Raw genomic sequence first — 144,179 nt, 5'->3', positions numbered from 1 at the left:
GTGTTTTCTAAGAAGGCCGGCGTGATATCAGAAGTGTATAATTGGGTGTCATCAGCATAGAGATGGTACTGGAACCCAAATCTACTGATTGTTTGTCCAATAGGGGCAGTATACAAAGAGAAGAGGAGGGGGCCTAGGACTGATCCTTGAGGAACCCCTACAGTAAGGGGAAGGTGAGAGGAGGAGGAACCAGCAAAAGATACAGTGAAGGAGCAGTCAGAGAGATAGTAGGAGAACCAGGAGAGAACGGTGTCCTTGAGGCCGATGGAGCGAAGCATAGTGAGGAGGAGCTGATGATCCACAGTGCTGTGGAGAGATCCAAGAGAATTAGCATGGAGTAGTGACCATTAGACTTAGCTGTTAGTACGTCATTAGAGACTTTAGTGAGGGCAGTTTCAGTAGAGTGTAAAGAGCGGAAATCAGATTGAAGAGGGTCGAGAAGAGTTATCTGAGAGATAGCGGGTAAGACGGGAGTGGACCAGGCGTTCGAGGAGTTTAGAGATGAAGGGAAGATTAGAGACAGGTCTACAGTCATGGACAAAAATTTTGAGAATGAGACAAATATTAATTTTTCCAAAGTCTACTGCTTCATTTTTTCTAATGGCAATTTGCATATACTCCAGAATGTCAGAGTGATCAGCTTAACAGCAATTACTGTACTTGCAAAGTCAATATTTGCCCAGAAAATGAACTTTAACCCCCAAAACACATTTCAACATCATTGCAGTCCTGCCTTATAAGGAGCAGCTAACATCGTTTTAGTGATTGATCCATTAACACAGGTGTGGGTGTTGATGACGACAGGGCTGGCGATCAATCAGTCATGATTAAGTAAGAATGACATCACTGGACACTTTAAAAGGAGGCTGGTGCTTGGTATCATTGTTTCTCTTCAGTTAACCATGGTTATCTCTAAAGAAACAAGTGCAGCCATCATTGCACTGCACAAAAATGGCCTAACAGGGAAGAGTATCGCAGCTACAAAGATTGCACCTCAGTCAACAATCTATCGCATCATCAAGAACTTCAAGGAGAGAGCTTCCATTGTTGTCAAAAAGGCTCCAGGGCGCCCAAGAAAGACCAGCAAGCGCCAGGACTGTATCTTAAAACTGTTTCAGCTGCGGGATCGGACTACCAGCAGTGCCGAGCTTGCTCAGGAATGGCAGCAGGCTGGTGTGAGTGCTTCTGCACGCACTGTGAGGCGGAGACTCTTTGAGCAAGGCCTGGTTTCAAGGAGGGCAGCAAAGAAGCCACTTCTCTCCAGAAAAAAACTTCAGGGACCGACTGATATTCTGCAAAAGGTACAGGGAGTGGACTGCTGAGGACTGGAGCAAAGTCATTTTCTCTGATGAATCCCCTTTTCGATTGTTTGGGACATCTGGAAAACAGCTTATTCAGAGAAGAAGAGGTGAGCGCTACCACCAGTCTTGTCTCATGCCTACTGTAAAGCATCCTGAAACCATTCATGTGTGGGGTTGCTTCTCAGCCAAGGGAATCGGCTCACTCACAGTCTTGCCTAAAAACACAGCCATGAATAAAGAATGGTACCAGAATGTCCTCCAAGAGCAACTTCACCCAACCGTCCAAGAGCAGTTTGGTGCCCAACAATGCCTTTTCCAGCATGATGGAGCACCTTGCCATAAAGCAAAGGTGATAACTAAATGGCTCATGGAACAAAACATAGAGATTTTGGGTCCATGGCCAGGAAACTCCCCAAATCTTAATCCCATTGAGAACTTGTGGTCAATCATCAAGAGACGGGTGGACAAACAAAAACCAACAAATTCTGGCAAAATGCAAGCATTGATTATGCAAGAATGGACTGCTATCAGTCAGGATTTGGCCCAGAAGTTGATTGAGAGCATGCCAGGGAGAATTGCAGAGGTGTTGAAGAAGGGTCAACACTGCAAATATTGACTTGTTGCATTAACTCATTCTAACTGTCAATATAACCTATTGGTACTCATAATATGATTGCAATTATATTTCTGTATGTGATATAAACATCAGACAAACACTAATAAAAACCAGAGGGCAGCAGATCATGTGAAAATATAATTTTGGTGTCATTCTCAAAAATTTTGGCCATGACTGTATAATTAGCGGCACAGTTTTGATCGAGGGATGGTTTATTGAACCACAATTAATTATTCTAATACACAGATTCAAAAACATGCAGTTCTGAGTCTGTTGGTTTTCTTAGAATCTACTGCACCAACTGGCAAATTGTTTGACATGTGGTTATATAAAACAGTGACTAACTTGTATCGTCATATTGGATTGTTGTTATTTTGAACAATACTGTATTGGGGTACTTTTTAAGGACACTTAGCACAACCAAATTCAGCACATGCGCCAGGCAAGGGATATGCGTCAAACCGGCTAGGTCTAGAGCTGTTACAAGAATTCACAGGTTATCTCACACCAACAGGCCTCTTGTCGGTCTGTTGTTTGATCCCCATCCACAGCTTCTGCCACATGTGGGATCTTTCCCCTAAACAGATGATTTCCAGAACAGCCTGCTGTCGTTTCTCCCTGGCTGTGCTGAAGTGGGTGGTGCAGGTCTTACTGTGACCGGATAAGGAGCTGGTGGAGGAAGCAGAGTGGGAGGCAACATGGACAGAAAAATGTCCATTAATCCTCGAATCCTTGGTGGTGGTAGGATGTGCCCGAACGCCTTGTGCCTCAGTACCAGCCATCACAACATTTACCCAGTGAGCAGTTACGGAGAGGTAGCATCCTTGGCTGTGCCTACTCATCCGCTTAACGATTGTTATGTGGACCCTGCCACCGATGGCGTTGCGCAGTTCACACCTTATTTTGTCAACAACATGTTTGGGCAGGGCAAGGATGGCCGCCTGGAAAAGTAGTGGCGGCTGGGAAGAACGTACTGTGGGACAGCCACCGCCATCAGTTTTTTATATCTATCTGTCTCCACCAGCTGAAATGGCAGCATTTCAAAGGCCAGGAATTTTGAAATGCTGTCATTCAAGACCATGGTTCATGGGTGGGTAGGGGGGTACTTTCTCCTTCTCTCCAGTGTTTGGAGGATGGACAGCCAAACCCTTTCATGAGATGGTGTGGAGATGCTCAGTGACACTGCTGGTAGTGGTGCTCTCTTTGCGGGGAGTGTTATGATACGGTGGTCTAGGAGCAACATGGAACGAGCTCTGAAGGAAGTGGTAACTGCACTGACCGCAGTCCCTAAGCTCAACACAACACTAGAAGTAGCCGTGGAATGCTCCTAACTCTCCCTAGGCATCTCATCACAGCCTAAGAGCTAACTACCCCTAAAGATAGAAGCAGGAAAGCTATCTTGCCTCAGAGAAAATCCCCAAAGGATAGATTAGCCCCCCACAAATAATGACTGTGAGTGGAGAGGGAAAAGACATACACAGAATGAAACCGAATGAGCACAGGAGGCCAGTCTAGCTAAATAGATAGGACAGGATGGAATACTGTGCGGTCAGTATAAAACACTACAAAAATCCACGCAGAGTTTACAAAAAAAATCTCCACACCTGACTAAAGGTGTGGAGGGCAAATCTGCCTCCCAAAGCTTCCAGCAAGACAGAATTAATTCACACTGATAAGCTGGACAAACATAGAAAGCACAGAATGGATAAGTCCACAATCTATGGACAGAAAAGGGCAAGCAAAAACTTAGCTTAGCTAAGTCAGGAAAACAGGGAACTCCAAAGAGATGTGAATCCAACCAGGAACCATATACAAGTGGCACTGGCTGAAGATAGAGCCAGACTTAAATAGCCGAGCAGAAGAGACGATAAGTGGAGGCAGCTGATGACAGCTAACTCCAAGGAGCAGTCATACCACTAGAAACCACAAGAGGGAGCCCAAGAGCAGAACTCACAAAAGTGCCACTTACAACCACCGGAGGGAGCCCAAGAGCGGAATTCACAACAGTACCCCCCCCTTGAGGAGGGGTCACCGAACCCTCACCAGAGCCCCCAGGCCGATCAGGACGAGCCAAGTGAAAAGCACAAACCAAATCGGTGGCATGGACATTGGAGGCAACAACCCAAGAATTATCCTCCTGGCCATAACCCTTCCACTTGACAAGATACTGAAGCCTCCGCCTCGAAAAACGAGAATCCAAAATCTTCTCAACCTCATATTCCAATTCTCCCTCAACCAACACCGGGGCAGGAGGGTCAACCGAGGGAACAACGGGCACCACATATCTCCGCAACAAAGATCTATGGAAAACATTATGAATGGCAAAAGAGGCACGCGAGCCAAACGAAAAGACACCGGATTAATAATTTCAGAAATTTTATAAGGACCAATAAACCGAGGCTTAAACTTAGGAGAAGAAACCTTCATAGGAACATGACGAGAAGACAACCAAACCAAATCCCCCACATGAAGCCTGGGACCAACACACCGACGGCGGTTGGCAAAACGTTGAGCCCTTTCCTGAGACAACGTCAAATTGTCCACCACATGAGTCCAAATCTGCTGCAGCCTGTCCACCACAGAATCAACACCAGGACAATCAGAAGGCTTAACCTGCCCAGAAGAAAAACGAGGATGAAAACCAAAATTACAAAAGAAAGGTGAAACCAAAGTAGCCGAACTAGCCCGATTATTAAGGGCAAACTCGGCCAACGGCAAGAAAGACACCCAATCATCCTGATCAGCAGACACAAAGCATCTCAAATAGGTCTCCAATGTCTGATTAGTTCGCTCAGTTTGGCCATTAGTCTGAGGATGAAACGCCGAAAAAAAGACAAATCAATGCCCATCCTAGCACAAAAGGCCCGCCAAAATCTAGAGACAAACTGAGAACCTCTGTCAGACACAATATTCTCCGGAATGCCATGCAAACGAACCACATGCTGAAAAAATAATGGAAAGAGATCTGAGGAGGAAGGCAACTTAGGCAAAGGTACCAGATGGACCATTTTAGAGAACCGGTCACAAACAACCCAGATAACAGACATCTTCTGGGAAACAGGAAGATCCGAAATAAAATTCATGGAAATATTCGTCCAGGGACTCTCAGGGACCGGCAAAGGCAAAAGCAACCCACTAGCGCGGGAACAGCAAGGCTTGGCCCGGGCGCAAGTCCCACAGGACTGCACAAAAGCATGCACATCGCGCGACAAGGAAGGCCACCAAAAGGACCTAGCAACCAAATCTCTGGTACCAAAAATCCCAGGATGCCCAGCCAACACTGAACAATGAACCTCAGAAATTACCTTACTTGTCCATCTATCAGGAACAAACAGCTTCCCCACTGGACAGCGGTCAGGCCTATCAGCCTGAAATTCCTGAAGCACCCGCCGCAAATCAGGGGAGATAGCAGAAAGAATCACCCCCTCCTTAAGAATGCCATCCAGCTCAAGGACTCCAGGAGAATCAGGCAAAAAACTCCTAGAGAGGGCATCAGCCTTAACATTCTTAGATCCCGGAAGATACGAGACCACAAAATCAAAACGGGAGAAAAACAGGGACCATCGAGCCTGTCTAGGATTCAGCCGCTTGGCCGACTCGAGGTAAATCAGATTCTTATGATCGGTCAGGACCACAACACGGTGTTTAGCTCCCTCAAGCCAATGTCGCCACTCCTCAAATGCCCACTTTATACCCAACAACTCCCGATTGCCGACATCATAATTGCGTTCCGCAGGCGAAAACTTTCTGGAAAAAAAAGCACGGTTTCATCAAAGAACCATCAGACTCCCTCTGAGACAAAACGGCCCTGCCCCAATCTCAGAAGCGTCGACCTCAACCTGAAAAGGAAGAGAAACATCCGGTTGACGCAACACAGGGGCAGAAGTAAATCGGCGTTTAAGCTCCTGAAAGGCCTCAACAGCCTCAGAGGACCAATTCGTCACATCAGCGCCTTTCTTCGTCAAATCAGTAAGGGGCTTAACCACACTGGAAAAGTTGGCAATGAAACGGCGATAGAAATTAGCAAAACCCCAAAATTTATGAAGACCCTTCACAGATGTGGGTTGGATCCAGTCATGAATAGCTTGGACCTTAACAGGATCCATTTCTATAGACGAGGGAGAAAAAATAAAACCCAAAAAAGAGACCTTCTGAACTCCGAATAGGCACTTAGACCCCTTCACAAATAAAGCATTATCACGAATACTCCTCTTTGCAGATCATCTCTAAATCATTACGATTTTGAGGCTGTCGCTTGGCAACTCGGAGCTTCAACTCCCTCCTATGGGATTAAGGTGTGGAGACTAGCTAGGCCACTTCATGACCTTAATTTGCTTCTTATTGAGCCACTCCTTTGTTGCCTTGGCTTTATGTTTGGGGTCATTGTCTTGCTGGAAGACCCAGCCACGACCCATTTTTAATGTCCTGGCGAAGGAGGTTGTCACTCAGGATTTTACGGTACATGGATCCATCCATTCCCCCATTGATGCAGTGAAGTAGTCCTGTGCCCTTAGCAGAGAAACACCCCCAAAACAAAATATTTCCACCTCCATGCTTGACAGTGGAGACAGGGTTCTTTGGATCATAGGCAGCATTTCTCTTCCTCCAAACACAGTGAGTTAATGCCAAAGACCTCATTTGAATGGTTTTCTTTGTGACTGTGGTCCCAGCTGCCTTGAGATCATTAAGAAGTTCCTCCTGTTTAGTTTTAGGCTGATCTCTGACCTTCCCCATGGTCAAGAATACGAGGTGAGATTTTCCATGGTGCCTCAGATCGTTGTCGATTGACAGTCATTTTGTATTTCTTCCATTTTCTTACTATTGCACCAACAGTTGTCTCCTTCTCACCCAGGGTCTTAAGGTACCGTTACACTTAACGATTTACCAACAATCATGACCAGCGATACGACCTGGCCGTGATCGTTGGTAAGTCGTTGTGTGGTCGCTGGAGAGCTGTCACACAGACAGCTCTCCAGCGACCAATGATGCCGAAGTCCCCACGTAACCAGGGTAAACATCGGGTTACTAAGCACAATGCCGTGCTTAGTAACCCGATGTTTACCCTGGTTACCATTGTAAAAGTAAAAAAAAAAAAACACTACATACTTACATTCCTGTCGCGTCCCCCAGCGTCAGCTTCCCTGCACTGTGTAAGCGCCGGCCGTAAAGCAGAGCGGTGACGTCACCGCTGTGCTCTGCTTTACGGCCGGCCAGCGCTGACACTGGGGGACTCAGGGAAGCTGACGCTGAGGGACGCGAAAGGAATGTGAGTATGTAGTGTTTTTTTTTTTACTTTTACAATGGTAACCAGGGTAAACATCGGGTTACTAAGCGCGGCTCTGCTCTTAGTAACCCGTTGTTTACCCTGGTTACCAGTGAAGACATCACACACGCTGATTCAGCGATGTCAGCGGGTGATCCAGCGACGAAATAAAGTCCTGATCATTCCCCAGCGACCAACGATCTCCCAGCAGGGGCCTGATCATTGGTCGCTGTCACGCATAACGATTTAGTTAACGATATCGTTGCTACGTCACAAAAAGCAACGATATCGTTAACGATATTGTTATGTGTGACGGTACCCTTACGGTACCATGACCGCTCACACAGTAGAAGATGCGGCCAGGACAGGAAGCAACGCCAGTGAGGGAGCCAGGTGAGTATTTTAACAACAGCGGGGGGGGGGGTTCTTTGATTTCACTGTGTCTACGTGTGTCAGTGGCTCCGGTACGTGAGGAAACTGTCACCTCACATACCAGAGCCACTGACGTGTGAAACCGGCCTAAGAGACAGTCTGCAATAAGGAAATGCTGCTGCACTGATTGGCAAGGTGAGAAAATTGGCTACTGTTGCCAGAACCCCTAAAGTTGACTCAATTTTGAAGAGAGGTGCTGGAAAAGGGGCAATTATTGATCAAGCCACACGATGGGGCAGTACTTACTTAATGATTCAGCGCTTGGTTGAACTGAAAACCTTTCTTGTAGACATGGCTAACCCTCAACTGACGCTAAATGAAAGTCAGTGGAATCAGGTGACTGAGCTGGAAAAATTGCTAGAGCACCCATTTACAGTGACTAAAAAATTACAAGCAGAGGACTTAACTCCAGGTATTTTCTTAAAGGAGTGGAAGAACCTGATGTTTCGCCTGTCCAAAGAGGAGGGTTGATTGCAAGTGGCATTGCTACATCAATGAAACGGAGAGAGGAGCTACTAGTACAAAATAACATTCTTTTGGCAGCGGTTTATGTAGACCCCAATGCATCGGATTCTTCTAGATGATCAACAGCTAACTAAAGGAAAAGAAGCTCTGTTTGAAATAGCAGTAAGGATGAAAGGGTTGCAGAACAGTCAGGAAGAACAAGAAGAATTTGGTCGTCCTGCCACATCTTCACCTTCATCAACTGATGAAGAATTTAATTTCGAAAAATATTTGGATCACAAGAGTCATCCCCATCAAAGAACACAGCCAGTACATTTCAGCAGAACTTTTCATGTGCACTAAAAGAAATTGAGAAATTTGACCGTTCATCAAAAATAACAGTGCAACTAGCGATTCCTCTGTATCCTGTCATTGTCAGAGATGTTGCCCGAGTGGTTACTGCTTTGCCACCAACCCAAGTTAGTGTAGAGAGGTTGTTCTCTGCTCTCAAAATAATTAGATCAGATTTGAGGGCATTCATGAAGGAGGATCTGACAGAGGCAATACCTTTTCTGAGGACAAATTTATAGATTTCTTCTTATTAACTGCATAACAGTGTTTATTGCATATTTACTTACAAGAGTTTAGAAAAGTTTATAAAAGTTATTTGCTATATTCTAATTGTATTCTAATAAATATAGTTTTTGCTCTAAGTGGTCTGATTACTTATATGATGGTGAGAAACTGAATAAGCACGATGTTAATATTTGACAACAGTAAATTTATTGTTACGAATTGGCCATTTATGAAGGAGTCGGAGCCAGAGCCGGAGTCGGAACCTGATAAAATCCAGGAGTCGGAGACGCAACTGTGGCTTACCGACTCCACAGCCCTGGTATGGACATGCTGCTCAAGGAGTTTGGAAGCAAATGGGATCAAAGATATGGGGCGATAGCTGGACATAGCGCTTGGGCATGTTTGAAAGCAGTGGGGAAGATACCAGAAGTTAGTGATAGGTTGAAGAGATGGGTTAGAGATGGGATTAGTGTGATGGTGAGGTTGGGGAGGAGGTGAGATGGGATCGGGTCGAGTGCACAAGTGGTGAGGTGTGATTATACACAGGAGCTCTGTATATAGAGTCACTGCACAGATAATACAGCGATCACCAGTGACATACACAGGAGCTATGTATATAGTGTCAGTGTACAGATAATACAGCGATCACCAGTGATATTCACAGGAGCTCCGTATGTAGTGTGCAGGTAATACGGTGATGACCAGTGACATAATACACATGAGCTATGTATATGGTGTATAATGTACAGGTAATACAGAGAACACCAGTGACATTATACACAGGAACTCTGTACAGTTGTGGCCAAAATTATTGACACCCCTGCAATTCTGTCAGATAATACTCAGTTTCTTCCTGAAAATGATTGCAAACACATATTCTTTGTTATTATTATCTTCATTTAATTTTTCTTAAATGAAAAAACACAAAAAGAATTGTCCTAAAGCCAAATTGGATATAATTCCACACCAAACATAAAAAAGGGGTGGACAAAAGTATTGGCACTGCTCGAATAATCATGTGATGCTTCTCTAATTTGTGTAATTAACAGCACCTGTAACTTACCTGTGGCACCTAACAGGTGTTGGCAATAACTAAATCACACTTGCAGCCAGTTGACATGGATTAAAGTTGACTCAACCTCTGTCCTGTGTCCTTGTGTGTACCACATTGAGCATGGAGAAAAGAAAGAAGACCAAAGAACTGTCTGAGGACTTGAGAAACCAAATTGTGAGGAAGCATGAGCAATCTCAAGGCTACAAGTCCATCTCCAAAGACCTGAATGTTCCTGTGTCTACCGTGCGCAGTGTCATCAAGAAGTTTAAAGCCCATGGTACAATGGCTAACCTTCCTAGATGTGGACGGAAAAGAAAAATTGACAAGAGATTTCAACACAAGATTGTGCGGATGTTGGATAAAGAACCTCAACTAACATCCAAACAAGTTCAAGCTGCCCTGCAGTATGAGGGTACAACAGTGTCAACCCACACTATCCGTCGGCATCTGAATGAAAAGGGACTGTATGGTAGGAGACCCAGGAAGACCCCACTTGTTACCCCGAGACATAAAAAAGCCAGGCTGGAGTTTGCAAAAACTTACCTGAAAAAGCCTAAAACGTTTTGGAAGAATGTTCTCTGGTCAGATGAGACAAAAGTAGAGCTTTTTGGCATCAACATAGAGTTTACAGGAGAAAAAAAAAGAGGCATTCAAAGAAAAGAACACGGTCCCTACAGTCAAACATGGCGGAGGTTCCCTGATGTTTTGGGGTTGCTTTGCTGCCTCTGGCACTGGACTGCTTGACCATGTGCATGGCATTATGAAGTCTGAAGACTACTATCAAATTTTGCAGCATAATGTAGGGCCCAGTGTGAGAAAGCTGGGTCTCCCTCAGAGGTCATGGGTCTTCCAGCAGGACAATGACCCAAAACACACTTCAAAAAGCACTAGAAAATGGTTTGAGAGAAAGCACTGGAGACTTCTAAGGTGGCCAGCAATGAGTCCAGACCTGAATCCCATAGAACACCAGTGGAGAGATCTAAAAATGGCAGTTTGGAGAAGGCACCCTTCAAATATCAGGGACCTGGAGCAGTTTGCCAAAGAAGAATGGCCTAAAATTCCAGCAAAGCATTGTAAGAAACTCATTGATGGTTACTGGAAGCGGTTGGTCGGTTATTTTGGCTAATTAAGGGAGCTTAGTCTCCAGAAGCGCGTTGAGATTCTTACCCATATGGTTCGTGCTGAAGTCTGTATCCTCCATGTTTAAACTTTGTGAATAAAGAAAACTTTTTTTTACGGATTTGGTGAAGCTGGACATTACTTTCTTTTAAAGGTTGTGCAACCAAGTATTAGGCTGAGGGTGCCAATACTTTTGTCTGGCCCATTTTTGGAGTTGTGTGTGAAATGATCAATGTTTTGCCTTTTGCTTCATTCTCTTCTGTTTTTTTTCATTTAAGACAAAATAAATGAAGATAATAATACCAAAGAATTTGTGATTGCAATCATTTTCAGGAAGAAACTGAGTATTATCTGACAGAATTGCAGGGGTGTCCATAATTTTGGCCACAACTGCATATGATTACAGTGTATTGTGTGACATTATTCATATTTTCTTTCTTGTTTATCTGTATGACTATGCTTGTTCTATTATATCTTCTTGTTATTTGATATACTAGACCCACGAACAGGAGACATTGCGTATTTTTACTCGCATAACAATGCATAACACACTGCGGGGCTGGGATTCACAAGCTGGGTGGCCGCACAGGCGCAGTCTGCGAGACTGCATCTGAGGTCAGACGGGCAGCGCTCACTGCGCCTGCCCCAGGCAGAACAAAACAGCGCAGGCGCCGGATTTGATTTGAAAATAGTGCAGAGGGGGTGGCGCCCGGCGCCGAAGAAGCCTTGAGTGACGGCAGTGTGGCGTGTGCAGCAGGGGGGTTAAGACCTGCCTCCACGACTAGAGACAGGTATTTTTGCGAAATTATAAAACGCTTTATTTCTGCTTTGACTGCACCAATAACTAAAAGAGCCACCTTGTCAGAATGCAGCATTACTGCTGCACAAGGTGGCTCTTTTAGTTTAACGGCTGTAGGGGATGACAGAGTCCCTTTAAGTATATAATTCCACATGTGTTAATTCATAGTTTTGATGCCTTCAGTGTGAATTTACAATTTTCATAGTCCTGAAAATACAGAAAAATCTTTAAATGAGAAGGTGTGTCCAAACGTTTGGTCTGTACTGTACATCTCTTCCAGTATGTAGATAGCTTTCTACCATATAGTCGTTTATAGATTCTTGTTTTTGTTGTAGCGAGAAATGCATTTATTGATTTTACTCACCATATAGCTATATTAATTCCACAGCACTTTACAGACACTATCAGCACTGTCTCCATTGGGGCTCACAATCTAGATTACTTATCAGTATGTCTTTGGAATGTGGGAGGAAACCGGAGTACCTGGAGGAAACCCAAGCAAACATGGGGAGCATATACAAACTCCTTACAGATGGTGTCCTTGATGGGATTTGAACCCAGGACTCCAGCAATGCAAGTGCTAACCACTGAGTCACCGAGCAAATAAATTTCTCACATTTAATGACCATTTGCAGTTTCACTGTACCATCTGTGTGCACGCAGTAGTGGTGGAGACTTTACTGTACGTTACTGGAACTGTAGTTATTGTAGATTCTAGCACCAGATTTGCCCTATAATAGATGCGCATTAAAGGATTTAACTACTCATTCCAATTAGAGCCTATAAAATGTCATGGATGGCTATTGTGTCTTGCAACATCAACTGCTGACGCAGTCGAGTGGTAAATTAGCTTGACTGCTGCCTTCCTTGGATGTTGTACCCTTTTATCAGACTGCCTCTCCAGATTCAAACCCTGATTCACTGTACTCCGAAGGACACCAGCATGTAATGGAGCCCTTACAGCACAGGGTGCTGGTTGGGAGAGCAGCTCGCTGTGCAGGCAGATCCAGAAGCAGCAGACAAAGAGAAAATACCCCTTTCATGGCGAGAGTGAGGTGAACAGCCTCCAGAGAACACCATAGCTGCCCTGCTTCATCAACCAACATACCCAAAACAATGCCCAGGGTCACTGGGGAAAGGGGCGACGGATTGGGGGCCTATGTGGCTCCTCGTTCAGGCTTTCCATTACTGGTTCATAATTTTACAGCGAACTGTAGCCAGAATGTTAAAAAATCTAATCCAAATTGGCTGATTTAATGACCACTCGCAATTTCACTTTACCATTCATGTGTATGCCGTTGTGGTAGAGAGCCTCATCTTCAAACATTTTTTAATCCAATCCACTTCACAAACTTTTTATATTTGTCCCAAAATTTGTCCTTTTTGGTGGGAACTGTGTTATTTTTAACCCCTTAGCGACCGCCGATACGCCTTTTAACTGTGGCCGCTAAGGGTACTTAAACCACAGCGCCGTTAATTAACGGCGCTGTGGAAAAAGTGAATAGCGCCCCCCAGAGGCCGATTTTCTCCAGGGTCTCGGCTGCCGGGGGTAGCCGAGACCCCAGAGAACATGATTCGGGGTTTTTTTAACCCACCCCGCATTTGCGATCGCCGGTAATTAACCGTTTACCGGCGATCGCAAAAAAAAAAATGCGATCTCTTTAATTTCTCTGTCCTCCGATGTGATCGGGGTCGGTTTTAGCGACCCCTGTTTTGCGATCGCCGGTAATTAACTGTTTACCGGCGACCGCAAAAAAAAAAAAAAAAAAGTAAAGTGTAATTCTCTGTCCTCTGATGTGATCGCACATCAGAGGACAGAGAAATAGGGGGATTCGGGGACCCTACAATACTCACCTGTGTCCCTGGATCCTCTTGCTGCTCCTCCTGGCCGCCGGCAGAAGAAAATGGCGGGCGCATGCTCAGTGCGCCCGCCATCTGTCTCCATCTGCCGGCCGGCAGGAAAACAGCAGTTGGGGCTAAAATTAGGGTTAGGGGTAGGGTTAGGGTTAGGGTTGGGGCTAAATTTAGGGTTAGGGTTGGGGCTAAATTTAGGGTTAGGGTTGGGGCTAAATTTAGGGTTAGGCTTCTTTCACACTTACGTCGGTACGGGGCCGTCGCAATGCGTCGGCCCGACATACCGACGCACGTTGTGAAAATTGTGCACAACGTGGGCAGCAGCTGTAGTTTTTCAACGCATCCGCTGCCCAATCTATGTCCTGGGGAGGAGGGGGCGGAGTTATGGCCACGCATGCGCGGTCAGAAATGGCGGATGCGACGTACAAAAAAACGTTTCATTGAACGTTTTTTTGTGCCGACGGTCCGCCAAAACACAACTGATCCAGTGCATGACGGACGCGACGTGTGGCCATCCGTCACGATCCGTCGGCAATACAAGTCTATGGGCAAAAAACGCATCCTGCGGGCACATTTGCAGGATCCGTTTCTTGTCCAAAACGACGGATTGCGACGGAATGCCAAACGACGCAAGTGTGAAAGTAGCCTTAGGGCTAGGGTTAGGGCTAAAGTTAGGGCTAGGGTTGGGGCTAAAGTTAGGGTTAGAGCTGGGATTAGGGTTAGGTTTGGGATTAGGGTTAAGGTTAGGGTTGTGATTAGGGGTGTATTGGAATTAGGGTTAGGTTTGAGGTTAGGGTTGAGATTAGGATTAGGGGTGTGTTGGATTTAGGGTTTTGATTAGGGTTATGGTTAGGGTTGACATTAGGGTTGTTTTGGGGGTAAGGGTTGTGATTATGGTTAGGGTTAGTGATTAGGATTATGGATCAGGTTGGGATTAGGGTTAGGGGTGTGTTGGGGTTAGGGTTGGAGCTAGAATTGGGGGGTTTCCACTGTTTAGGTACATCAGGGGGTCTCCAAACACGACAGCCAATTTTGCGCTCAAAAAGTCAAATGGTGCTCCCTCCCTTCTGAGCTCTGCCGTGCGCCCAAACAGTGGGTTACCCCCACATATGGGGCATCAGTGTACTCGGGATAAATTGGACAACAACTTTTGGGGTCCAATTTCTCTTGTTACCCTTGTGAAAATAAAAACTTGGGGGCTAAAAAATCTTTTTTGTGGAAAAAAAAAATATTTTTTATTTTCACGGCTCTGCATTATAAACTTCTGTGAAGCACTTGGGCATTCAAAGTTCTCACCACTAGTGTTGAGCATTCCGATACCGCAAGTATCGGGTATCGGCCGATATTTGCGGTATCGGAATTCCGATACTGAATTCCGATACTTCCCGCGTATCGGATACCGGAATCGGAAGTTCCCAGAATTCAAATTGAACGCAGCAGCCAATGAGGAATGAATGAAAGTGTGGGCACATCCTGTTTAGCATGGTGGGCATGTAAGTACTGGCAAGGCTGGGATTGGCTGCTGAAATGATGTCACTCTGCACTATAAAAAAGCGCTGCCGCCATTTTGCGCTCACTCTGCTGTGATTTCAGTTAGGGACAGGACGCTGTGTTCTAACTGAGGGCCAGTCGAGCTAGCTAATTGCTTTATTTTCCTTTCCAAAGGCTAATTTAGCAAAACGCTGTGTGTTCTTCACTGTTCACCTTGCTCTTGCCTTGCAGCGCTGTTTTAACAGCGTTCTGCAAGGTCTCTGTGTGTGTGTGTGTGTGTGCAGCTCACTCTGTAGTCTGTGTGCAGCCATATACCCGGTTGTATTCAGCTCAGGGGGGGTTCACACTGCCTCACACAGTTGTTCTTTTTTGCTCTTAGTGCAGCCTGCTGCACATTTTTTCTCAAATTTCCTATTAGTGTTTTTCCACCAGTCTCCAGCTCTATTGTGGAAAAACACTACATAGGATAACCTAGAGGGGGGTTTTTGGGCCTTGCAGCGCCGTTTACGGCTGTCTGCACGGTCTCCGTGTGAGCCCAGCTCGCCCTGTAGTCTGTGTGCAGCCATAGCCGGTTGGATTCAGCTCAGGGTTCGTTACTGGCTCATACCTTGAGAAAAATTTTCCTTTTTTTCAAATAGTGCAGCCTGTTTAAAATTTGAAAAAAAAAATTCCTATTAGTGTCTTTCCACTCGTATCCAGCTAAATAGTGGAAAAACACTATATAGGATAACCTAGAGGAGGGTTTTTTGGCCTTGCAGCGCCGTTTACGGCTGTCTGCACGGTCTCCGTGTGAGCCCAGCTCGCCCTGTAGTCTGTGTGCAGCCATAGCCGGTTGGATTCAGCTCAGGGTTCGTTACTGGCTCATACCTTGAGAAAAATTTTCCTTTTTTTCAAATAGTGCAGCCTGTTTAAAATTTGAAAAAAAAAATTCCTATTAGTGTCTTTCCACTCGTATCCAGCTAAATAGTGGAAAAACACTATATAGGATAACCTAGAGGAGGGTTTTTTGGCCTTGCAGCGCCGTTTACGGCTGTCTGCACGGTCTCCGTGTGAGCCCAGCTCGCCCTGTAGTCTGTGTGCAGCCATAGCCGGTTGGATTCAGCTCAGGGTTCGTTACTGGCTCATACCTTGAGAAAAATTTTCCTTTTTTTCAAATAGTGCAGCCTGTTTAAAATTTGAAAAAAAAAAATTCCTATTAGTGTCTTTCCACTCGTATCCAGCTAAATAGTGGAAAAACACTATATAGGATAACCTAGAGGAGGGTTTTTTGGCCTTGCAGCGCCGTTTACGGCTGTCTGCACGGTCTCCGTGTGAGCCCAGCTCGCCCTGTAGTCTGTGTGCAGCCATAGCCGGTTGGATTCAGCTCAGGGTGCGTTACTGCCTCATACCTTGAAAAACAATTTCCTTTTTTTCAAATAGTGCAGCCAGTTTAAAATTTGAAAAAAAAAATTCCTATTAGTGTCTTTCCACTTGTATCCAGCTAAATAGTGGAAAAACACTATATAGGATAACCTAGAGGAGGGTTTCTTGGCCTTGCAGCGCCGTTTACGGCTGTCTGCACGGTCTCCGTGTGATTTAAACTAGCTCTGTAGCCCGATCTGCACCAAAAAAAAGGTTAAGTTCACCAAACACAACTTACACTTGTGTAGGCCACATTTGAAAAATAATAAAGTTTAGTCCACAATTTACAACATTAGTGTTTCTTACACCTGTTAGGAGGAGCATTACAGGAATAAGCACACTAAGGCCTTAGTACTTTTCTGCTTATCTTTATCTGTCAACCAAGATGAAGAGGGCAGGGAGTAAGGCACGTGGGCGTGGGCGCGGAGCAGGGAGAGGAGCAGGGAGAGGACGTGGTGATTCTGTGCCTGCTGCGGGCGCCGGTGACTCGTCGTCACTCAGTTTCAGCAGGGAACAGTCCTTCATGCGCAGCTTTGTCGGAGAGCGCCGTGCACCGCTGCTGCGTGAAGACCAAATTGAAGCCGTTGTCGGGTGGATGGCAGCTAACGCCTCGGCATCGACTTCAGTTAGTGCCACATCCTCTCAGGCACAGAGCACTGGAGAGCAGCCATCTGTCTCTTCACCACCTGCCAAATTGGCCAGGCAGTCAGAGAGCCCAGGACAGGAGCCGTCTCTACTTCTGTTCTCTGAATCTCTTGGCTTGGAAACAGGGGGCCAGCCAAGCAGCATTGGAGAAATGGAAGAAGAGGCAGTGTGCAGTGATGCCCAACACCTTTTTCTCTCTGACTCTGAAGAGGCAGGTGGGCCAGTGCCTCCGGTGACCACAGCGCAGTACGCATCTGATGATGAAACTCAGGTGCCGCTTTCTCGTGCGTACTGTGCTGCTGAGACTACCCAGGAGGAGCAGTTGGTGGCAGAGGGTAGTGGAGATGATGAGGTCCTTGACCCATCGTGGCGTGAGGAACAGGAAGGTGGTGGGAGCAGCTCAGAGGAAGAGCTTCCTCTTACGGGCCAAAGAGGGAGAGGGAGGGGGAAGACTGCGGAGCCTGTAGCCTCCACTTTGGCACCCGTTAGGAGCCTGTCTCTTTCCAAAGCCAAAAAGGGCGCTCCCAAGACTTGCAGTGCCTGGTCCTTTTTTGACACAGTTGCAGATGACATTTGTTTTGTCAAATGCAAGCTGTGTCATCATAAAGTAAAAAGAGGGAAAAATGTCAGCAACCTCAATACCACAAATATGTGGAAACATGTGCGGACCAGGCACGCGGTGGAGTTACAGAAACACACTGAAGATGTAGGCCAACCAACAGCGGCAGCTACCACCTCTTCAGCTCGTGTTGCCTCTTCCTCCAGCTCACGCACAGCTGGTTTGGCTTCCTCCCAGAGACCTTGTGTAATTCCACCCACAGCACCACCTTCCCAGTCATCCTCACACTCCCAGTCTACTCTACAGCCATCGGTAGTACAGGCATGGGAGAAAAGGCGGGCATTCTCGGCCAACCACCCCCGAGCACAGGCTCTGAATGCAGGCATTGCCAAACTGTTGTCCCTGGAAATGCTCTCGTTCAGGCTGGTGGAGACTGACAGCTTCCGTGACTTGATGGCATTGGCAGTCCCACAGTACAAGGTGCCCAGCCGCTTTTACTTCAGCAGGCAGGCTGTCCCTGCCCTGCACAGGCATGTTGAGGCAAACATAAAACATGCGCTACTGAACGCCGTCAGTAGCAAGGTCCACCTCACCACCGATGCGTGGACCAGTCAGCATGGACAGGGGCGATATGTTTCCCTCACTGCCCATTGGGTTAATGTTGTTGAGCCAGGTACAGATCGTGCGAGTGGCGCAGGACGTGTCCTGCCCACTCCAAGGATTGCAGGAATCCAGTCTGTACGCATCGACTCCTCCTCTTACACCAGTTCCTCTGATTCCTCTCTGCAGGATCCGTCACAGTCCACCCCCACATGGACCCGTGAACGTTTACCTATGACCGACATGAGCACAGCCGTGGCCAAACGTCAGCAGGCCGTCTTGAAACTAGTTTCATTGGGGCATCGAAGCCACACAGCGCAGGAGCTCTGGAATGCCATAAAGCAGGAGAGCGATGTGTGGTTACTGCCAGCGAATCTCCAGCCAGGCATGGTAGTGTGTGACAATGGCCGAAATCTGGTGGCAGCTTTGGCCCTTGGCAACCTCACTCACATCCCATGTCTGGCACATGTGCTCAATTTGGTTGTGCAGAGTTTTCTGAGGGACTATCCGGATCTTGATGCCCTGCTGCACAAGGTCCGCCTAGAGTGTGCTCACTTGCGGCGTTCCAGCTTGGCCAGATCCCGCATTGCTGCTCTGCAGCGCCGATTCCGCCTTCCGGAACACCGCATCATATGTGACCTACCTACCCGGTGGAATTCCACGTTACATATGTTGGAGCGGTTGTGTGAGCAGCAGCAAGCAGTTATGGAGTACCAGCTGCATCAGGCGCAAAGAAGTCGCAGTCAGCGCCGATCAGACTTCACAACCACAGAGTGGGCCACTATGAAGGACGTCTGCCAGGTTTTGCGTCCTTTTGATTATTCCACGCGGATGGCAAGTGCAGATGATGCACTAGTCAGCATGACTGTCCCCCTTATCTGCCTGCTTCAGCAAACTTTGCAAGGGTTAAGGGATGATGTGGTGGAAGAGGTGGAGGATGAGGAGTCACCTTTTCCATCAGCTTCTGGAGAGTCAGCGCCACGTGGTTCCTCACAAAGGGGTACGCAGGGGCCAATTTGTGAGGAGGATGAGGAGGAGTCAATGGAGGAGGAAGAGCTCCGTCCAGAGGAGGGAGCGACACAATTGTCCAGTGGTCAGTGTGTACAGCGAGGGTGGGGTGATGACGAGCGGGCAGAGATCATGTCTCAAGCAGGGGACAGCGTTTCTGGGCCGGTTGGCACTCTGCAGCACATGGTGGATTTCATGCTGCAGTGCCTGAGAAACGACCGCCGCATCGACCACATTCTCAACATGCCTGATTATTGGGTGTTCACCCTCCTCGATCCTCGCTACCGGGACAACGTCCAAAACCTCATCCCTGCGTTGACCCGGGAGCGTAAATTGCGGGAGTACCACGACACACTGGTGAATTCCATCATCTTCTCCTGTCCAACTGAGAGGAGTGCTGCTAGTGCTTTACAAAGCAGCTCAGTGCGTCGAGGCAGTGGGGGAGGCTCTGCCCAAAGAGGGAGCAGAAGCAGTGCCTCTGCCCAAGGCAAGCCCAGTATGGCACAACTCTGGCACACTTTTGTGTGCCCGCCCCAAATGTCTACACCATCACCGGCGGCTCCAGTCAGCAGGAGGCAACGGTTCCGTCAGATGGTGACAGACTACATGGCTTGCCCTCTTACTGTACTCCCAGACGGCTCTTCCCCGTTCAAGTTTTGGGTCTCTAAGCTGGATACATGGCCAGAGCTAAGCCAGTATGCATTGGAGGTGCTGGCTTGCCCTGCGGCTAGTGTCTTATCGGAACGTGTCTTTAGTGCCGCAGGTGGTGTACTAACAGACCGTCGCATGCGACTATCCTCCGATAACGTTGACCGGCTTACTTTCCTGAAAATGAACCAGGCCTGGATCTCGCAGGAATTTGCCACTCCTCTGCCTGATTAAGTAATTGGGTGTCATCCAGGTCTCCTGCTGTGTTCATCTTTCTACCACCTGAACTGCTATTCCTGGGCTCCAACACCGCCAGTTGCGGCTCAGAAGTGCAGGCTGCACAGTAAAAACATACGACCCAGTGTTATTGGGTTTCAGTAACGTCAGCTGATCCCCAGCTGTGTAGCCGGCAATGTGTCCTGCGACCGCCACGCTGGCACAACAACCTAAATGTAAGGGAACCTGTCCCCCCCCCCCCCCCCCCGTCGTTTGTTACTGAAAGAGCCATCTTGTGCAGCAGTAATGCTGCACAAGGAAAAGGTAGCTCTTTTTTTTTAGCTCTTTGCACACGCAGAACTTAACACTTATAAAATGTGTTCACTGATACCGTTATACCGTCCCGGAGCTGGGACTTTCCTTCGTAATGTGACGCAGCACAGCCGTCATTCCTACCCCCTTGGTGCCATGCGCTGCCTCCTCAGCGTTGTTTTAAGCTGTCACGGAGCCTGCGCTGTTCTGTTATCCCTTGGGCATGCCCTATTTGCGCTGCCTGTCTTCTGACATAATTTGGTGTCAGGCTGGCTGCGCCTGTGCGGCCGCGGTGCCCGAGATCCCGCCTCGCAGTGTCTTCTGATTGAGTCACACTGCGGGCCTGGGATCCATGGGCATGCGCAGTGCATATCTTCCCCTCGGGCTCTCGCTCATTTCCCTCCGCCTTCTTTAGACTGTGCGCCGTCAGCTGATCCCTAGCATGCCACGGCCGTGACACCGCACAGTCTGAAGAAGAGGGAAGGAGGGGAGTGAGAGTCGAGGTTATGCACTGTGCATGCCCATGGTTCCAAGGCCCGCAGTGGGATTACGTTAGATGAGACTGCGAGGTGGGATCTGGAGCAGCGTGGACGCACAGGCACTGACAGCCTGACACCAAATTATGTCAGAAGACAGGCAGCGCTAATTGGGCATGGCCAAGGGCTAACAGAACAGCGCAGGCTCCGTGGCAGCTTAAAACAACGCTGAGGAGGCAGCGCACGGCATCAAGGGGATAGGAATGACAGCTGTGCTGTGTCCCATTACGAAGGAAATTCGCACCTCCGGAACGGTTTAACGGTATAAAGGGACACATTTTTAGTGTTTACTTCGGTGTTTGCAAGGAGCATAATTAAAAGAGCAACCTTTTCCTTTTGCATCCTTAGTGCTGCACAACATGGCTCTTTCAGCTACAAACGTCTTGGGGGGGGGGGTTAAAGGTTTCCTTTCAACTTGCTCCAATCAGGCTTCGGCCTACACTCTGTTCCTCTGCTCCTCCTGCTGTCCCTGGGCTCTAACACCGCCAGTTGGTGCCTGGAAGTGCTGTGTGCACAGTCAACAGTCGCTCCTCTGTTATTGGGGTTCAGTAACGTCAGCTGATCCCCAGCTGTGTGTGCGGCAATACCTCCAATCTGCTCCTCCTGCTGTCCCTGGGCTCTAACACCGCCAGTTGGTGCCTGGAAGTGCTGTGTGCACAGTCAACAGTCGCTCCTCTGTTATTGGGGTTCAGTAACGTCAGCTGATCCCCAGCTGTGTGTGCGGCAATACCTCCAATCTGCTCCTCCTGCTGTCCCTGGGCTCTAACACCGCCAGTTGGTGCCTGGAAGTGCTGTGTGCACAGTCAACAGTCGCTCCTCTGTTATTGGGGTTCAGTAACGTCAGCTGATCCCCAGCTGTGTGTGCGGCAATACCTCCAATCTGCTCCTCCTGCTGTCCCTGGGCTCTAACACCGCCAGTTGGTGCCTGGAAGTGCTGTGTGCACAGTCAACAGTCGCTCCTCTGTTATTGGGGTTCAGTAACGTCAGCTGATCCCCAGCTGTGTGTGCGGCAATACCTCCAATCTGCTCCTCCTGCTGTCCCTGGGCTCTAACACCGCCAGTTGGTGCCTGGAAGTGCTGTGTGCACAGTCAACAGTCGCTCCTCTGTTATTGGGGTTCAGTAACGTCAGCTGATCCCCAGCTGTGTATCCGGCAACGTGTCATGCGACCGCCACGCTGGCACAACTAAAATGTAAGGGGACCTGTCCCCCCCCCCCCCCTAGGCGTTTGTTACTGAAAGAGCCACCATGTGCAGCACTAATACTGCACAAGGGAAAGGTCGCTCTTGAAATTATGCTCCTTGCAAACGCTGAACTACACACTCATGTAATGTGTCCCCTCACACCGTCCAACCGTCCCGGAGGTGGGACTTTCCTTTGTAATGTGACGCAGCACAGCCGTCATTGCTACCCCCTTGGCACCGTGCGCTGCCTCCTTAGCGTTGTTTGATTCCGTCATGGACCCTGCGCTGTTATGTTATCCCTTGGCCATGCACAGTTTGCGCTGCCCGTCCTCTGACATCATTTGTTGTCGTCCTGGCTGCGCCTGTGCGTCCACGCTGCCCGAAATCACACCTCGCAGTGTCGTCTAATGTGATCCCACAGTGGGCCTGGTATCCATGGCCATGCGCAGTGCATATACTAGCCTCTCACTCCCCTTCTTCACGCTTCTTCAGACTAGGCGGCGTCAGCTGATCCCTAATAGCATGCCACGGCCGTGACGCCGCACAGTCTGAAGAAGCAGGAAGGAGGTGAGTGAGAGGCGATGATATGCACTGCGCATGCCCATGGATCCCTGGCCCGCAGTGGGACTACATTAGATGACACTGCAAGGTTGGATCTCGGGCAGCTTGGACGCACAGGCACTGCCAGCCTGACACCTACATGATGTCAGAAGACGGGCACCGCTAACTGTGCATGGCCAAGGGATAACATTACAGTGCGGGCTCCGTGACAGAACCAAACAACGTTGAGGAGGTGGTGCCCGGCACCAAGGGGGTTGGAATGACGGCTGTGCTGTGTCACATTACAAAGGAAAGTCCCACTTCCGGGATGGTTTGACGGTGTGAGGGGACACATTATATGAGTGTGTACTTCAGCGTTTGCAAGGAGCATAATTTTCGGAGCCACCATTTTCCATGTGCAGTATTACTGCTGTACAAGATGGCTCTTTCAGCAACAAATGCCTGGGGGGGGGGGTTAAAGGTTCCCTTTCAACTTGCTCCACTGCAGGCTTCGGCCTACACTCTGCTCCTCTTTGATTCCCTGGGTTTCAACACTGTCAGTTGCCACCTGGAAGTGTTGTCTACACAGAAAAAAACACTAGGTGATGTGTCAGTGGGGTTCAGCACCGCCAGCTGTTCCCCTGCTGTGTAGTCGGCAACGTGTCCAGCATAAGCCACGCTGGCACAACAGAACAAAAGCTGCCACCAGTGCAGGCTTCGGCCTACACTCTGCTCCTCTCCTCCTCCTGCTGACCCTGGGCTCAAACACCGCTAGTTTTTGCCCGGAAGTGCTAGCTGCACAGAGAAAAACACCAGCCAATGTGTTAGTGGGGTTCAGCAACGCCAGCTGTTCCCCTGCTGTGTAGCCGGCAACGTGACCTGCAAACGCCATGCAGGCACAGGAACTGAAATTAAAAGGGAACCTGGCCCCACCCCCCCAGGTGTTTCTATGTATAACAGCCACCTAGTACAGCAGTACTGCTGCATTTGTACAAGGTGGCTGACTTTTTCTCCTTGCCCACGTGGAACTCAACACGTACAAAATGTGTCTCATTGAGACCATTCCACTGTCCCTGAGGTGTGACTTTCCTTTGTAATGATACGCAGCACCCCCCTTGGTAGCGTTTCCCGTCTTTTGTCATCATGGTTAGCTGGCTGCGCCTGTGCATCCGCCCTGCTAGAAACAACGCCCCTCGTTGTCATATTTATTTTGTCAGCGAGGGTGTGGTTTATGGGCACGAGCAGTGCATATGTTCGCCTGTCTTAACTCATCTCCTTCCGCCTTCTTCAGACTGTGCGGCCTCCTGGCCGTGGTAGGCGATAAGGGATCAGCTGAGGCCGCCCAGTCTGGAGCAGGTGTAAGGACATGTGTAAGCGGCAAACCTATTTACTGCACAAGGCCACGAATCCCAGCCACGCAGTGTGATTTTTTGAAAACACACTGTGGGTCTGGGATTCATGTCCATCGCTAACCGCAACGGCCGACATGAAATGAGGTCAGAAGACAGGAAGCGCTCACAGCGCATGGCCAAGGGATCACAATAGCGCAGACTCCTGTACAGCAAATAACAACGCTCAGGAATCTGCGCCCAGTACCTAGGTGCAAATTTGGACACCTGTGCTGCGTCTCGTTAAAAAGACAAGTCACGCCTCCACAACTGTTTGACAGTATAATGGGCTAAATAGTGTACGTGTTTTAGTCAGCGTGTGCAAGGAGCAAAACAAATAGAGCAACCTTTTACTTGTGCAGCATTAATGCTGCACAAGGTGTGGCTCTTGTACCTTGCAACACCTGAGGGGGGGGTTAAAGGTAACCTTTGAAATTGGTTCAACTAGGCTTCGGCCTACACTCTGCTCCTCTACTCCTCCTGCTGACCCTGGGCTCAAACACCGCTAGTTTTTGCCCGGAAATGCTAGCTGCACAGAGAAAAACACCAGCCAATGTGTTAGTGGGGTTCAGCACCGCCAGCTGTTCCCCTGCTGTGTAGTCGGCAACGTGTCCAGCACAAGCCACGCTGGCACAACAGAACAAAAGCTGCCACCAGTGCAGGCTTCGGCCTACACTTTGCTCCTCTCCTCCTCCTGCTGACCCTGGGCTCAAACAACGCCAGTTTCTGCCCGGACATGCTAGCTGCACAGAGAAAAACACCAGCCAATGTGTTAGTGGGGTTCAGCACCGCCTGCTGTTCCCCCGCTGTGTAGCCGGCATCGTGTCCAGCACAAGCCACGCTGGCACAACCGACCAAAAGCTGCCACCAGTGCAGGCTTCGGCCTACACTTTGCTCCTCTCCTCCTCCTCCTGCTGACCCTGGGCTCTAACACCGCTAGTTTTTGCCCGGACATGCAATCTGCACAGAGAAAAACACCAGTCAATGTGTCAGTGGGGTTCAGCAACGCCAGCTGTTCCCCTGCTGTGTAGCTTGCAACGTGACCTGCAAACGCCACGCAGGCACATGAACTGAAATTGAAGGGAGCCTGCCCCCCACCCACAGGTGTTTCTATGTATATCAGCCACCTTGTACAGCAGTACTGCTGCATTTGTACGAGGTGGCTGACTTTTTCTCCTTGCCCACGTGGAACTCAACACGTACAAAATGTGTCTCATTAGAGACCATTACAATGTCCCTGAGGTGTGACTTTCCTTTGTAATGACACGCAGCACCACCCTTGTTAGCGCTGCCCGTCTTTTGACATCATTGGTTAGCTGGCTGCGCCTGTGCATCTCCCCTGCTCGAAACAACGGCCCTCGGTGTCTTATTTTTTTGGACAGCGAGGGTGTGATTGATGGGCATGTGCAGTGCATATGTTTGCCTGTGTTCACTCATCTCCTTCCGCCTTCTTCAGACTGGGTGTCCTCATGGCCGCGGCTGGCGATAAGGGATCAGATGAGGCCGCCCAGTCTGAAGCAGGTGTAAGGACATGTGTGAGCGGCAAACATATTTAGTGCACCAGGGCACGAATCCCAGCACCGCAGTGTGATTTTTTAAAAACACACTGTGGGTCTGGGATTCATGTCCATCGCTAACCGCAACGGCCGACATGAAATGAGGTCAGAAGACAGGAAGCGCTCACAGCGCATGGCCAAGGGATCACAATAGCGCAGACTCCTGTACAGCAAATAACAACGCTCAGGAATCTGCGCCCAGTACCTAGGTGCAAATTTGGACACCTGTGCTGCGTCTCGTTAAAAAGACAAGTCACGCCTCCACAACTGTTTGACAGTATAATGGGCTAAATAGTGTACGTGTTTTAGTCAGCGTGTGCAAGGAGCAAAACAAATAGAGCAACCTTTTACTTGTGCAGCATTAATGCTGCACAAGGTGTGGCTCTTGTACCTTGCAACACCTGAGGGGGGGGTTAAAGGTAACCTTTGAAATTGGTTCAACTAGGCTTCGGCCTACACTCTGCTCCTCTACTCCTCCTGCTGACCCTGGGCTCAAACACCGCTAGTTTTTGCCCGGAAATGCTAGCTGCACAGAGAAAAACACCAGCCAATGTGTTAGTGGGGTTCAGCACCGCCAGCTGTTCCCCTGCTGTGTAGTCGGCAACGTGTCCAGCACAAGCCACGCTGGCACAACAGAACAAAAGCTGCCACCAGTGCAGGCTTCGGCCTACACTTTGCTCCTCTCCTCCTCCTGCTGACCCTGGGCTCAAACAACGCCAGTTTCTGCCCGGACATGCTAGCTGCACAGAGAAAAACACCAGCCAATGTGTTAGTGGGGTTCAGCACCGCCAGCTGTTCCCCCGCTGTGTAGCCGGCATCGTGTCCAGCACAAGCCACGCTGGCACAACCGACCAAAAGCTGCCACCAGTGCAGGCTTCGGCCTACACTTTGCTCCTCTCCTCCTGCTGACCCTGGGCTCTAACACCGCTAGTTTTTGCCCGGACATGCAATCTGCACAGAGAAAAACACCAGTCAATGTGTCAGTGGGGTTCAGCAACGCCAGCTGTTCCCCTGCTGTGTAGCTTGCAACGTGACCTGCAAACGCCACGCAGGCACATGAACTGAAATTGAAGGGAGCCTGCCCCCCACCCCCCCAGGTGTTTCTATGTATAACAGCCACCTTGTACAGCAGTACTGCTGCATTTGTACAAGGTGGCTGACTTTTTCTCCTTGCACACGTGGAACTCAACAAGTACAAAATGTGTCTCATTACAGACCATTACAATGTCCCTGAGGTGTGACTTTCCTTTTTAATGACACGCAGCACCCCCATTGTTAGCGCTGCCCGTCTCCTGACATCATTGGTTGGCTGGCTGTGCCTGTGCGTCCCCCCTGCCCGACACAACGCCCCCCGTTGTCTCATATATTTTGACTGCGAGGGTGTGATTGATGGGCACGAGCAGTGCATATGTTCCCCTGTTTTCACTCCCCTCCTTCCGCCTTCTTCTGACTGTGCGGCCTCATGGCCGCGGCATGCGATAAGGGATCAGCTGAGGCCGCCCAGTCTGAAGCAGGTGTAAGGACATGTGTGAGCGGCGAACATATTTACTGCACAAGGCCACGAATCCCAGCACCACAGTGTGACTTTAGGAAAAGCCACTGTGGGTCTGGGATTTATGGCCATCGTTAACCGCACCGGCCAACATGAAATGAGGTCATGAGACGGCCTGCACTAACAGGGTATTGCCAAGGGATAACACAAGAGCGCAGTTTCCTGTACTGCAAATAACAACGGTAAGGAATCTGCGCACAGCACCTAGGTGTAAATTTGTACACCTGTGCTGCGTCTCCTTAAAAAGAATAGTAGTCACGCCTCCACTACTGTTTGACAGTATAATGGGCTAAATAGTGTACGTGTTTAATTCAGCGTGTGCAAGGAGCAAAATTAAATAGAGCAACCTTTGACTTGTGCATCAATAATGCTGTTCAAGGTGTGGCTCTTGTACCTTGCAACACCTGAGGGGGGGGTTAAAGGTAACCTTTGAAATTGGTTCAACTAGGCTTTGTCCAACACTCTGCTCCTCTACTCCTCCTGCTGACCCTGGGCTCAAACACCGCTAGTTTTTGCCCGGAAATGCTAGCTGCACAGAGAAAAACACCAGCCAATGTGTTAGTGGGGTTCAGCACCGCCAGCTGTTCCCCTGCTGTGTAGTCGGCAACGTGTCCAGCACAAGCCACGCTGGCACAACAGAACAAAAGCTGCCACCAGTGCAGGCTTCGGCCTACACTTTGCTCCTCTCCTCCTCCTGCTGACCCTGGGCTCAAACAACGCCAGTTTCTGCCCGGACATGCTAGCTGCACAGAGAAAAACACCAGCCAATGTGTTAGTGGGGTTCAGCACCGCCAGCTGTTCCCCCGCTGTGTAGCCGGCATCGTGTCCAGCACAAGCCACGCTGGCACAACCGACCAAAAGCTGCCACCAGTGCAGGCTTCGGCCTACACTTTGCTCCTCTCCTCCTCCTCCTGCTGACCCTGGGCTCTAACACCGCTAGTTTTTGCCCGGACATGCAATCTGCACAGAGAAAAACACCAGTCAATGTGTCAGTGGGGTTCAGCAACGCCAGCTGTTCCCCTGCTGTGTAGCTTGCAACGTGACCTGCAAACGCCACGCAGGCACATGAACTGAAATTGAAGGGAGCCTGCCCCCCACCCCCCCAGGTGTTTCTATGTATAACAGCCACCTAGTACAGCAGTACTGCTGCATTTGTACAAGGTGGCTGACTTTTTCTCCTTGCACACGTGGAACTCAACAAGTACAAAATGTGTCTCATTACAGACCATTACAATGTCCCTGAGGTGTGACTTTCCTTTTTAATGACACGCAGCACCCCCATTGTTAGCGCTGCCCGTCTCCTGACATCATTGGTTGGCTGGCTGTGCCTGTGCGTCCCCCCTGCCCGACAACGCCCCCCGTTGTCTCATATATTTTGACTGCGAGGGTGTGATTGATGGGCACGAGCAGTGCATATGTTCCCCTGTTTTCACTCCCCTCCTTCCGCCTTCTTCTGACTGTGCGGCCTCATGGCCGCGGCATGCGATAAGGGATCAGCTGAGGCCGCCCAGTCTGAAGCAGGTGTAAGGACATGTGTGAGCGGCGAACATATTTACTGCACAAGGCCACGAATCCCAGCACCGCAGTGTGACTTTAGGAAAAGCCACTGTGGGTCTGGGATTTATGGCCATCGTTAACCGCACCGGCCAACATGAAATGAGGTCATGAGACGGCCTGCACTAACAGGGTATTGCCAAGGGATAACACAAGAGCGCAGTTTCCTGTACTGCAAATAACAACGGTAAGGAATCTGCGCACAGCACCTAGGTGTAAATTTGTACACCTGTGCTGCGTCTCCTTAAAAAGAATAGTAGTCACGCCTCCACTACTGTTTGACAGTATAATGGGCTAAATAGTGTACGTGTTTAATTCAGCGTGTGCAAGGAGCAAAATTAAATAGAGCAACCTTTGACTTGTGCATCAATAATGCTGTTCAAGGTGTGGCTCTTGTACCTTGCAACACCTGAGGGGGGGGTTAAAGGTAACCTTTGAAATTGGTTCAACTAGGCTTTGTCCAACACTCTGCTCCTCTACTCCTCCTGCTGACCCTGGGCTCAAACACCGCTAGTTTTTGCCCGGAAATGCTAGCTGCACAGAGAAAAACACCAGCCAATGTGTTAGTGGGGTTCAGCACCGCCAGCTGTTCCCCTGCTGTGTAGTCGGCAACGTGTCCAGCACAAGCCACGCTGGCACAACAGAACAAAAGCTGCCACCAGTGCAGGCTTCGGCCTACACTTTGCTCCTCTCCTCCTCCTGCTGACCCTGGGCTCAAACAACGCCAGTTTCTGCCCGGACATGCTAGCTGCACAGAGAAAAACACCAGCCAATGTGTTAGTGGGGTTCAGCACCGCCAGCTGTTCCCCTGCTGTGCAGCTTGCAACGTGACCTGCAAACGCCACGCAGGCACATGAACTGAAATTGAAGGGAGCCTGCCCCCCACCCCCAGGTGTTTCTATGTATAACAGCCACCTTGTACAGCAGTACTGCTGCATTTGTACAAGGTGGCTGACGTTTTCTCCTTGCCCACGTGGAACTCAACACGTACAAAATGTGTCTCTTTGAGACCATTCCACTGTCCCTGAGGTGTGACTTTCCTTTCTAATGATACGCAGCACCCCCCTTGGTAGCGCTTCCCGTCTTCTGACATCATTGGTTGGCTACTTGCGCCTGTTCGTCCGCCCTGCCTGAATAAAATGCTCCTCGTTGTCTTAATTATTTTGACTGCGAGGGTGTGATTGATGGGCACGAGCAGTGCATATCTTCGCCTGTCTTAACTCATCTCCTTCCGCCTTCTTCAGACTGTGCAGCCTCATGGCCGCGGCATGCGGGAAGGGATCAGCAGAGGCCGCCCAGTCTGAAGCAGGTGTAAGGACGTGTGTGAGCGGCCAAAATATTTACTGCTCAAGGCCACGAATCCCAGCACCGCAGTGTGGCTTTATGAAAAGACACTGAGGGTCTGGGATTTATGGCCATCGTTAACCGCACCGGCCAACATGAAATGAGGTCATAAGATGGGCAGCGCTAACAGGGCATTGCCAAGGGATAACACAAGAGCGCAGACTCCTGTACAGCAAATAACAACGCTCAGGAAGCTGCGCCAAGCACCAAGGCGTTATTTTGGACACCTGTGCTGCGTCTCATCAAAAAACCAAGTCACGCATCCACTACAGTTTGACTGTAGAATGGGGTAAATTGTGTATGTCTTTCATTCAGCGTGTGCAAGTAGACAAATTAATAGAGCAACCTTTCACTTGTGCAGCATTAATACTGCACAAGGTGTGTCTCTTGTACTTTGTAACACCTGAGGGGGGGGTTAAAGGTTTCCTTTGAAATTGGTTCAACTAGGCTTCGGCCTACACTCTGCTCCTCTCCTCCTCCTCCTGCTTCAACACGGGCTCTAACATCGCAAGTTTTTGCCCGCAAGTGCTAGCTGCACAGATAAAAACACACGCCATTGTGTTAGTGGGGTTCAGCAACGCCAGCTGTTCCCCCAGTGTGTAGCCGGCAAAGTGTCCTGCAAACGCAACGCAGACACAAAGCTGCCTCCAGTGCAGGCTTCGGCCTACACTCATCTCCCCCTGCTTACCCTTTGCTCCAACACCGCTAGTTGGGGCTCTAGGAAGACAATCTTTAATAGGCAAGGCAACGCATCCGGGTTCCAGCACCGCCAGCTGGTTCTCGGCAGTGTTCTTGTCACAGGTACTCCCTCGTGCCAAGCCTGGTTTCAGCACCGTCAGCTGTTTCCGGGTTGTGTCAACTTCACTGAGACGCCTATGCTTGCCCCGTCGTGGGGCGGTCGAGTTAGCCAACTCCAGGGTGCCTCCAGTTTAGGAGCTTCCTATGTGGGCTGCGTGAACTGGTAGTCAAGGCTGGTTCTGTAGTGCCAGTAGGCCCAGCTCCCCCTGTAGGACTGTTGGGGTTCGGTAACTGCGGCTGCCTCGCGGCCTAGCTGTTCTCTCCTCTCCTGTGGGCCTTGGGGTCCACCACCTGGTTCCAGCACCGTCAGCTGGTTCCGGGCCGAGCCTTTGGCTAAGGTGCCTCCTCCTGGGTATCCGAGTTCCGCCAACGCCAGGCGGTCCTTGGTAGTGCTTTTAAGCGCGGGCACCTACAGCTTAGTAACCGGGTTCCAGCACCGTCAGCTGGTCCTCGGTCGTGCCATTGGCTCTTGCACACTGGGGCAACGCATCCGGGTTCCAGCACCGCCAGCTGGTTCTCGGCAGTGTTCTTGTCACAGGTACTCCCTCGTGCCAAGCCTGGTTTCAGCACCGTCAGCTGTTTCCGGGTTGTGTCAACTTCACTGAGACGCCTATGCTTGCCCCGTCGTGGGGCGGTCGAGTTAGCCAACTCCAGGGTGCCTCCAGTTTAGGAGCTTCCTATGTGGGCTGCGTGAACTGGTAGTCAAGGCTGGTTCTGTAGTGCCAGTAGGCCCAGCTCCCCCTGTAGGACTGTTGGGGTTCGGTAACTGCGGCTGCCTCGCGGCCTAGCTGTTCTCTCCTCTCCTGTGGGCCTTGGGGTCCACCACCTGGTTCCAGCACCGTCAGCTGGTTCCGGGCCGAGCCTTTGGCTTAGGTGCCTCCTCCTGGGTATCCGAGTTCCGCCAACGCCAGGCGGTCCTTGGTAGTGCTTTTAAGCGCGGGCACCTACAGCTTAGTAACCGGGTTCCAGCACCGTCAGCTGGTCCTCGGTCGTGCCATTGGCTCTTGCACACTGGGGCAACGCATCCGGGTTCCAGCACCGCCAGCTGGTTCTCGGCAGTGTTCTTGTCACAGGTACTCCCTCGTGCCAAGCCTGGTTTCAGCACCGTCAGCTGTTTCCGGGTTGTGTCAACTTCACTGAGACGCCTATGCTTGCCCCGTCGTGGGGCGGTCGAGTTAGCCAACTCCAGGGTGCCTCCAGTTTAGGAGCTTCCTATGTGGGCTGCGTGAACTGGTAGTCAAGGCTGGTTCTGTAGTGCCAGTAGGCCCAGCTCCCCCTGTAGGACTGTTGGGGTTCGGTAACTGCGGCTGCCTCGCGGCCTAGCTGTTCTCTCCTCTCCTGTGGGCCTTGGGGTCCACCACCTGGTTCCAGCACCGTCAGCTGGTTCCGGGCCGAGCCTTTGGCTTAGGTGCCTCCTCCTGGGTATCCGAGTTCCGCCAACGCCAGGCGGTCCTTGGTAGTGCTTTTAAGCGCGGGCACCTACAGCTTAGTAACCGGGTTCCAGCACCGTCAGCTGGTCCTCGGTCGTGCCATTGGCTCTTGCACACTGGGGCAACGCATCCGGGTTCCAGCACCGCCAGCTGGTTCTCGGCAGTGTTCTTGTCACAGGTACTCCCTCGTGCCAAGCCTGGTTTCAGCACCGTCAGCTGTTTCCGGGTTGTGTCAACTTCACTGAGACGCCTATGCTTGCCCCGTCGTGGGGCGGTCGAGTTAGCCAACTCCAGGGTGCCTCCAGTTTAGGAGCTTCCTATGTGGGCTGCGTGAACTGGTAGTCAAGGCTGGTTCTGTAGTGCCAGTAGGCCCAGCTCCCCCTGTAGGACTGTTGGGGTTCGGTAACTGCGGCTGCCTCGCGGCCTAGCTGTTCTCTCCTCTCCTGTGGGCCTTGGGGTCCACCACCTGGTTCCAGCACCGTCAGCTGGTTCCGGGCCGAGCCTTTGGCTTAGGTGCCTCCTCCTGGGTATCCGAGTTCCGCCAACGCCAGGCGGTCCTTGGTAGTGCTTTTAAGCGCGGGCACCTACAGCTTAGTAACCGGGTTCCAGCACCGTCAGCTGGTCCTCGGTCGTGCCATTGGCTCTTGCACACTGGGGCAACGCATCCGGGTTCCAGCACCGCCAGCTGGTTCTCGGCAGTGTTCTTGTCACAGGTACTCCCTCGTGCCAAGCCTGGTTTCAGCACCGTCAGCTGTTTCCGGGTTGTGTCAACTTCACTGAGACGCCTATGCTTGCCCCGTCGTGGGGCGGTCGAGTTAGCCAACTCCAGGGTGCCTCCAGTTTAGGAGCTTCCTATGTGGGCTGCGTGAACTGGTAGTCAAGGCTGGTTCTGTAGTGCCAGTAGGCCCAGCTCCCCCTGTAGGACTGTTGGGGTTCGGTAACTGCGGCTGCCTCGCGGCCTAGCTGTTCTCTCCTCTCCTGTGGGCCTTGGGGTCCACCACCTGGTTCCAGCACCGTCAGCTGGTTCCGGGCCGAGCCTTTGGCTTAGGTGCCTCCTCCTGGGTATCCGAGTTCCGCCAACGCCAGGCGGTCCTTGGTAGTGCTTTTAAGCGCGGGCACCTACAGCTTAGTAACCGGGTTCCAGCACCGTCAGCTGGTCCTCGGTCGTGCCATTGGCTCTTGCACACTGGGGCAACGCATCCGGGTTCCAGCACCGCCAGCTGGTTCTCGGCAGTGTTCTTGTCACAGGTACTCCCTCGTGCCAAGCCTGGTTTCAGCACCGTCAGCTGTTTCCGGGTTGTGTCAACTTCACTGAGACGCCTATGCTTGCCCCGTCGTGGGGCGGTCGAGTTAGCCAACTCCAGGGTGCCTCCAGTTTAGGAGCTTCCTATGTGGGCTGCGTGAACTGGTAGTCAAGGCTGGTTCTGTAGTGCCAGTAGGCCCAGCTCCCCCTGTAGGACTGTTGGGGTTCGGTAACTGCGGCTGCCTCGCGGCCTAGCTGTTCTCTCCTCTCCTGTGGGCCTTGGGGTCCACCACCTGGTTCCAGCACCGTCAGCTGGTTCCGGGCCGAGCCTTTGGCTTAGGTGCCTCCTCCTGGGTATCCGAGTTCCGCCAACGCCAGGCGGTCCTTGGTAGTGCTTTTAAGCGCGGGCACCTACAGCTTAGTAACCGGGTTCCAGCACCGTCAGCTGGTCCTCGGTCGTGCCATTGGCTCTTGCACACTGGGGCAACGCATCCGGGTTCCAGCACCGCCAGCTGGTTCTCGGCAGTGTTCTTGTCACAGGTACTCCCTCGTGCCAAGCCTGGTTTCAGCACCGTCAGCTGTTTCCGGGTTGTGTCAACTTCACTGAGACGCCTATGCTTGCCCCGTCGTGGGGCGGTCGAGTTAGCCAACTCCAGGGTGCCTCCAGTTTAGGAGCTTCCTATGTGGGCTGCGTGAACTGGTAGTCAAGGCTGGTTCTGTAGTGCCAGTAGGCCTAGCTCCCCCTGTAGGACTGTTGGGGTTCGGTAACTGCGGCTGCCTCGCGGCCTAGCTGTTCTCTCCTCTCCTGTGGGCCTTGGGGTCCACCACCTGGTTCCAGCACCGTCAGCTGGTTCCGGGCCGAGCCTTTGGCTTAGGTGCCTCCTCCTGGGTATCCGAGTTCCGCCAACGCCAGGCGGTCCTTGGTAGTGCTTTTAAGCGCGGGCACCTACAGCTTAGTAACCGGGTTCCAGCACCGTCAGCTGGTCCTCGGTCGTGCCATTGGCTCTTGCACACTGGGGCAACGCATCCGGGTTCCAGCACCGCCAGCTGGTTCTCGGCAGTGTTCTTGTCACAGGTACTCCCTCGTGCCAAGCCTGGTTTCAGCACCGTCAGCTGTTTCCGGGTTGTGTCAACTTCACTGAGACGCCTATGCTTGCCCCGTCGTGGGGCGGTCGAGTTAGCCAACTCCAGGGTGCCTCCAGTTTAGGAGCTTCCTATGTGGGCTGCGTGAACTGGTAGTCAAGGCTGGTTCTGTAGTGCCAGTAGGCCCAGCTCCCCCTGTAGGACTGTTGGGGTTCGGTAACTGCGGCTGCCTCGCGGCCTAGCTGTTCTCTCCTCTCCTGTGGGCCTTGGGGTCCACCACCTGGTTCCAGCACCGTCAGCTGGTTCCGGGCCGAGCCTTTGGCTTAGGTGCCTCCTCCTGGGTATCCGAGTTCCGCCAACGCCAGGCGGTCCTTGGTAGTGCTTTTAAGCGCGGGCACCTACAGCTTAGTAACCGGGTTCCAGCACCGTCAGCTGGTCCTCGGTCGTGCCATTGGCTCTTGCACACTGGGGCAACGCATCCGGGTTCCAGCACCGCCAGCTGGTTCTCGGCAGTGTTCTTGTCACAGGTACTCCCTCGTGCCAAGCCTGGTTTCAGCACCGTCAGCTGTTTCCGGGTTGTGTCAACTTCACTGAGACGCCTATGCTTGCCCCGTCGTGGGGCGGTCGAGTTAGCCAACTCCAGGGTGCCTCCAGTTTAGGAGCTTCCTATGTGGGCTGCGTGAACTGGTAGTCAAGGCTGGTTCTGTAGTGCCAGTAGGCCCAGCTCCCCCTGTAGGACTGTTGGGGTTCGGTAACTGCGGCTGCCTCGCGGCCTAGCTGTTCTCTCCTCTCCTGTGGGCCTTGGGGTCCACCACCTGGTTCCAGCACCGTCAGCTGGTTCCGGGCCGAGCCTTTGGCTTAGGTGCCTCCTCCTGGGTATCCGAGTTCCGCCAACGCCAGGCGGTCCTTGGTAGTGCTTTTAAGCGCGGGCACCTACAGCTTAGTAACCGGGTTCCAGCACCGTCAGCTGGTCCTCGGTCGTGCCATTGGCTCTTGCACACTGGGGCAACGCATCCGGGTTCCAGCACCGCCAGCTGGTTCTCGGCAGTGTTCTTGTCACAGGTACTCCCTCGTGCCAAGCCTGGTTTCAGCACCGTCAGCTGTTTCCGGGTTGTGTCAACTTCACTGAGACGCCTATGCTTGCCCCGTCGTGGGGCGGTCGAGTTAGCCAACTCCAGGGTGCCTCCAGTTTAGGAGCTTCCTATGTGGGCTGCGTGAACTGGTAGTCAAGGCTGGTTCTGTAGTGCCAGTAGGCCCAGCTCCCCCTGTAGGACTGTTGGGGTTCGGTAACTGCGGCTGCCTCGCGGCCTAGCTGTTCTCTCCTCTCCTGTGGGCCTTGGGGTCCACCACCTGGTTCCAGCACCGTCAGCTGGTTCCGGGCCGAGCCTTTGGCTTAGGTGCCTCCTCCTGGGTATCCGAGTTCCGCCAACGCCAGGCGGTCCTTGGTAGTGCTTTTAAGCGCGGGCACCTACAGCTTAGTAACCGGGTTCCAGCACCGTCAGCTGGTCCTCGGTCGTGCCATTGGCTCTTTGACACTGGGGCAACGCATCCGGGTTCCAGCACCGCCAGCTGGTTCTCGGCAGTGTTCTTGTCACAGGTACTCCCTCGTGCCAAGCCTGGTTTCAGCACCGTCAGCTGTTTCCGGGTTGTGTCAACTTCACTGAGACGCCTATGCTTGCCCCGTCGTGGGGCGGTCGAGTTAGCCAACTCCAGGGTGCCTCCAGTTTAGGAGCTTCCTATGTGGGCTGCGTGAACTGGTAGTCAAGGCTGGTTCTGTAGTGCCAGTAGGCCCAGCTCCCCCTGTAGGACTGTTGGGGTTCGGTAACTGCGGCTGCCTCGCGGCCTAGCTGTTCTCTCCTCTCCTGTGGGCCTTGGGGTCCACCACCTGGTTCCAGCACCGTCAGCTGGTTCCGGGCCGAGCCTTTGGCTTAGGTGCCTCCTCCTGGGTATCCGAGTTCCGCCAACGCCAGGCGGTCCTTGGTAGTGCTTTTAAGCGCGGGCACCTACAGCTTAGTAACCGGGTTCCAGCACCGTCAGCTGGTCCTCGGTCGTGCCATTGGCTCTTGCACACTGGGGCAACGCATCCGGGTTCCAGCACCGCCAGCTGGTTCTCGGCAGTGTTCTTGTCACAGGTACTCCCTCGTGCCAAGCCTGGTTTCAGCACCGTCAGCTGTTTCCGGGTTGTGTCAACTTCACTGAGACGCCTATGCTTGCCCCGTCGTGGGGCGGTCGAGTTAGCCAACTCCAGGGTGCCTCCAGTTTAGGAGCTTCCTATGTGGGCTGCGTGAACTGGTAGTCAAGGCTGGTTCTGTAGTGCCAGTAGGCCCAGCTCCCCCTGTAGGACTGTTGGGGTTCGGTAACTGCGGCTGCCTCGCGGCCTAGCTGTTCTCTCCTCTCCTGTGGGCCTTGGGGTCCACCACCTGGTTCCAGCACCGTCAGCTGGTTCCGGGCCGAGCCTTTGGCTTAGGTGCCTCCTCCTGGGTATCCGAGTTCCGCCAACGCCAGGCGGTCCTTGGTAGTGCTTTTAAGCGCGGGCACCTACAGCTTAGTAACCGGGTTCCAGCACCGTCAGCTGGTCCTCGGTCGTGCCATTGGCTCTTGCACACTGGGGCAACGCATCCGGGTTCCAGCACCGCCAGCTGGTTCTCGGCAGTGTTCTTGTCACAGGTACTCCCTCGTGCCAAGCCTGGTTTCAGCACCGTCAGCTGTTTCCGGGTTGTGTCAACTTCACTGAGACGCCTATGCTTGCCCCGTCGTGGGGCGGTCGAGTTAGCCAACTCCAGGGTGCCTCCAGTTTAGGAGCTTCCTATGTGGGCTGCGTGAACTGGTAGTCAAGGCTGGTTCTGTAGTGCCAGTAGGCCCAGCTCCCCCTGTAGGACTGTTGGGGTTCGGTAACTGCGGCTGCCTCGCGGCCTAGCTGTTCTCTCCTCTCCTGTGGGCCTTGGGGTCCACCACCTGGTTCCAGCACCGTCAGCTGGTTCCGGGCCGAGCCTTTGGCTAAGGTGCCTCCTCCTGGGTATCCGAGTTCCGCCAACGCCAGGCGGTCCTTGGTAGTGCTTTTAAGCGCGGGCACCTACAGCTTAGTAACCGGGTTCCAGCACCGTCAGCTGGTCCTCGGTCGTGCCATTGGCTCTTGCACACTGGGGCAACGCATCCGGGTTCCAGCACCGCCAGCTGGTTCTCGGCAGTGTTCTTGTCACAGGTACTCCCTCGTGCCAAGCCTGGTTTCAGCACCGTCAGCTGTTTCCGGGTTGTGTCAACTTCACTGAGACGCCTATGCTTGCCCCGTCGTGGGGCGGTCGAGTTAGCCAACTCCAGGGTGCCTCCAGTTTAGGAGCTTCCTATGTGGGCTGCGTGAACTGGTAGTCAAGGCTGGTTCTGTAGTGCCAGTAGGCCCAGCTCCCCCTGTAGGACTGTTGGGGTTCGGTAACTGCGGCTGCCTCGCGGCCTAGCTGTTCTCTCCTCTCCTGTGGGCCTTGGGGTCCACCACCTGGTTCCAGCACCGTCAGCTGGTTCTCGGCAGTGTCTTTTGCTCTTGTACCTTCTGCTCCCCATCCTGGTTCCAGTACCGTCAGCTGGTTCCGGGCAGAGCCTTTGGCTTAGGTGCCTCCTTCTGGGTATCCAAGTTCCACCAATGTCAGGTGGTCCTTGGTAGTGCTTTCAGGCACGGGTACCTCCTGCTTAGTAACCGGGTTCCAGTAACGTCAGCTGGTCCTTGGTAGTTCCATTGGCTCTTGGACATTCGGCTACCCATCCGGGTTCCAGTACCGTCAGCTGGTTCTCGGCAGTGTCTTTTGCTCTTGTACCTTCTGCTCCCCATCCTGGTTCCAGTAACGTCATCTGGTTCCGGGCAGAGCCTTTGGCTTAGGTGCCTCCTTCTGGGTATCCGAGTTCCGCCAACGTCAGGCGGTCCTTGGTAGTGCTTTTTAGCACGGGTACCTCCTGCTTAGTAACCGGGTTCCAGTAACGTCAGCTGGTCCTCGGTAGTTCCATAGGCTCTTGAACCTTCGGGTAGCCATCCGAGTTCCAGTTCCATCAGCTGGTTCTTGGCATTTTCTCAGCCTTCTTGTACCTTCTGCTACATTTCCAAGTTGAAGACCCTAACGTCGACAACCCGGAAGACCACCCCGATGACGACGACCCGGAAGACCACCCCGATGACGACGACGACGGCGGAGACGACGACGGCTGAGACGACGACGGCGGAGATGACGACACTGGAGACGAAGACCCTGGAGACGACAACATGGAAGACCGAGAAGCAGAAGAACAAGAGGCTGCAGAACAAAGAGCAGAAGAACATTAAGCATAAGACTTAATATCAGAGCAAAAGATATTATCTAAATTATATGCAGAAGAAGACTAAGCAGTGTATGGGGGTGAGTCCGTTCCTCCTCGTGGTGCCCCTGGATAAAGCCTGATGCTGCAGGCCAAACTGAACGCGGACAAATGTAACTTTTGTGACTGGCAGAACGGAAGGTGTAATCTTCCAACTTTTATAGATAACAACTACGGGAATGCCTGTCACAAATGAGAATATGATGAAGAAGTAGAATAGGAAGAATAATAACAGTGGAATAAAAAGAATATGTAGAATAGGAAGAATAATAATAGTTGAAGAAAATGAATATGAAGAATGTAATAAAAAAAAAAATAGGTAGAAGATGAAGAAGAAGATGAATAAGGTGAAGAAGTTGATGTCAAGGATGCTGATGATGATGAAGATGAAAGTGTGGGAAAAGAAAAAAAAAAAAAAGAAAAAAAAGAAGGGGAAGGGCGTGGAATAGTGAAACATCAATATCTGACAAAATAAAAAAAATTTACATACTCAATATCTTTTTCAATCCGAACTTCTTTAAAAAAAAAAAAAAACATGCTATTCTATTTGATTGGACTAATCCTCATTGCCTTTAATGTCTCCGCCACCTCCCCCATACATCCTACATTATTCTTAGTTGTTTTCCTTCAGGTAGAATGAACCTACAAGGAAAGAAAGGGTTTATTTTAATTCCGATATTTTGGTCCCATTGACTTGCATTGGGATCGGGTATCGGTATCGGCGATATCCGATATTTTTTGAATATCGGCCGATCCAAACCGATACCGATACTTTCCGATATCGGAAGGTATCGCTCAACACTACTCACCACACATCTAGATAAGTTCCTTGGGGGGTCTAGTTTCCAAAATGGGGTCACTTGTGGAGGGTTTCTACTGGTTAGGTACATCAGGGGCTCTGCAAACGCAACATAATACCCGCAGACCATTCTATCAAAGTCTGCATTCCAAAACGGCGCTCCTTCCTTCCGAGCTCTGCCGTGCGCCCAAACAGTGGTTTACCCCCACATATGGGGTACCAGCATACTCAGGACAAATTGGACAACAACTTTTGGGGTCCAATTTCTCTTGTTACCCTTGTGAAAATAAAAACTTGGGGGCTAAAAAATCTTTTTTGTGGAAAAAAAAAATATTTTTTATTTTCACGGCTCTGCATTATAAACTTCTGTGAAGCACTTGGGCATTCAAAGTTCTCACCACACATCTAGATAAGTTCCTTGGGGGGTCTAGTTTCCAAAATGGGGTCACTTGTGGGGGATTTCTACTGTTTAGGCACATCAGGGGCTCTCCAAACGCGACATGGCGTCCGATCTCAATTCCAGCCAATTCTACATTGAAAAAGTAAAACGGCACTCTTTCTCTTCCAAGCTCTGCGGTGCGCCCAAACAGTGGTTTACCCCCACATTTTGGGTATCGACGTACTCAGGAGAAATTGCACAACAACTTTAGTGGTCTAATTTCTCCTGTTGCCCTTGTGAAAATAAAAATTTGTGGGCAAAAAGATCATTTTTGTAGAAAAAATGCGATTTTTTTTTCACGGCTCTACATTATAAACTTCTGTGAAGCACATGGGGGTTCAAAGTGCTCACCACACATCTAGATATGTTCCTTAAGGGGTCTAGTTTCCAAAATGGGGTCACTTGTGGGGGGTTTCCACTGTTTAGGCACATCAGAGGCTCTCCAAACGCGACATGGCGTCCAATCTCAATTCCAGCCAATTCTACATTGAAAAAGTAAAACGGCGCTCCTTCACTTCCAAGCTCTGCGGTGCGCCCAAACAGTGGTTTACCCTCACATATGGGGTATCGACGTATTCAGGAGAAATCGCACAACAACTTTTGTGGTCTAATTTCTCCTGTTACCCTTGTGAAAATAAGAATTTGTGGGCAAAAAGATCATTTTTGTGTAAACAAAAGCGATTTTTTATTTTCACGGCTCTACGTTATAAACTTTGTGAAGCACTTGGGGGTTCAAAGTGGTCACCACACATCTAGATAAGTTCCTTAAGGGGTCTAGTTTCCAAAATGGTGTCACTTGTGGGGAGTTTCCACTGTTTAGGCACATCAGGGGCTCTCTAAACGTGACATGGTGTCCGATCTCAATTCCAGCCAATTCTGCATTGAAAAAGTCAAACGGCGCTCCTTCACTTCTAAGTTCTGCGGTGCGCCCAAAATACCGGATTACGTACCGGTAATGCTCTTTTATAGAGCCCACGACAGCACCCACTAGAGAGAGAGGGGATCCGCCCCTAGGAACAGGAAACCTACAGAGAGATAAAAGGGGCGGCCCCCCCTCGCTCCTCAGTTGTTTTACAGAGAATAGGAGGAACCGCCGCCAAGTTTTAGTTAACAGGTTCAGGTATATACATATATATACATATTTACAACCTCATATTATATCTTTCTAATATTTACACCTCACCAAACAAGCACCATGTGCAACTATATACAGAAAAGGGAGGGATGTGAACGGGTGCTGTCGTGGGCTCTATAAAAGAGCATTACCGGTACGTAATCCGGTATTTTCTATTCGCCACGACAGCACCCACTAGAGAGAATTGCAGAGACTATAGACTGGGTGGGTTTACTGAGTCAATGACCGATACACCAAAAGTTAGATCAGAAGCAGAGGATAGATCTAATCTATAATGTTTATAGAAGGTATTTGGTGAAGACCAAGTTGCAGCCTTACATATAAGGTCTATTGGCACATTCGTCCTTTCTGCCCAGGAAGTCGAGAAGGCTCTTGTAGAGTGCACTCCGACATGCATTGGAGGATCTTTCCCTCCAGCTTTATACGCCAAGATTATGGCCTCTCTGATGCAGCGAGATAATGTGTTCTTTGTGACTCCGGCACCCTTGGTTTTACCCTGGAAAGACACAAAGAGAGCCCTACTCTTCCTCCAGTCCCTAGTTCTCTCTAAATAGGCTAGGACAGACCTTTTTACATCTAGGGTGTGAAGTCTTTCTTCTTCTGGAGTTGAGTGGTTCTCATAAAAGGTGGGCAACAAGATCTCCTGGGATCTATGAAAGGTAGAAGCCACCTTAGGGAGATAACAAGGATCTGTTTTTAAAAGTATCCTATCTGATGTTACCGTTAAAAAGGGAGGATCTATAGATAATGCATGGAGATCGCTCACTCTTCTGGCAGAGACTAACGCCACTAACAAAACCGTCTTCAAAGAAATATTCTTTAGTGAGGCTATATGGAGAGGCTCAAAAGGTGGTTGTGTTAATGCATTTAAAACTATCGAAAGATCCCACTGAGGAACCCGAGGAATGTTAATTGGTTTTGATCTTTCACAAGCGGATATAAACCGGGATATCCATTTATTTCCAGCAATGTTATGATTAAAAAGAGCTCCTAATGCTGAAACCTGCACCTTCAGAGTGCTCACGGAGAGCCCTAATTCCAGCCCTTTTTGTAGAAATTCTAACATTGCAAATATAGGAATCTCAGAGGAAAATTGTGTAGTATGAAATTGAAGGAATTTCCTCCAAATTCTAACATAAATCCTGGTAGTTGAAGGTTTTCTGCTCTTCATAAGAGTATCGATTAATCCATTAGAAAACCCCCTGAGATTTAGTAACCGCCTCTCAAACTCCAGGCACTTAAGTTCATGCCCTTTGCCTGAGGATGGAGGAATGGACCTTGAGAGAGCAGGTCCTTGGACTGAGGCAGAATCCATGGATCTGACACTGACATCGCCCTCAGCCATGAGAACCATGGCCTCTTGGGCCAGAATGGGGCTATCAACAGAACTTTTGCGCCCTCCTCCCTTATTTTTCTTATTACTATAGGTAATAGATTCCATGGAGGGAAAGCATAGGCCAGATCGAATGTCCATGGCGTCTGGAGGGCATCGAGTATGTCTGGCTTGTCCTCCCTGTTTAGAGAGGCAAACATCTTGACTTGACGGTTGGCTCTTGTGGCAAACAAGTCTATTTGAGGAACACCCCATCGAGCTGTTATTGCTTTGAAAATCTTCCTGCTCAGCATCCATTCCCCTTGATGAAGAGTATGACGGCTCAGGAAATCGGCACGAAAGTTGTCTGTGCCTCTGATGTGTACTGCCGATAGTGATAGTAGATGATCTTCGGCTAACTCCATGATGTCTGATGCCACCTCCCTGAGTTTGTCCGACCTTGTACCTCCCTGATGGTTCAGATAAGCCACCGCAGTGGTGTTGTCGGATAATACTCTTGTATGAGAGCCGCTGAGCTGGGGAACAAAGTGGAGAAGGGAGTAATATACCGCCCTCAACTCCTTGACATTCGAGGAATTATTAAGATCTGAGCTGGACCAAAGATCCTGAACCCATTGACCCTGAAAATGTGCCCCCCAGCCTTCAGGACTAGCATCTGTGGTCACAACACTAGAAGGAGTGATTACCCATAGAACCCCCTTTGAAAGATTATTCTGATCCAACCACCACCTAAGGGAGTGTAATACTTCCGATGTTAGGAAAACTGTTCTATCCAGACATCCTCTATTCTTAATGTCCTCCTCCAATACAAATTTTTGTAGCTGCCTAGTATGGAACTGTGCCCACTGTACCGCAGGAATGCACGATGTTAGAGAGCCTAGCAATGACATGACCTGTCTTAGTGACATACTACGTCTTTTTATTGCTGAGGACACCTTATCAACTATGGAGAATTTCTTATCCTCAGGCAGTTTACAAATCTGGTCGACCGAATCTAGAAGGAGCCCAAGGAATTTCTGACACGTTACAGGCTGAAGTCTAGATTTTTCCCAATTAACTAGCCAACCCAGGGATTGTAAGGATATCACTACTTCCCGTAATCTCTGCTCACACTGTAGGGGGCTCTTTCCTACAATCAACAGGTCATCTAGATATGGGATGACCAAAGTATCCTTTACCCGTAAAAAAGACATTACTTCTGATAGTAACTTAGTAAAAATCCTTGGGGCCATAGATAACCCGAAGGGCATTGCTCTATTTTGTAGATGACGAATTTGCCCCTCTATATAAACTGCTACCCGAAGAAATTGTTGGTGTGAATTATGAATGGGAATATGGTAGTAAGCATCTTTAAGAGCCAATACTACCATGTAACAATTTGGAAATAGATTTTTTATAGCTGAACGAATGGATTCCATTTTGAATGTTTTAGGTTTTATAAAGGAATTCAGTTTCCTCAAATTGATTATAGTTCTGAAAGAGCCATCCGGCTTACTAATCAGAAACAAGGGAGAGTAAAAGCCTCTCCCTATCTGGGAAGATGGAACCTCTACTAGGACATGTTTGCGTAGGAGGGATTTAACCTCGGTTTCAAGTGCCTCTTGCTGAGGCTTGGATCTTAAGGTGGTAAGAAGGAAAGAATCCGGAGGAGTTTTAATAAAGTCTAGTGTGAGGCCTGAGGATGTTAATTTAATAGCCCATTGATTAGTTGTTATTTCTTTCCATTGATGACTGAATTGTTTTAGTCTTCCACCCACCGGAGAAATATCACTGATGGAATTTATCGGTTGGCTTGAAGGGGCATTTATTAAACAGATTCCCTTTTTGTTTGAAATCTTTATTATTCCACCTGTCTCTGAAGCCTCCCTTTCTTCCGAATGGTGGCTTCCTGAACGCCCTTCTGTAAGACGGAATAAAGGGATTAGGGAATCCTTTCTTCCTCTCGCCCGCCTTAGTGAGAATATCATCAAGGACTGTTCCAAACAGGTACTCACCCTGACAGGGTATGGAACATAATTTGGATCTTGACTGGGCATCCCCCTTCCAGTTTTTTAACCATAAAGCCCGCCGAGCCGTATTAGCGAGATTAGCCGTTCTGGCCGCCAGGCGGAGGGAATCAATTGAGGCATCTGATATAAAAGCCGCCGCACCTTTAATCAAAGGGATAGATGCCCTTAATTTTTCTCTGGATACGCCACTTTTAATCTTTTGATCCAGCTGATCCAGCCATATTAGCATTGATCTGCCAGTACATGTGGCTGAAATAGCCGGCTTGACACAGGCCTCCCACGATTTTTTAAGGAGTACGTCTGATTTCCGGTCCATAGGATCTGATAAGGAACCTGCATCCTCCACTGGTAAGGAGAAACGGCGAGATGTAGACGCAACTGCCGCATCGACTTTTGGTATCTTGGCCCAGGTATTCAAATCCTCATCATCAAAGGGGTATATTACAGGATATTGGGACCAACCCCTTTTGACCTCTACTCCATTCTTTTTTAACGAGATCTTTTATGGCCTGATTTATTGGAAATACGTGGCCTTTCTTCTGAGAAAGACCCGCGAACATAACTTCTTGTGGCGTCTGGGGTTCTTTTGATTCAGACACCCCCATCGTATTTCTCACTGATTTTACTAGGTTGTTTATGCCCTCAGTTGGAAAACAGACGAAGTCCTCTTCCTCTGAGGAATTAGATTGCTGAGAAATATCAGAGTCGACCTTCCCACTCTCCGCTGATGTGTCAGCTCTAGGAGAGGATGTTTTTCTCCTTTGTTTCTCCATATTTACTGAAGAAGTAGAACCACCTCCCAACGACTGAAGTTCTTCCCGAATTATGAGACGTATCCAATTCATTTTAACCGATTCCTCCTGCCGTAAGGTGTTGTCTATACATGCCTGACACAGATTTTTAAGATAGGAGTCAGGCAGGGGTTCGGTACATATGGCACATTGTTTGTGCTTACTCTTCCCCGTCCTCTTTGCCTAGAAATAATATAAGCAAAGGAATCAATATAAGCTTCAGTGAAGCTATATACGCACTCACCCAGCGTAATATTTATACCGGCTGCGGAGATGTCTTAGCCTGGGGTGTGGAACGGGAGGATTTTCTTCCTGATTTATCAGTGGAGTCACTTATTTTAGAGTGTCCACTATTCCTTTTCCTGGCTTCACTAGGGACTAATGGCTCTTCCATAGGGTGCACCCTGACCTCCTCTTGGGACGACATAATGGCACACTGACTGCACTTACTGACTACACTTTATAGTGTAGTAATGTACACACCCCTTGCTTTGTCTTTTTTTTTTTTTTTTACTTACAAATCCGGCGTTCAGAGTAATGGCACCGCATGGGGGAATCCAATATGGCGGTTCCCCCCGGAAATGATCTCCAACACCATGCCCCGGAAGTTCATCTCCATTTCCGGGACGCCGACGCTACTGCGCATGCGCCCGCGTCCTGTATGCCGGGAGACGCCGCTGCCTGCTGCATCCCACCATGTCACCTCTTACCTTGGAGGGACAGGAGGGCCTCGGATCACGGAACCATCTCACCGCTGCTCAGACGCACACCGGAGGACGTCCTCTATTACCTATTACCGGCCGCACCAGGTACCCGCACTGTCGGCGTCTCCACAACGGTGTCCCAGCAGGGAGACCGTTGGATATCTTCAGGCTGCCTGTCAGCCGCACCAGATGAGGGGGGAGCCCGCAGGATCCTTCCCCCGACTGTCTACCTGCTCTGGAACCCCTGCCGCTCAGCAGAGTCGTACAGGCGGTAATCCAGGCAGGTCTTCCTCTTCCTAAATCCATAGAGTCTTCTCTGTGGGTCTCCATCTAGGAACAGGAAACCAACTGAGGAGCGAGGGGGGGCCGCCCCTTTTATCTCTCTGTAGGTTTCCTGTTCCTAGGGGCGGATCCCCTCTCTCTCTAGTGGGTGCTGTCGTGGCGAATAGAAAAAGTGGTTTACCCCCACATATGGGGTATTGGCGTATTCAGGAGAAATTGCATAACAAAATTTATGGTTACATTTCTGTTTTTACACTTGTGAAAATAAAAAAAATGGTTCTGAATTAAGATGTTTGCAAAAAAAGTTAAATGTTCATTTTTTCCTTCCACATTGTTTCAGTTCCTGTGAAGCACGTAAAGGGTTAATAAACTTCTTGAATGTGGTTTTGAGAACCTTGAGGGGTGTAGTTTTTAGAATGGTGTCACACTTCATTATTTTCTATCATATAGACCCCTCAAAATGACTTCAAATGTGATGTGGTCCCTAAAAAAAAATGGTGTTGTAAAAATGAGAAATTGCTGGTCAACTTTTAACCCTTATAACTCCCTAACAAAAAAAAATTTTGTTTCCAAAATTGTGCTGATGTAAAGTAGACATGTGGGAAATGTTATTAACTATTTTTCGTGACATATCTCTCTGATTTAAGGGCATAAAAATACAAAGTTTGAAAATTGCAAAATTTTAAAAATTTGCCATATTTCCGTTTTTTTCATAAATAATCGCAAGTAATATCGAAGAAATGTTACCACTAACATGAAGTACAATATGTCACGAAAAAACAATCTCAGAATCAGCGGGATCCGTTGAAGCGTTCCAGAGTTATAACCTCATAAAGTGACAGTGGTCAGAATTGCAAAAATTGGCCTGGTCATTAAGTACCAAATTGGCTCTGTCACTAAGGGGTTAAGTTACTTACCTATCCAAATTTGCTTGCAGGGCACTTGTCCTGCTCTTACCCCCATTTAGATTCTTTTTGCAGCCCACTAGCCCTTACCATGACTATTTTACAGCCATTTTAAAGCCCTGAAGTTTGGGTTGCCATTGACTTCTATTGGGTTCAGGGTCAAGCTTGGATACTGAACAGAACTGTTAACTCTAGTTCGGCCAAAAATGGCGAACCCAAAAAGCCACGGGTCCGCTCATCCCCAATACTAATGTAGTTACCAAGTTGAGCAATGATGGCATTGTCAGTGTAACACATGGATCATATAAAGTAGGGTTAGATGAGTAAGGATGCACACTCTGGTATTGCAAAACCAAGAATCTATTTGCCAAAAAAATGCAGCAATGTAACAAAACCTAAATGTGTGGCCTCTCCGACAAGTTGGCCTGTTCTTGTCCGATTATAAAACAATAGCTGCCTAGGGAACTGCCTTTATTTTACTAGGTATGGAAACAGTACAGGGAGAATTCAAATTTTTTCTGGTGTAATTGGGTTTCAAGGGGGTGGGTTTCAAGAGGAGATCCCTACTGATCCACAAAATGAAGATACAGTGGCAGTACATGAAGTGCAGGGACATGTCTCTTACAAATAACGGAGAATCAAACGTAAAGGCTTTTTGCAGCCCACCTGGGAACCACAGGAGCTAGACCCCTCCAATGTGGTCTTGTGACATATCACAGAGTGCACAATTACATTTAGAATACATTATTGTGTACTCATAGGCACTTTTTATTTTTCTTCTGGTAGGCTTCAGTACTGCAGTTGAATGAAATGAGCAAATAAACAACAAGGGTTCTACATGGATATTGTCACAAGGAGCCACAGTAGTCATTAACCCGCTGCGGAATATGTTGGCGCTATATAAATAAAATTATTATTATTATTTATTAACCCGGTCACAGCCTTGGATGTATCCATACATCCAGGTCGTAGAAACTTATAAACATTGGACGTATGGATCACCGCCGTGTGTTCAACTGATATGACAGCTGACACCCAACACACGGCCAGGAGTGGTGCCCGCTAAATGTTGTGATCGATGGAAGTCAGGTCGCAGAGGAAAAAAAACGACGCTGTAGCATCAAACCGCCGAACAAAATGTAGACTAAAATGCGATCAAAAAGACGAATGTAAATAAAAATGGTATCGCTGAAACGTCATCTTGTCCAGCAAAAATAAGCCACCATACAGCATACAAAAAGTTATAGTCCTCAGAATAAAATCGATACAAAAATAAATTTTTTCTATAAAAGTTTTTATTGTGTAAAAGCGCCAAAATATTAAAAAAAATTATATATGTGTTGTATCACTGTAATCATATAGACCGGAAGAAAAAAAGCTGCCTTATCAATTTTACCACATGTGGAACGGCATAAAAAACAAAACAAACAACTATTAAATTGCTGGATTTTGTTCATTCTGCCTCATTAAAATCAGAATAGAAAGCAATAAAGGAAGATCATGAGTGCAAAAATGGTGCCAATAAAAACGCCAACTCATCCCACAGAAAAATCAAGCCCTCACATAACTGTTGGCAGATATATGGAAAAATTATACCTTTTGCAATAAAAAGCATCTTTTAGTGTGTGACAGCATGCAAAAAAATTAAATCTTGTATTGCTGTAATCACACCGACCTGCACTAAAAAGCAAAGCCACAAAAAGGACTAAAAATCCTCCAAAAATTTAAAAAAAACAGCAGAAAAAAGGCAGTGATGTTTACATGCCCAGATCTCCAAACAAATGCACTATCAGGATGCAGTAGACCCATGTAGTTAAGATGGTGGAACACAGGTGCAAAACTACCGATGAGACAACCACTCACGGCCTACCAATCCACGGAGGGGGTGGTTGCTTGGTATATTATTGCACACTAGAGGCTTGTATGGGGCACGGTTCACATATAGGTAATGCACAGCATCCAGGTTAACAGCCTATTAGTAATGCCCATACTATTCCATCAGGCGGGCTGCCCAGCGCTATCCAAATGCGTCCCATGTGAATAGACACCACCGACCCGCAGAATAAAGTCGCCTAGTCACTTATACCACACAAGGAATAGCGGAAAAAATAAAACCAATTCTTCACCTGCTGTTGATTTTTTCATCCTGCCTCCCAAAGATGGCAGTAAGGCTCGGTTCACATTTATCCTGCGCTCTACGCTAAGGCTATGCGCACACGTTGCGGATTTACTGCGGATCCGCAGCGTTTTTTTCCATGCAGAAACGCTGTAGATCCGCAAGTGATTTACAGTACAATGTAAGTCAATGGAAAAATTGCTGTGCTAACAGTGCGGAAAATTCCGCACGGAAAACGCTGTGGATCAAAAGAAGGAGCATGTCATTTATTTGTGCGGATCTGCAGTGTTTTTGTACCCATTCCATTATAGATATCTGCAGGGGTAAATACGCATGCTATCCGCACAAAATCCGCATAAAAAAAACGCAGCAAATCCACACCTGTGTTTTCTGCCAAGAGATGCAGAATCCGCACAAAAAATTCTAGAGGCAAATCCACAACGTGTGAACATAGCCTACGCGCTTACCTCGGGGTTCCCCTATAAATTTCTGAAATATGCAATTCAGACAGAATTCTCCGTGAAAGATTCCCTATAATATGACAGATGGAGGCACTGTGGACGCTGTCTGACTTATGATCAGGTGTTGTCTGTCTTTAAGAGTGCAAAAAAGCTCGGTCGGCTACAGTTTTGTGCACACTGGAAAAAAAGGACACTGCTGAATAGAGGCCAGAAGGAGTTTAGAGTAACTTTGCTGCCTCATTATAGTGAATAGATCACCCGAGGGTTTCATCTGAATCACGTCACTAGGAGATTTAGATGGAAACCCCAAAGTAAGTGCTCAGTGTAGAGTGCAGAATAAATGTGATCCCAATCATTATGTAACATGTTCCAAAAAAAAAGCCTCAAATCCACAAAAAAAACCAAGCCCCAACTCAGGTTCTTCAACGGTCTATGAAAATATAGGGGGTTTCCACATTACTAGTAGTACAAAGCTCTGGAAAAGCGAAATAGCTCCTTGTTCCCCCCCAAAAGAAAGGTAGCAAATTCTGCACTCCCAAATCCAAATGACCCCCTCTCTTCTGAGCCCCACAGTGTACCTAAACCACATATTTGGCATTTGTGAAGCATAAGAGCCCACCTAATTTACGGGTGCATGACTCCAGAAGCAAAAGCAGGTCACTACAACGCCACTTTGCAATTTTCACTCAGCAACATCCACTGCTGCTTGATTCTGGATAATACCCATGGAGCCAAAATCATCGCTACAGCTGTAGATAAATTCCCAAAGGGTTGTAATTTCCCGAATGGGGTCAATTGAGGGGGGGATTGTGCTCTTCCAGCACTTAGGGGCTCTGCATATGGCGTACGCAAACTATTTTAGGAAAATCTGCACTCCAGGAGGCAAATAGGCCTCAGTCCATCCCGAGTCTCACCATGTCGCTAAACAGTACAGTACAGCCCCATATGGGGTATTTCTACATTCAGCAGAAATTGTGGGACTAATCTGGGCAACCATTTTGTCCTGTTACCCTTGTAAAAAAAAAATAGCTCTAAATTATTTGTGAAAAAAAGTTAAATGTTAACTTCCCCCCCCACATTCCAAAAATTCATGTAAAGCACCTAAAGGGTTACTACACTTCTTCAATGTGGTTTTGAGCACCTTGAGGGGTGCAGTTTTTAGAACTGTGTCACTTTTGGGTATTTTCAAAGTCAATTCAAATGTGAGGTACTACCTAAAACAATGGTTTTGTACATTTTGTTGGAAAAAGGAGAAATCGCTGGTCAACTTTTAACCCTTATAATAGATTTTACCACCACCATGGATTAAATTATGTCACGAAAAAAAACAGTCTCAGAACCAGTGGGATCCGTAGAAGTGTTCCAGAGTTATTACCACATAAAGTGACAAGTCAGGATTGTAAAATTAGGACTGGTCATGAGCTGAAAACAGGATTGGGGTGTGAGTAAAAGGGTTTAAATGTATCCCATTACCCACTACATACCTTGGGCAGTGTATGCAAGTGTTACAAAAGCAAAAGTGATTACAAAAATTTGCTGTCAGCCCATGGGTTAGATTGGCTTTTCAGTACAGCAAATGCTTTAATCCAGTTTTAACCAACATAAAAACTGTAAATTCCACAGGGAAAACAATGCATGAAATGAGGGAATACATATAAAACGCCCACATCTGGGCTCAATTCTCTATAACTTTTGCAACAGACTGCGATCAATAGACATTCTGCAACAAGTGTAAAAACATACCCCAACAGACCATTATAAGCTACCCCTTCTTTGCCTTGCCTGCCTCAATATGAGGGAAATAAGGAAGCCAAAAGTCTGCGCTATTAGAACATAAAAGGTAATCAGTAAAGGACCTAGAAAAACGAACAACCTGTAAAACAAACTGTACGTATATAACTTGAATGGGCAGAGTCTGCAGTCCGGGTGTTAAGTGGAGCCGTAAGCAGCTGCAATAATGTATAAGGTCACAAAAGGCAGTCATTTTTTTCACATTGCTTCCCATTGCACAGGTCCCAGTTTAATTACTTCTGGAGCAACATCCGGGCAAAGTCGGCATTAGACATCTTCCGGGGCTCCCCTCCTGCACCTGATGAAGCCTCAGGTGTCTGCTGGGTACCATTTTCTGTTTTTGTGCTGCTTGGTGTATTCTGGCGGTGCAGAGATCGGGGTAGGAGAGCCACTTGGGTTCTTCCTTTACCTCTCCTGTTAATAAAAATAAACAGAATTATTTTAAATATTTAACATGGATCCCCAAGATTCCCTGTATGTGAGCAACAAAACAGAGGTATGCATCAAGAAAGAACAGCACAGGGCAGAGCTGTATGCTGAGCTTGCACTCCATTTTCCTGCCTCTATAGTGCAGCATAGGCAAGTATTAAGGAATAATGTAGTAGCTCTTGTAACTGGTAATTCTGTTTCAGTTTATGTGCCATCTATGAGCCGTCTGCAAAGCCATTTTGGGTCAGCCTCTCTTGCTTGTGATAGTTTCCTCCCTGTCAGCTATTACCAGTAGCAAGCGCAGAGCAGTAAAGTGAGGCTACATCTGATATAATACATGAGATTCTGCTCATCAGTCAAATATTGTACAGACAGTGAGAGAGATAGGCTAGATATTTGTACAATCTCATTTACTATATTACTGCGCGCTTATACAAAGCAGACATGACATATTAAGCTGCATGATGGATATGTATAGAGTGAAAGAGTTGCTAGAAGGCACAGAAAGTCAGACTGACTAGCGGTTCTCTCAGGACGTTTATTCCTTTAAGGACTACCACATATGCTTTTGAAGGTGGTCATTAGTGGGCCTTATTCCAGAGAGCAGTGTTTTTAAGGTGCTCAAGAATAACCGAGGCAAAGGGTATTTGTGCATTCGCTGGTCACTTGCCAAACACCCACAAGACAGGGCAGAAACAGTATTTGACCATTTATGACTTCCCTATAAGCAAACATGGTAGAAAAAAAAAAAAAAACACATCCATGAACACTTTGAGGGGGGGGGAGGGGAAGGACATAAAAAAAATAAAAATACAAAATAAAAAACACCATTTGCAAAACCCTTACAAAAAAAAGATACAGAAATCACTTTATTAATCTAGAGAAAAAAAAAGGAAACCCAACAGTTTGACAAGGACATTTAAAAATAAATAAAAGAATCATTGGACTGGTCATCTAAGATGCAACTGAGCCAGTACAAAAAATAGACATCTGGAATATTGCTGGTGAGCATTATACATGAAAATGTAACTTAGGAAACCAAAAGAAATGAAGTATAATGACTCAAAAAGAAATTACCATATAAAATTGTATGTTTATTAGTGCAAAATCAGCAACACTAAAAAAATTAATATATCGGAAACACAATATCCAGATATATAATCAGAATAATGATAACAAAATACAGAAACATTTGAGTATTGGGAAATGGGTGCAATAAAAACAATGTTGCACCATAGATAAAGGAAAACAGGGAGGGGGGGATTTATAGGGGTTCACAAGTACCTAGTAATACGCAGTAGTCGCTGCCTAAAGGGGAAGATAAAGTGCACAGTGCTAAAAAAAAATCCCCTAGCAGCTGTATCAGGTGGGAGCAATACGTCAAGTACCGGGTAAGTAGCCCATAGTTCAGCAACACCCACAATAATCAAAGTATAGAGAGACTAATCCCATATCCCCATCTTACCCTTATCCTTCTCCATGGTTAACAACACGCGCCCCTACGCGCGTTTCGCCCACAGCTTCGTCGGGGGGCCCGCATATGCGCAGACTAGCACTGTGCACTTTATCTTCCCCTTTAGGCAGCGACTACTGCGTATTACTAGGTACTTGTGAACCCCTATAAATCCCCCCCTCCCTGTTTTCCTTTATCTATGGTGCAACATTGTTTTTATTGCACCCATTTCTCAATACTCAAATGTTTCTGTATTTTGTTATCATTATTCTGATTATATATCTGGATATTGTGTTTCCGATATATTAATTTTTTTAGTGTTGCTGATTTTGCACTAATAAACATACAATTTTATATGGTAATTTCTTTTTGAGTCATTATACTTCATTTCTTTTGGTTTCCTATATTCGAAGAAGTATCTCAGGGTATTTACCCCATCAGTCCTGTGCATTCCAGACGGGACTGTGTTCTATGACAATGGTATCTGTATCTGAGGTTTTGTTTATGAAAATGTAACTTGTACAGAAACTTCCCATTTCACCAAAGTAGTAATACAGAGAGAAGATGGAGGGCCCATGCTTCATTACCACAATGCTACTAAACTGTTTAGTTCTATACGTACGCTCCGTAGGCTTGTCGAGGAACCATAGATGTTGTTGACCGAGCAGGTTCTTGACCTTCTTGCTGTTTCCTCATAGGAGGATTACTAATCGCCACTTTAATAGTATGGTCCTTTATTTTTACGCCATCCAATTTAATTACAGCCTGTGAAGCCTGGGTCTCATTTTCATATTCAACATATGCAAGTCCCTAAAAAGTGTAAAGGATTATGAAGTTCTTATAAACTGTAAATATCGTTAATTTAGAAACCAAAATTTTGACCATTTTTTTCTGTAGCTTGAATGTATTACAATAAGACCACTTTCACAATTTGGTCAGTATTTTACCTCAGTATTTTGTAAGCCAAAATCAGGAGTGGAACAATCAGAGGAAAAGTATAATAGAAACATATGCACCACTTCTGTATTTATCACCCTCTCCTGGTTTTGGCTTGCAAATACGGAGGTAAAATACTGACAAAATACTGAATGTGGCCTAAAATAATAGCTGCTTGATGCTTTTCTGTGCTCACGCCAAAATATGGCTCTCTAGTGGCTAAGGCTTCGTTCACATGTCCAGTAATCATCCGTTTGAAACCGATCTAGTAAGCAAAAAAAGGAGATCAGTTTAAAATGTAAGGAAAAGGAATAGCTATTTCCCTAGACTTCAATGTTAATTAAGACGGATCCAGTTACAGTGGCTTGAAAAAAATATTCACCCAACCTTCCCCTTGGCATTTTTCATGTTTACTTCACAACCTGGAATTTTATGGTTTCGGGGTTTACATCATGTAAAGAACATGCCTACAACTGTGAACACTTGGTTTTCTTGGGAAGCAAACAAATAGGACAGCCTTCAGGGTGTATAAATGTTCCCTCCCCTACAGACAGTACTTTTGTAGAGCCTCCTTTTGCGGCAATTATCTTAAGCAACTTGTAGCTGTAAAGTCTCTGAGTAGTGATGAGCGAATATACTCGTTACTCGAGATTTCTCGAGCACGCTCGGGGGTCCACAGAGTATTTTTTAGCGCTCGGAGATTTAGTTTTTCTTGCCCGAGCTGAATGATTTACATCAGTTAGCCAGCATAAGTACATGTGGGGGTTGCTTGGTTGCTAGGGAATCCCCACATGTACTTATGTTGGCTAACAGATGTAAATCATTCAGCTGCGGCAAGAAAAACCAAATCTCCGAGCACTAAAAAAATACTCGGTGGATCCCCGAGCATGCTCGAGAAAGATCGAGTAACGATTATATTCGCTCATCACTATCTCTGAGGTTTCCACATCTTGTCACTGGCATTTTTGCCCATTTTTCAAGTAAAAACTGCTCCAGCTCCTTCAAGTTACATGGTTTCCTCTTGAGAACAGCAATCTTCAAGTCTGACCACAGATTCTCATTTGGATTAAGGTCTAGGCTTTGACTAGGCCACTCCAAAACATTTAGATTTTTCCCCTTAAACCACTCAAGTGTTGCTTTAACAATACTTGGGTCATTGTCTTTGTGGGAAAGTGATCCTCCGTCCCAGTCTGAAATGTTTTAGCACCACAGTGTGCTGCCTTATTTATTTGACTGTATATGAGTTGGTGACTCTAGGTTCAGCAACTGTTCACACTTAGTCTATGTTTGGATGTGACGGTCAGTTTTTTGAAATTTGTATTCATTAGCCTTCTGACTGAGCACTCCACCTTTTAGCCACAGGTGTTTTAATCGCAGAAGGTCCATTACCCCTCCACAGAGAGAGATTATAGACTAAGAAGAGGATTCACAGTAGGTTCCCATTCAGATGAAGACGTTTATTCTCAGTAAGGAAAGGAATGTCTAGGTCCTGGTATACGAGAGATGCCTTAATGTGGCTACCAGGTACACATAAATTGGTCAATTTATGCGCTAAACGCTCTCATTTTTTCATATTTCTAATGCAGTAATGCAGTTCAATTTTCATGTTTCAGGTTTGCATGTTTTAGTGCCACAGTGTGCTGCCTTATTTATTTGACTGAAATCACTGACAGACTGAAACAGGTTTTGCTTAAGAATATCCTTCCATCTTCCTTGTCCCTGTTGCCAGAAAACATCTCCACAGCATGAGGCTACCACCACGTTTCACTGTGGGGATGGTGTTCTTGGTATGATGACCTATGTTGGTTTGGAAAGACATGGCGTTTACCTTGGTGGTCAAAAAGTAAAATTTTTGTTTCATCTGACCACAGCACCTACCTCTAGACATTTGGGGAGTCTCCCACATGTCTTTTGGCAAACTCAATACGAGTCTTACAATTTTTGTGTGCAAGTAAAGGCATTTTTCTGCCCTCTCTTCCATAAAGGCCACCTGTATGGAGTGTATGGCTTATTGTGGTCATATGAACAGATACTCCAGTCTCTTCTTGGGAACTCTGCAGCTCCTTCAGGGTTACCTTTGGTCTCTGTGCTGCCTCTCCGATTTATGCCCTCCCTGCCCTGGCTGAGAGTTTTCGTGGGCGGCCACCTCTTGACAGGTTTGCTGTGGTACCAAGTTCTTTTCATTTGATGATAATGGATTTGCTAGTGCTCCGGAGTTCATCAAAGATTGGGATATTTTTTAGTAACCTAACCCGGACTTGTACTTTTCAGCAACTTTGTCCCTGACTTGTTTCAAGTTCTCCTTGGTCTTCATGGTATTTGGTTAGTGGTGTCTTTTGCTTAATGGCGTTGCAGCCTCTGTGGCCTTTCAGAAAAGGTGTTTGTATACAGAAAGACTATGTGACACTTAGTGAAAGGAAGTCCCCCTGTGTACAATCTAAGCATGTAAATTATGAAGGCAATTGCTTGCATCAGAAATGTTTAGGGCCTTCATCGCAAAAGTGGTGAATACATATCATATGCACATGCCATTTTCTAGTTATTTGATCCTATAAATTTAATTTATGTCTATATTTTTCTCACTTCACCAACTTAGACTATTTAGTGCTGATGCATCATATACAAATCTGATTACAAAAATATTTAAAAAACACAGGTTGTAATGTAACAAAATAGGTAAAAAGATAAGGTGGTGAATACCATCGCAAGCCACTGTACAATTGTTTTTTTTTTTAGCCAGGCAAAAAACTTGCAAGGACCAGGGAAAGAAAAAAGGCACAGCCTGAATATTTTAGGGTGTGTCATCATGTATTACAACAATGGCAAAGGAGGAGAAAGAGATACACTAATGAAGCGCACAACTCAATATAACTAATAACATGAGTAAAAAATAGAAAATGTTATTAAACAACAATCATAAAACTTATAAAATCAAGTATACAACCTGACCCTATATCAATGGCAACAATTCTGGTGAGAGCCTAGCATAGTGGAGCATATATAATGTTATTCCACATACTAGTGAATAAAGTGCATAGTATCAATTAGTGCAGGGAAATAAGTCCCGACTATGCAGTATAGCCATCCAGCATTTGACAACCACACAGCCAAGGAAAGGGATTACACTCCCTGTCAATAATATATAATAACAATGATATAAACAGTGAAAAACACCAATATAGCAAAAGCATCACAAAATATTAGCAGTAATATTGTGCAAAGCAGTTGATATAGACTGTACAGTGTGGCTGTCAAACGTAGCAATATTGACAAATATGCAGTATAGTCAGTAATCCAGCTAAAGGTACCTTCACACTAAACGATATCGCTAGCGATCCGTGACGTTGCAGCGTCCTGGCTAGCGATATCGTTCAGTTTGATACACAGCAGCGATCAGAATCCTGCTGTGATGTCGTTGGTCGGGGCTAGAAGGCCAGAACTTTATTTGGTCGCTGGCTCTCCCGCTGACATCGCTGAATCGGCGTGTGTGACGCCGATTCAGCGATGTCTTCGCTGGTAACCAGGGTAAACATCGGGTTACTAAGCGCAGGGCCGCGCTTAGTAACCCGATGTTTACCCTGGTTACCATCCTAAAAGTAAAAAAAACAAACACTTCATACTTACCTTCCGCTGTCTGTCCTCCGGCGCTGTGCTTTCCTGCACTCACTGTGAGCACAGCGGCCGGAAAGCAGAGCGGTGACATCACCGCTCTGCTTTCCGGCCGCTGTGCTCACAGCCAGTACAGAGAAGCAGAGCGCCGGGGACAGACAGCGGAAGGTAAGTATGTAGTGTTTGTTTTTTTTACTTTTAGGATGGTAACCAGGGTAAACATCGGGTTACTAAGCGCGGCCCTGCGCTTAGTAACCCGATGTTTACCCTGGTTACCGGCATCGTTGGTCGCTGGAGAGCGGTCTGTGTGACAGCTCTCCAGCGACCAAACAGCGATCCGGATCGTTGCAGCGTCGTTTAGTGTGAAGGTACCTTTAGGCATACAGTACAGACCAAAAGTTTGGACACACCTTCTCATTTAAAGATTTTTCTGTATTTTCATGACTATGAAAATTGTACATTCACACTGAAGACATCAAAACTATGAACTAACACATGTGGAATTATATACTTAACAAAAAAAGTGTGAAACAACTGAAATTATGTCTTATATTCTAGGTTCTTCAAAGTAGCCACCTTTTGCTTTGATTACTGCTTTGCACACTCTTGGCATTCTCTTGATGAGCTTCAAGAGGTAGTCACCGGGAATGGTCTTCCAACAATCTTGAAGGAGTTCCCAGAGATGCTTAGCACTTGTTGGCCCTTTTGCTTTCACTCTGCGGTCCAGCTCACCCCAAACCATCTCGATTGGGTTCAGGTCTGGTGACTGTGGAGGCCAGGTCATCTGGCGTAGCACCCCATCACTCTCCTTCTTGGTCAAATAGCCCTTACACAGCCTTGAGGTGTGTTTGGGGTCATTGTCCTGTTGAAAAATAAATCATGGTCCAACTACACGCAAACCGGAGGAATAGCATGCCGCTGCAAGATGCTGTGGTAGCCATGCTGGTTCAGTATGCCTTCAATTTTTAATAAATCCCCAACAGTGTCACCAGCAAAGCACCCCCACACCATCACACCTCCTCCTCCATGCTTCATGGTGGGAACCAGGCATGTAGAGTCCATCCGTTCACCTTTTCTGTGTCGCACAAAGACACGGTGATTGGAACCAAAGATCTCAAATTTGGACTCATCAGACAAAAGCACAGATTTCCACTGGTCTAATGTCCATTCCTTGTGTTCTTTAGCCCAAACAAGTCTATTCTGCTTGTTGCCTGTCCTTAGCAATGGTTTCCTAGCAGCTATTTTACCAAGAAGGCCTGCTGCACAAAGTCTCCTCTTAACAGTTGTTATAGAGATGTGTCTGCTGCTAGAACTCTGTGTGGCATTGACCTGGTCTCTAATCTGAGCTGTTGTTAACCTGCGATTTCTGAGGCTGGTGACTCGGATAAATTATCCTCAGAAGCAGAGGTGACTCTTCTCTTCTTTTCCTGGGGCGGTCCTCATGTGAGCCAGTTTCTTCTTGATGGTTTTTGCCACTGCACTTGGGGACACTTTCAAAGTTTGCCAATTTTTCGGACCGACTGACCTTCATTTCTTAAAGTAATGATGGCCACTCGTTTTTCTTTACTTAGAATTTGTATTATGGCAAGAAAAAAACAGCTAACAGTCTAATCAGTAGGACTATCAGCTGTGTATCCACCAGACTTCTGCACAATACAACTGATGGTCCCAACCCCATTTATAAGGCAAAAAATCCCACTTATTAAACCTGACAGGGCACACCAGTGAAGTGAAAACCATTCCCGGTGACTACCTCTTGAAGCTCATCAAGAGAATGCCAAGAGTGTGCAAAGCAGTCATCAAAGCAAAAGGTGGCTACTTTGAAGAACCTAGAATATAAGACATAATTTCAGTTGTTTCACACTTTTCTTGATCTGGACACTTTTGTTAAGTATATAATTCCACATGTGTTAGTTCATAGTTTTGATGTCTTCAGTGTGAATGTACAATTGTCATAGTCATGAAAATACAGAAAAATCTTTAAATGAGAAGGTGTGTCCAAACTTTTGGTCTGTACTATAAGTCTGAATGGCAATGCATTAGTATAAAAAATAAAAAGTAAAACAGGTTGGATAAACTCATAAGCTATAGCCCTATGTACAGGGCAAAGTCACCCAAGAAAGTCCATGGTACAGGTTACCCCAGATACCCTATGCGTTTCGCTGTAAAAACAGCTTCCTCAGGGAAAATGCACTATACTGCATAGTTTTATAAGTTTTATAATTGTTTAATAAAATTTTCTATTTTTACTCATATTGTTGGTTATATATTGAGGTGTGCGCATCATTACTGTATTTCTTTTTCCTACTTTGCCAGACAAAAAACTTGCGACTGCATAACTTATTTTTTTTAATCTATGGTAACTGATTGCTGTATATGTGAACTCCGTTCACACCTAGGACAAGTTCACATGTCCAGTAAAAGAAAAAAATTGGATCAGTTTCAAATTGATGAAAAACTGATCCGTTCGCAATGACTTCAATATAACAATTGGATACAGCAGCAATCAGTTTATGTTAGGCTAGTTTCACACTAGCGTTTCCTGATTTGTGGCGGGCTGTGGACTTCCTCCGTGAAGCGCCGCACCTCCGCCGCTATCTCCGCCTACTTCTGCATGCGGCCCGCGTACCTATCTTTAACATTAGGTACGCAGGTCGTGCGGCTTTATGCGGATGCTTCCGCATGCGTCGTTTTGACGATGCGGCAAACAGCGTAGGACGCTTGTAATTTTTTTTTCTCCGCATCGTCAAAACGACGCATGCGGAAGTATCCGCATACAGCCGCACGACCTGCGTACCTGATGTTAAAGATACGTACGCAGGCCGCATGCAGAAGTAGGCGGAGATAGCGGCGGAGGTGCGGCTGAGGGCGGGGCTTCACGAAGGAAGTCCGCAGCCCGCCGCAAATCAAGAAAATGCTAGTGTGAAACTAGCCTTAGCTGGACGAAAAAGTTGAGAAAAGATGACTTTTAAATTGTTGATTTGGCTTAGATTGTTGTTTAGAAGTGGAGAGAAGGGCTGCAGACAGAGCGTAATGAGCACAGAAACCCACTGAACAACTTAATTTGTATTGTAAGACATTCAAGCTCCAGAAGCCACATAGATAAATGTTTAATTAATTGAAAATCTGTATTATTTAAAAGGACTGTCCCCTTCTTTTGCCTATAAGCTCATTTACAAGTAAAATCAAGCTGAACTTTACTTCGCCTCCCCCAGTCCAGCACTGCGACTCCACCGCTGCCCAGGTCTATGGTTGCAAAAGGTAACATTACATCAACAACGCTGCAGTCAATCACTGAGCCCAGTGGCTCTGTGCATCTACATCTGTTAAGTTCAGAGATTTGCTGCAGAGCCATCAACATCATCTCTAGAGCCAAACATCAAAGATGGAGCAGCGGTGGAGAAACAGCGCTGTGCCTATACAAAGCTCAGTTTGTTTGCTTTTTTTTCATGTGCTTGAGCCTATAGGTAGAAGCGTACTGAAACGGGACAACCCGATAAAGTACATGCAGTACAATAATATGTTCAGGTGGTGCACATGGGATTTAAAGCCATATCCTAGGCAAAAAGGAGCTGAATTAAACAGACACAATACATCATGTCCTTTTTCTGAATACTTGGCCATGCTGGCAAAAGTGGCCACATAGAGCTGTGTATAACAAGACCATTGTTGGAGTTTTCCTAGTTTACCGCTTATGCTTACCTTGGGTTTCCCAGACCGATTGGTTACCAAACGGATCTCCTTAATAGTGCCATGCTCTTTAAAGATTTCTTCCAACTCCACTTTGGTGCAAGAAAATGGTAATCCAGAAACAAAGAGCTTATGTTTCTCCAGAGATGTTCTGTACTTAAATACCTAAAAAAGTATTAAGTATGAGTTTTTTTGAAATGGCGCATACCCACTATGCTACAGTTTTCGATTTTTTCCGTAGTCCTTCCGATCTTAGCTATTGTATTATATGTACATGTGATGGGTCACTGCAGACACCAGTGAAACATTTTAGCCCTGATTCATCAGCGTGTTTACACCAGGATTCTAAAAACATCACAAGACTGTTGATCAACAAGAAGTTGCACAAAAATTTTGCAACTTTTGGGGTTTTCTTGCCCTGCTCCTGGCAGGCTTTTCCTAGCGCCACTCTTAAGTGATTAGTGAGAGACCCATCAATCACCTGCTGCGGTGCTGGGAGAAGCAGTCCGGGAGTAGCGACGGACTAGCCTTGTCTTTGGCTATGGTCCCTGGCCGAATCTTTAGATTATATTCTCTCTGAAATGCTGGAACATTTCAAAGTAAGATATCCTGGGTGCGATTGTGTAGCCAGGTTCTGATTTGTGCTGCCAGCGGTTTAGGCAGCGTGAATCAGGTGACAGGTTACCCTGAAAAAATGTTTTGCTCATTATCATGTATCTGAATACATTTCTACACAAGCAGACCTTAAACTCTGGGTTCTTGTTCTTGTCCACACATGGAGAAACGAACATGGGCCTCCCTTTCACGTCATGTCGGTCCATTTTCAGTGCATCCAGAGCACTTTTCTCTTCAGTAAACTCAACATAACAGTATCCACGGAAGGTCCCTTTGTTGGTGTAGACAACTCGAACTTGAGAGATCTCCCCACAGCCAGAGAAAATTTTTCTAAGATGTTGCTCTGGATCAGACAAATTGTAGGGCAAGTTGCTCACAAAAACAGTTATGTTATCCTTGTGAGGATTATGAAGGATTCTAGGCTGCTCCTTTGCAGCAGGTGGTTTCTGCTTGGATTCAGCACGGCTTGAGGAGGAGCTGCTCCTACCAAAAAGCCCAATTTCAGTCTCCATCTCCTCTGCCTCGTTGTCCTCAAGTTGCTCCTCTCCTTTGTGCTTCTTACTTGGTTGTTCTGCTGCAGGGCACAAATATCAACACTTATCTAAATAACCTACTTACTAAAACGTGCACAGAATTATAGATCATGCTTAAGAAAACGGTTTCTGTTTTAAACTCATTCATGATAAAATAAAACATTGCTGAATGTTACAATATAACATTCTGTATTAGTTCTTCTGTTTTCTCTGCATGTAGCTTCTCTATTTACTATATTTTCTGTAAGATAAATCATATTGTAACTTCTAGAAGATTCTGGGAGTTTTGGAAACTGCTCACAGCCATTTCTTCATTCAGCATCTGGGGATGGGGGCCAATATCCCTCCATCTTTTCCCCACCTAAATGCTGCACCCAATGGCCACCTAACAGGGCAGGACAGGTCTTGTGGAACGAGAGTTCAGCTCCCACCGTCAAGACATTTAAGACACGTTCTGCCGATATGCAATATATTTCCATAACAAGAATATCCTTGGCTTTTGAAAAAAAAAAAAACACCCAAACAATTACACGTGTGATCCAGCCTCAGAAAATATAAACAACGATGTAAGTTTAGGTTTTCTTCACAACAGACAAGTTTTCCTTTTGGAAAATGGAAGTGAGGAAAAACTCACCAGCCTCATCGCCCCATTCTTCATCATCGTCTTCCTCGTCCTCTGCTTTACGTTTATCCCCAGGTTTGGCTTTCTTGGGTTTCTTAGCTTTCTTCTCAGCGCGAGATTTTTTCCTGTGTTCGGCCTTTTCCTCCTCTTGCCTGTCAATTACCGCTTGCTTCTCGGCAGCCTTTAAAAACAGGCATGGGATAGCATAAGATATTAACCCCTTAACACCACACATTTCGGAGCGCCAGAATCAATATTATCGGCTATTTTACAAAAAGATGTTATCCCGGTTACCTTTGCACGCTGTTGACTAACTCTCGATAGTTTTGATTCAGTTTTTAGAACAGCTACATCCCAGTCTTCCAAAGTCCCTAATAGGAAAAAGAGAATTACAAACTTATAGAAGCATATAAATAAAAATAAAAAAGTCTACATTGGACTCAAGCTACCTACCTTCTAATCTCTCCAGGGTGAGCAATACATCGCACACATGCTCAGGATAATCCACTGTGCACTGCACGGCACGATGTAAGGCCTTCCTACAGTGCTGACTGTCACCATGGGCTCTGTGACAACATACGGATACAACACAGATAATTACATTTTCCATAGAGTATAACCTATATGATGCAGAACATGTCCAAATTTCACTGTCAAGCAGCTGAAGACAAAAAATGACTTTCTATTCTGCAAAGAATTGCTTGACTTTTGTTTTAAATTTAAGCAAAACACACATTCTAAAACACCTTACATTGGAGTCCATGACAGATGAGGATGAATGTGACAAAAATGGCAGAAAACCATCAAAAGGATATTATGCTAAACTTAAAAGGGAATGTGCCACCAGTTTTCTTGTAGTTTTTTTGTGAAATTAAGCTTAACATGGTAAATTAAAATGTATTAATGCAATGTTTGCACTGTTTGCAAACATTTCTATATGAAAAATATTATATATATTTTTTTACAAATTATATATAGATATAGATATAGATATATATATCTAATATATAAAGCTGAATGTGTGTATGTGTGTGTGTATGTCTGGGATTGGCATCTGCACCGTCGCAGCTACAGCCACAAAATTTTGCACAGTCACACGTCTGGACCCCGAGAGCGTCATAGGCTATGTTGTGAGGCGAAATTTTAACCCTGCGCGTTCCAATTCACCAAACAATTTTGCCCCTATCTACATAATGGGGAAAAAAGTGAAAGGAAAAGTGTTGGAAGCGTCGCAGCTACAGCAACAAAATTTTGCACAGTCACAAGTCTGGACCCTGAGAGCGTCATAGGCTACGTTGTGAGGTGAAATTTTAACCCCGCGCTTTCCAATTCACCAAACAATTTTGCCCCTATCTACATAATGGGGAAAAAGTGAAAGGAAAAGTGTTGGAGGCGTCCCAGCTACAGCCACAAAATTTTGCACAGTCACACGTCTGGACCCCGAGAGCGTCATAGGCTATGTTGTGAGGTGAAATTTTAACCCCGCGCTTTCCAATTCACCAAACTATTTTTCCCCTATCTACATAATGGGGAAAAGTGAAAGGAAAAGTGTTGGAGGCAAATTGACAGCTGCCAGATGTGAACAAGGGGGACTTAAAGAATGAGAGCGATGGCGCCAAAGAGTATATACCGTACAGTTGCTAAGGTGGGGGCCCGACATGGGATACTCGCCACACACGGGGATATGAACACACACACAAAATGCCCCACACACTACCACGTGCTTGAACACATATACCACCCTCAGCACACATTTCACCACACATACACCAACCTCGCCACATAAAAGTCGAAACACAAAAGTCGCCGCTCAAAACTCACCACGCGCAAAACTCGCCACATGCAAAAACTAGGCTCACGCAAAACTCGCCACAAGTGCAAAACTCACCTCATGGAAAACTCGCCACACGCAAAACTTGCACATGCGGAAAAATTGCCACATGCACAAAATTTGCAACACATGCAAAAGTTGCCTCACACAAAACTTGCACATACTCAAAAGGCACCAGACATAAAACTCACCACGCGCAAAACTCGCCATGCGCAAAACTTGCTGCACACAACTTGCTACACTAACCTGTCACATGCAACTCGACACACAAAAAGTTGCTACACGCATGTCGCCACACAAAACTCATCTCACAAAAGTCGCTACATGCATGTCGCCACACGCAACTCAACACACACAACTTGACACACGAAACTCGCCCTAAAACACACACAAGTCTGGTATTATCCTTCAAAAATAAAAATCTGATTAATAAGCAGACAAACTACAAGAGGAACAAATGTACCATATAGGAAATCCAGCAGCTGTCAGTCACATGACCTGTCTATTATGTGTATGTGTGAGCTAATATATACTGCCAGGGGGGAGGGCTTCCTGTTGGCTGGGGATTTATCAGGCTGCCAATTTAGCTTACAAATACTGAGGTAAAAATATTGACCAAATAACGTGTGAACGAGGTCTAATACAGGAGGAAATGACATACAGATAAATACTATGTACAGGGGAGATAACACACAGGTATATACTATATACAGGAGAGATGACACACAGGTATATACTATATAGAGGAGATGACATACAGGTTCATACTATATACAGGAGGAGATGACATACAGGTATATACTATATACAGGAGCAGATGACCTACAGGTATATACTATATACAGTAGGAGATGACATGAAGGTATATAATATATACAGGAGGAGATGACACACAGATATATACTATATACAGGAGGAGATGACATACAGGTATATACTATATATAGCAGGAGATGACATACAGGTATATACTATATACAGGGGAGATGACACACAGCAGGTATATACTATATACAGGGGAGATGACACAGGTATATACTATATACAGGAGATGACATACAGGTGTATACTATATATAAGGGAGATGACAAACATGTATATACTGATGTGAAAATGAGAGGTGTGAGGTGAAAATGAAAAGGTGTGAGTGCAAAATGAGAGGATTGAGGGAAAATAGTGGAGTGATCGGAAAATGAAAGATGTGAGGTCGAAATGACAAGTGTTAGGGGGGAATGAGAGGTGTGAGGGGGAAAATGAGAGGTGTGAGGGAGAAAATGAGAGATGTGAGAGGGAAAATGAAAGATGTGATGGGGAAAATGAGAGGCGTGATGGGAAAATAAGAGAAGTGGGGTGCTATAACTAACCACAGATATTTACTATGCCCAGGCAACGCCGGGATCTTCAGCTAGTATATATATATATATATATATATATATATATATATATATATATATATATATATATATATATATATATTTACTACTAGGGGGAGCATTTTCCATTTTAGACCTCAAGCAGCTATAGTGAGACTTACCAGCATTACTGTTAGCTGGAAAATTGGGGCAGTAACTGCTGACATCAACATTTCCCTCCCCTTTTGGGTGGTCTAGCATCCCTGGGGCAGAATGAAGAGTAGCATCACAGGGCAGCGCCATTTTGTGCGTGACTGCCCTGTGATCTACTATCACCAGAAGTTACTGCATCAGAAGCACAGCTTGTGTCTCACTCATCATACTACATGTCTCACTCCTGCTATTCCATGTGCGGTGTGGTTGGAGGAAAATTCGATTTTGTATCCGGAGGACACCAGATCCCTGACCCACTCGTCGTGAACGACTGTGAGCCAGATATGGCGAAACAGGAGAAGGCTGCCACCTTCTCTGCTGGTGTCGTCCGGACAATGTTACGAGTCATTTAGTTGAGGATCTTTGGGGTCTGGATCCCCTAGATCTGGACTGCATGGGGCAGCCCTTCCACGAGTGGCTGGGCTTGTAAGAGCACTGTAGACTTTAGTCTCTGACAGCGGGATGCCCCGAACCGGGGGAACTGGCCGTAGAGGACCATCCGTAATTGCTGCGAAAGGTAGTGGTAGTGCTAATGTAAGGGCAGACGTATGCCAGGAGATGGAAGCCGTAATATGCACAGGGGAGGATGGTGTATTGGCGCATGCGCAGAAAGCGCTGATAGAAACAGCTGTGTGTGGGCAAGAGTATGTCAGGAGGTAATGATGTAAGTGTGGCGCTGTGAAAAAAGGAAGCACAGTACGGTCTATAACCATGTATATGGATGTAAGGAGGGAATGGGACAAAAGGAAACTGTTGCAAATAAGGAGAGACCTAAGGCAATGAAATTAATTAAAATTAATGGACATTAAGCGGGGCAGAGACGGAGAAGGGCAATAGAGGTCAGGCTAATGGGAGTTCCCACTGCGCTACCTATAAATCTATTCCATCTCCGCAACCTTACACGGCTTCTTCATGTTTCAGGCCTGCTGTATGTGGTACTAAGTTACCCTGGGCATTTAATTGGTCTGCCTTCCTTTTTTGCCTTAAGTGTACACATTTCTGGAAGCCAAGGTAATCATCCCACTCTGCATCTGTCGCTCCCTACTTTTCTCTCCCTTCCTACTACTCTCTTCTCAGAGATTCTCTGTAAAATTTATTTACATCTTGCTTGAACTTCATTAGCAACTATCATGATTGTATCTATTGTTTCTAGTGTATATATTTGGTTCTATGTCTCTGTATTTGTTTTATTTGTATATGTACTTTGGTGATTGTATATTGATCCTCTGACCCTTCTTCACTGTATTTTATGTATTATTGCCATACCACTATTAGCTATTTATACTGTTTCTTTATCTCCCCAGTAACCCCATGAATAAGACCCTGGTGGGTCGAAACGTTGGGTTTGGTCTAATTTGAACACGTTTGCTCCTACTTATTCTATGGCTACCCCTTCTGTTATAATAAATTTATTGAACACTTTTTGCATCATATTGAGTCTGAGTGTGCGGTAATTTTTTGATATATGACTTTTCGGGCCTCCGGGTCTGTCTTACCAGCACCTCGAATTATTTTGATCTGAGTGCATACCATTATTCTTCTTAAGGGACTATTTAGATACAGAGTCCACTCGCCAGTTTCTCAGGCATAGAGCCCTTCTAATCGCTACTGCATTTGAAGCTGTAAGTGCAGAGCAATTAGCCGCATCAAGGGAAGCATTTACTAAATAATCACCAGCCAAAGAAATTGATTGGCCAACTCCGCTATCTCGGAGGAGAGATCACTTCTGTATGGCCTTATGCAGGGAATCTGCCCAGTAAGTCACGGCTTTGGCTACCCAGGTAGCTGCAAATGAGGGGAAAAAGTGCCGAGCCTGATGCCTCAAAAACCGAAGGGGCGAGGCTGTCAATTAGGCGATCTGTGGAATCTTTAATGGAGGATCCATCCGGAAGGGACAGAAGAATCTTGGAGGACAAACGGCATACGGGAGGATCCACTGGAGGGGATTCTGTCCATTGTTTGCGGAGGTCAGGAGAAAAGGGATATTTGGCCTCCAGAGATCGCTGACCTGCAAAGCGTTTGTCCGGACGCTCTCTGTGTCGCCGAACTATGTCCTGGAACTCAGGGTGATTGGAAAACACCCTATGAGGACATTTGGTCCTTTTAAAGGACACTGCGTTATCCGTGAGGGAAGTAGAAGGCTCTTCGTCGACCTGGACTGGTCGACGGCTTCAATGAGACTGTTCACAGTAGCCTAATAACCTGGCGACTCTAGATCAAGGGGGCCATCAGACTCAGAATCAAGAGTCATGATCGCTATAGGCGCTTGGAGAGGGAGAGTGAGGAGGCACCAGAGGGCCCGGGGGACGAGCTATGTAGTCGCTTGCTAGATGCCTGTTTGGGTCTTAAACGAGAACGGCCCTTGTAGGCCAATGGTTCCCCTGATGTAGGGGAATTCTCTGAGACAGACAGATTAGTGGTCCTGCTCCTGGAGCGATCCTGGAGATACTCAATCACCTTAGTTAAAGAAGCCATAGATTGCGATAGTGACAAGGCCTACTCAGGGGGACTGGTCACCGTGGGTTCGGTCGCAGTGGGGGGCTCCTGAGCGCATTTAGGGTCGCAAGCATGACAGAGAGGAGCTGTATGCCCACTTGGTAGCACAGCCTGACAAGAGGTGCAAGAAGTGAAAAATACTGTTTTAGATGACTTTTTGGAGGGTTTAGATGACTTTTTGGAGGGTTTAGATGACATGCTGTATCCCTGTTGACCTCCAAAATACTGCAGGGAAGGCTAAGTGTGGCTTAAAAGTCAGCGTAGCACTTTGTGTGCTGCTGTAAGGGAGGCACAGCACTTTGTGCGGCTGAGTAAAGTGGACCTGCGGCAGTGTGGCAGAGCACTTACCCAGGTCCTGTGCCCCTGCGTCCCCAGCGGTGCAGTGGTCTTGTAGCGGCAGCGCGGTGTTCCTCCGTCCTTAGGGGGGCTGAAGATTGCCGCCGAGATTAGGAAGGGTGCTTCTCGCAGTGTACGAGAAGCGCCGAGCCGGTGGGTAGGACCTCAAGCGTGACGCGCACTGTGGGCAGAGTTTTTCGGCCAGCAGCCTAGTGGAGGCCGAAGCCAGGGACTAAATTAGCAGTGCCCTCGGGAGCCCCCCCACACCTCCCCTGCCGAAACTCACCGCCGATGCCTGGGAGGATCGAGGAGCAGAGCTATCGCTCTGCTGGAAGTCAGTAATGCGAGGGGGACGGTGCAGGAACCCTTGATCCACCATCTCCTTTGAGGGAGGTGGAGAGGGACCGTCCGGCTCCATGCAGCACAGTTGTTCATTCAGTGGTGGTAAAGTGGGAGCAGTCGGATGCCATGGGGAGGGAGCCTCTGTGTATCCTAAGGGATAGCTCCCCTAGGATTTCACAGGGCTGTGTCCGGCCGTGGCAGGGTTCAGAAGGGGGTACATGCAGCCGACACTCAGTGTTCCCGTCTGTGCTGGTGTGGGGAGATTGGCGCCCTGAAGGGAACCGTTGCTCCTAAAATACTTCAGGCCTGGCATCCCACGTCGCAGGAGAGGGTACGGGGAGGTGACACTCGCCGTGCTCACCTGTTGATGTTTGGGGGAGATCGGCCCCTTGAATCCCAGCACCGCAGTGTGTTATGCATTATGCACAGTGCGGGGCTGGGATTCAGTAGCTGGGTGGCCGCACTGCCCGCACAGGCGCAGTCTGCAACCCAACAGGTGAGGTCAGACGGCCAATGCTCAATGCGCCTGCCCCAGGCAGAAGAGAACAGCGCAGGCGCTGGATTTCAGAGAAAAACAGCTGAGGGGGCGGCGACCAGCGCCCCAGAAGATATGACTGACGGCAGTTGGGCGCTTCAAAGAGGGGGGTTCAGACCTGCCTCCAGGTCTAAAGAAAGGTATTTGGGCAAAATTATAAATACCTTTATTTTGGGAATAACAGCAACAAAAACTAAAAGAGCCACCTTGGTAGAATGCAGCTTTACTGCTGCACAAGATGGCTCTTTTAATTTATAACGGCTGGAGGGGGTGACAGTGTCCCTTTAACAGTATGTAGCATGGTGGCACAACCCCTTTAGGCACACCTTCCTACCTACTTGTTTTTCTTATCTCTTCCCCCTTCTCTGACTGAATTGGCATTGTAATGGAAGCAGGGATGCTCTAGGCTTTTCAGGAGTAGGTTATTAGATTCATTTTGAAGTTTCAAAGGTAAGAAAGGTCTGCTTAGTTAGGGTAACGAGCTGCAGATAATGGGTACTACACAGGAGGAATTTTCAAGACGGCCTTATGAGGAGTGTTCTGTAGTTCACAATGTTGGATAAATATAAAATTAGTTTTACAGCATGGGTCGTTACAGTCGCAGAGATACCAAATATGCATTTTTCAGACAGTTTCTTTTTTTTGCAAACTAAACCATATTTTATTGGGTGCCTCCTTTTTGTAAAGACTTTTTAAATTATCTTTTTTTACAATATTTTAAAGTTTCACTAGAGGAATTGAGCTTGGGCTCATTAGATCAGTTAGATAATACACTGCACTGACAGGCTGCCTGCATCTGTCAGATCTAACATGCATCAGTATATGTCAAACATAAGAGGACCATTTTTAGGTTTCCAGTTACCTTAGCAACCCATCACTAAACAAAGGGCACTGGGAGAAGGTGTGGGGGCAAACTCACTGTAAGGGTATGTGCACACGTCCGGATTTTTAGCGTTTTTTTGCGGAATTTCGCTATAAAAACGCAATAATTCCGCATCAAAAACGCTAAAAATATGCATCCTATCATTTAGAATGCATTCCGGATTTTTTGTTCAGATGGATGCGTTTTTTTCCGGAAAAAAAACGCATTCCGCAAAAAAAATGGACATGCTCATTCTTTTTGCGGATTTCTAAGCCAAAATGACTTTCAGGAAAAAAAAAAAAAAAAAGGCAAAATTCTGGCACAATTCTCCGGATTTTGTCAGGAAAAAAACCGGACGTGTGCTGCACATAGCCTAAAACTCTTCAGATGCCGCAGTGGCAATTGACTAACATCTAAGAAGTTAAAGAGGTTGTCCACTACTTTTACATTGGATAGGTCTTCGATCTGATCGGTCGGGGTCAGACACCCGACACGCCCTAAGGATAAGCCATCAATGTAAAAGTATTGAACAACTTATAAACTGTGCGAATGGGGTTCTCAACAGGACCAATAGATTTAGGCCGCCAGTTAGGTACATCCTACATCGGATTGCTTAAGTACACAGGTAGTACCCAATCGCGTCAGCATGAAGTACATATCTGACATGGAACAGTAGTTGAAAAGTGCACATGAAGTATATATACAGTACAGACCAAAAGTTTGGACACATCTTCTCATTTAAAGATTTTTCTGTATTTTCATGACTATGAAAATTGCACATTCACACTGAAGGCATCAAAACTATGAATTAGCACAGGTGGAATTATATACTTAACAAAAAAGTGTGAAACAACTGAAAATATGTCTTATATTCTAGGTTCTTCAAAGTAGCCACCTTTTGCTTTGATTACGGCTTTGCACACTCTTGGCATTCTCTTGATGAGCTTCAAGAGGTGCAAAAAATAGAGATAAGCTGACAGCACAACTGAGCAAAGTGATGCCCGTCCTAATTCCACTGGACCCAAGTGGATGAGTACATACCATAAATTGAAGTGAAGGACAGCATCTAATCCAGGTGAAAAAGGCTTCTTTTTACTGTGCCAAATGCGACGTTTCAACCATCAAGGTCTTTTTCAAGCTTGACAAAGACCTTGATGGTTGAAACGTCGCATTTGGCACAATAAAAAGAAACCTTTTTCACCTGGATTAGATGCTGTCCTTCACTTCAATTTATGAGCTTCAAGATGTAGTCACCGGGAATGGTCTTCCAACAATCTTGAAGGAGTTCCCAGAGATGCGTGGCACTTGTTGGCCCTTTTGCCTTCACTCTGCAGTCCAGCTCACCCCAAACCATCTCGATTGGGTTCAGGTCTGGTGACTGGAGGCCAGGTCATCTGGCGCAGCACCCCATCACTCTCCTTCTTGGTCAAATAGCCCTTACACAGTCTGGAGGTGTGTTTGGGGTCATTGTCCTGTTGAAAAATAAATGATGGTCCAACTAAACGCAAACCGGAATAGCATGCCGCCGCAAGATGCTGTGGTAGCCATGCTGGTTCAGTATGCCTTCAATTTTGAATAAATCCCCAACAGTGTCACCAGCAAAGCACCCCCACACCATCACATCTCTTCCTCCATGCTTCATGGAGGGAACCAGGCATGTAGAGTCTGCACAACACAACTGATGGTCCCAACCCCATTTATAAGGCAAGAAATCCCACTTATTAAACCTGACAGGGCACACCTGTGAAGTGAAAACCATTCCTGGTGACTACCTCTTGAAGCTCATCAAGAGAATGCCAAGAGTGTGCAAAGCAGTCATCAAAGCAAAAGGTGGCTACCTTGAAGAACCTAGAATATAAGACATAGTTTCAGTTGTTTCACAGTTTTTTGTTAAGTATATAATTCCACATGTGGTAATTCATAGTTTTGATGCCTTCAGTGTGAATGCACAACTTTCATAGTCATGAAAATACAGAAAAATCTTTAAATGAGAAGGTGTGTCCAAACTTTGGTCTGTACTGTGTGTAGTCTGGTCAAAATCGCTAATAAGTCTGAAGCCTTATGAATCCCCCCTGCGCTGCAGTGATTCGCTGATTTCTGACCTGGGACCAGAAGGTATGTATGCGTTAGAAATACTCCCAGTTAGTGGCAGGAGAATGTATAACTCGTTCATGCCCTCCGGTCTCGGCTCAGAAACCGGCTGATCCCCGCAGCGCACAGTTTAAAAGGAAAACACTAGTGGCTAGTGATCGGTTTAAGAGATAGATTAAGTGCTAATATAAACAGTATTAAGGTTGGGGTTAGGGTGGGATTGCATCAGAGACAGATGGCGAGGTAAGACGTGCGGAGTAGGGTGGAAAGCTTTTCATAGGTAACATGGTTTATGAGGGTATTAGGCAAAAATGCACTGGGGGGAGCTTAGGGGAGTATAGGTTGGGCTCTCTCTAATGTTGTAGGTCTCCTGTTTGAAAAAGCTCTCAGCAGAAATACAGTAGGTAATAGGTGGCACTGAGGGACAAAAAGGAGGATTCAAATGCTAAATTGGGATGTGAGACAGAATATTGGACATTAGCAATGTAGTTCTTTGAAGAGTAGGCTTCAGGTTGCTTGGTTACAAGTAATAAGGACTTCCTTTAAAGTAGGCGTGCCAGGACGGCTTATTTACATGCTAGGTACTATTGTGTGTAAGGCTACTTTCACACTAGCGTCGTGCGCTGCACATCGCGATGCGACGTGCAGTCGCAACGACGCTAGCGGTTAGCGCCGCACAACAGGTGCAGCGGATGCAGATTTTCTACGCATCCGCTGCCCCATTGTGAGGTGCGGGGAGGTGGGGGCGGAGATCCGGCTGCGCATGCGCGGTCGGAAAAAGCTGTCCGTCGGCAGCAAAAAACGTTACATGTAACGTTTTTTGCTCCCGGCGGACTGCCACAACACGGCGCAACCGTCGCACGACGGTTGCAACGTGTGTCAATGCGTCGCTAATGTTAGGCTATGGGGCAAAAACGCATCCTGAGGACAACTTTGCAGGATGCGTTTTTTCCCCTAAACGACGCATTGCGACGTATTGCAAATGACGCTAGTGTGAAAGTAGCCTAAGCGGGTGTGACCGTGGTGAGAGCGAAGTAATTGTGGCGTTATAGAAAGCAGTAGCTGCCATATCCAGTTATTAATCTACACCACCCGATAAAGGTTCCTGTCCAAAACGTACAAAAAGGCTTACCAGTTTACAGCGGATCTTTATGACTTTTCTATGTAATGCCTTTCCTTATCCGTATTATTATTTTGCTTATTACTTAGCTTTAATCTTGGGTTTCTTATGGTTTCACAATATTTTCAAAGGTTAAATGGTTGTCTTAAAATAAACTATATGGGGGAACAAATATTGGATAATGCAAATATTTCCAAAATATCTATTTACTGTCAAGCAACGAGCATAGTGGATTAGAAGTGCAGTAATAGCACTGAGGTTATAATAACAAGGGGAAAAAAAGAGATTAGCTGCGGAGCATTGTTATATGGCTGTAGCACAGGTTGTATTTTAAAGTAAAGTGGCTTTAATTATGAAGTCAGATAGAAGAGAATTCAATGCACAGAAAACACAGCAGAAGGGACGCTGCGCTCTCATTTATCACATACAGGATGGTAGAATATTACAGTAAAGGTATAATATGTAGTTCATGTTCAAATCTAATGGTTTCCTGATGCCTGCCAGCTGATTGAAAGCGATTGTTCAGTCATTTGATATTGATGACCAATCTATGATATATACTGGTGGGAGTCCAACACCCAGCACCCCATTGATCAACTGTAGTCTCCAGATGTGGTGTAGTGGCCGCTACTGGATATTGCAGACAACAATTAATAAGTAGGGTGCTCAGTGCTAAACCTCAATCTCATATTGATTCACCCATAGATGACCTAAGTCCTGGTCATCAATAAATCACTAAAAGTATCCAAGCCAGGAATTCCCAAGTATAATGCACGGCAGTAATGTTAGATGCTCGTATATGGTGAGCAGGGCAGACAGCCGTTCTTACCTTTCTAGGTTGTAATACTCCAGCCACATATTGGCAAACTTGGAATTGCCTCTGGTCATGATGCTATCCCAGAGCTCCCGAGCTTTCTGCATGTTATTGCAGTGTCGAGCCTGAGGGGCGAGGTGAGAGGAAATGTATATATTTTTTTAATTATGTAATTTCAATCAGATTTATTCAGAATTAGCCGACTATTCTACAATGGAATTCAATACTGTGAAGTGTGTTATCAATGGGCCAAAGAGCACCATCAGAAAAATGGACAAAGCTTTGCCAGAAGCATCAAACATGCTGCTATTATACAGAGAATGAACTAGGCTCGGAGAGTAAAACTTGCCCTGCACCATCTGCATCTCTCCATTGTGTTCTACTTTATGATCTCAAAGGCATCGTTTTAGGTCTCTGAATGGAAGGCTTTATAGAAATGACCAATAAATAATTACTATGTTTCTCACTGGTGTGTGCTTAATTGTGTGAACAGCACAACAGCCAGTGTCTTATTAAACGGTCCTATTATTATAAGGTCTTATTAAAAGGTTTCCTTCCTACTCTCCACTCTGTGCAGCAAGGAGTGCCATTCTGGGCTATAAGGAATATAGGAGTAAAGTGGGAATGCTTCTTATAATCTGGACTGAGTTTATCGGAGGCGATGGAGCAGGGTCACAGGAGGCAGGGTCGCTGGTCCATGAGGCCAGCAGCAGGATCGGAGAGATGCCTAGGATCTCAGAAGGTAACGATGCCGGTGAACGAAGTCCATTTTCCCTATGATATCTCTGACGTGGGCTTTGGGAAAATGGCCACTGGATACGACGCATGCGCACATTGAGATCTCGGGAGGAGCCGACACCTTCTGAGATCCCAAGCACCGCCTCTGGTCTCCTGAAGCTGGGTTTCTGCTTCGGTGACCCTGTTCCACCGTAGCCGCTCCCAGGTAAGCTACCATTAAAAGGGAATATAAGACGCACCACCATTTTAGTTAACATATTTTTCCTATTTTGCACCCTAAAATTTGAGGTGCATCTTTGATTCTGTAAAATGCGGTACTTTGTGGAGCCTCCTTTTGCGGCAATTACAGCTGCAAGTCGCTTTGGATAAGTCTCTATGAGCTTTCCACATCTTGCCTCTGGGATTTTTGCCCATTCCTCAAGGCAAAACTACTCCATCTCCTTTAAGTTAGATGGTGAACAGTCTGAACACAGATTGTCAGTTGGATTAAGATCTGGCTTTTGACTAGGCCACTCAAAAATTTCCACATTTCCCCTTAAACCAATCTGTTGCTTTAGCAGTATGCTTTGGATCGTTGTCATTGGCGAACCACCGTCCCAGTCTCAAATCACTGACAGAAAAACAGGTTTTAACCAAGAGTATCCCTGTATTTTTCACTGTCCATCTTCCCTTCAACGTGATCCATTTTCCCTCTCTCTGCTTCTGAAAAACATCCCCACAGCATGATGCTGCTGGCACCCCCACCATGCATCACTGTGGGGATGGTGTTCTTAAGGTGATGAGCTGTGTTGGTTTAACACCAGACTTAGAGTTTACCTTGGTGGCCATAAAGTTCAATTTTGGGCTTATCTGACCACAGGACCTTCCTCCATACATTTGGGGAGTCTCCCACATGTCTTTGGCAAACTCAAAACGAGCCTTACAATTTGTGTAAGTAAAGGCTTTTTTTATGCAACTCTTCCATAAAGGCCATCTCTAAGGAGTGTACAGTCTATTGTGAGCACATGGACAGATACTCCATTCTTTGCTTGGGAACTCTGCAGCTCCTTCATGGTTGTTATCGTTGGTCTCTGTGCTGCCTCTCTGGTTAATGTCCTCCTTGCCAAGGCTGAGAGTTTTGGTGGGCGGCCACCTCTTGGCAGGTTTGCTGTGGTACCATGTTCTTTCTATTTGATGATAATGGATTTGATGGTGCTCTGAGGGAACATCAGAGATTGAGATTTTTTTTTGCCTTTCTCCACAACTTTGGTCCTGACTTGCTTGGAGATCTCCTTGGTCTTTATAGTGTTGTTTGGTTAGTGGTGCCTCTTGCCTAATGGTTTTGCAACCTCTGTGGCCTTTCAGAAAAGGTGTATATATACGGACAGACCATGTGACACTTAGAAAGTCCACCTGTGTGCAATCTATCACTAAGCATGGGACTTATGAAGGCAATTGCTTGCACCATAAATGTTTAGGTGATTCATAGCAAAAGGGACGAATACATATGCACATGCCAATTTTTAGTTATTTGATCCTATAAATGTAATTTATGCCTCTATTTTTCTCACTTCACCAACTTAGACTATTTGGTGCTGATACATCACACACAAATCGGATTACGAAAATGATAAACACAGATTGTAATGTAACAAAATAAGTAAACAGCCAATGAGGTGAATATTATTTTTATATAATATTTAACAAGAAGTTGTGTATGTCATTCATCCACATCTCCGGCTGCGACGGCAACTGCACAGGCACTTCCTAATATACTGCATCTAACAGACACATATAGGGGTGGAATCACAGCCAGAGACATTGGATAGACTGTAATTAGCTCTTTAACCCCTTTCTGACCTCGGACGGGATAGTACGTCCGAAGTCAGAACACCCGCTTTGATGCGGGCTCTGGCGATGAACCCGCATCAAAGCCGGGACATGCCAGCTGTTTTGAACAGCTGACATGTGCCCGCAATAGCGACGAGTGGAATCGCGATCCACCCGCCGCTGTTAACTAGTTAAATGCCGCTGTCAAACGCTGACAACGGCATTTAACCGGCGCTTCCGGCCATCGGGCCAGAAATGAGCGCATCGCCGACCCCCGTCACATGATCGGGGGTCAGCGACGCATCAGGATAGTAACCATAGAGGTCCTTGAGACCTCTATGGTTACCGATGCCAGCCTGCTGTGAGTGCCACCCTGTGGTTGGCGCTCGTAACAAGCCTGCAATTCAGCTCCATAAAAGCGATCTGATGACCGCTGCTATGTAGCTGAGCTGATCAAGTTGTGCCAGCTTCTAGCCTCCCATGGAGGCTATTGGAGCATGGCAAAAGTAAAAAAAAAGTTTAAAAAAAAAAATAAAATAATATAAAAAGTTCAAATCACTCTCCTTTCAAAATAAAACATTTTTTTTTTTTTTTTTAAGCAAAGTTTGGAATTTTTTTTTCACCACTTAGGCTTCTTTCACACTAGCGTCGGAATCTCCCCGTCGCAATGCGTCGGGGAGAGATTCCGACGCTAGCGTTTAACGCTTTGCACAATGGGTGCAGCGGATGCATTTTTCCGGCGAATCCGCTGCCCCATTGTGAGGTGCGGGGAGGAGGGGGCGGAGTTCCGGCCACGCATGCGCGGTCGGAAAAAGCGGTCCGTCGGGAGAAAAAAACGTTACATGTAGGGTTTTTTTTTCCCGACGGTCCGCCAAAGCACGACGCATCCGTTGCAAGACGGATGCGAAGTGTGCAAATCCGTCGCAAATGCGTCGCCAATAGAAGTCTATGGGGAAAAAACGCATCCTGCAAGCACTTTTGCAGGATGCGTTTTTTCTGCAAAACGACGCATTGTGACGGATTTACAAAAAACGCTAGTGTGAAAGTACCCTTAGATAAAAAAGAACCTAGGCATGTTTGGTGTCTATGAACTCGTAATGACCTGGAGAATCATAATGGCAGGTTAGTTTTAGCATTTAGTGAACCTAGCAAAAAAGACAAACAAAAAACAAGTGCGGCATTGCACTTTTTTTGCAATTTCACCGCACCTGGAATTTTTTTCCCATTTTCAAGTACACGACATGGTAAAACCAATGATGTCGTTCAAAAGTGAAACTCGTCCCACAAAAAATAAGCCCTCACATGGCCATATTGACGGAAAAATAAAAAAGTTAAGGCTCTGGAAAGGTGGGGAGCGAAAAATGAACACGGAAAAATGGAAAATCCCAAGGTCATGAAGGGGTTAATGTGTATTTACCATAAACGTATCAGTTATTAAAGATCTTACCTCTATTCTAGCCCAGTTCTGCATTATGCTGCAAGAGGGATCTCCGCTTTCACTAAACCCTGTGAAGATTACAGAAACATTCAATATAACAGATAATTTTGATGTACCTTACGATCACACACACTATATATAGACATGAATAAAAATAAAGGTAGTTTATGTACATTGAAATATTCCATCTACAAACAGGAGTATTGTTGGTTAGTGCACCATAGCGAATCATCAGATAATGGTCTGAAACCAAGACTGCAGCCAGGAGGAATTGGACAAAGCCGCTGGTCGCACATGCGCCCTACAGCTCCATTCAAAGACTATGGCAGGGAAGAAAATAACTGAGCGCAGTACCACAGGGTCGTGTAGCCAGGGAAGATCAGGAGAGAACAGGATACACAAGTAAATGCTGAAGGTGCCATCATCACACCAATCTGACAATGACTGCTGATAATATATGTAGACAAATATCCCTTTAAAGGGGTTCCTAGGCCTCATATCACAACTATACACTACACTTAATCAACCCAGAGATGGCTCGAAATTAAAAACCATGGAACAATGGGAAGATGACCTACAATTCACCCTTTCACCTCAGAGATGGTATAAATGTTATGAAAACATTTTAAAAGGAAGCAATCAAATCTCGCTCACCGAAACATCTCAAATTATTCCATAGAACTCATCATGTTCCCAGTTACCTACACAATATCTGTCATACAATTTCAGACAAATGCTTCAGAGTATGTGTTGACGTGGGAGATACACTTCACACCTGGTGGACAACATGCCCCATAGTGAAATCTTTTGAAGAATGTAATAAAATTAATTAACATAGTCCTGAAAAAGAAACTACCCCTTAAGGTACCGTCACATTTAGCAACGCTGCAGTGATCCAGACAACGATCCCGATCGCTGCAGCGTCGCTGTTTGGTCGCTGGGGAGCTGTCACACAGACAGCTCTCCAGCGACCAACGATGCCAGTCCCCTGGTAACCAGGGTAAACATTGGGTTACTAAGAGCAGGGCCGCGCTTAGTAACCCGATGTTTACCCTGGTTACCAGCGTAAACATAAAAAAAACAAAAAAAAAACACTACATACTTACCTTCCGGTGTCTGTCCCCCGGCACTCTGCTTCCTGCACTGACTGAGCGCCAGCCGTAAAGCACAGCGGTGACGTCACCACTGTGCTCTGCTTTCCGGCTGGCCGGCGCTCACAGTGCAGAGAAGCACAGAGCCAGGGGACAGACACCGGAATGTAAGTATGTAGTGTTTGTTTTTTGTTACGTTTACGCTGGTAACCAGGGTAAACATCGGGTTACTAAGCGCGGCCCTGCGCTTAGTAACCCGATGTTTACCCTGGTTACCAGTGGAGACATCCCTGAATCTGCGTCACACACGCCGATTCAGCTATGTCTGCAGGAAGTCCAGCGACGAAATAAAGTGCTGGACTTTCTGCTCCGACCAACGATGGCACAGAAGGATCCTGATCGCTGCTGCCTGTCAAACTCAACAATATCGCTAGCCAGGACGCTGCAACGTCACGGATCGCTAGCAATATCGTTGAGTGTGAAGGTACCTTAACACCAACAGTACTCCTTTTAGGTGATAGACCAATCAACGCCAATACTAAAACTTGTCGTCTTATTGATTTTATTACCATGGCAACTAGAAATCACATAGCTGGACAATGGAAAACCAAGACATTGTCGATAAACCAGGTGAAAAGACGGATAAATCTAATAATGTTATATGAAAAAAATTGAAGCCACTAGGTCCGGTTTTCTTGAAATCTTTCGAGGTATCTGGGACCCATGGATCCAACAACAGACTGATGGCGGCTTTACCAGAATAATGTCACTATCGGTATAATATATAACACAAGACACTACTAACTGATGGTTAAGACTTGATTTACACAAATTTTTGATTTCGTCAACTTAACTCCCATCATTATCACCTAAGGTTCTACATCCCCCCTTCCCTTCCCCCTCTTTTAACTATTACAACACAGTTGAGTTTATATTGATGTGTACTGTATTTTTCGGACTATAAGACACACTTTTTCCCCCCCAAAAAATGTGAGGAAAATGGGAGTGGTGTCTTATAGTTGGAATGCTGGCTTACCGGCAGTTGTGTAGCGGCGGCAGAGGTGCGGAGATGATGAGGTGCAGTGAGCAGTATGGTGTGAACGGGGTCCCTTCAACAGGGATCTCAATCTGCGAACTCGGCTTCAGGAAAATGGCCGCTGCCATCTCCATCTGCGCACGCACGGCCTCCCGCGGCCATTTTCCTGAAGCCCCGGGAAGCAGAGCACTTCATCTGCGCACGCGCAGCCTCAGGAACATGGCCGCCGCCGATAAAGCCATGATTCATCCGGCTCTGCTGCTTACCTTGGATACCGGGCCGCTGCGTCACCTCACCTTTGGAAGGGACCCTGCTCACGCCATACCGCTCACTGCGCCTCATCATCCCTGCACCTCTGCCGCCGCCACAGCACAGCTGCAACCCCCCCATGGACACCAGGCCGTGGCGTCGCCCACCTAAACAGGAAGGGACCCAGCTCAGGTGCACCGCATCACCGCACCTCTGCCGACACCATGCCTCCTGTGACCCTGCTCTGCCATTGGCAGCCCTCAGGTAAGATACTGTAAATTCGGACAACAAGACAGACCCCCATCTTATAAATAAAAACATCTTTTTTTTCTGCAATTTTCACCCCAAATTTGGGGGTGCGTCTAATGGTCCAGTGCGTCTTATAGTCCGAAAAATATGGTATTTGTTATGTACAACTAAACTCAATAAGTCAAGGATATTGTTTTTCTCCTTTGTAGTCTGATATATATCCCCCTGCGAGGGGATCCTTGTACTACTTATTCTATGTCATTATTAATGTTATTTTGATGTTATCTGCAATAAAAACTGATGAAACTAAAATGGTTCCCAGGCAAATAGAAAAAAAATAAACAAAAAAAAATGTCAATTAATAAAATTATTTTATTATTAAATCTAATTTGTTTTGTCTAGAAAGGTAAATTGCTATACATCATTAAAACAGTAGTCATCTTGTTACATCGACATAAATCTGTCCTATAATGCTAATTAACAAGTTGCCTGTGAGCATGTGTAACAAGGTGGCACGGGGTGGTAGTTGTGGGCGAGTTCACTAAGCAACAGTCAGGGAGCACCCCGGCACCTTATACATGAAAAGATAAATAAAATCCCTTGTGCTGCATGCACCACAGCACACTCACAGGCTCTGTCAGATTCCCCACAGCTGCTGCCATGCCGGCTCTGCATTCATGAGCTCCGCAAATCACTTCAGATTCAAGGTCTTTTTCCAACAGCTTAACTTTACTAGACAGCAGTGTATTCATCACATAGGCAGCACAAGTTAAACACAGAGGCATCTTCTTATCTCTCCCTGCTGTCTGGGCAGACTATGTTCTGCATCAGCTTCCCTTTCCTGGCAAGCTCAACTATATGCCTGGACAATTCATGTCCCACCTGTTTCCTTGGACAATCTCTGTCCCACTCATGCTCCAGGCGCACGAGCTTCCTGCTATTTCCCTGGTCCAGCTGCGAGTTATAGTGTAAAGGGCTCGCCGACTCAGCTGCCTCCTAATCCCAGCCGCTAGCTTCGGATTCTTCCTTGGAACGGTTCGGTATAAGCTGGTGACCGCCTGCACGATTCTCAGCCTGGGGGCCCCTTAGGCTACGTTCGCATTTGCGTTGTTGGGCGTTGGGACGCAACGCACAACGCATGCTAAACACATGCAAAAACGCATTGTTTTGTGATGCATGCGTCCATTTTTGGCTTAATTTTGGACGCAAAAAAATGCAACATGCAGCGTCCTCTGCGCCCTGACGCTTGCGCCAAAAATAACGCATGCGTCACAAAACGCAAGACAACGCATGTCCATGCGCCCCCATGTTAAATATAGGGGCGCATGACGCATGCGTCGCCGAACCTGCGCCCGACGCAACGCAAATGTGAACGTAGCCTTTTTGCCATCTGCAGACTTGTCTCCCCCTGTAATACTCTGCTTACACGTCCTGCCCTTGGGAAAACTGCCCGGGGGTCTGACAGAACCAGGAAGTATCTGTCCTATACCTCCCTGCTCTGTGCTGCTCTGTGACTCCTCCCATCTACTTAATCCCTATGCTGCCTATACCTTACTACTCTTACATCTATCCTATGCTCTATCTCTACTGTGCCCCCTCTATTCTAATCCTCCTATGATCCTGCACTACTTACTAATCTATCTCTAAGCTAAAGCACATTACATCACATTACAGTACATGACAAATACATTACAGTGCACCAATAGCAAAACATTAATAAAACATCAGGCTGCCGCACGTGACACATGTGCCCGGTGTTCAGGAGAGAGGAAGCACATGAGGGTCCCTGCCACCTCTTTACACATGTGCAGTAAGATGCTCTGCTGATGCAATCAAGAGGTAATGACTGTACATGGTACAAGGTTGTCTCCAGGTAACAGTACCTATTCAGTGTTACATCAGATAATCAGGGAAAACAGCAGTGTGAGCGCCTGCTTCTTACCTCAGCACCGCTGATATCTCCAGTATTAGATTAGAAAAACATGGTAGACAACAGTGTAAGCAACATCGTACCTTAGCACCCCTGGTTTATCCAGTATTAGATCAGAAAGACAGGGTGCACAGCAGTGTGAGCAGCCTCTCCTTACATCAGCACCCCTGATATATGCAGTATTACATCAGAAAGACAGGGTTGACAGAAGTGTGAGAAGCTTCTTCTCTTAACACCTCTGGTATCTCCAATAATGGAGTACATCTCAATACATACAAAGGAAAGGGACAAAGCTGGCAGCACAGGCAGCTGTCTTATTAACATTCTAGGATTCAATTCTGTGAGTGTAACAAGACGGAGACATTTCCTCCAAAGGCAAAACAAGCTTGATTTGCTAATCAAACTTATTTAGGAATTTATACTGACATTTTCTTTATCTCTTCTATTCGTGGAGAATTTTCCAATCCAGAATAAAAGAGAATTACAAAATATGTATTGTGCACGTAGCATCAAATATTTTGGAAAAACTTGAATGGTACATTATATACGTTTGCATTTTCTAGTGACACTGAATTATTAAGGTTTTGCTCACTAGTGTTATTAAGGTGAAAGCCAAGTCGCTGTTATAGACAGACGATAAAGAAAACTGGACACGTGAATTCGTTATACAATGGCTCTTTAATGTAGCACAGTACAGAAGGCTACATCTATTCAAATGTGCCAGAAAACACCAATAAAAGGCTTTTAAACGGTAATATAAAAAGACTAATATACTAAATTAACAGGGCAGTCTGTTAATCTTAAATACTACATTCGCCAGTATAAAAAAAGGATTTTTGGTTGCTTACCGTAAAATCTGTTTCTCGGAGCCTTCATTGGGGGACACAGGAACCATGGGGTGTATGCTGCTGCCACTAGGAGGCTGACACTATGCACAAAAAGAGTTAGCTCCTCCTCTGCAGTGTACACCCCACCGACTGGCATTCTGAAACTCAGTGAGAAAGCAGTAGGAGAAAAACAGTAAGAAATCTGAACTGGTAACATGGAACATAAAAGAACCAAACATAGGAACAGAACACCAAGGAACTGAACAACATGGGAGGGCCCTGTGTCCCCCAATGAACGCTCCGAGAAACAGATTTTACGGTAAGCAACCAAAAATCCAGTTTTCTCTATTGCCTCATTGGGGGACACAGGAACCATGGGACGTCCCAAAGCAGTCCCTGGGGAGGGAAAAACAGACTTCCATCAGGTCAGAGGACTCACCACTGCCGCCTGCAAGATCCTTCTGCCTAGGCTGGTGTCCGCCGAAGTGTAGGTATGGACCCTGTAAAATTTGGCGAACGTGTGGATGGAAGACCAGGTTGCCACTTTGCAAAGCTGTAGGGCTGAAGCCCTGTGGTGCACCACCCAGGAGGCACCGACTGCTCGGGTAGAGTGAGCCTTAAACCCGAGGGGGGGGGGCACTCTGTTCTTGACCCAGTAAGCCTCCAAAATTGCAGTTCTGATCCAGCGAGCAATGGTCGCCTTGGAAGCCTGCAGGCCTCTACGCATGCCATCAGGAATGACGAAGAGAGATTCAGTTTTCCGAAAAAAGGCCGTTCTAGCCAGGTAGACCCTCACTGCCCTGACAAGGTCTAGCTTGTTCAAAGAATGCTCCAGAGAATGAGTCGGAGCTGGGAAAAAGTAGGGTAGGACGATGTCTCCTCATTGAGGTGGAAGGTGGATACCACCTTAGGAAGAAAGGAAGGCGGAGGCCTCAGGACCACCTTGTCCTGGTGGATAACCAAGAAAGGAGGTCGACAAGAAAGGGCCGCCAACACTGAAACGCGCCGGATAGAGGTGATGGCCACAAGAAAAGCCACCTTCCAGGATAGAACTGACAGGGAAACCTCCCTGAGAGGCTCAAAGGGGGGACCCCTCAGTACCTCTAGAACAAGATTGAGATCCCATGAATCCACAGGAGCCTTGTACGGAGGAGCAGCATGCGCTACTCCCTGAAGGAAGGTCTTGACCTGCGGTCGGGATGATAATATCCTCTGGAAATGGATGGAAAGCACTGAAACCTGACCCTTTAGGGAACCAAGGGCAAGACCCGCATCCAGTCCTGCCTGGAGAAAAGCCAAGATAGAAGGCAGAGAAAAGGACATAGGTGAGACATGATTGGACTCGCACCAAAGGAAATAGGCCCTCCAGGTTTGATAGTAGATCCTGGAAGATGACGTCTTCTTAGCCTGGATCATAGTGTGGATCACCCGATCTGAAAAGTCGGACGCTTTTAGAACCGCGGTCTCAACAGCCACGCCGTCAAACTGAGCGGTCGAGAACTCGGGTGGCAGATCGGGCCTTGAGACAGCAGATCAGGTCTGTCTGGGAGCTGCCAGGGAGCGTCCGCGAGAAGGATGACGATCTCCGCAAACCAAGATCTTCTGGGCCAATCCAGAGCGATCAGAATGACCGGCACCCCCTCCGCCTTGATCTTTTTCAACAACTTGGGAAGAAGAGGAAGGGGTGGAAAAAGATAGGAGAGCACGAACTGTGACCAAGGAAGGGCCAGAGCATCAGCGCCCACCGCGAGAGGATCGCGGGACCTGGAGACGAACCGAGGGACCTTCCTGTTCAGTCTGGATGCCATGAGGTCCACATCTGGAGTCCCCCATCGAAGACAAATCTGATGGAAGACCTCCTGATGCAAGGACCATTCCCCTGCCGCGAGACCCTCGCGGCTAAGAAAATCGGCAACCCAATTGTCCATGCCGGGGATATGCACCGCGGATATCACCGGAACCGTTGCCTCTGCCCAAAGGAGGATCTTGGAAACCTCGACCAAGGAACTCAGAGTCCCCCGTTGGTTGACATATGCCACTGCTGTGGTATTGTCTGTCTGAATTCGGATTGGTAGGACCCCTGAGAATCCTTTCCCAGTGAAGAAGGGACAGAAAGATGGCCCGTATCTGGAGGACGTTGATCGACAGAGAGGACTCCTGCACCAACCAACGACAAACAGTCAGGTGACGAAACACCATACCCCAGCCGAGAAGGCTGGCGTCCGTAGTCACCACATGCCAGTGAACTGGAAGGAAGGACCGGCCGTGGGAGATGAGAGATGACTTCAGCCACCAATTAAGGGACCATTTGACCCGGGACGAAAGCCGAATCGGACGATCCAGAGAAAAGACCGATTTGTCCCACTGTGAAAGAACTGCCTGCTGAAGAGGTGTTGAGTGAAATTGGGCGAAGGGAATCGCTTCCAACGTTGCAACCATCCTCCCCAGAACCTTCATGGCCGATCTGAAGGAAGGAAGCCGAGGGCCATGGAGCAAGCGCACTTCCCGACGGAGAACGATTCTCTTCTCTTCGGGAAGGAAGACTCGTCTGACGGGTGTCGAAGAGCATGCCTAGAAATACGAGGCGCTGAGAAGGAACAAGGTAGGAATTCTTGTTGACAAGCCACCCGAAACGGGATAGGGTGTCGAGGACGATGGTCAGACTTTCGTGAGCCTGAGAAAAGAACGGAGCCTTGATGAGAATGTCATCGAGATATGGAAAGAGCACCAGGCCTCTGATCCTCACCCTGGGAGCGGTTGCGAGACCGAACGGCAGGGCGACAAACTGGAAATGCTCCTGATGCACTGCGAAATGCAGGAATTTGTGATGTCCTGGGAATATAGGGACATGGAGGTAGGTGTCCTGTATGTCTATGGAGCACAGAAATTCCTGTGCCTCCATGGAAGCGATTACTGAACGAAGGGATTCCATCCTGAAATGTTGGAGACGAACCCTTTTGTTCAGTAACCACATACAGGTTTGAATAGAAACCTGTGAAACGTTCTCCCTCTGGAACTGGAACCAATTACCCCCGAATCGAGGAGGGAGGCGATGGACGCAAAGAAACCCGGGACCAGAGCAGGGTCTCTTGGAGGACGGGATTCAAAGAATCGATCCCGAGGCCGAGAAATGAATTCTATTTTGAATCCTGAGGATAAAACCTCCCTGACCCATGCGTCCTCCACTGAGGCGAGCCAAACATCTCTGAAGAAAAGGAGATGGCCGCCAAGCTTGGGAGAGGCGCTGGGGTCTCGTCGCAAGTCATGCCGAGATAGACCTTCCAGGTCTGGGCCTAGTGGATCTACCCTGGGAGTAGCGGGAACGCCAAGAAAGGGTGGGCCTAAAGGACACCTTCTTCCTATCTTGATATGCCTGTGGTCTCTGTGGTTGAGAAAAGGTATCCGACACCGTGAAACGAAGAAAGGGGCGAAAGGACCGAAACTGTCGCTTTGAGAGAGGCCGGCGAGGTTTGGACTGGGGAAGCAGGGAACTTGTGCCCCCCAGTGGCGTCCTTAATGATTTCGTCAAGCTTGTAACCGAAGAGACGCGATCCCTGAAAAGGCAGGTTAGTAAGAGACTTTTTTTGAGGACAAGTCCGCCTGCCAGGCCTTGAGCCAAACGGTCTGAAGGATGGCAACGACATTACTGGACGCCTGAACCGCACAAGAAGCGGCATCCAGGGAGGTGGAAACCAAATACTCTCCTGCGTGAGAAATCTGGTTGGCAAGATCCGCCAGCTGTTCTGACGGAGCCCCAGCCAGAATGCCCCGATGAAGTTGTTTGGCCCATTTGGCTATAGACTTAGAGACCCAAGTGGAAGCAAAAGCCGGACAAAGAGTGGACGAAGCCGTTTCGAAGGCTGACTTAGCAAAGGATTCTATAATTCTATCATTAGAATCTCTCAGGGATGCTGCGCCAGAGAGCGGGAGGACCGTGTTGGTGGATAGTCTAGAGAATGGCAGGTCCACGGAGGGAGATGCTGTCCAGTTGGCGGTGAGCTCTGGAGAAAAAGGATATAGCACGCCAAGACGTTTCCCTCTTTAAAAGCATCTGGTCGGATTCTCTCTTTCTCCGGCCAGAAGTTCCTCGAACTCAGGATGAGGAGCGAAAACCTTGGAAGGTGGTTTAGAGCGTCAAAACGAAACCGCCTGATCTGCGTGTTCCGTAGAGGAATCTTTGATGCCACAGGTCTGATTGATCGCTCCAATGAGGCTCTGAACCATATCCCTCATGCTAGCGATTTGGTTCGAATCCAGCTCCAAAACATCCTCCGAAGGCGAATCTGAGAACGCTTCGCCTGACTCGGGGGAGGAAGATCGGGAAGAAGCAGACCGCTGACACAGACCGAGGGACGAGATGGAACAGGAAGAGGACTCCGACCGGCGTTCCTGTCTGAATCTATTGCGGCTTAAATTGGATGGCTTGGACGGAGCTTCCTGCGACCCGCTGGCTACTACGGGAGTCTGCAGGGGCAACCGATCAAGTACAGACACCAGGGTCTGAGACACGCTTGTCAGATCCGCTACAGATTGTGACAGCGAGGAGGCCCAACCTGGGGTAGAGGAGTCACTCTCAAGCGGAGCAGCAGGGGGATCCTGGGCGGTGGGCACAGTGGGGTTGCTGCAGGCCTGACAGAGGGGAGAGGACTGACCTGAGGGAAACCTGCCGTTACAAGATGAACATTCGAAGTGTTTGACTAGGGCAGAGGAAGTAGAGGAGGAAGCAGGGGGATGAGAAAGACCTCCTTTAGAGTTAAGGTACCGTCACACTAGACGATATCGCTAGCGATCCGTGACGTTGCAGCGTCCTGGCTAGCGATATCGTCCAGTGTGACACGCAGCAGCGATCAGGCCCCTGCTGTGATGTCGCTGGTCAGGGAAGAAAGTCCAGAACTTTGTTTCGTCGCTGGACGTCCCGCAGACATCGCTGAATCGGCGTGTGTGACGTCGATTCAGCGATGTCTTCGCTGGTAACCAGGGTAAACATCGGGTTACTAAGCGCAGGGCCGCACTTAGTAACCCGATGTTTACCCTGGTTACCATCGTTAAAGTAAAAAAAACAACCACTACATACTTACCTACCGCTGTCTGTCCCCGGTGCTCTGCTTCTCTGCACTCCTCCTGTACTGGCTGTGAGCACAGCGGCCGGAAAGCAGAGCGGTGACGTCACCGCTCTGCTTTCCGGCTGACCGGCGCTCACAGCCAGAGCAGAGAAGCAGAGCGCCGGGGACAGACAGCGGTAGGTAAGTATGTAGTGGTTGTTTTTTTTACTTTAACGATGGTAACCAGGGTAAACATCGGGTTACTAAGCGCGGCCCTGCGCTTAGTAACCCGATGTTTACCCTGGTTACCGGCATCGTTGGTCGCTGGAGAGCTGTCTGTGTGACAGCTCTCCAGCGACCAAACAGCGACGCTGCAGCGATCCGGATCGTTGTCGGTATCCTTAGTGTGACGGTACCTTTAGACATGGTGAGCAAACCCACTAAGTGATGCCAGAAGGTTAGGGGACAGAGAAGCAGAGCAGGGCTACTCACAGTACTGTGCAGTCCTGTTTTAGCGTCCAGGTGCAAGGCTGCTAGCAGGAAGAGGGTCTTCAGAAGAAGGCACGGTCAGGCTCCAGGAAAAAGCTGCCACAAAGGACTGCCCAGGGGAGACAAAGCGTCCTGAAAAGCTAGTTCTTGAAGACAGAAAGAAGAGGGAGGCGGCGCCACAATGCTGTGACAGAGCAGGCTCCGGAGGGGGGCGGAGCTAACTGACGACAGGAAGGCGCTAAGAGATGGGCAGGAGAAAAGCCCACCTGAAGAGCAGGAAAAACGGGGCGGAGCCAACGCTGCAGCTAGGCCCAGGAAAAGCTGGGACCTAAGTATGCAGCTGGTGCCCGCCGAAGTATGGGGGGAGCAGCGCGGTACAACCCGGAGTGCCGAAAACAGGGTGATCGGGTCCCCAAAACCCCCTGGATCAAAAGGGGGGAAGAAATAATCACTAAACACTGCAGCCAGGTCCCGGGGAAGCCAGGACCCAGGCTACAGCTGACTGCCGGAGGATGGGAGAGTGGATCCGGATTCCCCCTGTGCAAGCCTCCGGGCACTGAAGGTAACTGAAATATAGGGAAGACCCCTAAGGCCCCGTCCAGGAAAGATCAGAAATCCGAAGATCTTGCGATGTGGGACGTCCTCGTCTCCTTCAACCGACAGGCTCTGGTGGGCGAGTGAGTGGGAGACGGAGGCAGGTCCGGATCACCTCAACACGCTTCTGTGTTAGGGGCCTCTGGTCCTGCCGAGTAGACGTATGAGGAAACCGGGTGGCAGTACACGCCGTACTCAGTCTCTTTGTGGGAGTACAGCAGTGACTATTCACACTGGATCCCTCCGGTACCTGAAAAGAAATGACGCACACGGAGGTAGATATGGGTCTAATAAAAGACCCCTGTCCACCTCCTACTGACACTAAGCTAAACTGGGTTTCAGAATGCCAGTCAGTGGGGTGTACACTGCAGAGGAGGAGCTAACTCTTTTTGTGCATAGTGTCAGCCTCCTAGTGGCAGCAGCATACACCCCATGGTTCCTGTGTCCCCCAATGAGGCGTAGGAGAAATAAAACATTGGCTGCTCATCTCCACACCGGTGCCATTCCAGTGATGTCGGCGCCAGGTCTCCTGTGACATTGACTGCAAAGCTTGCATGGCATAACAGTAAAGGTACCGTCACATTTAGCGACGCTGCAGCGATCTAGACAACGATCCCGATCGCTGCAGCGTCGCTGTTTTGTCACTGGAGAGCTGTCACACAGACAGCTCTCCAGCGACCAACGATGCCGGTCCCCTGGTAACCAGGGTAAACATTGGGTTACTAAGCGCAGGGCCGCGCTTAGTAACCCGATGTTTACCCTGGTTACCAGCGTAAACGTAAAAAAAAAACAAACACTACATACTTACCTTCCGGTGTCTGTCCCCCGGCGCTCTGCTTCTCTGCACTGACTGAGCGCCAGCCGGAAAGCTCTGCTTTCCGGCTGGCCGGCGCTCACAGTGCAGAGAAGCAGAACGCCGGGGGACAGACAGCGGAAGGTAAGTATGTAGTGTTTGTTTTTTACGTTTACGCTGGTAACCAGGGTAAACATCGGGTTACTAAGCGCGGCCCTGCGATGTTTACCCAGTTTACCAGTGAAGACATCGCTAAATCGGCGTCACACACACCGATTCAGCGATGTCTGCGGGAAGTCCAGCGACGAAATAAAGTTCTGGACTTTCTGCTCCGACCAACGATGGCACAGCAGGATCCTGATCGCTGCTGCCTGTCAAACTGAACTATCGCTAGCCAGGACGCTGCAACGTCACGGATCGCTAGCGATATCGTTCAGTGTGACGGTACCTTTACTGTAGTAGCCGCTAATGGACTGAAGTTCTCACACCTCCTAACATCGAATGTTTGCCCGACAGAAGTGTCAACAAAGCAACCCATTAGTGGCCATTGATTAGCTCCAGTGCTCATGTGGCATAATGTTATGGGAGACGTGGCGCAGACATCGCTGGAACAGCACTGATGTGGCAGGGGAGCACCTTAGCTTTGTTTTACACTGTGGCGTATTAAAGAATAAAAGAGGCTGCCAAGTAATGGACAACCCCTTTAACTCCTTCAAGACGGAGCCCTTTTTCGTTTTTGCGTTTCTGTTTTTCACTCCCCTTCTTCCCAGAGCCATAACTTTTTTATTTTTCCGTCAATATGGCCATTTGAGGGCTTGTTTTTGCTGGACAAGTTGTACTTTTGAACGACATTGGTTTTACCATATAGTGTACTCAAAAACAGGAAAAAAATTCCAAGTGCGGTGAAATTGCAAAAAAAGTGCAATTCCACACCTTTTTTGGTTTTTTTTTTTTTACCATGTTCACCAAATGCTAAAACTGACCTGCCATTATAATTCTCCAGGTCAGTACGAGTTCATAGACATCAAACATGTCTAGGTTCTTTTATTTAAGTGGTAAGAAAAAAAATCCAAAGTTTGTTTAAAAAAAAAAAAAAGAATTGCGTCATTTTTGAAGACCCGTGGCGTCTCCATTTTTCGTGGTCTCAGGTCAGGTGAGGGAGTTTTTTTTTTTATTATTCCATTTTGGTGCAGATACGATTTTTTGATCGCCTGTTATTGCATTTTAATGCAATGTTGCGGTGACCAAAAAAACGTAATTCTGGCGTTTACACCGTTTACCGATCAGGTTAATCCCTTTTTTATTGATAGAGCGGGCGATTCTGAACACGGTGATACCAATTATATGTATGTTTTTATTGTTTTATTTTGAATGGGGCGAAAGGAGGGTGATTTGAACTTTTATATTTTTAAAATATTTTTAAAATCATTTTTTTTGTTTTTTCCATTCTTGGCATGCTTCAATAGTTTTCACGGGAGACTAGAAGCTGGCACAACTCGATTGCCTCTGCTACAAACAGGCGATGATCAGATCACCTATATGTAGCAGAATTGCTGACTCGCTATGAGCGCAGACCACCAGGTGGCACTCATAGCAAGCCAGCAATGACAACCATAGAGGTCTGTAGAAGACCTCTGGTTGTCATGCCAACCCCACCGGTGACCCACGACCACGTGACGCGGGACACCGCCAGAGCCCACATCGAAGGGGGAGACACTACATGCGCAGTACATGTACAACGCATATCGTGAAGCGGTTAAGCATCCCAAGAGACAGCAGTGTTGCACAGAAGTTGATTAAATCTAGTCTATCTTCAGTCTGTTCTTAAGCAATGTAAAAAAAAGATCATGAACATAATCAGAACAAAGATACTTACTTTCTTCCACTTCTTGCTTAAGGTAGTCTAGGGCACGAACAAATGCAGCTCTGAGCTCCTCATGTTCTTTACTGGAATCTGAAAGGCAAATTAATCCGATTAGGAATTCTGTGTACACAAATATATTACACACTGTACAATTCAGTTTGTGAAACGTTGCAGACTTTCTACAATATCTTCCCGTCTTAATCCTAATCTACAGTCACAAAGCAGATATATGTATCTATAAAGCTGGCCATACAGGAGATTACTGTATACTGAATGTCCGTTTGGCAGATCACTCCCTCTCCAGGCTCCCAAATACTCAGAGCACACTACTCGATTGAGCACTCAATTTCTAATGGGAGAGAGAAAAAAAAAACTGTTGCCATGAAAAAAATAAAAGGATCAGGCGTTGAAATTCAAACTGACCGATCCTTCTCTGTGATCTGTCAGTGAGGAGTCAGTAGGCCCCCAAACATCAAAGTCATACGGTTCGACCACAATTAGCAGGTTTGGCTGGCTTCTCTATTGCGTATGGGGGACCTCTACTCAGGGCACTTTCTCTGCAAATTCAGTAAGTGATTTTGTTACCTTGAACCTCCAGACATACCGGACAATTCTAGAATAACCGTAAGGACAAAGATAAGGGATGATAACGGAGGGTGGAACATTTCCAGTCAAAATTTGCTGTTGGGACATCACTACACACTTCAATCAACAAGTCCTTTTGAAAATGGCTGATTTGACCCACTTTTATCTGTGTGGTAATAAGGATCCAAGATCTTCCAACAGGCTGAATGTTCAGTTACCTTTTGTGAAGTCCACCCTTCGTCTGAGATAGTCCAAATAAGACTGCCAAATGTCTACATAGTCTGTAGCTTGAATGAACCCAGCATTTAGAGCCTTATCAAAAGTTTCTATATGGGTAAACACAGAAAATATTCATAAAGACAAAGAATGCACCAATATTAGAAATACAATACCAAATATTTTATATCATAAGACCTAAATACCCATCACCTACTACTTATGGTTGTAAACTGTACTCCCTGCACAGATTGGAAATTTACTATAAACGATCCAGTCTGGAAAATATGGTATGGATGACAAATGGCAATTTCTGGTCTTAAAGGCTTATTTCCATCTTGTATATGAATACAAAGCAGACTTACCAGTTATAGATTTGTGATCAACACAATGTCTCTCTAAGGCAAGGATATAACTTTTCCACAGTCCTACAGTCCATGGGCAATTTCTGACAGCTCGATCATGTGCACCAAGCACAAGTTCCTTCATTTTTAGCTGCCTGTCCTAAGACAATACATTAAGAAAACAGCGTTACTAAGATCTTTTATTTCATGTCAAAAAGCTAATAAATGGATGAGTAAATACATTGCCTTTCCAGCTCGGTACTCACAAGATACTGTGTATATCTGGCCCAAAGGTCTGGCACTAAGCAGTTGTCAGCCAAGGCACGCTCGAAAACAAGCTGGATACGAGCAGGGTCTCCTTCTTTCACTTCAAAGTCAATGTAAGCTTGGTATTCTGCCAGCTTTGGCGTTTCAGCAGCCAGCTAATGGGGCACAAGATAAGAGTTACAGCCACTATGGTCATGTACTGCACAAACAGACCTGATCTTCTTAATACTGCTGTACAGTATGAGCTTTTTGAAAAATTAGTGTCCCCCCCAAACAGTCCTTTTATTCAGTTTCAATATTTTAAGAATCCACAAATTTGGGCAAAATATGTTTTCTGCTACATACTGGGTAGAAAGATTACTATAAGTTCACAAGTCATTCATACTAAAAATTAGGGCTGGACATCATGCACACAGCAAGGTCTGTACAGGGTCAGCACTGTACTATACAGCCATAAGCATGATGTGCCTCAGTATGGAACCCCCCCTGTCGACCTATCCTATCCTGTCATAAACCTCAGCATGGTGATCCCCATTACAAACCATCTTACACTGTCGTAAACCTCAGGTTGGTGCCCCCCACCCCATGCTGAACCATCTTAGCTTGTCGTAAACCTCAGCATGGTGATCCCCTTTGCAAACCATCTTACACGGTCGTAAACCTCTGGTTGGTGCCCCCCTCCCCATGCTGAACCATCTTAGCTTGTCGAAAACATCAGCATTATGCCATCCACGGCGAACCATCTTACACTGTTGTAAACCTCTGGTTGGTGCCCCCCCATGCTGAACCATCTTAGCTTGTCGTAAACCTCAGCAAACCATCTTACACGGTCGTAAACCTCAGGTTGGTGCCCCCCCTATGCCATCCACGGCGAACCATCTTACACTGTCGTAAACCTCTGGTTGGTGCCCCCCCATGCTGAACCATCTTAGCTTGTCGTAAACCTCAGCAAACCATCTTACACGGTCGTAAACCTCAGGTTGGTGCCCCCCCTATGCCATCCACGGCGAACCATCTTACACTGTCGTAAACCTCTGGTTGGTGCCCCCCCATGCTGAACCATCTTAGCTTGTCGTAAACCTCAGCAAACCATCTTACACGGTCGTAAACCTCAGGTTGGTGCCCCCCCATGCTGAACCATCTTAGCTTGTCGTAAACATCAGCATTATGCAATCCACGGCGAACCATCTTACAATTTCGTAAACCTCTGGTTGGTGCCCCCCCCATGCTGAACCATCTTAGCTTGTCGTAAACCTCAGCAAACCATCTTACACGGTCATAAACCTCAGGTTGGTGCCCCTCCATGCTGAACCATCTTAGCTTGTCGTAAACATCAGCATTATGCCATCCACGGCGAACCATCTTACCCCGTTGTAAACTTCAGCATAGTGCTCATCTTACTCAGTCTAAAGGGGTTGTCCACTACTAGAACAACCCATTGTCAATCTGAAGGTTTGTCCCCATTAAAATAAAACACCTAAAGACGCCTCCAGTGGCAGCGCCATTCCGGCAGTGTCGGCACTCGCATTCCCAGGGATTATGTGAGGTTGTTATGACACTTAAGCCTTGCACCCAATCAGATCTGGAGTCACTCTCCATGCCTTCGAACGTATAGTTATTCTCTTATATATTGTCGCTCACCAGTCCCTCCTCATAAGGCTTGTACTTTTCCATTTGCTTTATCGCCTTCTTATAGCTCTGACTGACAGATTCTGCAATGGGTTCTTCAGACCATTCTTCATACTCTGCATAAGTTGATGCCATATCTATCAAGGATACAATAAAGCTCAATGTATAAGCACTCCATACATCTTACTCATCCCAGGCATTGCTTATATTGTGTCTTGCTCCATGATCATTATCAGGAAGTGTAATTGCTGATTGTATACTTATCCAAAATGTGGTGAAATTTAAGCTAAAAACTGGAGACTATTTGTTTTCAGCCCAGTCACATAAAGCCACAAGGTTCTTGGTTTTGCATTTTGCTCGCCTACAACATTCAAAATCTTCAGGAACCTATACCCCCCCTCCATTCGAGAGCTTGGGTTATATTGTCTTGACGATGCATCCCAGTAGTGTCCATACCCCTTGAAATGATGGCCTTTTTTCAGCAGATTGTGCTGGAAAACTGATGGAAAAGTCACAACATTTTTGTGCAACTCAAACCTCTCCAATAATATTGTATCTTTTAGCTATTTTACTCCAGACCTGGCCAATTCCGGCAGCCAACTTTTTGAGAAAAAAAATTGTCACTCTATGAAAGGTGTAGGCTGGCATACATTTTTAACAGTGGTGCACAGCAGTTGAAAGAGGTGTCAAATTGATTAAGAGAATTAATTAGGTACAGCTCACTGCAGCTCTGCCTATAGTAAAAATGGATAAACAACAATTCCTAATAAGCTGAATGTCTTAGGCCGGGTTCCCACATTCAGTATTTGGTCAGTATTTTACATCAGTATTTGATGGCCAAAACCAATAGTGGGTGATAAATGCAGAAGGGGGGACGTGTTTCTATTATACTTTTCCTCTATTTGTTCATCTCCTGATTTTAGCTTACACATACTGAACGTGTGATCTTGCCCTTAGTGGGATAAAAAGTCATAGAAATGGATACTTTAATAATTTTATATTTTATTAGAAATTATTAAAATGATTTAAAATTAACAAAGGGATTTTAAAAAGGTAGCAAGGTATTTTTAGCTGTATACAAGAAACAACATGAAGGCCAGACCAAGAATCAAATAATATTGTTAAACCCCTTCATGACCCGGGGTATTTTCGTTTTAGTTTTTGGCTCCCCTTTTTCCCAGAGCCATAACTTTTTTACTTTTCTGTTAATACGGCCATGTGAGGGCTTTAATGTTTGCGGGACGAGTTGTACTTTTGAACGACATCATTGGTTTTAGCATGTCATGTGATAAAAAAAAAATGGGGAAAAAAATTCCAAGTGCGGTGAAATTGCAAACAAAAAGTGCAATCCCACACTGGTTTTTTGTTTGGTTTTCTTGCTATGTTCACTATATGCTAAAACTGACCTGCCACTGTGATTCTCCAGGTCATTGCGAGTTCATAGACACCAAACATGTCTAGGTTCTTTTTTATCTAAGTGGTGAAAAAAAATTCCAAACTTTGCCTAAAAAAAAAAAAAAAAAAAAAAAAAAAAAAATTGCGCCATTTTCTGATACCCGTAGCGTCTCCATTTTTTTGGGATCTCTGTTTGGGTGAGGGCTTATTTTTTGCGTGCCGAGCTGTCGTTTTTAATTATACTATATTGGTGAAGATAAGATCTTTTGATCGCCTGTTATTGTCGTGGCGACAAAAAAAGTAACTGGCGTTTAATCCTTTTTTTAATTGATAAATTGATAGATCGGGTGATTCTGAAAGCGGCGATACCATATAAGTGTATATTTGATTCTTTATTGTTTTATTTTGAATGGGGGCGAAAGGGGGGCGATTTAAACTTTTATAATTTTTTCATATTTTTTAAAACATTTTTTTTTTCTTTTTACTTTTGCCATGCTTCAATAGCCTCCATGGGAGACTAGAAACTGGGACAACTCGATCGCCTCAGCTACATAGAGGAGAAGCTCAGATCGCTCCTATGTAGTAGAATTCCTGCATTGCTAATGAGCGCCGACCACAGGGTGGTGCTCACAGCAATCTGGCATCAACAGCCATAGAGGTCTCAAGGAGACCTTTGGTTGTCATGCCGACGCATCGTTGACCCCCGATCACGTGAAGGGGATCAGCGATGTGCGCATTTCCGGCCGTAGGCGCTAGTTAAATGCCGCCGTCAGTGATTCCACACACCGCTATTGCTGGCACATGTCAGCTGTTCAAAACAGCCGACATGTCCCGGCTTTGATGGGGGCTCACCGCCGGAGCCCGCATCATAGCAGGGGAGCTGACCTCGGACGTACTATCCCTTAAGAGGTCAGAAAGGGGTTAAACATATTATAAATTTATATAGTCATCTTTAACCCCTTCATGACCTCCTTCTCTACTCCCCTCTTATCTTCTCTTTCCACAATTACATACAAGACTTGTCCCGTGCATCCCCCCTTCTCTGAACGCTCTACCCCAACATAGACTCACTACTGTGGAAACCTGTCGACAAGCGTACAACCTGCAGTAACACTTGTTCTATCATACTTCTGCATGACCAGCTCTACCCTCACCTACTGTATCCTCACCCATTCCTTGTAGACTCCTCAAGTACAAGTTGGTGAATCGTTTTGTTCAAGATTAGTGATCAGCGAGTATACTCGTTACTCGGGTTTTCCTGAACACGCTCGGGTGTCTTACGAGTATGTGTTAGGCTATGTGCACACGTAGGAAATGTGGTGCAGAATTTTCTGCACTAAATCTTCATCTGCAGATTTGATGCAGTTTCTGCGCAGTTTCTATGCAGTACAATGTAAATTTATGTGGAAAAAAAAAGCTGTGCACATGGTGCAGAAAAATCTGCTGCAGAAACGCTGCAGAACTGCACAAAAGAAGCGACGTGCACTTCTTTGAAATCTGCAGCGTTTCTGCGCAGATTTTTCTGCACAGCTTTTTTTTTTCCACATAAATTTACATTGTACAATCACAATGCGGTTCTGCAGCGTTTCTGCAGCAGAAAAATCTGCTGCAGTTCTGCACCAATTCTGCATCGTGTGCACATACCCTAAGTGCTCGGAGATTTTGTTTTCATCGCAGCAGGTGCATGATTTGCGGCTGCTAGACAGGCTGAATACATGTGGGAATTCCCTAACAAACAGGCACCCCCCACATGTATTCAGGCTGTCTAGCAGCCGCAAATCATGCAGCTGCTGCGACGAAAACAAAATCTCCAAGCACTAATACGAATACTCAGAGACCACCCAAGCATGCGGGGAAACCCCAGTAACGAGCATACTCGCTCATCACTATTCAAGATTACTGTCCTTGTTTTTTTATTATGAACACCTCTTTTCACATATAAAGTACAATAAAACAAATGGCACTACGATAATAAATAACAACAACATAGCAGAGCTGAAGCCCTGCTCTGTATAGCACAGGTGATTGGATGATCCCTGCTTCAAGTCTCCTTTCATGAGGACTATTAAATTATGTCAAAAGTGAAAAAGAAAAGTTTAAAAAAATATGAAATAATAAAACAAAGTTCAAATCACCCCCCTTTTGCCCCAATAAAATAAAACAAAAAAAAAAAAATACAAATTTGCTGTCGCTGAATTCAGAAATGTCCGATCTATCAAAATATAAAGTAAATTAATCCAATTAATAAATGGAGTAACAAGAAAAAAAAAATTAAAAACAGCAGAATTGCAGTTTTCTGGTCGCCACAACATTGCAATATAATGCAATAACAGAAGATCAAAACATCGACTCTACACCCAAAATAGTATTAATAAAGCTGAAGATGCAAAAAGTAAGCCATCACCCAGCCCCAGAAAATGAAACGTCACGGGTCTCGGAAAATGGCACAAATTTCAATTTTTTTTTTTCACCACTTAAACTATGCATGTTTGGTATCTGCGTACTACTACTGACCTGGGGAATCATATTGGCAGATCAGTCTTACCATATAATAAATATGGTAAATAAAAACCCAGAAAAACCATTGTGGAATTGCACTTTTTTTTTTTTTTTGCAATTTCACAACATTTGTAATTTTTTTTTGTTTTCCAGTACACTATATGGTAAAATAAATGGGGTCATTTAAGAATACAATTCATCCTGCAAATAACAACCCCTCATACAGCCATACTGACAGAAAAATAAAAAAAGTTATGGCTCTTGGAAGAAGGGGAGGTAAAAACGAAAATTAGAAAAATCGCCATGGGGTAAAAGGGGTTAAACGGTGGTTTTGTTCATTTTAGGTATTCCTAGAAAGAACTTACCTAGAAGGGGTACACCTAGCTGGCGTTTGAAAAGCGTGTGGATCTTCTCAAGTTGGGTAGTCAGCATCTGCTGCTGCTCTGCTGAAGGAATGGTTCCTGGCAAAGGCTAAGACATAAGAAGTGAGGCAATTTAACTTTACCACATATTTCAACCAATTCACAACAAGAAATCTACGTAGATTAACATCCACAAATAATAATTTATTCTCTGGATACCGGAATATCTAGTTACCTGTAAGGTTCCTAATATTGCATTCTCAAACTCCCTGTAGGCATCCCATATGGTCGATCCTTTGCTCATATGGAGTCCAACCGCTGTTAATGCTCTCTCAAAGATACAGCGAACCTTGGCAATGCCACCCTCTTCTCCCATCCCTCCAATAGAATACTGTGCGTACTCCAACCAAATTTCTGGACCTAAAGAGAACACACATATCTGTGACTAGAAAATCATTTCGGCTTTCTCACTATAACGTACAGCGTTCAAATAAATAATATACTGGATTGATTTCTCATACATGATGCTACGCGGTGCGTGAGACAGATGGTGGGGGATGGGGTGCATGTAATCTAGACAATTGGAGCTTACAGATGTAATCTTTCACAGCTTTCTCAAACAGCTCATAAACAACCTCACGACTTGCACCGTCTTCTGCAATCTTCATTTCATCTTTCAACCAATCCAACCATATCTCTGCAGGAAAAGAATATGCAAATAAGGGTTAATAATAATGTATAGAATATGTTGAGATAACACATTAATTGGAGCGAACTTAACTGAAGAAATCCGAAATACAATGGGGAAAATAAGTATTTGATACATTGCCGATTGTGCAAGTTTTCCCACCTACAAAGCATGGAGAGGTCTGTAATTTTTATCGTTGGTATGCTTCAACTGTGAGAGACAGAATCTAAAAATACAAATCAGAAAATCATTGTATCATTTTTACATAATTAATTGCATTTTATTGTATTAAATAAGTATTTGATACAATAGAAAAACAGAACTTAATATTTGGTACAGAAACCTTTGTTTGCAATTACAGAGGTCAGACGTTTCCTGTAGTTCTTGACCAAGTTTACGCAGGGATTTTGGCCTAATCCTCCATACAGATCTCCAGATCTTTCAGGTTTTGGGGCTGTCACTGAGCAACGTTGAGTTTCAGCTAACCCCAAAGACTTTCTATTGGGTTCAGGCATGGAGACTGGCTAAGCCACTTCTCACGGCACCACTCCCTAGTTGCCCTGGCTGTGTTTGTTTCAGGAATGAGCAGGGGGACATTGCGTGCTCTGCAGGATTTTAATCCATGACGGTATAGTGTGTTACTAATGGTAATGTTTAATACTGTGGTCCCAGCTCTCTTCATGCCATTGACCAGGTCCTCCCCTGTAGTTCTGGGCTGATTGCCGACCTTTCCCAGACTCATCCTTACCCCACGAGGCGAGATCTTGTGCAGAACACAAGAGGAACCCCTCGAGGAAGATTGACAATCACCTTTTGTTTATTCCATTTTCTAATAATTGTGTTGTCTTCTCACCAAGCTTCTTGCCTATTGTCCTAAAGTCCTTCCAAGCCTTGTGCAGGTCTATAATTTTGTCCCTGTTGTCCTTAAACAGCTCTTTGGTCTTGGCCATGATGGAGAGGTTGGAGCGTGATTGTGTGGACAGGTGTCTTTTATACAGGTAATGAGGTCAAACAGGTGCAATTAATACAAGTAATGAGTGCAGAGTAGGAGGGCTTCGTAAAGATAAACTAACAGGTCTGTGATAGACAGAATTCTTGCTGGATGGTAGGTGATCAAATACTTATTTCAGGCAATAAAATGCAATTTAATTATGTAAAATCATACAATATTACTTTAAGATTCTGACTTTTACAGTTGAAGGGCACCCATGATAAAAATTACAGACCGCTCCATTCTTTATAAGTCGGAAACCTTGCAAAATCGGCAGAGTATCCTTATTTTCCCCACTCGAAAATTGAAAGTTACGTGTAATTTGCACCTAGTAAAGTTATTATACACTAGTTCACAATAAAACCCATGTTCTCCATGGCTGAATAGTGCAATTTGCAGGTCAAAAGTGTCCATTTTCTGCTCTTATTCATTCCTGTTTTGTTTTGTTTTCTGCCACGTGGCTCAGTCTAGAGATATAGGCCTTTTTACTTTTAATTTCTATGCTCTTTATTTACCAAGGGGGCGTGGCTCAAATAATAATAATGCAGAGCAGCCTAAAGACACGCCCCCAATCCTGTGACCACGGTTCCTCGGTAAATCAATAGGGGCAGATATGCAGTACATGGCCAGAGTCAGTATACAGTTCACTGTGCTGTGCTGCGCAGCAAGTGAGCAATCCCGGCTGCCACCGACACCGGGAATAGCTGCTCAGCGGGGATGCCAGGTGTGACACCCCCACCGATCAGGAACTGATGACCTATCCAATGTTAAAGTCCCAGACAACCCCTTTAAGTTAATGTCCACAAAATATAACTATATACAGTAAGTTGTCAGCGTTTTGTCTTCATACCTTCAGTTAATGGGAACAGTTCACTCATCTTCTGACGGGCGCGTCTTAACCTATCCAATTCTCCTTCCTGCCGCAAGAGTTTTATGAGGTCCACGTGGCAGTTGTAGTCAAAGGCATTTATAGAAAGCTGTTAAAGAAGATACACATTTCAGAGCAATGGCAATATGCAGTCACTCAACGGCTGATCTAGATGTGTTCTACTTGTGTGTTTATCCGACATCACTGATGCAGAAAAATGTAAAACTGCCCGATACGAATCTCTGCTTTGCAAATTTTTACTTAAAGGGTACCTGTCACCAGAAATAATGTTAACCTGCAGATATGCGATTAATATGCAGGTTAACAGCATTATGATGCTGCCTGGTTCCTGCACGCAGTCGACTGCAGGGGGGAGAAAATTATCTATATTCTCGTTGGCATTGTTTTTTTTTTACAGATCGTGTTATTACCCTTGGCTCTCGATTCATAAAGCTCTATGACTGACAACTGCTACATTAAAAAGGTTGTCCACTAGTTTTACATTGATGACCTATCCTATGGTACACCACCTCTGAAGCCTTGCCAGTGTGAACATGTGGTCAGCTGGATAGCAGATGCTTCTAACATGATTGCTAGCAACACCCAGTCTTTCACACGGTCCAGTCTCATCAGCCAACAGTCTGGATCACTTAAACCTCACCCTGATCCTCGTTCCTCCCACCCACCATCTTATGTCCCAGGAGACCAGTGATCCCACACTAGGACACTCCAAGGAGCTCTTTACAACATAATTTCTTGAATGTGGCCTCTCACCCTGCAGGTTCCAAGAGGGACAGGAGGACATGCTGTTTAGTGATGCACAAAGCTTAGAGCAGCCACAGTCACAAGAACATGATGTGGGGAACGGCAAATTTTGTCTAAGGAGCTTGATGATGATGTGACACAGTTGCCGTTAAGACAGGTTGTTGTTAAGTCATCAAGTCAGGAGGACCAGGGTGCAGCGGTGGAAGACGAGGTGGTGGATGACGAAGTCAGCAACGTAACCTGGGAAGCTGGGATGCAGAGCGAGGTCAGCAGCTGAGGGCAGAGGGATTGGGAGCACCGAAACAGGCAGGAGTTCTTAGTAAATGCTGTTTTTTATAAATAAAAAAAAAAAAAGCGCGCATAAAGGCCATCCCACCATTAACAAGGTGGCCCTGTTCAGGATGGTCCAACATTGTCTAATATTATAGCCTTACCATGTGTCAAGAGTTGACCTCAATATGTATAAGGACAGACAAAGGACCGGGTCCTGTTGACCAATTTGAACATGCGTTTATGTGCTGCATATATACCAACTTAAACCCAAGCTTAATTTTTTTTCTTTTTAATTTGTCTAGGCGACAAACCACACACCGCGGCAGTTATGGAAAGGAATAATAGTCCAGACAGATCTGTGGATCTGGCCACTGTTCTTCCAACCAGGCATGGTCATGTCTGATAATGGCCATAACCTGGTGGCGGCTGTGAAGCTTAGCAAGCTCGCACATATATCATGCTTAGACCACTTGCTCAATTTGGTGGTTCAGCGGTTTCTGAAAACCTACCAGATTTGCCAGAGCTTCTGGTCAAAATACGCCACATCAGTGGCAATTTCCACAAATCGGTTGCAGCTGGTGCCGCTCTGGCAACGCTGCAACAGCACAGCAAGTGTCAGCACGCCGACTGGGAAGCGACATGACCACGTGCTGGAACTCCACACTGCACATGCTGGCAAGGCTTTGTGAGCAGCAGAGACTAGTTGTGAAATACCAGCTCCAACATGCCCGTCGGTATTCTGGTCAGTCTCCACACACAACTTAACAGTGGGCATGGATGTCTGACATTTGTGCAGTTCTCCAAGACTTTGAGGACTCCACAAAGATGAAGAGCGCTGATGACAACATAATCAGCACAGCGATCCCCCTTCTGTGCCTATTTAAATAGTTGCTGATCACAATTAAAGCTGAAGCTTTGCATGGGTACCAGATAGAGGAAGACATGAGACGAGGAGATACTACTCAGCCCAGCCTCATCTCATCTCCTCAGTGCGGATTGGGTAACAATGAGGAGGTGGAGGAGGAACAGGAGCTGGTTGCTAGCGCAACAGAGGCTAGTGCCCATACAAACTTCGTCCCACCACTCCTACGTGGATGGGCTGAGGAGAGGTACTGTATGAGGAGGAAGAGACAGAGGTGCAGATGGAGAGTAGTCATCATGTTGGAGACAGTGAAGTGTTGTCTGTAGGGATCTTGGCACATATGGCCAAATTTACGTACTGATCCTTTCCCGTGACTTTTGCGGGATTCATCTTAAAAAAAAAAAAAAAAAAAAAAAAGAGTCCTGATTATTCACCCTGCTAGACCCACGCTAAAAGGTGAACCTTGAATCTCTCCTTCCTACAGGTGAGAGGTCTACTAAAACGGTGTTAAACCAGAAGGCCACTGTGGAAAGTATGTTAAAAAAAATTCCCAGCAGACGCTAGCTGCAGGGGGCAAGAGATCTTACCCAACCAAAGTGGAGATGGGAGTAAAACACACTTCAGGTACAGCAGTGGCATGGGTACACGGTCAAAGGCCTGGGCCAATTTCATGACGCCCTTCCAGCATCCAGGCCCTGATGATCGTGTATTTTTGACTAGGAAAGCAAAGTTTGTAAAGATGGTCAAGCAATGCCAGGCTGACAAAACCAATATACTCCCAAATTCCTCTGCGACCTTCAACTATTGGGTCTCAAGGCAAGACACCTGGCATGAGCTGTCCCTCTGTCTTGAATGTGTTGTGCTGTCCTGAAACTAGTGCCTAAAGAGTGGAAACCGCACACAAGTAACCCCCTTTTGGAAACTAGACCCCTCAAGGAACTTATTTAGATGTGTGGTGAGCACTTTGAATCACCAGGTGCTTCACAGAAGTTTATAAATGTAGAGACGTGAAATTACAAAATTCATTTTTTCCACAAAATTTTTATTTTAGCCACAATTTTTTTTACTTTTAGGAAAGTAACAGTACTAAATGGAACCCAAATTTTGTTGTGCAATTATTCCTGAGTACGCAGATACCCCATATGTGGCGATAAAGTACTGTCTGGGTGCACGTTTTGGAATGCAGACTTTGATAGAATGGTCTGCAGATGTCAGTTCGCATTTTGAGAGCCCCTGATATGCCTAAACAGTGAAAAACCACTGCAAGTGATCCAGTTTTGGAAACTAAACAACTCAAGGAATTTACCTAGTAGTGTGGTAATCACTTTGAACTGTGAGGCTGTGGCCTCTGATACAACTAGGGAGCGCTGTTTGTTCTCCCTAGAATGTGCATGCAGACGGATGAAGTCCATAGGTGTGCATGAGAGTCACAGATCTCCAGTCCGGGTTTTCCAGGTGGCTGAAGGCCACAGGTTGGTGTGTTTAAAAACCCTGCAGTAAGGGGTATGGGTGTGTCAGGTGTCGTGCGAGGTGCACGTCAGTGTCAGTCTGGTGTGTGCTGGTCTGCAGAGTGCATGGAGGCCAGCAGAGCCAGCACCCAGGGCAGCTGAATAGCCTGGCACCCGCAGCGTACACAGAGATGCAGGTCGTTCATGGAACTGGTCTTGGATGTGGACAGTCCTGTGCCCAGAGATGGATGTCCTGTGCCCGAAAGAGGACTAACATGTGCAACGATTGCAAACAGGTGGAAATGGTGCCCGGCTGCTATCCGGAGGATATCCTGAACTGTGTACGACTGTGAGTAAAGAGACTGTGATACAGCGATGTAGGACACCCACGAGAACCAGTCAGAGGAGGGCTGGCGTGTGTAGTGTCTGCAACATATGAGGCTCCGTGTATAGAGACTGTGAGATGGCGTGTGGTCGCCCAGGGAAACTGGACAAGGGAAGTCTGGCCTGTTTAGGGACCGCAAATCTAAAGCCATGCGATATACATTGCTTTGAACTGGTGTAAACTGGTCACTAATAATATCCACTGAAGTTATATGCATTTATGTGAATTGGACTTTAATGCTGTGAAGAAACATTAAAAGAGACTTGTGTTTGAATTTGTGGGTCACTGCTTCTTCACTGCGTACGATGCTACTGCAGCTTTACAGAACCCACACGTGCGTTTTACAACGTGAATCTGTGGAAATGAAAGAATAAAATAGTTTTTACCCAAAAATGTTGTTTTAGCCACAAATTTTTGCATTTCCTGAAGAATATGGACCCAAAAATTTTTGTGCAACTTCTCCTAAGGACAACGATACCCCATATGTGGTAGAAAACTACTTTTGAGGCACAGTGCAAAGCTCAGAAAAGAAGCAGCGCCATATTAGAATTCAGATTTTGCTGGAATGGTTTGAGGGTACCATGTTACATTGCCACAGCCCCTGAGGTGCCAGAACAGCAGAAAAAAGGCCAAGGAACTCAATTATGCACAAAAATATAGGAACGGGGTGCAGAAAAATGGCAGCAGGTGCCTTGGACTGAGGAGTCAACGCATAAAATATTTGGCTGTAAAAGAAGGCAGTTCGTTATCCAAAGTACTGGAGACCCGTACAATAATGTCTGCAGGTATGGGGGGTTCCTTGCGAGGGTGTGGCTGCATTTCACTAAACGGAGTTGACAAAATGGTCAAGATTAAAGGGAACCTGTCACCCCGTTTTTTCAGTAGGAGATAAAAATACCGTTAAATAGAGCCTGAGCTGTGCTTTACAATAGGGTATTTTTTTTGTCCCCTGATTCCCTACCTATGCTGCCGAAATACCTTACAAAAGTGGCCTTTTTCGCCTGTCAATCAGGCTGGTCAGGTCGGATGGGCGTGGTCACAGCGCTGTTTCTCCCCCACATCTTGCTTATGTTCCTGTTGGTGGCGTAGTGCTTCTCGCATGCGCAAGTGCCGAATGCACTGGGCAGCTGTAGAAAAAGAGCGCGCTTGCCGCTATTCAGTGGTTTCTCGGTGGGCGCGGCCATCTTCCTGAGGCCGCGCGTGCGCAGATGGAGTCTGGGGCTTCAGGAAAATGGCCGCGGGATGCCGCGCGTGCGCAGATGGACATCGCGGCGGCCATTTTCCTGAAGCAGAGTTCGAATATCGGCTTCAGGAAAATGGCCGCCGCGATGTCCATCTGCGCACGCGCGGCATCCCGCGGCCATATTCCTGAAGCCCCGGGAAGCAGGAGACTCCATCTGCGCACGCGCGGCCTCAGGAAGATGGCCGCGCCCACCGAGAAACCACTGAATAGCGGCAAGCGCGCTCTTTTTCTACAGCTGCGCAGTGCATTCGGCACTTGCGCATGCGAGAAGCACTACGACACCAACGGGAACATAAGCAAGATGTGGGGGAGAAACAGCACTGTGACCACGCCCATCCGACCTGACCAGCCTGATTGACAGGCGAAAAAGGCCACTTTTGTAAGGTATTTCGGCAGCATAGGAAGGGAATCAGGGGACAAAAAATACCCTATTGTAAAGCACAGCTCAGGCCCTATTTAACAGTATTTTTATCTCCTACTGAAAAAACGGGGTGACAGGTTCCCTTTAATGGTGTCTGCAAATCTGAGAAATACATGAAAATACTTATCAATGATGTAACATCATCAGGGAGGCGTCTGATTGGCTCCAACTTTATTCTGAAGGACAATGACCCCTAACATACAGCCAATATCATTAAGTAGCTGCTTCTGTGTGAAGTAGAACAAGGAGTCCTGGAGTTTGTGATATGGCCCCCACAGAACCCTGACCTCAACATGATCAAGCCTGACTTGGATTACATAAGGAGACACAAGAATCTACACAAGTTTACATCCACAGATCTGTGGTTAGTTCTCCAAGATGCTTGGAACAACCTCCCTGCCGAGTTCCTTCAAAAATGCTGTGCAAGTGTATCTAAAAGGATTAATGGGGTCTTGAAGGTAAAAGGGTCACATGAAAAGTTGATTTGCTACAGATCTCTCTTTTGTCCATTCATTTTGCTAATTGATAAAAATAAACTATTAACACTTCTAATTTTGGAAACATGTTACCACAACTGCGTACAATCTTTGCATAGCAACACAGTATAAACAAAAGACTAATCAGCGGTGGGAACTGCGGTCCTGGAAAAAGAACATTTTATGAAACCTACTATGCGCTATCCAACAAGTAATACAGGGACATAATCAGGGTGTTGATCACCAATATTACATAGGACTGCATAACACTGGTGGCAGAAAAAAGTTATGTAATGACAATACTTATTGTCTGCACTGATAGGTCTGTGCATATAGGCTCATATACTGCACCCCATCCTCCATTTATACGGGACATGCTGATATACTGGATCCCATCCTCCATGTACGGTGGGGAAGAAAGTATTGTCAGCGACCAATTGTGTAAGTTCTCCCACTTAAGATGAGAGAGGCCTGTAATTGACATCATAGGTAGACCACAACTATGAGAGTCAGAATCAGGGTATGTGCACACGTATGTGTGAGGGCTGCGGATTTTTCCGCAGCGGATTTGATAAATCCGCAGTGCAAAACCGCTGCGGTTTTTACTGCGGATTTATCGCTGTTTCTATTGCGGTTTCCGCTGCGGGTTTACACCTGCAGTTTTCTATTGGAGCAGGTGTAAAACCGCAGCAGAATCCGCACAAAGAATTGACATGCTTTGGAATGTAAACTGCTACGTTTCCACGCGTTTTTTTCCGCAGCATGTGCACTGCGGATTTCTTTTCCCATAGCTTTACATTATACTGTAAACGCATGGGAAACCGCAGCACATACCCTGAGAAAACAAATCCAGAAAATCACCTTGTCTGATTTGGCAAGATTTATTTTGCAAATTATGGTGGAAAATAAGTACCGTATTTGCTCATTAACAAAAGTTCATCTCAATATTTTGTTATATATCCTTTGTTGGCAATGACAGAGGTCAAACGTTTTCTGTAAGTCTTCACAAGGTTGGCACACACTGTTGGTGGTAAGTTGGCCTATTCCTCCATGCAGATCTCCTCTAGATCAGTGATGTTTTGGGCCTGTCGCTGGGCAACACAGACTTCCAACTCCCTCCAAAGGTTTTCTATGGGGTTGTGATCTGGAGACTGGCTAGACCACTCCAAGACCTTCATATTCTTCTTATGAAGCCACTCCTTCGTCACCCTAGTGATGTGCTTAGGATCGTTATCATGCTGAAAGACCCATCCATGTTCCATCTTCAATGCCCTTGCTGATGGAAGGAGGTTTGCGCTCAAAATCCTACAATACATGGCCCCATTCATTCTTTCATTTACACAGATCAGTCGTCCTGGTCCCTTTGCAGAGAAACAGCCCCAAAGCATGATGTTGCCACCCCCATGCTTAACAGTAGGTATGGTGTTCTTTGGATGCAACTCAGCATTCTGTCTCCTCCAAATACAACGAGTTTTGTTTCTACCTATGCAGGTCATTCACTAGGTCACCCCACATGGTTCAGGGATTTTTACTCACCGCTCTTGTGAACATTTTGACCCCACGGGGTGAGCTCTTGCGTGGAGCCACAGATCGAGGGAGATTATCAGTGGTCTTGTATGTCTTCTATTTTCTTACTATTGCTCCCACAGTTGATTTCATCACACCAAGCTGCTTGCCTATTTAGTCTTCCCAGCCTGGTGCAGGGCTACAATTTTGTTTCTGGTATCCTCCGACAGCTCTTTGGTCTTCATCATAGTGGAGTTTGGAGTGTGACTGAGGTTGTGTACAGGTGTCTTTTATACTGATAACATGTGCCATTACTACAGGTAATGAGTGGAGGACAGAGAAGCCTCTTAAAGAAGTTACAGGTCTGTGAGAGCCTGAAATCTTGCATGTTTTTAGGTGACCAAATACTTATTTTCCACCGTAACTTGCAAAATAAATCTTGCAAAATCAGACAAAGTGATTTTCTGGATTTGTTTTCTCATTTTGACTCTCATAGTTGTGGTCTACCTAAGATGTCAATTACAGGCCTCCCTCATCTTTTTAAATGGGAGAACTTGCACAATTGGTGGCTGACTTTTTTTTCCCACTGTATACGGGACACCTCTCTATATATTGGATCCCATCCTCCATGTATACGGGGCACCTCTATATACTGGATCCCATCCTCCATGTATACAGGACACATCTCCATATACTGGATTCCATCCTAAATGTATTCAGGGCACCTCTCTCTATACTGGATCCCGTCCTCCATGTATGCGGGGCACATCTCTATATACTGGATCCCTTTCTCCATGTATACAAGACATCTCTATATACTGGATCCCATCCTCCATGTATACAGGACACATCTCTATATACTAGATCCCATCTTCCATGTATACGGGACACATCTCTATATACTGGATCCCGTCCTCCATGTATACGGGGCACGTCTCTATATACTGGATCCTATCCTCCATGTATACGGGGCACATCTCTATATACTGGATTCCATCCTAAATGTATTCGGGGAACCTCTATATACTGGATCCCATCCTCAATGTATACTGGACACCTCTCTATATACTGTATGCAAGCCTCCATGTATACGGCACACCCTGGTATACTGGATCCCATCCTCCATGTATATGGGACACGTCTCTATATACTGGATTACAACCCCAATATATACAGAACACCCTGATACACTGGATCCCATCCTCCATGTATACTGGGCACATCTCTATATACTGGATCCAGGGTGGATTTGATTTAAATCTAACTGATTTAAATCACGATTTAAATCACTAGTCAGTAAGGCTTGATTTAAATCAGTGATTTAAATCAAAGTTTCTACCTAAAGGTACCGTCACACTAGACGATATCGCTAGCGATCCGTGACGTTGCAGCGTCCTGGCTAGCGATATCGTCCAGTGTGACAGGCAGCAGCGATCAGGCCCCTGCTGTGATGTCGCTGGTCGGGGAAGAAAGTCCAGAACTTTGTTTCGTCGCTGACATCGCTGAATCGGCGTGTGTGACGCCGATTCAGCGATGTCTTCGCTGGTAACCAGGGTAAACATCGGGTTACTAAGCGCAGGGCCGCGCTTAGTAACCCGATGTTTACCCTGGTTACCATCGATAAAGTAAAAAAAACAACCACTACATACTAACCTACCGCTGTCTGTCCCCGGCGCTCAGCTTCTCTGCACTCCTCCTGCTCTGGCTGTGAGCACAGCGGCCGGAAAGCAGAGCGGTGACGTCACCGCTCTGCTTTCCGGCTGCCCGGCGCTCACAGCCAGTACAGAGAAGCACAGCGCCGGGGACAGACAGCGGTAGGTAAGCATGTAGTGGTTGTTTTTTTTACTTTAACGATGGTAACCAGGGTAAACATCGGGTTACTAAGCGCGGCCCTGCGCTTAGTAACCCGATGTTTACCCTGGTTACCGGCATCGTTGGTCGCTGGAGAGCTGTCTGTGTGACAGCTCTCCAGCGACCAAACAGCGACTAATGCAGCGATCAGGATCGTTGTCGGTATCGCTGCAGCGTCGTTTAGTGTGACGGTACCTTAACTGAATTTGACTCCGCAGAGGTCCCAGCCTCTTTTTCACGGCAAAAATGTTACAACATGAACAGAGTTGAGAAAAAGACCTTAATCCTATTGTTCTACAAACCTATGAATACAGAATCAACCCCTTCAGTGCCAAGTCCAAGAAGTTAGACAATATGTTTCTGATTGTTTGGAGTGGAATAGATCTGCACAACACAAGAAGAATGTGAATCTAAGGCCGCCGTCACACATGCGAGTTTTACGGACGTAAGAGCGCAGAATCTACGTCCGTAAAACTCGCAAAAAATACGGCACAATTATTCTCTATGCCCCTGCTCCTATTTGCCGTATTTTACTGATCAGTATTATACGGCTTTCTACGGCCGTACAAAATCGCAGCATGCTGCGTTTGTCACCGTACTGCGCAAGAAATACGCCAATGAAAGTCTATGGAAGCGTGAAAAATACGGATTACACACGGACAAGCAGTGTGACTTGCGAGAAATACGCAGCGCTGTTAGAGAGAAAAGCCGGTAATTCAGTGCGGTGTACAGTAAAATCACACTGACAGCTTACAGAAGAATAGGTAGAATAAATGTGTACACATAGAATAGGTATAGATATATATGTCAGTGAGACACATATATGTATATATATTAATATTTATTCCAGCACTATACAGCTTGAAAGCCGGTAATTCAATTACCGGCTTTTTCCTTCTCCTTCCTAAAACCCGACATGATTTGAGACATGGTTTACATACAGTAAACCATGTCTTCTCTCCATTTTTTTTGCAGATTCCACACTACTAATGTCAGTAGTGTGTATCTGCAAAATTTGGCCGTTCTAGCTCTTAAAATAAAGGGTTAAATGGCGGAAAAAATTGGCGTGGGCTCCCGCGCAATTTTCTCCGCCAGAGTAGTAAAGCCAGTGACTGAGGGCAGATATTAATAGCCTGGAGAGGGTCCACGGTTATTGGCCCCCCCCTGGCTAAAAATATCTGCCCCCAGCCACCCCAGAAAAGGCACATCTGGAAGATGCGCCTATTCTGGCACTTGGCCACTCTCTTCCCATTCCCGTGTAGCGGTGGGATATGGGGTAATGAAGGGTTAATGCCACCTTGCTATTGTAAGGTGACATTAAGCCTAATTAATAATGGAGAGGCGTCAATTATGACACCTATCCATTATTAATCCAATACTAGTAAAGGGTTAAATAAAACACAAACATTTTTTAAAATTATTTTAATGAAATAAAAACAATGGTTGTTGCAGTATTTTATTCAACGCCCAATCCAGTCACTGAAGACCCTCGTTCTGTGAGTAAAAAAACATAATAGCCTGGGAGCTTTCTAGGTAATTTCCCACGATCTATGAACATCCAGCAGAGGGCGCCTCACCGCAAATGAAGCTAAATATAGATCATTGATCTATTTTTAGCCTCATTCCCTGGGGTTTTGCAGCGAGGAGCAGCCTGCATTAGCACAGCTCCTTGCTGCAAAATGTTTTAACCCCTTCAGGATTTACATCGTTGGACGTTACAGATCTGCGGAGGGTAAGTATATTGTTGGTTTATTATGTTTTTTTACTCACAGAACGAGGGTCTTCAGTGACTGGATTGGGCGTTGAATAAAATACTGCAACAACCATTGTTTTTATTTCATTAAAATAATTTTAAAAAATGTGTTTTATTTAACCCTTTACTAGTATTGGATTAATAATGGATAGGTGTCATAATTGACGCCTCTCCATTATTAATTAGGCTTAATGTCACCTTACAATAGCAAGGTGGCATTAACCCTTCATTACCCCATATCCCACCGCTACACGGGAATGGGAAGAGAGTGGCCAAGTGCCAGAATAGGCGCATCTTCCAGATGTGCCTTTTCTGGGGTGGCTGGGGGCAGATATTTTTAGCCAGGGGGGGGCCAATAACCGTGGACCCTCTCCAGGCTATTAATATCTGCCCTCAGTCACTGGCTTTACTACTCTGGCGGAGAAAATTGCGCGGGAGCCCACGCCAATTTTTTCCGCCATTTAACCCTTTATTTTAAGAGCTAGAACGGCCAAATTTTGCAGATACACACTACTGACATTAGTAGTGTGGAATCTGCAAAAAAAATGGAGAGAAGACATGGTTTACTGTATGTAAACCATGTCTCAAATCATGTCGGGTTTTAGGAAGGAGAAGGAAAAAGCCGGTAATTGAATTACCGGCTTTCAAGCTGTCTAGCGCTGGAATAAATATTAATATATATACATATATGTGTCTCACTGACATATATATATATACCTATTCTATGTGTACACATTTATTCTACCTATTCTACTGTAAGCTGTCAGTGTGATTTTACTGTACACCGCACTGAATTACCGGCTTTTCTCTCTAATATATGTGTCTACTGACATATATATATATATATATATATATATATATATATATATATATATATATATATATATATATATATATATATATATATATATATAGACAGTATATATATATTTTCTTTTCTTTTTGGGACACATGGATCACTTCTATAGCGGTATGTTGGTTTTGCTAGCCTGCGAGAAAACCACGCAGTACGGATGCCATACGGATTACATACGGAGGATGCCATGCGCAAAAAACGCTGACACACCCTGCCTACGGAGGAGCTACGGACCACTTTTTTCGGGACTTTTCAGCGTATTACGGCCGTAATATACGGACCGTATTGTTTTACGCTGTGTGTGACGCCGGCCTAAGTGTGAGGAGGAGGAAGGGCAAGCAGACAAGAAAATGAAAGTGAAACTTTGAGCACAATACTGCAGCATAGCCACAGACAGACAAGTCTGGATCTGTTTGTGTGTACGATCTGAGGTTTATTACATTCTTTCCTTATAATGGCAGCAGGCCGTAAAAGAGACCCAGTTTGGGAATATTTTAATGAAGCTCCTTCGCCTATCGGTAAGGCAGGCATGCGTGCAAAATGCAAACGATGCAACAAAGAGATGCAAGGCCTGGTGGCGCGAATGAGGCAACATCATGAGAAGATGACTCATCTTCATCACCGCACTTCTCATGATGTTGCCTCATTCGCGCCACCAGGCCTTGCACCTCTTTGTTGCATCGTTTGCATTTTGCACGCATGCCTGCCTTACCGATAGGCGAAGGAGCTTCATTAAAATATTCCCAAACTGGGTCTCTTTTACGGCCTGCTGCCATTATAAGGAAAGAATGTAATAAACCTCAGATCGTACACACAAACAGATCCAGACTTGTCTGTCTGTGGCTATGCTGCAGTATTGTGCTCAAAGTTTCACTTTCATTTTCTTGTCTGCTTGCCCTTCCTCCTCCTCACACTTAGATTCACATTCTTCTTGTGTTGTGCAGATCTATTCCACTCCAAACAATCAGAAACATATTGTCTAACTTCTTGGACTTGGCACTGAAGGGGTTGATTCTGTATTCATAGGTTTGTAGAACAATAGGATTAAGGTCTTTTTCTCAACTCTGTTCATGTTGTAACATTTTTGCCGTGAAGAAGAGGCTGGGACCTCTGCGGAGTCAAATTCAGTTTTGAGAACTGCGTAAGTAAAGCGAGCGTCTGTGAAAATATAGGAGAGAAACTGCCCACTAATCCTACAGAAACCTCTGGAAGAGCATGGCATTGTGAATGTTACACATATACAGCCTTTATTCTACTGAGTTAAACAACTCAGCTTTATCTCATGATGGAAGAACCTTTGGATGGTAAAATATTTTCCTCAAAAAGCAGTTTATTGAAAAAAAATCCGATTTAAATAAAAAAAATCCGATTTTTTTTTAAAAAAAACATTGATTTTTATCCACCCTGACTGGATCCCATCCTCCATGTATACGGGGCACCTCTAAATACTGGATCCCATCCTCCATGTATATGGCACACGCTGGTATACTGGATCCCATCCTCCATGAATACGGGGCACCTCTCTACTGGATCCCATCTTCCATGTATACAGGGCACCTCTCTATATAACGGATCCCATCCTCCATGTATGCGGAGCACCTCTCTATATAACGGATCCCATCCTCCATGTATACGGAGCACCTCTCTATATACTGGATCCCATCCTCCATGTATACGGGGGAACCTCTATACTGGATCCCATCCTCCATGTATACGGGGGAACCTCTCTATATACTGGATCCCATCCTCCATGTATACGGGGCACCTCTCTACATACTGGATCCCATCCTCCATGTATACGGGGCACCTCTCTACTGAATCCCATCCTCCATGTATACAGGGCACCTCGCTATATAACGGATCCCATCCTCCATGTATACGGAGCACCTCTCTATATACTGGATCCCATCCTCCATGTATACGGGGCACCTCTCTACTGAATCCCATCCTCCATGTATACAGGGCACCTCGCTATATAACGGATCCCATCCTCGATGTATACGGGGCACCTCTATATACTTGATCCCATCCTCCATGTATACGGGGCACCGCTCTATATACTGGATCCCGTCCTCCATATATACGGGGCACCTCTCTATATACTGGATCCCGTCCTCCATGTATACGGGGCACCGCTCTATATACTGGATCCCGTCCTCCATGTATACGGGGCACCGCTCTATATACTGGATCCCGTCCTCCATATATACGGCGCACCTCTCTATATACTGGATCCCATCCTCCATGTATACGGGGCACCTCTATATACTTGATCCCATCCTCCATGTATACGGGGCACTGCTCTATATACTGGATCCCGTCCTCCATGTATACGGGGCACCGCTCTATATACTGGATCCCGTCCTCCATGTATATGGGGCACCTCTCTATATACTGGATCCCGTCCTCCATGTATACGGGGCACCTCTCTATATACTGGATCCCGTCCTCCATGTATACGGGGCACCGCTCTATATACTGGATCCCGTCCTCCATGTATACAGGGCACCGCTCTATATACTGGATCCCGTCCTCCATGTATATGGGGCACCTCTCTATATACTGGATCCCGTCCTCCATGTATATGGGGCACCTCTCTATATACTGGATCCCGTCCTCCATGTATATGGGGCACCTCTCTATATACTGGATCCCGTCCTCCATGTATACGGGGCACCGCTCTATATACTGGATCCCGTCCTCCATGTATATGGGGCACCTCTCTATATACTGGATCCCGTCCTCCATGTATACGGGGCACCGCTCTATATACTGGATCCCGTCCTCCATACTGGATTACAACCCCAATATATACAGAACACCCCCATATTCTGGATCCCACCCTCCATGAACACTTCGATATTTTAGACTCCACTTGCTCCCCACAATCACCTGCTCTTCCAGTCTCTGAATTTCGGCTTCATTTTCTCTCTCGTCTTCCTCCTCAGAGGAGGACTGTCCGGTTCCCTCAGGTGAGCCACCTTCGTGCTCTTCTCCGTCTGATTCCATTTCCTCTTCTCCTTCCTCCTCACCCCCGAGCTCCGGGTTTTCTATTTTCTCCTTTCCTTGTCCAGCAGCCGCCATCGTGCTCTTTACTGCGAATTCACAACGTTGTTAGGCGGGCAGGTGTCCGCGGTAACTCCTGTCTAGAGACTCTGCATTAATTACCAGCAATGAACGTGTTTTTACTGACACAACATCCCCCGTATAGACGAAAACCTTGCAGCAGAATCTATATACGTACTGTAATTATATATTGCTTACAGAAAATGTTATTTGTAATGCAGGCACTAAGGACAGTCTTATCTCCAGGGAGACACAGGACCAGGCGTTCTATGGGGCCTAATTAGAACTGCCCTCTGGATGGCGTCTAGAATGGAGTTGCTCTTGTGAGGAGAAGATGTCACCGGAAAAGGCGGGGCCTCCTCCATTCTGGCGCCCAGTGCGCCCACCCGATAGCAGGCGCAGCGCTGTGCTAAGGCCGCTGGAGGGCAGTGTCCAGCGTGGAGGTGATTGTTTGAGGCGCTCACCGTAGTCTCCACTGTAGAGAACTCAGTGCTGAGGTGACTAGAATGGAGGTCCTTAGAAAATCACCTCCAGTGTAGACAGTTCATCACTGACAGGACAGAATGGAGCTGGTTCCAGGATCCCCACAGACTCCATTCTAGTGGCCTCATATGGCGTTTTAATGGTCTTTTAGGGAATTTCTCAATATTTCAAAGGAGCAAACACCCAAAGTCATACATGAATATTTCTTACAGTTATATATTTTACTAGATGGTGGCCTGATTCTAACGCATCGGGTATTCTAGATATGTATAGTAGTATACAGCACAGCCCACGTAGTATATAACAGCTCATGCAGTATATAACACAGCCCACGTGGTATATAGCAGCCACGTAGTATATTGCACAGCCACGTAGTATATAGCAGAGACTTATATAGCAAAGCGATGTATATAACACAGCCCACGCAGTATATAACAGCCCAAGCAGTATATAGCAATGTGGGCACCATATCCCTGTTAAAAAAAGAATTAAAAAAAAAATAGTTATATAGTCACCTTCCGGCTGCCCCCGGATCCAGCCCAGGCGTTTAGAGATGCTCCGGTCCCAAGAATGCATTGCAGCAATGACACGTGATGATGTAGCGGTCTCGCGAGAGCGCTACGTCATCTCCGGTCATTGCCGCAATGGATTCTGACATTGGCGCGGGATTTAAACAGCGCTTCGCTGATTGGTCACAGTCGGCCGCGACCAATCAGCGACATTGGCGCGGGATTTAAACCACGCTTCACTGATTGGTCGCGGCTGGTCAGGCGCAACCAATCAGCGAAGCGTGGTTTAAATCCCGCGCCAATTCAAGGCCGGACAGTGCCTGCCGTTGATTGGTCGCGGCCGGTTGGGCGCGACCATTCAGCGAAGCGTGATTTAAATCCTGCACCATTGCCGCTGATTGGTCGTGCCCAGCCGGCCACGACCAATCAGCGGCAATGGTGCAGGATTTAAATCACGCTTCGCTGAATGGTCGCGCCCAACCGGCCGCGACCAATCAACGGCAGGCACTGTCCGGCCTTGAATTGGCGCGGGATTTAAACCACGCTTCGCTGATTGGTTGCGCCTGACCAGCCGCGACCAATCAGTGAAGCGTGGTTTAAATCCCGCGCCATAACCCGTGATGACGTAGCGGTCTTGCGAGACTGCTAAGTCATCTGGGTAATTGCATCACTGGGAACGGAAGCTGCCGAGAGCATCGCGAGGAGCAGGAAAGCTGCGGAGGCGACGGAAGGTGAGAATAGCATGATTTTTTGTTTTTTTTTAAATTATTTTTAACATTATATCTTTTTACTATTGATGCTGCATAGCCAGCATCAATAGTAAAAAAAATCCAAGCAGAAAACAGAAACCAATGTCATAAGGTAAAATAAATCATTTTTATTAACACCAATTCTAAAAAGGTATAAGACCTTATAAAAATGGAGATACAATACAAATTAGACTGCCGAATCTCATAGTACACCCACAAGTAGTAAATATCATCATATTTATCCCTCAGATACAATTATCAATACAAATGTATTGCCTCTTTACATAGTATTCACTGAATAATTCTAAGCCCGGCCTCACACTAGCGAGTTTTACGGACGTATGAGAGGTGCAGAAAATACGGATTGCACACGGTGCAATTATTCTCTATGCCCCTGCTCCTATCTGCCGTATTTTGCTGATCCGTATTATACGGGCTTCTACGGCCGTAGAAAATTGCAGCATGCTGCGTTTGTCACCGTATTGTGCAAAAAAATCACCAATGAAAGTCTATGGGGGCGAGAAAAATACGGATTACACACGGACCAACAGTGTGACTTGTGAGAAATACGCAGCGGTGTTAGCGAGAAAAGCCGTCAATTCAGTGCGGTGTACAGTAAAATCACACTGACAGAATAGAATAGCTAAGATAAATGTCTACACATAGTATAGGGGTATATATATCTACTAGATGGCAGCCTGATTCTAAAGAATCGGGAGTCTAGAATCCATATATACTTTATTCAAATGTAAGAATAATACAATTAATAAATAATAGTAAGAAAGAACAAAAATAATAGGCAGTATATGGAGAAAACACCAAACAAAAGTTCAAAATTGGTGTGAAAATGTCACTGAACCACTTCACAACTAAATATATATAGTTTTGGTAAATGGTATTATCATTTTTTTTACGAAATTCGGCAGGAGCTTGAAGAGCAACGTCACTGGGCCCGCCTCCACGCAGTAGAAACTTGCTGTGAGGTAAAAATTCAAAAATCACACCAAAATGGCGGGCGGAGTGTGTCACAGTACGGCACGTTTCTGATTGGTCGCTCGCAGCAGGCGGCAACCAATCAGACACTGGACACTGTTGACGTCACTTATCTCCGGACATTAGCTCCGGACATTAGCTCCGGACATTAGCTCCGGACAGGAAGTTGGCACAAATTGCAGGAAGTAGTATTCTAGGCAATTATATATTAGATGTACATAATTGTCTAAGGGTCACTTCCGTCTGTCTGTCCTTCTGTCACGGTTATTCGTTCGCTGATTGGTCTCAGCAGCTGCCTGTCATGGCTGCCGCGACCAATCAGCGACGGGCACAGTCCGATTAGTCCCTCCCCTACTCCCCTGCACTCACTGCCCGGCGCCCACTCCATAATCCCCTCCGCTCACCGCTCACACAGGGTTAATGGCAGCGGTAACGGCCCGCGGTGTAACGCACTCCGTTACCGCCGCTATTAACCCTGTGTGTCCCCAACTATTTACTATTGATGCTGCCTATGCAGCATCAATAGTAAAAATATGTCATGTTAAAAATAATAAAAAAAAACAAAAAACCTGCTATACTCACCATCCGCCACCTTTCCCGCTCCTCGCCACGCTGCCGGGACAGCTCCACTGCAAGCGGCAGCTTCCGGTCCCGTCCCAGGGTTAGTGTGCGACAAGGACCTGCCGTGACGTCACGGTCATGTGACCGCGACATCATCATAGGTCCTGCTCACACCAGACCAGGGACCGGAAGCTGCCGCTTGCAATGGAGCGGTCCCGGGAGCGTGGCGAGGAGCGGGAAAGGCGGCGGATGGTGAGTATAGCAGGACTTCTCTGCTGGATGTCTCTGCTGGATGTCCTCATATGAACTCGAGCCTGGGAACTTTTCAGAATATTTTCCCATGCTCGAGTTCATATGAGGACATCCAGCAGAGGGCGCATCACCGCGACTCGAGGTAACTACAGGTCATTCCCCTGCATTCCATTCATTCCCTGGGTTTTTACAGGCAGGGGCGGCTGCATTAGCAGGCTTCTGCTTGTAAAATTAGTTAACCCCTTCAGATGGATTTACAGCGTGGGACATGACTGATCGACGGAAGGTATAGCATATTGTTGTTTGTTTTGTTTAACTTTGTTTCAGGTGACAAAGGTCTTCAGGTGGATTAAGAGTATAATAAAATATTAAAACAACCTGTGTCTTTATTTCATTAAAATACTTTGTAATAATGTGTGTGTGTTTTCTTAACCATTTCGTACTATTGGATTAATAATGGATAGGTGTCATAATTGACGCCTCTCTATTATTAATCTGGCTTAATGTCACCTTACAATAGCAAGGTGACATTAACCCTTCATTACCCCATATCCCACCGCTACACGGGAGTGGGAAGAGAGAGGCTAAGTGCCAGAATAGGCGCATCTTCCAGATGTGCCTTTTCTGGGGTGGCTGGGGGCAGATGTTTTTAGCCAGAGGGGGCCAATAACCATTGACCCTCTTCAGGCTATTAATATCTGCCCTCAGTCACTGGCTTTACTACTCTGGCGGAGAAAATTGCGCGGGAGCCCACGCCAATTTTTTTCCGCGATTTAACCCTTTAATTTAATAGCTAGATACACCAAATTTTACACACATACACTTCTAACCTTACTAAAGAGGAATATGTAATAAAAGAAGGGATATGAGATGGTTTACTGTATGTAAACCATGTCTCATATCATGTCGGGTTTTGGAAGGAGATAGGAAAAGTCGGCAATTGAATTACCGGCTTTTCTGTTATCTAGCGCTGTATGAAATATTAAAATATATATGTGTGTCTCACACATATATATATATATATATATATAGACAGTATACAGTTAGGTCCATATATTTTTGGACAGAGACAACATTTTTCTAATTTTGGTTATAGACATTGCCACAATGAATTTTAAACAAAACAATTCAGATGCAGTTGAAGTTCAGACTTTCAGCTTTCATTTGAGGCCATCCACATTAAAATTGGATGAAGGGTTTAGGAATTTCAGCTCTTTAACATGTACCACCCTGTTTTTAAATGGACCAAAAGTAATTGGACAGATTCAATAATTTTAAATAAAATGTTCATTTTTAGTACTTGGTTGAAAACCCTTTTTTGGCAATGACTGCCTGAAGTCTTGAACTCATGGACATCACCAGACGCTGTGTTTCCTCCTTTTTGATGCTCTGCCAGGCCTTCACTGTGGTGGTTTTCAGTTGCTGTTTGTTTGTGGGCATCTCTGTCTGAAGTTTAGTCTTTAACAAGTGAAATGCATGCTCAATTGGGTTGAGATCAGGTGACTGACTTGGCCATTCAATAATATTCCACTTCTTTGCTTTAATAAACTCCCGGGTTGCTTTGGCTTTATGTTTTGGGTCATTGGTCGTCGTTTCATACTACAGATGGACAATCAGTTTGGCTGCATTTGGCTGGATCTGAGCACTCAGTATGGCTCTGAATACCTCAGAAAGAATTCATTCGGCTGCTTCTGTCCTGTGTCACATCATCAATAAACACAAGTGACCCAGTGCCACTGGCAGCCATGCATGCCCAAGCCATCACACTGCCTCCGCCGTGTTTTACAGATGATGTGCTATGCTTTGGATCATGAGCTGTACCACGACTTCGCCATACTTTTCTCTTTCCATCATTCTGGTAGAGGTTGAGCTTTGTTTCATCTGTCCAAAGAATGTTCTTCCAGAACTGTGCTGGCTTTTTTAGATGTTTTTTATCAAAGTCCAGTCTAGCCTTTTTATTCTTGATGCTTATGAGTGGCTTGCATCGTGCAGTGAACCCTCTGTATTTACTTTCATGCAGTATTCTCTTTATGGTAGATTTGGATGTTGATACGCCTACCTCCTGGAGAGTGTTGTTCACTTGGTTGGCTGTTGTGAAGGGGTTTCTCTTAGGGTACCGTCACACTATAACATTTCGATTGCTACGACGGTACGATTCGTGACGTTCCAGCGATATCGTTACGATATCGCTGTGTCTGACACGCAGCAGCGATCAGGGATCCTGCTGAGAATCGTACGTCGTAGCAGATCGTTTAGAACTTTCTTTCATCGCTGGATCTCCCGCTGTCATCGCTAGATCGGTGTGTGTGACACCGATCTAGCGATCTAGCGATGCGATCCAGCGATGCGTTCGCTTGTAACCAGGGTAAACATCGGGTAACTAAGCGCAGGACCGCGCTTAGTTACCCGATGTTTACCCTGGTTACAAGCGTTAAACTGAAAAAAAACAAACAGCACATACTTACATTCTGGTGTCCGTCAGGTCCCTTGCAGTCTGCTTCCCGCACTGTGACTGCCGGCCGTAAAGTGAAAGCAGAGCACAGCGGCTGTGCTTTCACTTTCACTTTACGGCCGGCAGTCACTGAGTGCGGGAACCAGACTGCAAGGGACCTGACGGACACCAGAATGTAAGTATGTGCTGTTTGTTTTTTTTTAGTTTAACGCTTGTAACCAGGGTAAACATCGGGTAACTAAGCGCGGTCCTGCGCTTAGTTACCCGATGTTTACCCTGGTTACCCAGGGACCTCGGCATCATTGGTCGCTGGAGAGCTGTCTGTGTGACAGCTCCCCAGCGACCACACTACGATTTACCTACGATCACGGCCAGGTCATATCGCTGGTCGTGATCGTAGCTAAATCGTATAGTGTGACGGTACCCTTAAACATGGAGATTATTCTGCGATCATCCACCACTGTTGTCTTCTGTGGGCGCCCAGGTCTTTTTGCATTGATGAGTTCACCAGTGCTTTCTTTCTTTCTTTCTTTCTCAGGATGTACCAAACTGTAGATTTTGCCACTCCTAATATTATAGCAATTTCTTGGATGAGTTTTTTCTGTTTTCTCAGCTTAGGGATGGCTTGTTTCTACCCGCATAGAGAGTTTCTTTGACAGCATGTTCACTTCACAGCAAAACCTTCCAAATGCAAGCACCACACCTCAAATCAACTCCAGGCCTTTTATCTGCTTAATTGAGAATAACATAACAAAGGGGTTGCCCACACCTGTCCATGAAATAGCATTGGAGTCAACTGTCCAATTACTTTTGGTCCTTTTAAAAACAGGGTGGCACATGTTAAGGAGCTGAAACTCCTAAACCCTTCATCCAATTTTAATGTGGATACCCTCAAATGAAAGCTGAAAGTCTGAACTTCAGCTGCATCTGAGTTGTTTTGTTTAAACTTCATTGTGGTAATGTCTATAACCAAAATTAGAAAAATGTTGTCTCTGTCCAAATATATATGGACCTAACTGTATATGTTTGAACGAATATTTGAGCCCATGGATCCATTGTATGTCCATTTTGCAAGCCTGCAAGAAAATCTCACAGTACGGATGCCATACGGATTACATACGGAGGATGGCATGCAAAAAATACGCTGACAAACCCTGCCTACGGATGACATACGGATCACTATTTTGGGGACATTTCTGCGTATTACGGCTGTATAAAACGGACTGTATTTTCATACGCTGAGTGTGACGCTGGCCTAAGGCTGCCGGCCGCAACCAATCAGCGACGCGGGATTTCCGTGACAGACAGACAAACAGACGGAAGTGGACCTTAGACGATTATATAGATAGATTACTTAGTTATAATGCTTTAACATTTTGCACAGTGAATATTTGACAAACTTTATACTCACCTACTATACAGACTCTGTGTTTACTGGGGCTCTCAATCTGATATAACTAGAAATGAAGTAAATAGGAGAATGTGATGGTAACCCAAAGGCAAATGTTGCCCCGGTTTTGTTACAAATAAAAGGGGTTTTCTATCCAGGGCTGTGAAGTTGGAGTCGTTGACTCGGTGTCCATATTGGTGGAGTTGTATCAAATGGACCTACTCCGACTCCTAAAATATATAATAAATTGGGTTCAGTAGTACAATGCAGGATGTGCTGAATATTTTTGCATAAGAATTTGGGAAAGTTATAAAATGTCTTATAAATGTCTGTTCTGTTCCTGATCTAAGGATCTCGGCTTTTAGCTGAGAAGAATCTGTGCTGCTCTCTAGAAGAAGAGGGGACGGGAAGAAAAACATTAGACTCGAACAAAGACGACCCAGGAAAACATACTCAGAAGGGAGGTAAGAACATTTCTAAAACAATCCACAGTGAGGAGATTGGAACAAAACAAAATCCTCTAAACTGCATGCTCGCAAACGCCAGAAGCCTGACAAACAAGATGGAAGAACTAGAAGCAGAAATATCTACAGGTAACTTTGACATAGTGGGAATAACCGAGACATTGTTAGATGAAAGCTATGACTGGGCAGTTAACTTACAGGGTTACAGTCTGTTTAGAAAGGATCGTAAAAATCGGAGAGGAGGAGGGGTTTGTCTCTATGTAAAGTCTTGTCTAAAGTCCACTTTAAGGGAGGATATTAGCGAAGGGAATGAGGATGTCGAGTCCATATGGGTTGAAATTCATGGAGGGAAAAATGGTAACAAAATTCTCATTGGGGTCTGTTACAAACCCCCAAATATAACAGAAAGCATGGAAAGTCTACTTCTAAAGCAGATAGATGAAGCTGCAACCCATAATGAGGTCCTGGTTATGGGGGACTTTAACTACCCGGATATTAACTGGGAAACAGAAACCTGTGAAACCCATAAAGGCAACAGGTTTCTGCTAATAACCAAGAAAAATTATCTTTCACAATTGGTGCAGAATCCAACCAGAGGAGCAGCACTTTTAGACCTAATACTATCTAATAGACCTGACAGAATAACAAATCTGCAGGTGGTTGGGCATTTAGGAAATAGCGACCACAATATTGTGCAGTTTCACCTGTCTTTCACTAGGGGGACTTGTCAGGGAGTCACAAAAACATTGAACTTTAGGAAGGCAAAGTTTGAACAGCTTAGAGATGCCCTTAATCTGGTAGACTGGGACAATATCCTCAGAAATGAGAATACAGATAATAAATGGGAAATGTTTAAGAACATCCTAAATAGGCAGTGTAAGCGGTTTATACCTTGTGGGAATAAAAGGACTAGAAATAGGAAAAACCCAATGTGGCTAAACAAAGAAGTAAGACAGGCAATTAACAGTAAAAAGAAAGCATTTGCACTACTAAAGCAGGATGGCACCATTGAAGCTCTAAAAAACTATAGGGAGAAAAATACTTTATCTAAAAAACTAATTAAAGCTGCCAAAAAGGAAACAGAGAAGCACATTGCTAAGGAGAGTAAAACTAATCCCAAACTGTTCTTCAACTATATCAATAGTAAAAGAATAAAAACTGAAAATGTAGGCCCCTTAAAAAATAGTGAGGAAAGAATGGTTGTAGATGACGAGGAAAAAGCTAACATATTAAACACCTTCTTCTCCACGGTATTCACGGTGGAAAATGAAATGCTAGGTGAAATCCCAAGAAACAATGAAAACCCTATATTAAGGGTCACCAATCTAACCCAAGAAGAGGTGCGAAACCGGCTAAATAAGATTAAAATAGATAAATCTCCGGGTCCGGATGGCATACACCCACGAGTACTAAGAGAACTAAGTAATGTAATAGATAAACCATTATTTCTTATTTTTAGTGACTCTATAGCGACAGGGTCTGTTCCGCAGGACTGGCGCATAGCAAATGTGGTGCCAATATTCAAAAAGGGCTCTAAAAGTGAACCTGGAAATTATAGGCCAGTAAGTCTAACCTCTATTGTTGGTAAAATATTTGAAGGGTTTCTGAGGGATGTTATTCTGGATTATCTCAATGAGAATAACTGTTTAACTCCATATCAGCATGGGTTTATGAAAAATCGCTCCTGTCAAACCAATCTAATCAGTTTTTATGAAGAGGTAAGCTATAGGCTGGACCACGGTGAGTCATTGGACGTGGTATATCTCGATTTTTCCAAAGCGTTTGATACCGTGCCGCACAAGAGGTTGGTACACAAAATGAGAATGCTTGGTCTGGGGGAAAATGTGTGTAAATGGGTTAGTAACTGGCTTAGTGATAGAAAGCAGAGGGTGGTTATAAATGGTATAGTCTCTAACTGGGTCGCTGTGACCAGTGGGGTACCGCAGGGGTCAGTATTGGGACCTGTTCTCTTCAACATATTCATTAATGATCTGGTAGAAGGTTTACACAGTAAAATATCGATATTTGCAGATGATACAAAACTATGTAAAGCAGTTAATACAAGAGAAGATAGTATTCTGCTACAGATGGATCTGGATAAGTTGGAAACTTGGGCTGAAAGGTGGCAGATGAGGTTTAACAATGATAAATGTAAGGTTATACACATGGGAAGAGGGAATCAATATCACCATTACACACTGAACGGGAAACCACTGGGTAAATCTGACAGGGAGAAGGACTTGGGGATCCTAGTTAATGATAAACTTACCTGGAGCAGCCAGTGCCAGGCAGCAGCTGCCAAGGCAAACAGGATCATGGGGTGCATTAAAAGAGGTCTGGATACACATGATGAGAGCATTATACTGCCTCTGTACAAATCCCTAGTTAGACCGCACATGGAGTACTGTGTCCAGTTTTGGGCACCGGTGCTCAGGAAGGATATAATGGAACTAGAGAGAGTACAAAGGAGGGCAACAAAATTAATAAAGGGGATGGGAGAACTACAATACCCAGATAGATTAGCGAAATTAGGATTATTTAGTCTAGAAAAAAGACGACTGAGGGGCGATCTAATAACCATGTATAAGTATATAAGGGGACAATACAAATATCTCGCTGAGGATCTGTTTATACCAAGGAAGGTGACGGGCACAAGGGGGCATTCTTTGCGTCTGGAGGAGAGAAGGTTTTTCCACCAACATAGAAGAGGATTCTTTACTGTTAGGGCAGTGAGAATCTGGAATTGCTTGCCTGAGGAGGTGGTGATGGCGAACTCAGTCGAGGGGTTCAAGAGAGGCCTGGATGTCTTCCTGGAGCAGAACAATATTGTATCATACAATTATTAGGTTCTGTAGAAGGACGTAGATCTGGGGATTTATTATGATGGAATATAGGCTGAACTGGATGGACAAATGTCTTTTTTCGGCCTTACTAACTATGTTACTATGTTACTATGTTACATGCTCAGTAGTGACCATTGCTGGGGATTCGAAGTCGTGGAATGAGGAGTCAGGGAAATTGAGGAGTAGGAGTTGAAGGTTTGCTTACCGACTCCTCAGCCCTGTATCCACCACAGGTTAAGCAGTGAAGCTTGAGGAAAACTGAGAGAAGTAAATGAGAAGTTAGTCGGAATGTGACCATAATTATGCAGATCACATTCTTGCAGCCCCATGATGTCCACTTGAACCAGGGAGCAGAGCTGAATCCTGACAGTGAGCACATCCCACACTGTTAGTATTCGACAAGCTGCACTGCTTCACAACAATTTGCATTGTGGTGGAAAACCCTTTTAAGATGTGCAAGTTAATTTTTCCTAAATGTTTATAAATTCCATTAAAAGGAACCTGTCACCTGAATTTGGCGGGACTGGTTTTGGGTCATATGGGCGGAGTTTTCGGGTGTTTGATTCACCCTTTCCTCACCCGCTGGCTGCATGCTGGCCGCAATATTGGATTGAAGTTCATTCTCTGTCCTCCGTAGTACACGCCTGCGCAAGGCAAGATTGCGATCGCTGCATATAGTTTGTAAAAAGAAAAAGTTTGCTTTGCATTTCTCTCCCCTCTGATGTGATCGCACATCAGAAGGGAGAGAAATAGAGTCCCCCGAGCCCCCCACCATACCTCTAGCAGTGTCCCCTGTCCCCGGTCCAAGGTCCCCGGTCCAAGGTCCCCAGCCCACAGCTCCTGGCCCCCCTTCTTCTTCTCTGCTGGAAGAAAATGGCGGGCGCATGCGCAGTGCGCCTGCCATGATCTGCCAGCAGAGACCAAGCAACCTGTGAGAATTTTCTCATTGGCTGCTGGGTTTTGATTACTGTGATATGTCCTATCACAGTGATCAAAACCCCTAATATTTGATAAATATGGCAGCACTTGGGCTGTACCTCTCTCTTCTCTCCTTGTAGTTGTTCTAGGAGAGAAGAGAGAGAGACTACATTTCAAGTGCTGCCCTGTCAGTTACAAAAACATATTTCCATATCCGCCAGCATCCAATTTACCCACCCCCGTTCTCCGTAATCCCTGCATCATCAGCAGAGGATTATAAAAAAAAAAAATTATAATTTTTTTTAAAAATTTTTAGGGTTAGGGGAGGAATTAAAAAATGGCCCGCAGAACTCTCAGCGCGGAGCAAGCTTACAGCCTGCTTTGCTCCGGCAGCTCCGGCAGTGAAACAGAATCTGCCTCTGAAGCTGAGCAGCTTTCAGACAGTGATGACGACTCTTCCTCCATGGGATCCCCCAGCCCGGTGGTAGTGGAGTCGGTCGTCACTGCTGAAGCTTCAGAGGCAGGACCAAGCACCGCAGTCCCCCCACCGCTGTGGTATAATGACACCTCATTTTCCCCTCAAATTCCCCCTTTTTCTGCAGTCCCTGGAATAAAAGTAGATGTCGCCAATTTTACCCCAATTGATTTTTTTGAAATTTTCATTAGCTCCGAAGTCCTGCAATTAATCGTCCACCAAACAAACCTATATGCCCGGCAATATATTTCCCAAAAACCCACTGCCTTTCATTCCCGTTCCTGGATCCCCACAAATGTCCCCGAAATAAAAAAATTCTTAGGCCTCACCCTGAATATGGGTATAGTAAAAAAAACCACTCTCCGCTCTTACTGGGCAACAAAAGCTGTCCACTGCACCCCTGTATTTGCAGCCATCATGTCCCAAGTCCGTTACGAAGCCCTGATGAGATTCCTCCACTTCAGTGACAATTCCCAAGCTCTCCCAAGAACTGACCCCAACTACGATCGGCTAAATAAATTAAGACCACTAATTTCCCTCCTAAAAACTTCCTTTCTAAATTCCTATACCCCAGAGCAAAATGTGGCAGTCGACGAGTGATGAGCTACAAGGGCCGTCTGTCATTCCGCCAATTTATTCCCTCCAAGAGAGCCAAACACGGCGTAAAATTATACAAAGCTTGTGAGAGCTCATCAGGGTACACGTCAACCTTCTTAATTTATGAAGGTAGGGACCGCCAAATAAACCCCCCAAACTGCCCCCAGACAATTGGTATCCCAGGCAAAATTGTCTGGGAGCTAATGACGCCCTTTCTCAATCAAGGGTACTGTTGTGAATTCTGTGGCTGAGTTCACTTCTGTGGTCACAAGTGGTATTGCAGTCTCTGGGCTTCCTCCCTCAGGTGTTTTGGTGAGCTCGTTGGCTGCCTTGCTATTTAGCTCCACCTGAGTCTGTCTTCCTTGCTCCTTGTCAATGTTCCAGTGTTGGATCTGAGCTACTGCATCTTTCCTTGGGCCTGCTGCTCTGCTAGATAAGTGCTTCTAGTTTGTTTTCTGTTTTTTCTGTCCAGCTTGCTATTATCTTTTGCTGGAAGCTCTGAGAAGCAAAGGGGTGCTCCGCCGTGCTGTTAGTTCGGCACGGTGGGTCTTTTTGCCCCTTTGCGTGGTTTTCGTTTTAGGGTTTTTTGTAGACTGCATAGTTCTCTTTGCTATCCTCGCTCTGTCTAGAATATCGGGCCTCACTTTGCTGAATCTATTTCATTCCTACGTTTGTCTTTTCATCTTGCTAACAGTCATTATATGTGGGGGGCTGCCTATTCCTTTGGGGTATTTCTCTGAGGTAAGTCAGGCTTGTATTTCTATCTTCAGGCTAGTCAGCTCCTCAGGCAGTGCCGAGTTGCATAGGTAGTTGTTAGGCGCAATCCACTGCTGCTTATAGTTGTGTGAGGATAGATCAGGTACTGCAGTCTACAGAGATTCCACGTCTCAGAGCTCGTCCTATTGTTTTTGGTTATTGCCAGATCTCTGTATGTGCGCTGATTACTGCACGCTGTGTTGCCTGATTGCCAGCCATAACAGTACAAGGAGCCAGACCAATGATTCCCAATAGAGGGAAAAAAGAAATCCTGACATCATTTTTTTTTCTTAGCTCTGTCTTCAGTCTTTTTTTTCCCCTAGACATTAGAGTGCTTCAGGACACAGCTGTGGACATGGATATTCAGGCTCTGTGCTCCTCAATGGATAATCTCGTTGTAAATATACAAAAGATTCAAGATACTATTGATCAGAAATCGATGCTAGAACCAAGAATTCCGATTCCTGATTTGTTTTTTGGTGACAGAACTAAGTTCCTGAGCTTCAGAAATAATTGTAAGCTATTTTTGGCCTTGAAACCTCATTCTTCTGGTAATCCTATTCAACAGGTTTTGATTATTATTTCTTTTTTGCGCGGCGACCCACAGGACTGGGCGTTTTCTCTTGCACCAGGAGATTCTGCATTGAGTAATGTTGATGCATTTTTCCAGGCGCTGGGATTGCTTTACGATGAGCCTAATTCAGTGGATCAAGCTGAGAAAAATCTGCTGGCTTTATGCCAGGGTCTGGATGATGTAGAAGTATATTGTCAGAAATTTAGGAAATGGTCAGTACTCACTCTGTGGAATGAATCTGCACTAGCGGCTTTGTTCAGAAAGGGTCTCTCTGAAGCTCTTAAGGATGTAATGGTGGGATTTCCTATGCCTGCTGGTTTGAATGAGTCTATGTCCTTGGCCATTCAGATCGGTCGTCGCTTGCGCGAGCGTAAATCTGTGCACCATCTGGCGGTATTGTCTGAGAGTAAGCCTGAGCCTATGCAGTGCGACAGGACTATGACTAAAGTAGAACGGCATGAACACAGACGTCTGAACAGACTGTGTTTCTATTGTGGTGATTCTACTCATGCTATTTCTAATTGTTCTAAACGCACTAGGCGGTTCGATAGCTCTGCCGTTATTGGTACTGTACAGTCCAAATTCCTTTTGTCCATTACCTTAATATGCTCTTTGTCATCATATTCTCTCATGGCGTTTGTGGATTCAGGCGCTGCCCTGAATCTGATGGATTTGGATTATGCTAAACGTTGTGGATTTTTCTTGGAGCCTTTGCGGTGTCCTATTCCGTTGAGAGGAATTGATGCTACACCTTTGGCCAAGAATAAGCCTCAGTACTGGGCCCAGCTGACCATGTGCATGGCTCCTGCACATCAGGAAGTTATTCGCTTTCTGGTACTGCATAATTTGCATGATGTGGTCGTGTTGGGGTTGCCATGGCTACAAACCCATAATCCAGTATTGGATTGTAACTCTATGTCGGTAACCAGCTGGGGTTGTCAGGGAGTACATGGTGATGTTCCATTTTTGTCTATTTCGTCATCCATTCCTTCTGACATCCCAGAGTTCTTGTCGGACTTTCAGGATGTATTTGAAGAGTCCAAGTCTGATGCCCTACCTCCGCATAGGAATTGTGATTGTGCTATCAATTTGATTCCTGGTAGTAAATTCCCTAAGGGTCGTTTATTTAATTTGTCCGTACCTGAACACACCGCTATGCGCAGTTATGTGAAGGAGTCCCTGGAGAAGGGACATATTCGCCCATCGTCGTCACCATTGGGAGCAGGGTTCTTTTTTGTAGCCAAGAAGGATGGTTCGCTAAGACCGTGTATTGATTACCGCCTTCTTAATAAGATCACTGTTAAGTTTCAGTATCCCTTGCCATTGATATCTGACTTGTTTGCTCGGATTAAGGGGGCTAGTTGGTTTACTAAGATTGATCTTCGTGGTGCGTATAATCTGGTGAGAATCAGGCAGGGAGATGAATGGAAAACGGCATTTAATACGCCCGAGGGTCATTTTGAGTATCTGGTGATGCCGTTCGGACTTGCCAATGCTCCATCTGTTTTTCAGTCTTTTATGCATGACATTTTCCGTGAGTATCTGGATAAATTCTTGATTGTTTACTTGGATGACATTTTGATCTTCTCAGATGATTGGGAGTCTCATGTGAAGCAAGTCAGAATGGTTTTCCAGGTACTGCGTGCTAATTCCTTGTTCGTGAAGGGATCAAAGTGTCTCTTCGGTGTGCAGAAAGTTTCATTTTTGGGGTTCATCTTTTCCCCTTCTACTATCGAGATGGATCCGGTTAAGGTTCAGGCCATCCAGGATTGGACTCAGCCGACATCTCTAAAAAGTCTGCAGAAATTCCTGGGCTTTGCTAATTTTTATCGTCGCTTCATCTGTAATTTTTCTAGCATTGCCAGACCATTGACCGATTTGACCAAGAAGGGTGCTGATTTGGTTAATTGGTCTTCTGCTGCCGTGGAAGCTTTTCAGGAGTTGAAGCGTCGTTTTTGCTGTGCCCCTGTGTTGTGTCAACCTGATGTTTCTCTTCCGTTCCAGGTCGAGGTTGATGCTTCTGAGATTGGTGCAGGGGCGGTTTTGTCACAGAGAGGTTCTGGTTGCTCAGTGTTCAAACCATGTGCTTTCTTTTCCAGGAAATTTTCTGCTGCTGAGCGTAATTATGATGTGGGCAACCGAGAGTTGCTGGCCATGAAGTGGGCATTCGAGGAGTGGCGTCATTGGCTTGAGGGTGCTAAGCATCGCGTGGTGGTTTTGACTGATCATAAGAACCTTACTTATCTTGAGTCTGCCAAGCGCTTGAATCCTAGACAGGCCCGTTGGTCGTTATTTTTTGCTCGTTTTGATTTTGTGATTTCATACCTTCCGGGCTCTAAAAATGTGAAGGCGGATGCTCTGTCTAGGAGTTTTGTGCCCGACTCTCCGGGGTTATCTGAGCCGGCGAGTATCCTCAAGGAAGGAGTCATTGTGTCTGCCATCTCCCCTGATTTGCGGAGAGTGTTGCAGAAATTTCAGGCTAATAAACCTGATCGTTGTCCGGCCGAGAAACTGTTCGTCCCTGATAGGTGGACTAGTAAAGTTATCTCTGAACTTCATTGTTCGGTGCTGGCCGGTCATCCAGGAATCTTTGGTACCAGGGAGTTGGTTGCTAGATCCTTCTGGTGGCCATCTCTGTCACGGGATGTGCGTGCTTTTGTGCAGTCCTGTGGAATTTGTGCTAGGGCTAAGCCCTGCTGTTCACGTGCCAGTGGGTTGCTTTTGCCCTTGCCGGTCCCGAAGAGGCCTTGGACACATATTTTGATGGATTTCATTTCTGACCTTCCCGTTTCTCAAAAAATGTCGGTCATTTGGGTGGTCTGTGATCGCTTTTCTAAAATGGTCCATCTGGTGCCCTTGGTTAAATTGCCTTCCTCCTCTGATTTGGTGCCTTTGTTCTTCCAGCATGTGGTTCGTTTACATGGCATTCCTGAGAATATTGTTTCTGACAGAGGTTCCCAGTTTGTCTCGAGGTTCTGGCGAGCCTTTTGTGGTAGGATGGGCATTGACCTATCTTTTTCCTCGGCCTTCCATCCTCAGACTAATGGCCAGACCGAACGAACCAATCAGACCTTGGAAACATATCTGAGATGTTTTGTTTCCGCTGACCAGGATGATTGGGTGTCATTTTTGCCGTTGGCTGAGTTCGCCCTTAATAATCGGGCCAGCTCGGCTACCTTGGTCTCTCCATTTTTCTGCAATTCTGGGTTCCATCCTCGTTTCTCTTCAGGACAGGTTGAGTCTTCGGACTGTCCTGGTGTGGATTCTGTGGTGGACAGGTTGCAGCAGATCTGGACTCAGGTAGTGGACAATTTGACCTTGTCCCAGGAGAAGGCTCAGCTTTTCGCTAATCGCAGACGCCGTGTGGGACCCCGACTTCGTGTTGGGGATCTGGTTTGGTTATCTTCTCGTCATATTCCTATGAAGGTTTCCTCTCCTAAATGTAAACCTCGTTTTATTGGTCCGTATAGGATTTCTGAGATTCTCAATCCGGTGTCTTTTCGTCTGACCCTCCCAGACTCCTTTTCCATACATAATGTATTCCATAGGTCGTTGTTGAGGAGATACGTGGCACCTATGGTTCCATCTGTGGAGCCTCCTGCCCCTGTTTTGGTGGAGGGGGAATTGGAGTATATTGTGGAGAAGATTTTGGATTCTCGTGTCTCTAGACGGAAACTCCAGTATCTGGTCAAATGGAAGGGTTATGCTCAGGAAGATAATTCCTGGGTTTTTGCCTCTGATGTCCATGCCCCAGATCTTGTTCGTGCCTTTCATGTGGCTCATCCTGGTCGGCCTGGGGGTTCTGGTGAGGGTTCGGTGACCCCTCCTCAAGGGGGGGGTACTGTTGTGAATTCTGTGGCTGAGTTCACTTCTGTGGTCACAAGTGGTATTGCAGTCTCTGGGCTTCCTCCCTCAGGTGTTTTGGTGAGCTCGTTGGCTGCCTTGCTATTTAGCTCCACCTGAGTCTGTCTTCCTTGCTCCTTGTCAATGTTCCAGTGTTGGATCTGAGCTACTGCATCTTTCCTTGGGCCTGCTGCTCTGCTAGATAAGTGCTTCTAGTTTGTTTTCTGTTTTTTCTGTCCAGCTTGCTATTATCTTTTGCTGGAAGCTCTGAGAAGCAAAGGGGTGCTCCGCCGTGCTGTTAGTTCGGCACGGTGGGTCTTTTTGCCCCTTTGCGTGGTTTTCGTTTTAGGGTTTTTTGTAGACTGCATAGTTCTCTTTGCTATCCTCGCTCTGTCTAGAATATCGGGCCTCACTTTGCTGAATCTATTTCATTCCTACGTTTGTCTTTTCATCTTGCTAACAGTCATTATATGTGGGGGGCTGCCTATTCCTTTGGGGTATTTCTCTGAGGTATGTCAGGCTTGTATTTCTATCTTCAGGCTAGTCAGCTCCTCAGGCAGTGCCGAGTTGCATAGGTAGTTGTTAGGCACAATCCACTGCTGCTTATAGTTGTGTGAGGATAGATCAGGTACTGCAGTCTACAGAGATTCCACGTCTCAGAGCTCGTCCTATTGTTTTTGGTTATTGCCAGATCTCTGTATGTGCGCTGATTACTGCACGCTGTGTTGCCTGATTGCCAGCCATAACAGGGTACCAAGTGTATACCGACAACTAGGGTTGAGCGAAACGGGTCGAACATTTTCAAAAGTCGCCGACTTTTGGCAAAGTCGGGTTTCATGAAACCCGATCCGACCCCTGTGCGGGGTCGGCCATGCGGTACGCGACTTTCGCGCCAAAGTCGCGTTTCAATGACGCGAAAAGCGCCATTTCTCAGCCAATGAAGGTAAACGCAGAGTGTGGGCAGCGTGATGACATAGGTCCTGGTCCCCACCATCTTAGAGAAGGGCATTGCAGTGATTGGCTTGCTGTCCGCGGCGTCACAGGGGCTATAAAGGGGCGTTCCCGCCGACCGCCATGTTACTGCTGCTGATCTGAGCCTAGGGAGAGGTTGCTGCCGCTTCGTCAGAAGCAGGGATAGCGTTAGGCAGGGTCCATTAACCACCAAACCGCTTGTGCTGTAGCGATTTCCACTGCCCAACACCACCTTCGGTGTGCAGGGACAGTGGAAGCTACATTTTTTTTTTTTTTTTCCCCTCAGCGCTGTAGCTCATTGGGCTGCCCTAGAAGGCTCCCTGATAGCTGCATTGCTGTGTGTACGCCGCTGTGCAAACCAACTGCTTTTTTCAAAGCACAAATCCTCTTGTTCCTTCCTTTCTGCACAGCTATCTTGTTTGTTTGTCCACACTTTTTATTTAATTTGTGCATCAGTCCACTCCTTATTGCTGCCTGCCATACCTGGCTGAGATTACTGCAGGGAGATAGTAATTGAAGGACAGTTCCTTTTTTTTTTTTTTTTTTGTGGGAGATTAAGATTGGCATTTCTGCTAGAGTGCCATCCCTGTCTGTGTCATCTCTCACTCAGTGGGCCATAGAAAGCCTATTTATTTTTTTGCTTGATTTGGGTTCTAAAATCTACCTGAAAAAATCACTACATCAATCAGTGGGAGAAAAATATTGGCCTCAGGGCTTGTGTGCCACTCCTTACTCCTGTGTGTGCCATCTCTCAGTGGGCCATAGAAAGCCTATTTATTTTTTTGCTTGATTTGGGTTCCAAAATCTACCTGAAAAAATCAATAAATCAATCAGTGGGAGATTAATATTGGCCTTTGGGCTTGTGTGCCAGTCCTAAGCGTGCCATCTCTCTCTCTCAGATAGTGGGCCATAGAAAGCCTATTTATTATTTTTTTTATTGGGTTTATAAATTTTCCCTGGAAAAAAAAAAAAAAAGTGGGAGATTAATATTGGCCTCTGGGCTTGTGTGCCAGTCCTGAGCGTGCCATCTCTCTCACAAATAGTGGGCCATAGAAAGCCTATTTATTTTTTTGGTTGATTTGTTTTCTAAATTCTCCCTGAAAAAATCATTTTATTTTATTTGGTTTCTAAATTATTCCTGACAAAAATCATTTTTTTTGTATTTTTTTTTTCTAAAGTCTCCCTGAAAAAAACAACAAAAAAACAAATCAGTGGGAGATAAATATTGCCCTTTCTGCTTGTGTGCCAGTCTTGACTCCTGGGTGTGCCATCTCTCTCTCTCCAATTGTGGGCCATAGAAAGCCTATTAATTTTTTTGCTTGATTTGGGTTCCAAAATCTACCTGAAAAAATCACTTAATCAATCAGTGGGAGATAAATATTGGCCTCTGGGCTTGTGTGCCACTCCTAACTCCTGTGTGCGTCCTCTTTCACTCAGTGGGCCCTAGAAAGCCTATTTTTTGTTTTATTTGTTTTCTAAATTCTCCCTGAAAAAATCATTTTATTTTATTTGGTTTCTAAATTATTCCTGAAAAAAATCATTTTTTTTGTATTTTTTTTTTCTAAAGTCTCCCTGAAAAAAAAAAAAAAACAAATCAGTGGGAGATTAATATTGCCCTTTCTGCTTGTGTGCCAGTCTTGACTCCTGGGTGTGCCATCTCTCTCTCTCCAATTGTGGGCCATAGAAAGCCTATTAATTTTTTTGCTTGATTTGGGTTCCAAAATCTACCTGAAAAAATCACTTAATCAATCAGTGGGAGATAAATATTGGCCTCTGGGCTTGTGTGCCACTCCTGACTCCTGTGTGCGTCCTCTCTCACTCAGTGGGCCCTAGAAAGCCTATTTTTTGTTTTATTTGTTTTCTAAATTCTCCCTGAAAAAATCATTTTATTTTATTTGGTTTCTAAATTATTCCTGAAAAAAATCATTTTTTTTGTATTTTTTTTTTCTAAAGTCTCCCTGAAAAAAAAACAAAAAAACAAATCAGTGGGAGATTAATATTGCCCTTTCTGCTTGTGTAACAGTCTTGACTCCTGGGTGTGCCATCTCTCTCTCTCCAATTGTGGGCCATAGAAAGCCTATTAATTTTTTTGCTTGATTTGGGTTCCAAAATCTACCTGAAAAAATCAATAAATCAATCAGTGGGAGATTAATATTGGCCTTTGGGCTTGTGTGCCAGTCCTAAGCGTGCCATCTCTCTCTCTCAGATAGTGGGCCATAGAAAGCCTATTTATTATTTTTTTTATTGGGTTTATAAATTTTCCCTGGAAAAAAAAAAAAAAAGTGGGAGATTAATATTGGCCTCTGGGCTTGTGTGCCAGTCCTGAGCGTGCCATCTCTCTCACAAATAGTGGGCCATAGAAAGCCTATTTATTTTTTTGGTTGATTTGTTTTCTAAATTCTCCCTGAAAAAATCATTTTATTTTATTTGGTTTCTAAATTATTCCTGACAAAAATCATTTTTTTTGTATTTTTTTTTTCTAAAGTCTCCCTGAAAAAAACAACAAAAAAACAAATCAGTGGGAGATAAATATTGCCCTTTCTGCTTGTGTGCCAGTCTTGACTCCTGGGTGTGCCATCTCTCTCTCTCCAATTGTGGGCCATAGAAAGCCTATTAATTTTTTTGCTTGATTTGGGTTCCAAAATCTACCTGAAAAAATCACTTAATCAATCAGTGGGAGATAAATATTGGCCTCTGGGCTTGTGTGCCACTCCTAACTCCTGTGTGCGTCCTCTTTCACTCAGTGGGCCCTAGAAAGCCTATTTTTTGTTTTATTTGTTTTCTAAATTCTCCCTGAAAAAATCATTTTATTTTATTTGGTTTCTAAATTATTCCTGAAAAAAATCATTTTTTTTGTATTTTTTTTTCTAAAGTCTCCCTGAAAAAAAAAAAAAAACAAATCAGTGGGAGATTAATATTGCCCTTTCTGCTTGTGTGCCAGTCTTGACTCCTGGGTGTGCCATCTCTCTCTCTCCAATTGTGGGCCATAGAAAGCCTATTAATTTTTTTGCTTGATTTGGGTTCCAAAATCTACCTGAAAAAATCACTTAATCAATCAGTGGGAGATAAATATTGGCCTCTGGGCTTGTGTGCCACTCCTGACTCCTGTGTGCGTCCTCTCTCACTCAGTGGGCCCTAGAAAGCCTATTTTTTGTTTTATTTGTTTTCTAAATTCTCCCTGAAAAAATCATTTTATTTTATTTGGTTTCTAAATTATTCCTGAAAAAAATCATTTTTTTTGTATTTTTTTTTTCTAAAGTCTCCCTGAAAAAAAAACAAAAAAACAAATCAGTGGGAGATTAATATTGCCCTTTCTGCTTGTGTAACAGTCTTGACTCCTGGGTGTGCCATCTCTCTCTCTCCAATTGTGGGCCATAGAAAGCCTATTAATTTTTTTGCTTGATTTGGGTTCCAAAATCTACCTGAAAAAATCACTAAATCAATCAGTGGGAGATTAATATTGGCCTCTGGGCTTGTGTGCCACTCCTGACTCCTGTGTGCGTCCTCTCTCACTCAGTGGGCCCTAGAAAGCCTATTTTTTGTTTTATTTGTTTTCTAAATTCTCCCTGAAAAAATCATTTTATTTTATTTGGTTTCTAAATTATTCCTGAAAAAAATCATTTTTTTTGTATTTTTTTTTTCTAAAGTCTCCCTGAAAAAAAAACAAAAAAACAAATCAGTGGGAGATTAATATTGCCCTTTCTGCTTGTGTAACAGTCTTGACTCCTGGGTGTGCCATCTCTCTCTCTCCAATTGTGGGCCATAGAAAGCCTATTAATTTTTTTGCTTGATTTGGGTTCCAAAATCTACCTGAAAAAAATCACTAAATCAATCAGTGGGAGATTAATATTGGCCTCTGGGCTTGTGTGCCACTCCTGACTCCTGTGTGCGTCCTCTCTCACTCACTGGGCCCTAGAAAGGCTATTTTATGTTTTATTTGTTTTCTAAATTCTCCCTGAAAAAATCATTTCATTTTATTTGGTTTATAAATTCTTCCTTAAAAAATCATTTTATTTTTTTTTTCTAAAGTCTCCTTTTTAAAAAAAAAAACACAAATCAGTGGGAGATTAATATTTACATTTGCGCTTCAGTGACAGTCCTGCATGTGTGGCATCTCTCTCATTTGTTGCCACCAACAACAGAGTGTGTAACATTGTGCCTGATTTTTGTTGTGGTCTCACCCACCTGTAAAGGGGTAGCTAAATCATACTGAAGTTATAGCTCACCGTGTAAGTTGTGTGACTGCAACAAATACCGTTAGTTTGGTAACGTTTTTAAAACAATGAGGAAGTCTGGTGGAAGAGGTCGTGGCCGGGGGTGTTCATTGTCAGCTGGTAATGAGGGTAGTGGTAGTGGTGGAGCATCAGGTGGTCGTGGGAAAAAAAATATTGCACCTAAGTCTGGAGCTGTGGAGCCAGGTTCGTCGTCTGGCTACACAAGGCCTCGAACGCTCCCTTTTCTGGGAGTAGGAAAACCGCTTTTAAAGCCGGAGCAGCAAGAGCAAGTTTTGGCTTATCTTGCTGACTCAGCCTCTAGCTCTTTTGCCTCCTCTCGTGAAACTGGTAAAAGTAAAAGCAGCGCGTCGTTAGTGGATGTTCACGGTCAGGGACAAGTCGCTTCCTTGTTCTCTTCAGCAAAAACAACAACAGAGAAGAATGCAGCAGGCGACACAAAGGGTTACTCCATGGAGCTCTTTACACATACCGTCCCTGGCTTAGAAAGTGAAGCAGTTAACAGTCCATGCCCATTACAAGTTGAATCTGACATGGAGTGCACTGATGCACAGCCACAGCCAGACTACTATGCTGGTCCTTTGACTCAGACCACAACATTGCCCTCGCAGGGTGCTGATCAAGAATCAGACCCTGATGAGACTATGTTGCCCCATCACGAACGCTATACCACCGACCGACAAGGTGACACAGACGAAGTTGCACACGAGCTACAAGAAGAGGTAATAGATGACCCAGTTCTTGACCCCGATTGGCAGCCATTGGGGGAACAGGGTGCAGGCAGCAGCAGTTCTGAAGCGGAGGAGGAGGGGCCGCAGCAGGCATCAACATCGCAACAGGTTCCATCTGCCGGGCCCGTATCTTGCCCAAAACGCGTGGCAAAGTCAAAACCTGTTGGAGGACAGCGTGGCCATCCGGTTAAAGCTCAGTCTGCAATGCCTGAAAAGGTATCCGATGCTAGAAAGAGTGCAGTCTGGCATTTTTTTAAACAACATCCAATTGATCAGCGCAAAGTCATCTGTCAAAAATGTTCAACTACCTTAAGCAGAGGGCAGAATCTGAAAAGTCTCAATACAAGTTGCATGCATAGACATTTAACCACCATGCATTTGCAAGCTTGGACTAACTACCAAACGTCCCTTAAGGTTGTAGCACCCTCGGCCAATGAAGCTAGTCATCAACGCAACATCCCTTCCGGCAGTGTAGGGCCACCATTTTCTGCACCACCTGCAGTATCTGTGCAGGTTTCTTTGCCAGGCCAAAGAAGTCAGGGTCAGGGAATCACCAGTTTTGTAGTAGGAAACACTGCATCTAGGGCACCGGCGGCAACAATACCATCTCCCACCGTCTCTCAGTCTGCCATGTCCACCGGCACCCCCGCTAGTTCCACGATCTCCAGCTCTCCAGTCCAGCTCACCCTACATGAGACTATGGTTAGAAAAAGGAAGTACTTAGCCTCGCATCCGCGTGCACAGGGTTTGAACGCCCACATAGCTAGACTAATCTCGTTAGAGATGATGCCCTACCGGTTAGTTGAAAGCGAAGCTTTCAAAGCCCTGATGGACTACGCTGTACCACGCTACGAGCTACCCAGTCGACACTTTTTTTTCCAGAAAAGCCATCCCAGCCCTCCACCAGCATGTTAAAGAGCGCATCGTCCATGCACTCAGGCAATCTGTGAGCACAAAGGTGCACCTGACAACAGATGCATGGACCAGTAGGCATGGCCAGGGACGTTACGTGTCCATCACGGCACACTGGGTAAATGTGGTGAATGCAGGGTCCACAGGGGACAGCAAGTTTGGGACAGTTCTGCCTAGCCCACGGTCTAGGAAACAGTTGGCTGTAGCCATTCGCACCCCCTCCTCCTCCTCCTCGTCCTCCTGCAGAAGCGAGACCTCGTCCACAGACCGCAGTCGCACAACCACTCCATCCGCAGCTGCCACTGTTGCACACCAGGTCTCCCATTATGGGGCAGCTACTGGCAAACGTCAGCAGGCTGTATTGGCTATGAAGTGTTTGGGCGACAACAGACACACCGCTGAAGTTCTGTCCGAGTTCTTGCAGAAAGAAACGCAGTCGTGGCTGGGCACTGTAGATCTTGAGGCAGGCAAGGTAGTGAGTGATAACGGAAGGAATTTCATGGCTGCCATCTCCATTTCCCAACTGAAACACATTCCTTGCCTGGCTCACACCTTAAACCTGGTGGTGCAGTGCTTCCTGAAAAGTTATCCGGGGTTATCCGACCTGCTCCTCAAAGTGCGTGGACTTTGCTCACATATCCGCCGTTCGCCCGTACACTCCAGCCGTATGCAGACCTATCAGCGTTCTTTGAACCTTCCCCAGCATCGCCTAATCATAGACGTTGCAACAAGGTGGAACTCAACACTGCACATGCTTCAGAGACTGTGTGAACAGAGGCGGGCTGTTATGTTTTTGTGGGAGGATACACATACACGGGCAGGCAGTAGGATGGCAGACATGGAGTTGTCAGGTGTGCAGTGGTCGAAGATTCAAGACATGTGTCAAGTCCTTCAGTGTTTTGAGGAATGCACACGGCTGGTTAGTGCAGACAACGCCATAATAAGCATGAGCATCCCCCTAATGCGTCTGCTGATGCAAAGTTTGACGCACATAAAGGATCAGGCGTCTGCAGCTGAGGAAGAGGAAAGCCTTGATGACAGTCAGCCA

The 144,179-nt window shown here is 46.2% G+C and overlaps 1 protein-coding gene across 2 annotated transcripts; it reads right to left on the bottom strand.

Annotated features, from left to right (window-relative positions):
* Positions 1-51,380: 51,380 nt before the first annotated feature.
* On the bottom strand, positions 51,381-118,485 carry SART3 (spliceosome associated factor 3, U4/U6 recycling protein). 2 transcript variants are annotated; one of them, XM_069759733.1, is made up of 19 exons: positions 118,252-118,485; positions 103,503-103,629; positions 101,566-101,670; positions 101,209-101,393; positions 100,977-101,082; positions 96,730-96,854; positions 95,088-95,243; positions 94,843-94,981; positions 94,480-94,587; positions 93,689-93,766; positions 79,522-79,580; positions 75,543-75,652; positions 63,989-64,101; positions 63,830-63,906; positions 63,548-63,716; positions 62,509-62,954; positions 61,778-61,930; positions 54,153-54,340; positions 51,381-52,062 (listed from the first exon to the last, which is right to left on the bottom strand). In XM_069759733.1, the coding sequence occupies exons 1-19, from the start codon at positions 118,441-118,443 to the stop codon at positions 51,882-51,884; spliced, it is 2,817 nt and encodes a 938-aa protein (XP_069615834.1). In that variant the 5' UTR covers positions 118,444-118,485; the 3' UTR covers positions 51,381-51,881. The 2 variants fall into 2 exon arrangements, with proteins under 2 accessions (XP_069615834.1, XP_069615839.1); XM_069759738.1 differs by having other exon boundaries at positions 51,740-52,062; positions 62,509-62,951.
* Between the last annotated feature and the right edge of the window lie 25,694 nt (positions 118,486-144,179).

Source organism: Ranitomeya imitator, chromosome 1 (genome assembly GCF_032444005.1).
Source record: "Ranitomeya imitator isolate aRanImi1 chromosome 1, aRanImi1.pri, whole genome shotgun sequence".
Classification (NCBI taxonomy): Eukaryota; Metazoa; Chordata; class Amphibia; order Anura; family Dendrobatidae; genus Ranitomeya; species Ranitomeya imitator.
Note: the sequence above shows the minus strand (reverse complement) of the source record. Positions and strands in the feature narration are given on the sequence as shown.

Excerpts from the sequence above, each read along its gene's own strand:
- SART3 (XM_069759733.1), bottom strand. The coding sequence starts at position 118,443 with ATGGCGGCTGCTGGACAAGGAAAGGAGAAAATAGAAAACCCGGAGCTC. Across the intron at positions 95,244-96,729 it reads AGCCTTATGAGGAGGGACTG|CTGGCTGCTGAAACGCCAAA; the intron begins GTGAGCGACAAT and ends GTGCCCCATTAG. Across the intron at positions 93,767-94,479 it reads AAGGGTGGACTTCACAAAAG|ATTCCAGTAAAGAACATGAG; the intron begins GTAACTGAACAT and ends TTTGCCTTTCAG.